At 34.7% G+C, this 144,179-nt stretch overlaps 3 protein-coding genes, 4 long non-coding RNA genes and 1 other non-coding gene across 17 annotated transcripts; 4 read left to right on the top strand and 4 right to left on the bottom strand.

The window, feature by feature from the left end:
* Nucleotides 1–23,961: 23,961 nt before the first annotated feature.
* On the bottom strand, nucleotides 23,962–75,354 carry LOC128246866 (voltage-gated potassium channel subunit beta-2-like). Its single transcript, XM_052965360.1, has 16 exons — nucleotides 75,298–75,354; nucleotides 73,180–73,277; nucleotides 67,742–67,785; nucleotides 66,525–66,562; nucleotides 66,109–66,188; nucleotides 60,185–60,214; nucleotides 51,626–51,670; nucleotides 48,554–48,598; nucleotides 42,925–42,968; nucleotides 41,090–41,176; nucleotides 40,376–40,461; nucleotides 37,620–37,740; nucleotides 37,173–37,267; nucleotides 33,554–33,674; nucleotides 29,695–29,783; nucleotides 23,962–28,554 (listed from the first exon to the last, which is right to left on the bottom strand). Exons 1-16 carry the CDS (start codon nucleotides 75,298–75,300, stop codon nucleotides 28,459–28,461), a joined length of 1,122 nt encoding a protein of 373 aa, XP_052821320.1. The 5' UTR covers nucleotides 75,301–75,354; the 3' UTR covers nucleotides 23,962–28,458.
* Nucleotides 75,355–79,394: 4,040 nt separating this feature from the next.
* On the top strand, nucleotides 79,395–79,466 carry Trnap-ugg (transfer RNA proline (anticodon UGG)). Its single transcript has one exon. It is a non-coding gene; the product is annotated as a tRNA-Pro (tRNA).
* A 1,103-nt stretch (nucleotides 79,467–80,569) lies between these two features.
* On the top strand, nucleotides 80,570–81,863 carry LOC128203676 (uncharacterized). Its single transcript, XR_008256007.1, has 2 exons — nucleotides 80,570–80,679; nucleotides 81,341–81,863. It is a non-coding gene; the product is annotated as an uncharacterized LOC128203676 (long non-coding RNA).
* Nucleotides 81,864–82,933: 1,070 nt separating this feature from the next.
* On the bottom strand, nucleotides 82,934–84,044 carry LOC128203673 (uncharacterized). Its single transcript, XR_008256005.1, has 2 exons — nucleotides 83,907–84,044; nucleotides 82,934–83,389 (listed from the first exon to the last, which is right to left on the bottom strand). It is a non-coding gene; the product is annotated as an uncharacterized LOC128203673 (long non-coding RNA).
* Nucleotides 84,045–84,227: 183 nt separating this feature from the next.
* On the top strand, nucleotides 84,228–97,412 carry LOC128203796 (uncharacterized). Its single transcript, XR_008256049.1, has 4 exons — nucleotides 84,228–84,356; nucleotides 91,766–91,924; nucleotides 92,166–92,333; nucleotides 93,033–97,412. It is a non-coding gene; the product is annotated as an uncharacterized LOC128203796 (long non-coding RNA).
* Nucleotides 97,413–108,334: 10,922 nt separating this feature from the next.
* LOC128203792 (uncharacterized) lies at nucleotides 108,335–141,100 on the top strand. 9 transcript variants are annotated; one of them, XM_052905338.1, is made up of 8 exons: nucleotides 108,335–108,440; nucleotides 117,590–117,807; nucleotides 118,146–118,254; nucleotides 118,747–119,019; nucleotides 122,916–123,495; nucleotides 124,092–124,250; nucleotides 135,807–135,864; nucleotides 138,079–141,100. In XM_052905338.1, exons 5-8 carry the CDS (start codon nucleotides 122,944–122,946, stop codon nucleotides 140,352–140,354), a joined length of 3,045 nt encoding a protein of 1,014 aa, XP_052761298.1. In that variant the 5' UTR covers nucleotides 108,335–108,440; nucleotides 117,590–117,807; nucleotides 118,146–118,254; nucleotides 118,747–119,019; nucleotides 122,916–122,943; the 3' UTR covers nucleotides 140,355–141,100. The 9 variants fall into 9 exon arrangements, with proteins under 9 accessions (XP_052761298.1, XP_052761303.1, XP_052761301.1 ...); XM_052905337.1 differs by lacking the exon at nucleotides 108,335–108,440 and adding an exon at nucleotides 113,292–113,473; XM_052905339.1 differs by lacking the exon at nucleotides 108,335–108,440 and having other exon boundaries at nucleotides 115,916–117,807.
* Nucleotides 108,787–110,810, bottom strand: LOC128203797 (uncharacterized). 2 transcript variants are annotated; one of them, XR_008256051.1, is made up of 4 exons: nucleotides 110,660–110,810; nucleotides 109,833–110,450; nucleotides 109,415–109,489; nucleotides 108,787–109,096 (listed from the first exon to the last, which is right to left on the bottom strand). It is a non-coding gene; the product is annotated as an uncharacterized LOC128203797 (long non-coding RNA). The 2 variants fall into 2 exon arrangements; XR_008256050.1 differs by having other exon boundaries at nucleotides 109,833–110,810.
* LOC128203795 (uncharacterized) lies at nucleotides 127,557–132,574 on the bottom strand. Its single transcript, XM_052905346.1, has 2 exons — nucleotides 132,283–132,574; nucleotides 127,557–131,980 (listed from the first exon to the last, which is right to left on the bottom strand). Exon 2 carries the CDS (start codon nucleotides 131,464–131,466, stop codon nucleotides 130,591–130,593), a length of 876 nt encoding a protein of 291 aa, XP_052761306.1. The 5' UTR covers nucleotides 131,467–131,980; nucleotides 132,283–132,574; the 3' UTR covers nucleotides 127,557–130,590.
* Nucleotides 141,101–144,179: the final 3,079 nt, after the last annotated feature.

Here is a 144,179-nt window from a genome sequence, read left to right as displayed (position 1 = left end):
CTGTATCGAGGTAATGCGCCTTCTTTTACCCACAAAAACGGATCTGTGTTGAGGTAATGTCCTTCAATTACCAATAAAGTCGGACTAGTGTAAAGATACTTTTTCAGTTGTTTTTTTCTATACAATGCTGTATTGTGATTTCAGACTTTATGATGAAGAGCGTGCTATTAGTTGTGGTTTGTGTGATGGTTGTCACAGCGATGGCCCAGAAACCTCCACCGAAAAAGAAGTGCAGTAAGTTGTAATTAAAAGCATTAAGTTTATAAAAAATACTTTATTTTGATGTTTTATTTTGATTTCCCTTGCTGTAACTGTATGCATTCCCGTGTTATGCACCAGTCAATTGTAACCACGCCCCCACCCCCTGGTCCGAGAGTATACCGGGGATAGTCGGGGGAAATGGGCAGTGTTTTTACCGTTCAGGTGGCCCCGCAGTGCCGGGTGAAGGCTGTGGTTTTGTCTTCGCGCCAAAAATAGCGGGGTATTGGCCTTACCCTGGGGTGCGGGGGCATTTGGCGGGGATTTAACCAGCAGTTCGTCTCCGCAGGGCGGGGATTTTACTGGGGTTTGGCTGGACTGGAAGTCAAAGTCCCCGCTTTTCTCCGGACCTGGGGTGGGGGCGTGGTTACAATTGACTGGTGCATTAACAAATAAATCTTTAAACGAATTACGAAACTCACGATTTATCTTAACTTTTTAAAATGAGCTATAAAAGAATAAAGACGTTAACTTCCCATTCTAATGAGTGATTAACTCAAAACATCACTTGATTGAATTTACCAAAACTTCCCCTAAAACGTGCAGTTATACCATTCCAGTGAAGAAAGGGACTGTTACATGGACAGCATGTAGCGACGGCAAGATGACACAGTCATTTACATCGACCGTGAAGGGATGTTCAACTGACCCTTACGTAACGGAGTTTGCCTGCACTTACACCAAAACAAGAAGTATGTGATTATAAGAATTAGTATTTCATCTAGTCTGATTTGCTAAGATAATGCTACACTTTTCGATATGTTCATATAAAACATATAAGTACTCATTTTACTTGAGACTATACCCAACAGCAAGTCCCATTACTCTGTCGTCACTTGCAAGGTATATCCATTTAAACTAAAAAAAAACATACATCAGAAAAACATTTTGGTTGCATTCTTTTTCATATTATAATGCATGTTTTGTTTCCCGGACAATTAACACAACAATTGACTGCTACTATTTATTTACCCCCACCATGCCTCGAAATTGGTCAACAACCTAGCTTGGTCTTCACTCCTCATCTGGAAAACAACCCGCCTTCAAGCAAATCAGGCTGACATCTGACAGTGAATGATGAACAAACTCTAAAATTTGAAAACATGTTTTAATCCAATGTGTACCAACATATATTTTACTCACTCGTTGGGCCTTTCAATTATTCATTCATTAAATGGCGACCAGTGCAATTTGGTCATTTTTAATTTACAAGTAGTAATGCAAAAATGTATTTTTAAGGTATTTGTGGAACAAAGAGGTATTAATGAAGGTTAATTGATGAATGTTCTTAAAATGTTTGCGCTGACAAACGAGTATATAATAAACAATAAAAATCTCTTGGGTAAATATTTCTTCATAACCTGGCGTGTGAGGCATCCCTCGGGTAGCAGCGAAGCAAACATTCCTTTAGAAAAGAGATATATTTTAAACCTAGATAAAACACCAATAAAACTCCGAAAATAAACACATTTTTTTTTTCAGTGTAAGATCGTATTTTATTTTAATCGTAATTATAGAAAAAAACTGTATTTCGACTCGTAGCTTTGCTTCTTTTTAACCCCCGCCCCAGAGTGGGGAGGGTATTATAGGAATGCATATCGTCCGTCTGTGAGTCTGTCAGTCTGTCTGTCTGTCCGTCCGTCTGGCTGTAACATTTCGTGTCCGGGCTATAACTTACCTATAGATGCATTGATGGATTACCATATTACTTGGTACAAATGTTGTCCTTAATGAGACGATACTTAAGGCTTGCTATTTCATCGATATTATAATCAAGGACTCATTTTCCTTCCTTTTTAGCTAAAATAACCTTGACATTGATCTGACCTACACTACACACAATATGAATAACCTTAACAACTATCGTTTCATAATATATTCAACTATCCAAGAATATTAAGGTTACCGATCAAACAACTTGTATTTCCTATTTTCCCTCTTGACCAGTGGTTGCGTACAATTTTGTTCAGATTCGACGTATTAGTTAGGTTGCGAGAAAAACAAAATATACCTCAACAATGGCGGGGGATATTGCCGTCTTACGGACTTCCTTGTGAAGTTTTGTTTTTCTATGATCCTCGTGAACTATAATACGATCATACACTAAAATCTACAATAATTTTCTATTTATTTGTCTATTTGTCTCATTGAACCAAATGGTTACTGAATATTTATGTCGAGCTACCAAATATTTTTTATATTTAAATATATGTGTTACCCAGGCTTTGTTGGACTTATCCCTTAAATAAAGGTCAGAGATGGTGTCTATGTAATATTTAGAGGACATGAAGCGATATCTTAAAGGGGCTGTACCCCGTATGATAAAATTGCAAAAAAAGAGAAAATTGTCAAAAACTGTCATAAACTTGGTATTAATGTGTTCAATGCATTGAAACTGAATTACTGAAGTACCACATAGATTACAGGAAGATGTATTTAAGTTTAGCAGTTATGTTGTATCTTTCCATTAAAAAAGATTACAGGGTATGTCTACGTAGTAAAATTAATTCCTTATGCGTGATTGGCTAGTCAGTGTTATCACGTGATATTACTGAGTAAGGTATATAGCTTAATTATGTCAACCGACTAGGGTTAGCCTTCGTGGCTTAGTGCATACCATGTTAATCTGCAATTTTGGCGACACGGGTTCGAATTCGGTCTCCAACACAATTATTTTTTTACATTTTGGTACTTTTTTGAAAATTATGATATTAAAGCTTAATACATTCTATTAGATAATTGTCCTGAGATTCGTTACAGAAACAAACTGTTTTGGTGCCAATCTGGTGTACAGTCCCTTTAATTATCAAGAATGGTTTGAGTGAGCGTAGCGAACGAGTCTTTCATAATTATCAAAAAATTCACTTCGTGTTATCTGACTGACTAAGAATACAACCGCATTGGCTGATACATTGTTCACGCAAAATCTGACGCAGGGAGTTTGTATCGAATGATCGGCAGTAGACGGACTTTTTAACAGGCGCGAAAGTTGAAATTCTTAATGATTCAGCCTACTTCTTATTGGTTGCCTTTCTGCAATTCCATTGGCGTAAAATTTAGGTTGTTTTCAAATTAAAAAAGAAATCCTAGGCGACTATATGGCGAGTGAGTTAACATGCTTTGCCTCGATCTGTCATGGTTAGCTTATGAGAGAACTCGTTTTCCTAGTCAATTTACATTGAAAAAGCTTAGTTTAAACTTTATTTATTCGACAAATAACATACCAACATACATACGTTAAATATATAGAAATGAAATACATCACAATATTTTCGGGGATTAGAAAACAAAAAATAACTTATATTAATACTGCTCCTCTACTTAGATAAAGTGCATAAAAACAGATGAGCCATGACATATGCTACGCTGACAATGTGTATAATTTATATCTTTTTCCTTCTTAAAAATGATAAGAAATGGAAATGTTGGTCGCACACCGAAGAGGGGGTAGGCGTGATCAGCCTGATACGCCGATGAAAAAAAGTTTGTAAACAGCTTTGATCAACTTACCATATTTCCCGCTCTTTTATACTAACAAAGCAAAAGCAACTCAATCAATTTTCGACCAGTTTACGACGATTCGACGATACGAATAATTTGATTGGTTAATAGATGTATTTGAATAAATATTGGTCATTCAAAAACAAGGAGGCTAACTTTGACTTATCCAAAGTATTTACCAGATTTATACAATTGGCTGCTGGAGAGCATACAACTTTTCACATTACAAATGTTCGGTCGTTTAATGAGTGTATCTAATTCTCATTTACAGCGAGTGAAGATAATGACTGCTCAATGACGATCACAGATGATCTGACGCCATGCGCCACTGATGAAAAGTTCAACCGCACTTTCAGTCAGACCGGGGACGACTGTGAACCCCTCGAGAAGGAAGAAGTCAACCTTCGATGCGACAAGCCATACAAACCGGTTGGTAAACCTGGTGGCGACAACGATGGCGACAAGGGGGGCGACGATAGGGGGAAGAAGTGCAGTAAGTTACAATAGATACAGATAAGTTGTTTGAATCCAAGATTTCCCAGCATGCATTGCAAGAGCGAACAAATGAATCCATCAATTTAATTAGGAGTCCATTTTACCTTCAACTTCACAAAATGTAAAGATTATATTGAACGAATGAATATAAAAAATATTCTTATCATTTTCATGTTTAATTTTATGTCAGGACAGTCATTTGATCAGCACAGAACATGACTTATCACTGTGGTTGTCATTGTTTTTACTTGGCATTTTTACATTAACTTTCCCTTAATTAAAGATGCACTCGAGCTTCCGAAAAAGATGTACCACAATTATACAATTGTTTAAATTAACCGAAAGGGATGAATAGATAAAACACACACACTCATTCACGTTTTATTTTGTCACGGTAACATATCGTAACAACAGACATGCCAGCATATAAAATGCACTGGTTTTTATGAAGGATACCATGTTTAATTTATAGAAAAAGTGCAGCAAACTCAGTATTTCTATCTTATATGACGATAGTTGATCATCGTAAATCTTTTAAGACGTTTAATGTGTGTTATAAATGTTATTTTATCAACTTTAAATATGAGTTTAATTTAATCACACAGTTGTACCATTTTAGTGAAGAAAGGGACCTTTGCATGGACAGCATGTGCCGACGGCAAGATGACACAGTCATTTACATCAACCGTGGAGGGATGTTCAACTGATCCTTACGTAACGGAGTATGCCTGTACTTACACCAAAACAAGATGTATGTGATTTTAAGAATTAGTATTTCATCTAGACTGATTTGCTAAGATATTGCTGATCACTTTTCGATATATTCATATAAAACTTAAGTACTCATTTTACTTGAGACAATATCCAACAGCAAGTCCCATAACTTTGTCGGCACTTGAAATTGAAATTTATACCTTTAAACTAAAAAATATTCATCAGAAAAACATTTTCGTATTCTTTGTTGCATTCTTTTTTCATATTATAATGCGGGGTTTGTTCTAATTTTCTGCTGCAACTGATTTACGAAAGGATATGTTCCGTCATAATGAGGATTATTCTATATGTTGTGTAATGAATTGTAATGTTTAAATGAGTATATCTAATTCTCATTTACAGCGAGTGAAGATAATGACTGCTCAATGACGGTCACAGATGATCTGACGGCATGCGCCACTGATGAAAAGTTCACCCGCACTTTCAGTCAGACCGGGGACGACTGTGAACCCCTCGAGAAGGAAGAAGTCAACATTCGATGCGACAAGCCATACAAACCGGTCGGTAAACCGGGTGGCGACAACGATGGCGACAAGGGGGGCGACGATAGGGGGAAGAAGTGCAGTAAGTTGCAAGTGATACAAATTAGTTGTTTGCACATCCGGATTTGTTTTTTCAAAATTCCAGACTGCCTAGCATGCATCGTTTGTACGAACAAAGCAATATAACAATATATTTTAAGATTCCTGTTTTAAATACTCAAACTGTTAAGAATTCATAATAAAACACATTTGAATATAAATAGGTTCTTATCATTTCCATGTTGGAGTATATATCAGTTGATCAGTTTAGAACATAACTTGTCACTTCATTGTATTATTGGTCATATCTACATAAACATTCCTTAAAACGTGCACTCGTACCATTACAGTGAAGGAAGGGACCACTACATGGACAGCATGTGCCGACGACAAGATGACACAGTCATTTACATCGACCGTGGAGGGATGTTCAACTGATCCTTACGTAACGGAGTTTGCCTGTACTTACTCCAAAACAACTAGTACGTGGGTTTTGAAAATAATAGTGAGCTATTTTGACTTTCGAAAAATAAACTCTTTAACAATTCAAGATATTCACATGAGACAATGCGCACCTGTTTAGTAAGGCCCATAACTCTGGATTCGATAAACATTCAGTTATATCACAAAAACAGACAAACGTTTTCGTTCTTTGGTCCTTAAGTATGTTAAGAATTTTGTCTTAAAGCTGCACTCTCACAGATTGACCATGTTTACATTTTTTTAATTTTTTGTCTTGGAAAGAGCAAAAACATTTGCGTATATATCTGCAAATCAATGATATAAGATTGCTGACAAAAAATCAGATCGAAGATTTTCATATTTCCATTCGATAATTATTGTTTTATGGCTTAAACCGTTACTAACGGTTTAAAAAAATGCATTAAACATCAATTTTTGAACTTAAATTTAAAAATCTGCGATCTAATTTTTTGTCAGCAGTCTTATATGACTGGTTTCCATGGATTTTCGCAAAAAAGGCTCGTTCCAAGACAAACAATAAAGAAGTGGTCAAAACGTTCAATCTGTGAGAGTGCAGCTTTTAAGTGTGCAATTTGTATTGACATTGACTTCGATTGCAACTGAATTGTTAAAAATGTATTTTCGTTATTGAATAATTGTAACTTATGAACATTATTTAAACATATAGGGATTTGTGTGTGTTTTAAAACATTTGCAACTACATGTACATGTAAATAAAAAAATACGTAATCGGACAACGTTTTCGCTGAACAGTTAATGGTAAATATGACGGGATAAAAATTGGATTATTCATAATACAATTTTGCTGTCTACGTAAACATTCTTTGTTACCTTATGCCTCTCGTTGAGTGTAATTGCTTGGACATTGTGTCCCTAAACAAAGTCATGGTTATTATTTGTCTGTTGTGCCTTTCCCTTTTGTTTCTGGTGTATAATTGTTCAAATCCACAACGAAACATCTTCTAAGTTGTTCGCAAATTATCATTTGGACAGTTTTCTTCGAAGTATATTCGTTGATTGTTAGATCATCATAATTGGATTTCTTTTGCCAATCAGAATGAATATAATGCCTGGTTTAGACCAACCCACAGAAATCATCACAATTATACAGTGTCTAAAACTATATTTCGTCTGGTGTGTACATTTCAATGATATATTTATATCCTTTACAGCAAGCAGAAGAAATGATTGCTCAATGACGGTCACAGATGATCTGACGGCATGCGCCACTGATGAAAAGTTCACCCGCACTTTCAGTCAGACTGGCGACGACTGTGAACCCCTCGAGAAGGAAGAAGCCAACCTTCGATGCGACAAGCCATACAAACCGATCGGTGGGAAGCCGAAAGACGGTGAAAATGGATCCGACTAGAGAGGGGTCGGCGGCAATCAGAGGCGTTGATCAGCGGCGCCCATTGTAAGTGTTTGTTGTGTCAGTTTTTCAACAAAATATAACTTGGCCTTATTTCACGAGGAATGTTATTCTGTTTGTCTATAAGGCTTAGTTATTGCTTAGTATTTGCCATTTTGATTCACCGCAGGGTGCTAAATTCTCTACGCACGCATCATCTTTTGGCTAATTTAAACGGATGTTAAGGCAATAGTTTGACTGATTGGTGCTCAATCCATGCAACGCATCAGCGGTCACCGTGCAATATTTTATTTAGTAAGTAAGGGAAATAAATGAAACTATATTTCCCTTTGTTATTGTAGTTTATATACTCACAAAGTATGAGACTTAACATCGTTGGGGACATAACAGGATATAAAAAAGCTGTATGATGGCGGTTGTCATTTCAACCCTGTAATTTTTATAGTATAAACATTTCACACTTTAAGTATTAGAAGGATGTGTTTGTTTTTCAGGCCGCGACTAAGAGAAACGGAATTAAGGATGGAAACCTAGGACACATCTTGTTCAATAGGCGATGCAAACACCTGGATGACTCTTTTCTTCTTACTTTGTAAAACCTCTTGAACATTGTTGTTTATATCATAATTATTTTCTCTATCTAGAATTATTCCATAGTACTAGAAATTCATAGACTTGTACAACACGATAATTTTATTGTATTTTTTAAAAGAATTAATAGTATTGCCTATCGAAGAGTTTGCTATGCTCACGATTGAAAGGAGTTTTAAGAAATGTTGTTCCATTTTTGCCTGACTAAAATTTAAACTTCTTAATTATATTATCAATTATGATAAGTTGGATCATTTGACATTTGCAGGGTCTATTTAAAAAATATCATATTTGAAAACAATCAGGAATATGATCTGTAAATTTAATTTATAATAAAGTAAAATTGATGACCGCAAAACTGTTTTTGTACAGAATTCTTCTTTTGATATATTCTGTGTGAAATATTTTTAAGAACAAATCAAGCATTTTTGGCATTTGTGTGTATTTATAAGACGTCCTCTTCTATCTAATAAACGCAATGAAATCTTTTTGCAGCTTGGTTCATATTTTTGTTGAAAAAAAAATGAAAACAACAACAACTTTTAAACATAAAACTCATATTTGTGAAAATACTTTTCGTAAAAGTGTTATTTGGTAAAATAAGAGCACCTTCTTGTGGTATTTTTGCACATCTGAGGTCAGGGTGAGCTATTGTGGTATGTTGATTATCCGGCGTCCGTCGTCAAAAATTTAATTTCTACACGCTTAGAGGCCACAATTTGAAAGTTGGTCAAAATGAGTGGCTTGATGAAACCTGGAATGTGGGTCATCCCGGGAGAATCACTAGGTCACTAGGTCAAATCTTAGAAATATTTCATTGTTAACGAAATGTGCCACATGATCAGAATAATTGTATTGGTGAATTCTCGATTAAGTTTGAACATTGGACAGCTTATGTCAAAATATATGTCATTATGTCCCAACATAAAAAAACTTTGTTTTTGCAATGTTGATAGCTCTTGGCTGCTGTCCGTCGGATCGTTATCAAAGTTGATCAGTATAATTGTGATGATATTTTGTCGCTGAAATATAAATACATTTCCCCTCACTGATAATTGAGGTTTACACCCTACTTAAATATGAAGCCAATATGGTCTGAGGTCCGCACTGTCTCAGAATTTAGTAAAGAAGAAATGCTGCCCTCGGTACAGACAGCGCGCTCGATCTAGTTGAAACTCCATCGGATGTAGACGATACATAGTAATGTATTCACCACAGGGAGTTCCGTGCCCTGTTCTCAACGTCACTAAAAATGGTTACAATAGTCCCTAAAATATAATGATGGAAGCACCCTTTAAACTGACAAGCTCCTGGAGGTCGTTCATAACCTACACGACTTTGTCATTCTAAAAAAGTCATGGGTTTTTAACGGAAATTATATACAAAAAATATACAGCATTAGGTCTGATTTTACCTTTCCGAAAGGTCCTTGTACTCAGTACTACCATGCATCGATCCTATCCTACGATCACATTTTGATTCGATGTTTCTGTGTAGAAATAATAACTATTCCGAATGTATGGATTTTTTGTCCGTGAATGAACAGTTTATTTGATTTCACAAGAAAAATGTTTAACTGAGTTTGAAGCATGGCTATAATATTGGACTGAAGACCTTAGGCCGTCTTTTATAGCATGTTATTTTATTTTGTCTGTTTGTTTTTATATGTTCATGTAGTTTAATACACACTAATATACTTTTAATTTTAACGGCATTTCCCAATGGTGACTATAACGTTCTGAAATAAATTATTCTTACCCTGCCTGATTTTGTCGTATGCACGTTGATAATATGGGTTCAGTTGCAATTGGGCTTAAAAAGTAGATTTGGTTAGGGTTACCCGACCTACTTACGAAATAGGCAAAACAGTCAAACAAAAAAACTAAAATAATAATAATAATGATAAAATGCGTTTTAATATGAAGCGTAAAACTTTAAACGTTCTATACAGAAAAACTTTAACACCATTCTCCAATGATGAAAATAACTTCTGTATATAAAGCCTACAAAAGCCCACCTACCCTACCTTTTTTATGAAAAGGTTCTAGCCTTGACCAAACCATTTTGTTGGCCTAGGGTTCCTTGTGACAAAAATAATATGTTTTTCAAATATCTGAAGATGTATAATAATACACATCATTCGAATACAAAATGACATATAAGTTTTGTGCAAAAAAACAAACAAACATTATGTATACTCAATTTAATACAACAATATTTTTTGTGTATTCACGACATTCGCCGTGCACATAGTGGCCCTGAAAGATTGCAAAAATCTTTTCTCGTTCGATTTCAGATTTAAAACTAAAAATAAACTGCATTAATTTTATCTTCTGAATATATTTTTAGTCTATTATTTCACATTTTAATTTTAAGCATGTCAATTATACTCTTTAAAATGAAACCCAAATAAGATAGGGTACCAAGCCAATGGCCAGGTGAAACGATTTTTTACAACGATCCCTTAACAGTTATTCTGTTTGGACAAAAGTGTTTAGCACAATGAAGCTGACAACGCCACCAAAGCGATCATTGTCATTGAAAACTTTTCTTCGAGGATCAGACTAGCTATTGGTACATTTCATAAATCACGTACATGTTATTTTGGCGTTGGTACAGGCAAACTCTTTACGATGGGATCGGTAAAACGTGAATGTAAATTACTGTTCAAAGATAATGAACAATCATATTAAACCTAAGTAAACACTTTTTATGTATTGAGAAATTTTCTGATTTTTTTGGCAATCTTCTTGTTTCAAATATGTAACTAATGTCATAAATGTACATGTACATATTGTACTTTTCCCTAAGTTAATTAAACGTTATATTAAGAAAATGAAGTGCTTAAAATTTTATTATATTTGATTACCAGAGAAATATCAATATTTTACCCGATTTGCTTTCTGTTTATTTAGAAACGCTGCACTTGACGATCATTGCGTTTCTGTATGTTGTCATTGACAGAATTCAACAGTAACTCGACATAACATAAAGAACATGGCAGATGGATTTCTGGTCAGGAGTGATTTTTCTAAAATTGTGAAGGTCATTGATACTATTTATATCCCTATACAAGCACCAACATCATGGCAATTATATGGACATGACGAATAATACTGGTCCTGAAGATGTTGGTGCTGCTGAGCATTTTGCCAATAGGCCGGTGTCATTATATAGTCAATGAAAAAGAAATCACTGAATGGCTTTGACGAAGATGGTCTCATGTTCTAGGTTTACTACGGTTTTGATCATCCTCTGATAAATGGTTTCATCGTGATGAATGGGGAATGTGTTGCTGACCGTTTAAACTATTAGCAAGGAAACCTTTGTTTTCAAAAACATTGGGATTAGGTAGAACATATTAGCTTTTAGCCATCCTAGCATTCCTACCTGCTTGTGATCTTGTAACATAACATCAAGATGAACGGTGAACGTGCAGTTTACAGGATAAGATATAATCAAAGTAACCTTAGCATACAAGGACCTTGGTATTCATGTTAGAATATCATTATAAATAATCATAATGACGAATATATAATTGAAAAACTTTCACCATATGACTGCAATCTAGTACATTACATACATTAATATCACGGACCTTAAAGTGACACTCTTATTCAAAATCGATACAAACACATGCATAAAAAACATAAAGTTTGACTGATAAATCTTTAACTACTTACTAAATAATGAATTTATGGAAAATATTAATTACTGTTTACAAGATTGTAACAGTGTATTTGATAGCCCAAAACCCCAAAATATTAAATGATTGGTGAAAGTTAAAATATTTACAGTGACCGACTATAGTCTCATAAAGTAGAAATACCTTGTTTTCTCGCATTTCTTTTAAATTAAACTCGGAATCCGTCATAAACATTGTTTTCGACATTTATTCATCCGTTCTGGTATATTTAAACAATTGTATTAATTGAGGTAAGTCCAATTTGGCTGAAATAGTGCATCTGTTTAATTTAAAAAAAAATTGTCTTCACACCAATATTTCAATTTACTTTTTTTAAAAACAATTTTTTACACAACATTTTGAAACTGCCACTTTAACATACTATTTTGGAAAACACAAAGTTCTACAACAATTAACAAGACAAGGAATTGTCAGATGAAGTTTTCAATTTGAAATATTTATATAAATATGTTGTTTAAAAATAAACAGTCATTCAATACCGAAGGCATCAAAAGAGTTTAATACACAATTGTATATATGCATGTTTTGGTAAATCCAGACCGTTCAATGATAAGTTTTAGTAACGTCGTGTAAATTTTATACAGCAACACCAAAAGTAACAGGTAAGTGATGGTTAAGTAATAGTTAGATAATATGGATTAAAATCTTCATGATTAAGAATGGGCGGAGTGACCGTAGCGATTGTGGGATTTTGTATCGGTGAGTGGCAGTGGGCGGGCCTTAAAATGCACATGTAGCTAGAATAGGGCTCTGCTGAGGTTCGCTCGGTCTCGTGCCGGGATAACATAAAAATATCAGTGTGTGTATACCACGTGATACATTGCGTCATAATGCAGTATTTTTAATGTTTTAGTATTGTTTAAAGGTTTGTTTGCAGGGAAAGAATAGGTTAATCAAATACCATATGTCAAAGTTACATAATGGTTCAGCCGTCATAAATGTGAACTAAAGAAATGGTTTAGCCGTTATAAATGAAGAGTAACAGGATGGTGCATTCACGAATTAAGATGGTTCGGCAGTCATGAATGAAGAATTACGGAATGGTTTTGCCGTCAGGAACGAATATTAATGGAATGACTGTGCAGCAACGGAATGGTTCAGCCGCTATGAACGTTTTTGAAAGAAATGGTTCTGCGATTTTCAATTAATAGAACCTTGGTTTTGTTCTACACCTTACATGTACGTTATGCAATTATATTCTCGACGTTCCCGTATTGTATTTCGCTTTATTTAGTAAGTTCGCGAATGCGACACATAATTTATAGTGGCATACTTTAGCCAATGAAAACTGTTATTTGTCGAATCTGATAATTGGATCGATTTTATAGATGTATATAAATGGGTTATGGAGCAAAGGATCGGACATTATACGAGCCGAGGAATATTGTATTTCTTAGTTTCTTGTATTTCTTACCAACGAAAATGAAGATCGTTTGTATAAAGATTTTTTGCATTGCATTTTCCATAGTGCCTGCTTTTTGCGATGGAATCTTCAGCGTGGACTCCCAGGTAAATATTGTCTGATTGAAGGGATGTTATCTAAACATAATCAATAAGCATTTTATAGGCGACTAAAACTAACTAAGCATTTAATGGTGAATTGTAGTTAAATAAACATTAAACAAAAACTATTAAAATGAGATTTAATATACTAAGTATTAATTATTCAATATTTTTTTTTACTTTGATCTTAAAACACACGAACAAAACCCTGTATAAAATGTGTATATAATTCTTGAAGATATTTAAAAGTAAAAACAATCCGTAATTCCGTATCTTGTTGCTTACCCTTGTAGAAACGTACCTAGCTCTTTTAGAATGCCCTTAATTAAGTAATAAGCTTATATAGTGTCAAACCGTTTACATTTTGTTTATCATTATTTTCAGTTGATGATTTCCATACAAAAACTGGATCCTAAAAGAGGACCGGACGCAGACGCTGTCCTTATTGCCGGAACTGATGGTGATAACGGCAAACCAATTCTACAGTTAGTGGCAAAAACACTGGAAACTGACGATGAAACACGGCCTATTATCCCAAGAAATGCTCTCTCTACCACAGGGAACACAATTTTAGAGCATCCTGTGTCCAAACATTTGATCATTCCTGCGGAAAGTTCGGAGGAACAGGTTTTTAGTTTAATCTTTGATACAGCACTCGAAAACGAAAAAAGAAGTCTTGAAAATGCTCACGTTCAATACATTGCTTTACCAAGAGAGTTAGATAGAAGTGAATTGAGACAACTCGTGAGCAAACAATCAAAGAAGGCTGATTCGGCGAAGACTTCGGAGACAAATGCCGCACATAAAAGACATTATTCCACTTGGCTTTTGGCACCGGTAAATATGTATTTTAATGTTTTGTCTACGAGTTTCGTTTACACGTTATTGGCGATTTTTTTTCTTTTTCAATTTTTGTTTAACATATGCTTTTACGTACTTGTATTAACGAACATCAAACAGCCACCGGCCACTTCTCTTTTAAACATTTTCTTCTTTTTAGCCTTTAATCACTAAATAGCGTTACTGACGTTTTTCGGCAATAGTTTACAGTTTAAATCGTATTCAATGTCTCTTAACAATATAACTCTTACTTGCACTTGTGATGATGTTTTTTCGTTGTTATAAGCATTTTGTTAACATTTAGCACATAATAATTTCTTTCGATGTCTGACCATACAAAACCTAAACGTCTCCAACTTCAATTTAGTATTTATCGTGATGTGTGAAACATGGAAATGCTTTGTTTCAATACCGTTTTTACTGTGTTTTTTTCCAATTATATTCCTTTAGATATTTCGATAGAAGGTAGTTGACTCGTCCACAGACGAGTTACATATTTAAAGAAACTAATATATGTTAATCCCACATAATTGGATATGACTCAATGATACTGCTTGAGTCAGTAGTAAGGACGTTAAAATCGGTACAATATCCATTGTTATCAATACTTAATCAAACCGAGAATACTATTTTAACACTGGATGCGATCCCAATTCACTGATCCCCTCGAGAATCTGTTTTTTTTATGAATTTGTTCTTTTTGTACTTCAGCCATACATGGACGTCACAATATCGCATCCAAAGAGAGAAAACTCAACTTATACGGAAAATGTTGCGGTCAGTCCAGAAATGACCGTTATTGACGCCATGATTCAAGCGACGCTGAGTTACAGTGAACGTTCCGGCTCGGACATCGATATTCCGTTCGATGTGATGCTTGATTGGGACGATGCAGATGACTGCTTTGTAATCAAACGAGCTTTGGGGAAGAAGTCAAGACGCCGAGTGGGATGGTCGATTACCGTCAAAAACATGTTTCAGAAGGTACAGACTTTACTTCATAACCTTAAGGTTGATTGTTGGTAAGCTTCTGATAATTGTGCATTTAAGCAAGGTATTTATATACCACTAGACTTGTCCCTAAGGTTTCTATACTAGTTTAAGCATTGCAAGCATTATGCTACACTGAAGATATTGATACATTCTATTTCATAATATAACTATTTGAATACGTGTGAAAACTCTGTTTGTTTTCTCATATATAACTTGCTGATTGCCTAGTTGTGGTTGGCTTTTAATTAATTTACCATTTAACAAGATCAGCGTAAGGTTTTGGCTTCTTGGCTTGTCCCTGTAGTTTTTAAAGCTTTACTCATTGGTATTTATTCATACGTTATTTCTTCAATTCCTTTTTCAGGAGGTATACTCCGGCAGATGCATCCCATTCGATGAGATTATTCTCAGACCATTTAGCAGTGTTTCGGTCACGTACCAACGACACCAGAAACGAAAGCGACAAAATTCCTAGCAAAGATGCCACCCAAATTTGAATGTATACTACTGTGTTTTTATTTCGGGTTTTTCATTTTTATTTTATTTGGTCATTATCATGTTCAAAGGTTAAAACAAAAGAAGAAGGATGTGGGCTGATTGGTTTGTCCACGTATTTTATATAATAGTATTCTTTAATGTTTCTTTTTATACAATGTATATCCACTTTTCATAACAAAGCTCGAAAAATCATTTTCATTTTTATTATTTTTTATTATCAAAGGATCCTTGTTCTATATCAAGTAGCTATTTCACAAGTCAAATTATCGCTTCCTCAATGCTAATATATATGTTTGACATATATATGTCAGCTGCTGTGCATTTGGAGGTCTTGATGTCCTTTTGAGGGGACATGTTGTGCTTTGGTGGTCTTCGTTGTGCAATTCGGAGGACCTGCTGTGCCTTTCGGGGTGATCAGCTGTGCTTTTAATGAATCTGTTGTGCAATTTGGGGCAATCTGATGTGATTCATCATTAAAGCTTTTTAAAAATATTTTATTGCTGTGTTTACGAACTTTTACTAGGACTTGTTGTATAATGTTTCTTCATACAACTAAATAAACTCATCATTTTTTTTAAATTCAGTTTGAAACAAAATGAAATATATTAGTGAGTTTCCTTAATGATTTCATGCAAGTGCAATGTTTATTTAAAATGGTTATCTAATTGCATATATTCTGATGAGAAAATTCAAGCAATATTTCTAAGTTATTTGCTACCACACACTTCATTGCTTTTACTCTTAGCTGTATCAAAGAAAATTTAAGATGTAATAAAAAATAGAGCACCTGTTTAGCCAATCTTTTAACTCTTGGTTAAAAAAATCAATAATGATCAACACATATTAATGGACTTACGTTTGCACGAGTTTGACGAGCACTTGTTAAAAGTGTAAGTAAGTTTGTTTTTTTTTATAAAATTCAGGGATATATTGTTAAGTTTGTTCCTTTTTTATTGTTGATTATAATCTATTTTATCCATTTCCAATCTTTTTTTAATTCGTATCTTTTTTTCATTTCGCATCTCTTTTTCCCATTTCCAATCGTTTTCCCATTTCCCATCTTTTTCCCATCTTTTCCCCATTTCCCATCTTTTTCATTTCGCATCTGTTTTCCTCATTTCCCATCATTTTCCCATTTCCCGTTTTTTCATTTCCCATTTTTTTTCCATTTACAACTATTTTCAATATCCCATCATTTTTTTCTCATTTTTCCCATTTCCCATATTATATTTCCATTCACATTTTGTATGTGAGATGATCTTTATGTGTCATAATTATGTCATTGAGGTACAGTGATTTTCTAGACTGCTTTGTTTCATGATAAACTCCACTCTTATTTTGAAAAATACACCTCAGAAAAAATGTTTAGAATTACTTATTGAAAGAAGCCTGCAAAGCACAAATTCATAACATAATGCAGAAGGATTTATCAATGTTTATGTTTAACTATGTTTTGAAGATTAATTAACTAACTTGTTTGTTTTACGAAGCAAACCTGTCAAGGTATTGCATTAGCCTGAAAGAGGTGTAATTGTTGGTGTCAGCATTTATTTTATCATGCAAAAGCTTTGACCTTGGCATTTACTGATTTTTCCAAGATATTCCAATAAAACTAGTCACACATGTTACAAGAAAAAAGTTATCTATGTTATGCTTAAACATTGAGATTTCTGAAATAAAGTTAAAGAAATATCTACTTGTTTGCTTTTATTTCCCTATATAACTTTGTATAAATTCTGCTTGGTGCTGACTCTCATTGCAAGTGTGAGTGGGAATCGCCCTTTTGGTAAGTTTATTCGGTACGCAAAACGACTTCATGATGTATGACAGTTTCACATCCAATACATGGGTTATTACAGAGAGACACGAGGTAAAAAAAAATTCACATGAACTGCAAGTGTTATTACAGTGATATGTGGATGTGAGTTGGTTGCATTCGTCATATAAACCGAATTCAGGTCAAGTCCATAAATAGACAATACCTTCCATTTAGTCCAGCAAAGAACTATGTAACTTCAGTGTATGGTACCGTTTAGTTCACTTAGGCCAAAATGAATGGCTGGTTCTTATGACAATCTAGAAGACAGTATGGAGGGTAGGTCGGATATATCGTTATTTTGTTGTATGTTTGTTTGTACCAGTAGAATCCATTCATTTATACGTCTTAGATTAATAGATGCAAAAAAATTCCACTTGGTAGTTCTTGGTTAAGGTTACACATGTTTGTACTCGTATTAATTCACATGAACCAAATCTTCCACACTCATTTTGTTTAAAAAAAAAAAAGGTATCGGCCCCTCTTTTTAGGTAAGGTCTGCTTACCAGAACCAGACGTTTTATTTAAATATTATGTGTTTGCCCATACGATTAAATTCAATAACAGTAATGATATACCCCGAGTGACACTTTCCAGTCAACTATGAATTTTGGGTATCTGGAGTGTGCATCAAAATAAACTCAGTTTTTGTACCCGGGAGGAGGGAGGGTGGTAAAGTTAATTATTGGATAAGTATAAGAATAATATTGAGCTCCATAGAACTACCCGAAGGTAAATCCTTATCAAGGGGAGGCACATGTTTTACAGGACATCAGTATTCATGATGACAAGAGCAGATCAAACTTATCTCGTTGTGTCTCCTGTTGGTTCAAATTGTTTGAAAACTGACCAAGGGGCTTAACATATAAAACTTAAGCAAACTTAAAATGAATTGTTAACATAGCGTCCTGTAAATATTCGTGACTAATTAAAATCCGAATCAGTGGGACTAACTCAGTTGACGTAACTAGTATCGTATTGCGTGTCACGTAAAATATCAATGGAGTTACATTCGCCATCTTCACAGTATTTTGAGCAGCTGTGAGGCACTGGGGTAAAAAATGGCGCCGTTTTCCAATGGAACATTTTTTTTACTCGATTTAACATGCACTTTTCCCTTTTTCGTAATCTGTTAATAGTCTGACACCTGCATGTATGGCCGTTCGGTAATGGCCAATTTCAGAACCGGTGAAACTTCTCTAAATACTGTATTGTATATCTTGGTCTTTTTTTATGAGAAAAGCATTTAACTTCTTACCTAAAGTAAATGTAATGGATATACTTAGATATAAAGAACTTTTTTATCTTCAGAATGAATGTGTTGATAAATTTTCACTCATGTAAGAATACTGGTCATCTTAGGTCAAACACTTGTATACTAGGTCAAATCTTCAAAGAACGTCATAAACGCAATATAGCCTGCTTTTTTGCCCGAACTTTGTGACACTTAATCAGAATGTTTGTGTTGGCGAAACCTCGACAAATTTGAACGCGAAATATCAATAAAGTTATATACTGAAATGTGATAGAAAGTTATGTGCCGAATACAGGCTTCCTATTTCATCCGATTCTTGGCAAATTTAATTGTGTTGATAAAATTTCAGTCAAGTATGAATATGAGTCCTCTCGGAATGAACGCTGTATACGATCTTTGTTTTATTTAGTTAAAATTATTATCGGGTGAAGATTAGATCATTTTTCAGCGTCAATTCTGATCAAAAACTAGGTCATTACGTAAAACACTAGGTCAGTCAGTCAACTTAAAAAGCCCAGATTGTTTACGCAATCAAGGGTGCCATTTTCATTAGATGATACTGAAATTTGATCAGAATAATTGCCTTGACGAGATTTCTATATACGGGTCATATTAGGTAGGAAATTTAATATCAAGAACTAATATTTATAAAGACACCCATTTTAACGCTATAAAGGATTCCGTTTTGCGTCAGATTTTTGATTTTTGTGGAATGATATCAGAATGATTGCTTTGGTAAAGTCATGTCAAGTTCGAAAATAAATGTTATTCATTTCGGGTCAAAAGTAGGTCACTAGGTCAAATCCTAGAAAGCTCTTGTGTACGGGCAATAGATGCTACACTTTTAATACAAACGTTACAAGACTTGTTAAGAATGATCATGTTGATTAAGCCTCATTTAGGTATAAAAATGGATCACCTTGAATCTTAAATCAGGCAACTTTGTCAAATATTAAAAAAGACACTTGTTTCAGCAATAGAGGCAAAATTAATTTGGTGAAGCAATCTTGAGCTATAAATATGGAGTATATCGCATAAAAAATGAGATCATAAGGTCAAAAGTTATGATATACTTGATTTATGCAAATTAAGTTGATTTTTTCTTGATTTTAAGATGCGATAAAGGGCAACCATGACCCTCTTGTTTTTATTTTCACATTTCTTCAGGTTTTAAAGTAAAAAAAACAACACTTAGTAATAATATACGTGTATGTTAGTTGCACGTACACGTATATCCTAAATTAATCCAAATACTTATGTAAACCACAACAAATTGCGATTTGAATTACAGGAAAATGACATTCAGGCAGTTAGCAATGACATTTTGAAAGTCATAAATAAAGAATAAAGAATATTTTGCTTGAAATAGCCCATGCACATATTTTCATATCAATTTAATATTTTTTTTTCTTACGTCAATTTACTTCCATATCATGGTCCATAACTCTTGAATTAATAACGCGATTAAGTTGTTTATTAAAAGCAATTGAGCTATCATCTCATTGTAAGTTTGAAAAAGCATGTTTAAAATTCAGAGAGTAGTCAAACTGTTATATAAGTGGTAATATTTTGAGAATTTAAGGGGCGGCTGTTTATTTTATGATATTTATCCATCGGCGTCCAGTTAAAGAAGCAGTTTAGTTAGGCGATATTGGGCATACACCATGCAACCCTGGTTAGAGGAACTCTGGTTCTTTAACACCAGCGTTTAGCACTGTCACATCCCCGGTTGAAATGTCTCTGCCGCAAGACGGTTACTTTTGTAGGAGCTGTGGTGAAGACCGAATCGGTACCCTTGGCTTAACCATCAAGTATCCCCTCACTAAAGGTAATATACGTGGTTAAGGGGAACTTTTGTGCTACTTTATTTTAAAATCCCCCAATGCAGGGCTAAGCTACAGTTTGAAAAAGCCAACATACAAACTTATACAAGTTATCCTAGATTGACCTTGACATTTGATCTACATATTAATAGCTCTTGCAGGCGACCCACTGTCCTTAAAAGTCAAGGTGAGCATTTGTGCAAAATTATATCAATATGGTCTAATCCTCATGGGTCCTTATGTGGCATATCATATTGTCATTGAACACTTGCGCAAAGGCATTTTAAAACTCCTCTATGCCTGTCCAAAACTGAAGTAAAGGCATTTTGACTTATGACCTCTAAGCGAGTTTGACTTTTTATGTACATGTTTGTGTCTTGTGCGCTTCACCGATTTATCATGGTTAAGGTTTATTCCAAGTTGTTTTAAAATCCCTCTGCATGACAATGCTACAGCCTGTACACAAAGTACAGGGTATTTTGACCAATGATCTTGACCTTTGATATATAGACCTTGTTCTTGTACGCGACCCACCGTCCTGTAATGGAGAACATTTTTTGCCAATTTTTAAAAAAAATATATTCATGCATTACAAAGACAAAGCCTGAGCAAGCATTGTCGACGCTTTTGCAACCATGGTTAAAAATAGTGTCCAACATTAGGGTCATATGTAATTTGCTGTTCTACAACCGTCTATTACAATTACCTACATATTACTGCGAAAAGGCCAGGTGAGGACAATTGGTATGTTCCAGTGACAACTCATGTTCTCATGAAAAACAGACAGGCCAAGAATTGGTTAAAATAGTTTAAGATTTATACAATTACACAGAACATATATACATGCACGTTGGTACAAAAACATACAAACACATACAGTAAAAAAAACACATACATTATAAATAGAAAATATTTACATCATATACCTGCAATTTAGTATTCAAGATTTACAGAATTAAGAAGTAAGCAATGCAAGTCTCTTCTGTATGTGATTTATCGGTGCATACTACCTGTAATGAATACATGTACATTGTACTAAGTATTTTATGTTTGGGATACATTGGGCAGTTGAGGAAAAAGTGTTAAGTATCCTCAATTTCCCCACATATACTTATTTTTCTTTTAACGATATTTTTAAAGGAGGGGTGTTCATTGAAACAAATACTGTATACTCGAAGACGAGCTTTATCACCAAGCCCGAAAACTCAGTGTGCAGGTACACGACACACATCATGATTTAATTCAAAACAAAAAGAGTCGAGTGAAGTTTTTCTCTCACTGACGCTGGAAGATAATTCAAGAGCGACATTGTCAATGGTAAGAAAGTTTGCGAGTTAAGTTGCGATCTGAAGTGAAGAGTTCTAATTTGGTGGAAATTTCTGAGCCTGTATGATTTTATCGCTGCATCTGACGATGGTAACAAAGTTGAAATGTATGTAGTCTTCCTTGATTGATGCATATGTTTCCTGCTCAAGACAAGTTCCATAGTGATTTCATATAAAATATTTAAGTGGAGTTGCTCCAGATATGATACGAACTGCTTTAAATTGAATCGGTTTTAAGTCGAGTTCCTCTATAACCGTAATTGTATCCAATATTATATCTGCATATTCAAGGGATGGACGGGTGAATGTTTTGTACAAGATTTCGAGAGAGTGTCTGTCAAGAGTGAATTTTGATTTTTTCAATGCGTTGCCATGCTTTTTGCTGGAATGTATTTTATGCAAAGTTCCTGATAAGGTGATGCCTAAAAATTAATGTTTATCCACTTCCTGGATAATGGTATTGTCATTAGAATGGATGGATGGAAGGACGTGGTGTTTACATGATAAAAGAACGGATTAAGTCAGTGTTTAAACTTTCTGCTACTGAGCTTGTTTCTGTAGTTCTTCACATAAATACAAATTTTGAACGAAACTTATCATTGACTACCCATTAGTAGTTTTTTTCAAGATCTGAAATTAATGTAGCAGCAGCATGAATTGGAGTATCGATTATTATATATAAAGTTGTGTCATCAGCAAAACATCTTATCTACATGTAAGACTTAACATCTTCAACGTTATTAATATAAATCAAGAATACAAGTGGACCCAGGACAGATCCCTGGCTGATATATGATAGGTATCAGAATGTCTGCCTGAAAGGACCACACCATGTAAATAGACAACCTGAAATACCACCAATGATTGCATGAAACAATGCTTGAACAGCCAAAATATAGTAAGATAAATAACAATGCAAAACACCGAGTAAAACTTTGATTTTTAATAAAGATTGACATTGCATGTAAATAAACTGTTTATTAATATGATGTTGCTGATAAACAATTCTTAAAGTACAAAGCTTTAAGAGCAGAAAACATGCATACAATGTTAGAGTGGCACGTTCCAGTAAGAAATAACTAAAAAAATGGGTTAAAGTGATTAGACACCAGATGACAAAAATGATTGCAAGAAAAATGACAAAAACTTATATATATATAATTGATATCTTTGTGTATAACGCATTTACTCTTACTTACTGATGTATCACATTGCTTACGACTCATATCTTTTGCAGTTTTTGCATATTTTTCTAATGTGCAATTTACTGGGTTTGTCTACTTTGTAAATACCAGTAACTTGTAGCTCGTATTGATAATTCTAGGCTTGTTATGAGGAAATACTGTAATTTCGATTTTGAGACCATCTGGTGTACAGTCCCTTTATAACTGACTAACTATTTAACAAAAATGAAAGAATGAAAAATAAACTATGACAGAAGAAGCAAAATAACTGTTTTTTTGCTCCCTGCCTATGAGTATAAACTCCCTTTATTGAATGATAATAATGCACTATCAAAACCAAGGGGAAAATCTATGAAGGCTAGATTTCAGCATGGCAAATTTGCGAAAAAATGAAGGAAGAAACTATGGTGTTTGAAGATCTAAGTAATGAAAATATATGAACATAAAAAAGCGCTAATAAATAATGTTTGTGTTGAATCTTACCAATCAATTTGTATTATTTGGAAGAGAAAATACTGTTTAGAAGGTGAAAAATGATGAATTTTGACAATTGTGGCCATGTTATTAGTTATATGGAATAAAAGAAAGCGGTATTTACCTTTGTATTTTTAAAGGTTTGTAGCTTATTTAAACATGTTCAAACACAACATTATTGCTTTAGTTTTCTTGCGAATTTTCAGGGTCAAAAACGAGCCTTCGTTAAGCAACCAATTATATATGTGTCTTTTAGGATCAAAATAATTGATTTTAAGAAGTTAAAAAGAAAAGTTGAACAGTAGCTAAGTCAAAGCATTATTTCCATGAAAAGAAATACAAATCAAACTTGTTAATCTCATAAATTTTGACATTTTGTTAAAAATAATATCTTCAACAATTAAAAAAAAATGCAAAACATATATAATAAATAATATATTAAAGTATATAATTTATCATAAAATAAAGTGTGTTTGATATTAGGCCCATTCATTGTTAAAAAATTAGTACTAGTTTAATATCATTAAGATAAAATAAACAACTTAATAGTTCTATTGTAAACCTTTATTTGTTTTGGCATAAATAAATTATATAAACAGCATAAATAAGTAACGCTATGCAATATAATCATGTACCAAACAAAATATTTCATACTTAACCATTTGATAGATATTTTAAAAAGTTCTGTTAAAAAGCTACATAAATAACAATGACAAAGAGTAGAGTGGTTGCTTTTCCTTCGTTTTTGGAAATAGAACAAAAATGTCCAAAAGCAAGATCTTTTTTCTTTAAAATGATACCTTAACACTTACAATTTTCTTCTCCAGTGTTTCTCTCAGGACTATTTAACTGATTAACACCACAACTGAATGGAGAATCGCTTATTGAACAGCCTTCCCACAGGCAAAATTAAGATCTGTTTCAAAGTTTCTTGAATAACTGTTATGAAATTTTGCGTGCCTGGAACAGGTATGTGATACCAATAAAGGCATTTTGGTTATCCTTCTCTGCCTGTAAATGCTGTTTTTTACTGTATGTCATTCAAGGAAAACAAAGGTCTTATAACAAGATAAATTCCTATCTGGGTACATAGAAGAAATGAATGAAAACCTGAAGAAAGCTGTGTTATATTGGTTTCTAGTAATGCAAGAAAGACAACAGCAATTGACTATTGAGTCATTCTGTTGTAACCTCCCTTGAACACAAAGGGAAATAACTCCCTTGAACACAAAGGGAAATAATACATTTTGAACTAACTTGTCAATTTCAGTTGTCTTTCTAGCACAAGTTGAACCTAAACATCATAAACTTTTGAAACAAAGATGCTGTGCACTTATTCATGTTCATAATAAATCACACCAAATATCATATGATAAGAATTTAAAACATTTTAACATCACAATTTAAGGGTACTGTTAGACAAGAAAAGAATGCTCAGAAAAAATATCACACACTTTACAAGGGTAATGCAAGTCCTTGCAACTAACATCTATGTCAACAACTAACATTAAGGTCAAAAACAAACATCAAGGTCAACAACTAATATCAAGGTCAACAACACACCTTAAGGTCAACAACAAACAAACAGTATGATATATTCTATCTGCCTGAATGGGATATTTCCTTACTTAATATTTGAATTCTAATTAAAACTCATATATATATTACATGAGATGGTGTTATATGCTCAATATTACTGTAATAAATGTTCATATATTGTATTTCTTCAGCTGGGGTCCACCCTAGTTAACAACCATGTTTTGAATTTTAAAATGATCACCCATTGCTATTTATAGTATATATGAAAAAAAGGATAAATCATAAGTTATTTCTTAACTGAAGCTAATTTCCTAAAATTTTCATAATGAAAATTGAAAGAAAATAGAAAGTGTTTTTAACTTACTAGTATAAATATTACATAAAATTGATGAAAATAAATCATTTTAGATGATATTAAGTTATTATATAATATGAACTTGGAGAAACTTAAACTAGGGAAATGATTTCAGTCAGAAAAAGACTTGAGATGGTTTATGAAAATCGGCCCAGGTCGGACAAAGGGAATATAACCAAACTGAATGCTTAATCATATAAATGCACAATACAAATGGCTAATAAGAAGAATGGACACATAAGAAAAACTGTGTAACACTACTTATATATAGTCACTTTATTATATATTGATTCCTATTTTCCATGCCTTCAATATTTGTTTCATGAAATGATCCAATTAACATGAGTGCTGTGGAGTAAACGCCAACGCTCGTCAGCTTTTTTCAGTAAACAAAGGGGCGCTACTCAAGAATTATTCAAGTCAGAGTAACGGACAGTGCTAAGATAATACATGTAAATAGTCTCTTGTAACGTGCACTGTTTCAAGTTTAATTTGAATATCTTGAAAAAACTCTACAGTATTGGCCAATGTTGAAGCTTTTGTGTGAAAAATGCTGACACCAACAATTACACCTCTTTTAGGCTAATGCATTACCTTGACAGGTTTTCTTCGAAGAGCAAACAAGCTAGTTAATTAATCTTCAATCCATAGTTGAGCATAAACATTGATCAATCCTTTTGCATTATGTTATGACTTTGAGCATCACATGCTTTTTTTCAATAAGCCATCCTAAACATTATTTCTGAGAGCTTTTTTTCAAAATTCTATTTGAGTTTATCATGATACAAAGCAGTCTAAAAAATCACTGTACCTCTAGTACACATAAAGTTCATCACACATACACAGTGTTTCACAACCTCTCTTTTATCACAAAACGGGAAATGGAAAAATTACACGGGAAATTGAAAAAAAGAAGAATGGGAAATGAAAAATCATATGGGAAACGAAAAAATTCCATGGGAAATGGATGAAAAAAAGATGGGAAAATGAAAGAAAAGATGGAAAATTGAAAGATGGTTAATAGAAAAATATAGTAAATAGAAATAAAACAACGTTCATAAAGGGAAAAAGATGGAAAAGAAGATGGGAAATGAAAAAAAAAGGATGAAAAATGGAAAAAATAGATTATAATCAATAATCAAAAAGGGAACAAACTTAACAACATAGCCCTGATTTCTACAATAAATATCTTACTTACACGTTTATTAATAAGCACACATCAAACTCATCAACATAAGTCCATTTATATCAGTTGATCACAATTGAAAAAATGTTTGCAAGAGTTATAGAACTTTCTAAACATATGCTTTATAATTCATAATATCTTAAGATTTTCTTTGATTTAGCCAACATTTAACTTCTGCCTAACAAATACAATGAAGGTAACAACAAAGATGATTTACGATTTTTTCTTTGAAAAACACACATGTTAAAAATGCATATAAAGGGGACTATAAAAATTGCATCCCAAAACAACTTTTGCTATACAATTATTTACAATAACAACTATCATATTATGTATTTTATATCACACCGTAATGATGTTTCATTCAATCACTTCTATTTTTCACCCAAAAATGTAAATATGCCAGACATCACTTTAATGTTGAATAAGAAACACGAAAACATGCCATATTATGCCTGGGACAACAGAGACTGAAACAGTATTTTGTTGATTTTTGTTCTCTATAATTTACACTTAATGAAGGGTACATGATCTTTATTCTGCTAGAGATTAGGAAGAGTTAATACAATAAATGCTACTTTGAAATATAAACCACATAATCTGTGACAAATCTTGTACCATAACAATACGAAACAATATGAAAAGTAACTTTTCAACATATAATATTTGACATAGTGCTCATAATTTAAATTATACAAGTACAGCTGAACCAGTTGTCTGAAATATATTATATTATTAATTTCTAGTGTATCCATTCCATTCCAGAGCAGTAAATATTTGAAGTACACAAAGACCAAATTCACAACTTTGTTTATTTTGACAGAGTATTGAGCAATCGACCCAATGTGTTTGTCATTCATATATAATCATAATTCTTAAAGAAGATTATTTCTGATTAACTTTTGGTTGAAATTCAAAGTCAAGACTGACAAACGTGTACCATGTAGAGGGCAGTGTTGTTGTTTTTATAGTTATCTATCACCTCTCTCATTTAAAAGGCCAGTTTGAGGATTTATAGTATATCTCAATTGATGAACATTTCCTCTTCAAATTCCTATCCTACATGTTGGGCACCTACAAGCTGCTGGGTAAGTGACCGGCCATATCTGCTAGGTCAGCGACCGGCCATATGAGAGCAAGCCCCTAAATCAAGCCTATAACTTCACAGCTTGTTATTATTGAGTGTACATGAGTACTGTAACACTCCTTAAGTGTCTCCGAGCGAACAACACAAGGAAGCATAATAGACTTCATATACAAACATTATGTCTTGTTTAACACAAATTCATCCTCATAGACAAACATTTTGTCGTGTTTATCACAAAATCATAAGCCCATAAGTCAAAAAATCCTCTCCTTATTTCTCCTCAAAATTCAACAGAGCCGAACGTAATAACCATGTTTTTTCCCCCTTGTTTTTCACAGCTGAATAAAGTAGCTGTCATAATAATGTTTGGTTTGTTTTCATAAAATCATATCTCTTATATAAATCAAAATGCAATGAAATCATTTTTTTATCAAATGTTTTAATTTCCTGACAGGAGGGCAAAAAAAGGAGAAAAATAACTTATATAAATCAAAATGCAATGAAATCATTTTTTATCAAATGTTTTAATTTCCTGACAGAAGGGCAAACAATGCAGAAAAAAAGAATATCTGCAAATTTAAGAACACTTCTGCTAAAAGGAAATATCCAAATTTTATACTATTATTTACCTGCCCAAAAATATGATTTTTTATACAACAGGCCACTTAAAATTCAAAATAATTTCACACCCCACTCGTGTTTATTGCACGAGAACCACATCAGTGTTAAATGCATCAAGCATGAATTCCCCAACATTGTTTATTGCAATGAGCAGGCAGCATTGCTGTAGTCGATGGAAGCTTTTCGTTGTGTGTGGCGGGCTTCAGTGTGCGGGGGCGAGTCCTCCCCGTGTTGTTCATGGCTCTGTTGAGTTGCTAGTCACCTGGACACGTTGTCGCGACGAATCGCCTGTGGCTTGTTTCCTAGAAGTCGATCTAGCTCATGTATAATGTTTGCTGTCAGTTTGGGTACATACTGGAATGGAAAGGCTTGAACTGAGTCACTATACCCATAAACACTGTCAAGTTTAATCATGGTTATTTGATAAACACAGAGCTATTCTCACAGTATTTTAAGGCATTTGTTTTTCATGGTATACAGTATCTCATAAGTTTCTGTGCATTTGCTGTTAAAATTGGTCCTAATCATAGGCCCAAGTGCTGCTCTAATACATGTAATGGTATATTGCTTTCTGATATTAATCATTTGTTTTCATCTGCTTGAAAAGTACCCCAAAAAAGGCATTTTCAATGCCATGCTGTTGGGCTTGAAAAAGGCAAATATTTTTCTAGAAAACTACATATATTAAGTATATATCAACAACCTAAGTTTGACATTCCACCTTATCATGGTGAATCATTATAAAAGGTTTTTTGAAAATCCTATAATAAATGGTCAAGATACAGCAAAGACAAGGATCGTTTCAACCTCTGATCTTTAACCTTGTTCTTGACCTTTGAGAAACAGACCTGGGTCTTATGCACAGGCCACCAAATCATCATGGTGAGTATTTATGGCAATTTTTTTGAAAACCCTATTCTGCATGGTCAAGATACAGCATGGATATATTATGTATGGACAGACGCAAGCCCATACATGGAACCGCCATTATAATAACTTTGCTCACTGCAAGTGGGCTCGACAATAAGAGAAAAGCCTAAGCTTAGCTGTTTTAATATGGCTGAAGTGAAGGCTTTAACAACACCAATTTGACATTTTCCCTCAGTTTACTCTATAATTTTTTTATTATCAAGAGTGATGCAATAGAATACCGTAAGGCATACATGAATAGCTTTGAATAGCTTGGACCTATTAATAATGTCCCCTAACAACACAGATCGGACATTTCCCCTTGGTTTACTCTATAACAAATCTCATTTCAAGAGTAATGCAATAGAATACCGTAATGCATACATGAATAGCTTTGAATAGCTTGGACCTATTAATAATGTCCCCTAACAACACAGATCGGACATTTTCCCTTGGCTTACTCTATAACAAATCTCTTATCAAGAGTAATGCAAAAGCATGCAACACAGATTGGACATTTTCCTTCGGTTTACTCTATAAAAACCCTCTTATAAAGAGTAACTCAATCGAATAACCTAAGCATACCTGAATGGCCTGGATGTTTTCATAGAGCTGATCAACAGTGGAGGCCCCTAACAAAACACAGTGGACATTTTCATTCTTCAGACACCAAGCTGAAGAGAAACCAATTAACAATATGACTAATGTTAATGCCAACAATATCTCAAGGCAACGTGACCAGTGCACCAAAGGCATAATTTATTTATGCCATCAGAACTTAATTGGCTGATTGTTCAGAACTTTGTTAAAGTTAACAATGTAATTAACAACATTTTTGTTAACTTTTAAACAAGAACTATTGATAATGTTCTCATGTAACTAAATAAAAACAGTAGAGCTGAAAAACTTGTCTATGATATTGTTAGATATACTAAACTTCCAAAGCAAGAAAGATTTAAAAGTTAACAATGATTGCATTAACAACATTGTTAACTTTAACAAAGTTCTTAGCACTCAGCCTAATTTTGAACTTTTTCAGTCAATTAAGGGTGCATAACTATACAATAATTATCGTGGTTCTTGCTTAACATTCATGCTTTGTCACTTGTTAACGTCACTTGTTAACACCTGCGAAATTATCTTGTTTGGTTTATGCGCTATGCAGAATGCTGAGAACAACATCAGGCTATCCCAACGGCAATACTTAAATAAAACTTTGTTTGGAAAAAAACCTGCAAACTGTAAGGTCTCAGACCTGCAGTTGTTTACCTCAATAAAAGGGAAGGTAAAGGTGGAAGAGTCCACATTTAATTAAAGAAAGCTGTTGTTACATAGGCTAGGTTAATACAAACTTATGAAAAAGCTTTGTAAAGAGCTATCCAGTTTTAGATGTTACCCAACTTTTATCAGATTTATTTTGCATAAACTCAATAAGGAAGATTTGGGAGACATTTTTGTTAACATAAGAGTTATATTCTAAAATATTCAAAAATAAGACTCTAATTTTCCATTAAGTGTTTTTAATGTTAGCTGATTTAAGGTTGGAATTTTTGTTAAAATTTATTTCCAGAATTTTGAGCTACAGATTTGATCGTGAATTAAATTTTAAAGGGACTCCTGGTTTGTTAAAATACATAGGTAGAGGAATATTATTATATGTGGGTAGAGGACTGTTTATATATATATATATAGGTAGAGGAATGTCTATATACTTGGGTAGAGGAATGTTAATATACATAGGTAGAGGAATGGTAATATACGTGGGTAGAGGAACGTTTATATATATAGGTAGAGGAATGTCTATATACTTGGGTAGAGGAATATTAATATACATGGGTAGAGGAATGGTAATCTATGTGGGTAGAGAAACGTTAATTTACGTAGCTAGAGGAATGTTAATTTACGTGGGTAGAGGAATGGTAATCTATGTGGGTAAAGAAATGGTAATCTATGTGGGTAGAGAAATGTTAATATAATTATGTGGGTAGAGGAACGTTAATTTATGTAGGTAGAGGAACATTAATATACGTGGATAGAGGAATGTTAATATAATTATGTAGGTAGAGGAACGTTAATTTACGTAGGTAGAGGAATGTAAATATATATGGGTAGAGGAATGGTAATCAATGTGAGTAAAGGAATGGTAATACATGTGCGTAGATATATGTGGGTAGAGGAGTGTTAATAAACATGGGTAAAGGAATGTTTATAAACTTTGGGTAAAGGAAAATTAATATACGTGGGTAGAGGATTGTTAATAAACGTGGGTAGAGGAATGATAATATATGTGGGTATAGGAATGTTTATAAACGTTCAGTATAGGAATGTTAATATACGTGGTTAGAGGAATGTTAATATACCTTGGTAGAGGAACGTTAATATATGTAGGTAGAGGAATGGTAATATACGTGGTTTGAGGAATGTTGATACACGTTGGGTAGATGAAAGTAAATATATGTGGGTAGATGAATGTTAATATATATGGGTAGAGGAATGTTAATAAACGTTCGGTAGAGGAGTGTTTATATACCTGGGTAGAGGAACGTTAATATATGTAGTTAGTGGAATGGTAATATATGTGGGTAGAGGAATGTTTATATAAATGGGTAGAGGAATGTTGATAACCGTGTGTAGAGGACTGTTAACCCTTTACTTCATAGATATGCAATTTTACTTATCTATCTATATAGCTTCATAGATATGGATCTTAACGTTTTACCGATAGCTTCATAGATACGTAATCCTACGTATTTGTAATGTAGGGGCATTTATTTTCATACCTGATGCTTGTTTATTGGCTATAAATTCATATTCATGAAGTATTAACATCGATAAATACAATGCACTAAAAAAAACACTATGTTACTTTTTAAAGAATTTCGGAAAATCGCGAAATAAGGTCACTGGTATCAAAGATGCGTAAAACGTTGACTGCGCAGGTTTGTGGGCATTCCTGTCTCGTTTTCCTCGTGGAAATTTACACAATACTGCAATTTATAATTAACTACCAATAATACAACTATATTTTATTGATCACGCGCCTGACGTCACAGGTCATGGTTCGGAATCGTGTCAAAATGTCGGCCATGTTGGATAAACAAAAAATCATCTGGCTTGTATAAACAAAGGCCATAAATCATTATATGGGACATATGTGTCACTTCTGTTTTGCTAATCCGGTCATAAAAGTGCGCATCTGCTTCTACAAATTGAAAATAAGTACAAATGTGTTATAAAATAATGACTATCCCTATTGTTAAACTTTGACATGACCCAATTTAACATCGATCAGCTGTTGTCGAATACACAAGAATGCAATGTAGAACTAATTTCTGCCCTTCAATTTAGAAACTTCAGTTTAAAACAACATTCCTGAATAATGTCATTTATATTTCAGTGATTGTCTGACGAATCGGAACATTCTGGCTTCGATTACAATGGGTTTTAGTACAACGTCGTGATGGCGAATTCGGACCTCGGCGTCACGCACACATTTTAAATACAAATGTACTTGTCAACATGTAATAAAAACACAGTTAAAAATGAATGCAACAAATAAGTAGCTTAAACAGTGAGGCTTAAACTCCCATTCTGCTTCACAAATTTCTATAGCTAACAAACTGGCGCCTCAGCAGCCTGCAGGATTTGAAGCGATTCACAGAAGGTAAATATATGGCATTTTGCTTTTGAAAGGCACACAAAATAGTTTATTAATATTGTAATGCGGGGTTTGGGTGGAATATGAGGGAGTATTTGATATGAAGGGAAGGGGGTGGGGGATGGTATTGAGGGGAGTATCCAAATTGAACATGTTTTCAGAAATATTTGTAGGATGTGATGGCTATGTAGGCAACATGAAATCATAAAAATCTACGAGCATGTTATTTAAGAAGTGGAAGTAAAAAATGTTCCTAGTACCATTAGATAGAGAAGCAAATAAAAGTTTCGTTTTCATCAATAGTTGTGCGAGGACATACATTGGTATATATAAATGTGAATAAATGTTACTCATACCCAAGGCAAGCTACAAGAATGAACATCAAGACTTTCACTGCTACAATCTCCCCCTACCATGCAAGGTGAGTGATATACATGTATGTATACAAGAGCTCTGTAAAGAAAACGCCAATGACTCTGTTTTTACAGACTAACAAGGGGGCATTAAATGATAAAAGTATTAACGCCAGAGTAATGGACTTTGCCACGTATGTGAGCATTTTCTCTGGCAACTTGTGAACCAAGTTTCATTTGATTATCTTAAGTTTTTTCAGTAATGGCCAAGGTCAAAGTTTTGCATGCACCAGACAACATCAACACAGAGGCTTTGACAATACAATGACTTTATGTATTCAATGTACGAACAAGCTTAAAATGTAATTGTCAATGGTAAATCTCCAGTAAAAAAACTGTCTAAATTCTACAGAAAGCAAAATCTTTCACTAACCAATTGCAAGCTGCGAGAGGGAACACCCAATCTTCTCTGCAACCTCAGCGACCTCCCTCAGTTTTGATTGTTGTCTGCGTCCTTCCTCACTCAATATCTTATCTTTTAGCCAACTGTAGCCCTGAATCACAATGAATATAGATGTGTTTGTTAGAAACAAAACATGAAACTTTCATGACAACCTCTGCTAATTCCCCACATTTTGTCTGCTACCTGGGTCCTCCCTCAATATCTCATTTTTTCAGCCAACTGTAGCACTGGGGATGTATTCAATAAAAACTCTGATCAATCTTTTGATTGTCGGGTGCAATACCCGTGTCCCTACCTCTAAGGTCAAGGTCACACTTAGTGTTTATTCACAATGGAATGCTGCATATAAGGACATAGAGAATAGGTTGTCGTGTCCGGGCTGTAATTTTCCCTTGTATGGACAAAATTCAAAATAACTTGCTACATGTGTTCGACATACCAAGACAACGTGTCGCGTGCAAGAACCGTGTCCCTACCTCTAAGGTCAAGGTCACACTTAGGTGTCTATTCACAATGGAGTGCTGAATATAAGGATACAGAGTATTGGTTGTTATGTCAGGGCTGTAACTTTTTCTTGTATGGACAGATTTTAAAATTACTTGCCACCTGTGTTCGACATACCAAGACGACGTGTCGCGTGCAAGACCCGTGTCCCTACCTCTAAGGTCAAGGTCACACTTAGGTGTTTATTCTCAACGGAGTGTTGAATATAAGGACATAAGAATGTAGGTTGTCAAGTATGGGTGGTATTTTTTTTTATGTTCAGAGGCAATTTAAAATAACTTGCCATATGTATTTGTTTGATCTTTAACTTAGTGTTTATTCACAATGGAGTGCTGCATATAAGGACATAGAGTATAGGTTGTCGTGTCCGGGTAGTAACTTTCCCTTGTATGGACAGATTTTAAAATCTCTTGCCACATGTGTTTCACATACCAAGGCGACATGTCGCGTGCAAGACCCATGTCCCTACCTCTTAGGTCAAGGTCACACTTAAGTGTTTATTCACAATGAAGTGCTGCATATAAGGACATAGAGTATAAGTTGTCGTGTCCAAGCTGTAACTTTCCCTTGTATTGACAGATTTTAAAATGACTTGCCACATGTGTTCCACATACCAAGACGACGTGTCGCGTGCAAGACCCGTGTCCCTACCTCTAAGGTCAAGGTCACACTTAGGTGTTTATTCTCAACGGAGTGTTGCATCTAAGAACATAGAGTATAGGTTGTCGTGTCCGGGCTGTAACTTTCCCTTGTATGGACAGATTTTAAAATAACTTGCCACATGTGTTCCACATAACAAGACGACTATTGAAAGATTGAACTTAAATTTCAGATAAAAACTAGAGCTATTACTGAAGGTAATTAATACCCCCGAACGCCGCCTCTTATTATGATTTATCATTGTATGAGGTTTTATGAAATTCCATCTAGTAGTTTTCAAGTTATTGTCCGGACAAAAGTTTGACAAAAAAACAACACAAAAAAAGGCAAAAACTCTGAAATTTGCTAAATTGGTGTAATGATTCATGTACACTGAACTCCTTCTCATTGTGCTGTACCATTGTATAAAGTTTTATTACATTCTATCTGGTAGTTTTCAAGTTATGTTCCGGACAAGAAAAAAGTAACAAAGGGCAGTAACTCTGTAATTGGCTGAAATATAATTGCAGTTCATGTACACTGCACTTCCTCTCATTATGATCTATCACTGTATGAAGTTTTATTAAATTCCCTCCAATAGTTTTCAAGTTATGCTCCGGACAAGAAAAAGTAACAAATGGCAGTAACTCTGTAATTGGCTAAAATAGAATTGCAGTTCCTGTACTCTGCACTCCCTTTCATTATGATCTATCGCTGTATGAAGTTTTATTAAATTCCATCCAATAGTTTTCAAGTTATGCTCCGGACAAGAAAAAGTAACAAAGGGTGGTTACTCTGTAATTAGCTGAAATAGAATGGCGGTTCCTGTACACTGCACTCCCTCTCATTATGATCTATCACTGTATGAAGTTTTATTAAATTCCATCCAGTAGTTTTTAAGTTATGCTCCGGACAAGGTAAATTGCAACGGACCGACCGACAAACCGATGGACGAACGGACGGACCAACCGACCACAGGGTGACTCCAATATACCCCCTTCAAACTTCGTTTGTCGGGGGTATAAAAAGTGTTTTGATTGGCCTGTATATTTAGCTGACCAACAGGCTGAAAGAAATAACTGAGGCATGTCTAAGGATAAGATCAATATTGAATAATGGCCCTGATTCACTTTGAATAAGGAATCGTACATTAGAAAGAGAATATTCAAACTTTCCTGAAACCTCCCTCAGTATTATCTTCTGTCCGAGTCCTAACTTCCTCAATATCTTGTCTTTAAGAATTGAGGCCAAACCCAATTGATTCTATATTAAGCATCATTTAGCTAGTATGTTTGGAGTCTTTGAAACCAAAAACAACAACAGTTGTTGAAAATAAAAAAAAATGTAAAGAAAACTGCATTTTGATGCAAATTTTACAAGAGCCATCATAGGCAGAGTTCCCACTCACGTAAAATATTACGTTAATCACGCAAAAAATATAAAAATCACGCATACATTTTTCACCAGGTATGAGATCGCGCGCATCCGAAAATCATGGGGGCAAATATTAATTTTGTTTGAATCCCACACCGCGTTCTAAAAATAGAAATGACAAATACTATCTAGTCCCATCAATTGGCTAAACCGCAGATTCTGCTCGGCGACGTCATTACAATGTAGACGGGTTATAACTTTTTATGCCTGGCGAAATAAATGATAAGCATCAAAACATTGTAACTAATCTACACACAAGAATTTCATCTGCATCCAAAATAACAAGCGGGGGTCTGGTCAAAAATGTTGAAAACAGGATGACAATTGACTATTACATGAAACATCATGGGACAGACGTGGATGAAGTCATCCAAAGGGCAGTTCAGAAATGTAACCTGTAGACAATAGACTTTGATTGACATGGATTGAAATAGTTGTTAAGTTGTAACTTCAGTACAACACATTTAACTTTAATGATCAAAACAAAAAGAAGAATATAATTTGTGTATAAATATATAGAGATAAAAACATATTTTTTGCATCAATATCTTTTGTGCCCTTTTAAGCTTGATATTGAATTGCTTTTTCTAGCGCTGCCCAAAGAGGCTGAATTACAATGAGCCTCTTTTTCCCTCTCACAACATTCTTTCTCTCACGACATTTGTTCGCTTTTTCCTGGTCGATAGGTTTAGAAATTGAAAGCTGACACTAAACACAGAACCAATTTGGTATAGCCTCATTCATAACCCTGGATCACAAAAGTATACTGATTATTTTTAAACAAGAAACACCATATTGTTGTTTTGCAGTTGAAAAAGGGGCATAATGCAACAATTATTAAAGCCTGGGTTATGGGCTTCGCTTTACATGTGTGTATTGACTCTGGCAACATGCTTACTAAGTTTAAGTTGAACATATTAAATGTGTTTTTTTTATTTACTTTTTTTTAAATTATGGCCAAGATTTAAGTTTTTGCAAGTTTATTGATTCCATCTCCCAGCCATATACATACTTTTAGTGCAGCCCTGGAGTATATTGGGATTCCATCATCATACTTTCCTGTCAGGATGCCACTTGCCAATGGCGACCAGATCAATGTACCAATGCCTGAAATACATAAAAGTTGTGATAGAGTTATGTTTTTGTTTTATTTTTCACCAATTTCATATCTGTCAGGCATTTACTCACCAGTTGTGTGATAGAGATCAGACATTTTTGTGATAAATTTACTCACTTTTCATTGATATTTCAAATGCCTTATTTGTGTTAGGCATTCCACTCATCTATTTCTGAGAGTTCAGGCATTTTTCTCACCTTTTTTCAAATTTTGTGATATTTTCCTCATCCTCACATCTTTTGTGAAATATTTTACTCACCAATTTTGTGATGGTTTACTCACATCTTTTGTGACATTTTTACTCACCAATTTTGTGATATTTTTCGTGATATTATTACTCACCAATTTTGTGATAGAGTTCAGGCATCTGTAGTTCAACTTTCTCCCTTTGGAACAGGTGATATTCTGTCTGTTCTGCCACTGGGGGAATCAAGTTGAACTGCCGGGCCACTGAGTATGCCTCCTGTTTAAAAATAGTATATAATTATTATTTTTTTAAATCACACAAACACATTATGTTTGTTAAAACATTTTGTTACAAAGCATGTCAGCATTACAAATTCATCCGTAGATAAATAAACAATGACTGAAAGAAATGGTCTTCAACGCCATACACTATTTAATGACCGCACATCCTTTAGCAGACAGATTTTCATTCTTCCTTAAACAAGGAAACCCATCCTGCAACAGAACAGATTAAAAGAGCCAATTCCCACACAAATTGTCTAGGTCTGTTTTATTTCCAATGCATTACATTGGTAATGCTAGTGTTAATCACATAGGTAATGTTTATATTTATCACATAGGTAATGCTAGTGTTAATCACATAGGTAACGTTTTCGTTTATCACATGGGTAATGCTAGTGTTAATCACATAGGTAATGCTTGCTTTAATCATATGGGTAATGCTTGCATTAATCACATAGGTAATGCTTGCTTTAATCATATGGGTAATGCTTGCATTAATCACATAGGTAATGCTTGCTTTAATCACATAGGTAATCACATAGGTAATGCTTGCATTAATCACATAGGTAATGCTTGCTTTAACCGCATGGGTAATACTAGTGTTAATCATATAGGTAATGCTTGTGTTAATCACATGGGTAATGCTAGTGTTAATCACATAGGTAATGCTTGCATTAATCACATAGGTAATGCTTGCTTTAACCGCATGGGTAATACTAGTGTTAATCACATAGGTAATGCTTGTGTTAATCACATGGGTAATGCTAGTGTTAATCACATAGGTAATGCTTGCATTAATCACATAGGTAATGCTTGCTTTAACCGCATGGGTAATACTAGTGTTAATCATATAGGTAATGCTTGTGTTAATCACATGGGTAATGCTAGTGTTAATCACATAGGTAATGCTTGCTTTAATCATATGGGTAATGCTTGCTTTAACCGCATGGGTAATACTAGTGTTAATCATATAGGTAATGCTTGTGTTAATCACATGGGTAATGCTAGTGTTAATCACATAGGTAATGCTTGCATTAATCATATAGGTAATGCTTGCTTTAACCGCATGGGTAATACTAGTGTTAATCATATAGGTAATGCTTGTGTTAATCACATGGGTAATGCTAGTGTTAATCACATAGGTAATGCTTGCTTTAATCATATGGGTAATGCTTGCTTTAACCGCATGGGTAATACTAGTGTTAATCATATAGGTAATGCTTGTGTTAATCACATGGGTAATGCTAGTGTTAATCACATAGGTAATGCTTGCATTAATCATATAGGTAATGCTTGCTTTAACCGCATGGGTAATACTAGTGTTAATCATATAGGTAATGCTTGTGTTAATCACATGGGTAATGCTAGTGTTAATCACATAGGTAATGCTTGCATTAATCACATAGGTAATGCTTGCTTTAACCGCATGGGTAATACTAGTGTTAATCATATAGGTAATGCTTGTGTTAATCACATGGGTAATGCTAGTGTTAATCACATAGGTAATGCTTGCATTAATCATATAGGTAATGCTTGCTTTAACCGCATGGGTAATACTAGTGTTAATCATATAGGTAATGCTTGTGTTAATCACATGTGTAATGCTAGTGTTAATCACATAGGTAATGCTTGCATTAATCACATAGGTAATGCTTGCTTTAACCGCATGGGTAATACTAGTGTTAATCACATAGGTAATGCTTGTGTTAATCACATGGGTAATGCTAGTGTTAATCACATAGGTAATGCTTGCATTAATCACATAGGTAATGCTTGCTTTAACCGCATGGGTAATACTAGTGTTAATCATATAGGTAATGCTTGTGTTAATCACATGGGTAATGCTAGTGTTAATCACATAGGTAATGCTTGCTTTAATCATATGGGTAATGCTTGCTTTAACAGCATGGGTAATACTAGTGTTAATCATATAGGTAATGCTTGTGTTAATCACATGGGTAATGCTAGTGTTAATCACATAGGTAATGCTTGCATTAATCATATAGGTAATGCTTGCTTTAACCGCATGGGTAATACTAGTGTTAATCATATAGGTAATGTTTGTGTTAATCACATGGGTAATGCTAGTGTTAATCACATAGGTAATGCTTGCTTTAATCATATGGGTAATGCTTGCTTTAACCGCATGGGTAATACTAGTGTTAATCATATAGGTAATGCTTGTGTTAATCACATGGGTAATGCTAGTGTTAATCACATAGGTAATGCTTGCATTAATCACATAGGTAATGCTTGCTTTAACCGCAAGGGTAATACTAGTGTTAATCATATAGGTAATGCTTGTGTTAATCACATGGGTAATGCTAGTGTTAATCACATAGGTAATGCTTGCATTAATCACATAGGTAATGCTTGCTTTAACCGCATGGGTAATACTAGTGTTAATCATATAGGTAATGCTTGTGTTAATCACATGGGTAATGCTAGTGTTAATCACATAGGTAATGCTTGCTTTAATCATATGGGTAATGCTTGCTTAAATCATATGGGTAATGCTAGTGTTCATCGAATGGGTATAATGCTTGTATTTATTTCGAACCTTAACATGAATATATACATAATTATTATACAAACATGATTTTTAAAATATATAATGATTATAGACATACCATGATTTCTGTTGGTGACCATCTGGAGGTACCCCAATACATTGCCCAGCCCTGGTTTATAACATGGGTAAATGCTCGCACAGTCTCTGAAACAAACAGTAATTATATTTTATGGGATATATTGCTGAGTTAGTTTTGTCTTCTATAATTATTTTAATGAGTATATTAAGTATAGAGAAATTAAATAGTGACATGATTAAACTCGGGGCCCAGATATCACAAAAATGCTTTTAGGTCAAATCTTAATCTCAATCCTGACTCATTTTATAACATGTTATAATCTTATTATTATTGTTTTGGCACTTCTTGAAGGGCATTCTGTCATAGATTATATGGATTAAAAACTTAAGTCAAGATTCAACTGAAAAATATTCTACAGCTCAAATGTAATCAAGTACACTGCATTGTGTTTTTTTAACAAATTATGTAATTAAGTATATTTTTTCTCGCTAGAATTAAACATTCTATGAGAAAATGTGTTTTTAATAAGAGAAATAAAATCAGATTTTTAATCATACTAATGATACATACTTAAATGTTGTAAAATGAGTCGAGACTGAGATTGTGATTTGCTTTAAGAATTTTTGTGATATTGGAGCTTGGACTAAATGGATTCAATAAAAAATACTTTTTAAAAAAGCAGATTACTATAGAGGGTGTTCAGAGTCTTATTAAAGTGTCATTTTAATTCAAACAAGACTGTGAGGCCCATACCTTCCATCGGGGTGTGTATGTCTGGCTTATTCGCAAACACAATGTCAACATAGTCTAACTGTAGTCTCTCCAGCGAGCCCTTCAAACCTAAAAAACAAACATTTTCAATCACCTGGCCCCAATAATCTCTCAAGCTAGCCCTTCAAACTTAAAAAACCAACATTTTCAATCACCTGGCCCCAATAATCTCTAAAGCTAGCCCTTCAAACCTAAAAAACCAACATTTTCAATCACCTGGCCCCAATAATCTCTCATGCTAGCCCTTCAAACCTAAAAAACCAACATTTTCAATCACCTGGCCCCAATAATCTCTCAAGCTAGCCCTTCAAACCTAAAAAACCAACATTTTCAATCACCTGGCCCCAATAATCTCTCAAGCTAGCCCTTCAAACCTAAAAAACCAACATTTTCAATCACCTGGCCCCAATAATCTCTCAAGCTAGCCCTTCAAACCTAAAAAACCAACATTTTCAATCACCTGGCCCCAATAATCTCTCAAGCTAGCCCTTCAAACCGAAAAAAACCAACATTTTCAATCACCTGGCCCCAATAATCTCTCATGCTAGCCCTTCAAACCGAAAAAACCCAACATTTTCAATCACCTGGCCCCAATAATCTCTCATGCTAGCCCTTCAAACCGAAAAAAACCAACATTTTCAATCACCTGGCCCCAATAATCTCTCATGCTAGCCATTCAAACCGAAAAAAACCAACATTTTCAATCACCTGGCCCAAATAATCTCTCAAGCTAGCCATTCAAACCTAAAAAAACAACATTTTTAATCACCTGGCCCCAATAATCTCTCATGGTAGCCCTTCAAACCTAAAAAACCAACATTTTCAATCACCTGGCCCCAATAATCTCTAAAGCTAGCCCTTCAAACCTAAAAAACCAACATTTTCAATCACCTGGCCCCAATAATCTCTCAAGCTAGCCCTTCAAACCTAAAAAACCAACATTTTCAATCACCTGGCCCCAATAATCTCTCAAGCTAGCCCTTCAAACCTAAAAAACCAACATTTTCAATCACCTGGCCCCAATAATCTCTTATGCTAGCCCTTCAAACCGAAAAAACCAACATTTTCAATCACCTGGCCCCAATAATCTCTCATGCTAGCCCTTCAAACCGAAAAAAACCAACATTTTCAATCACCTGGCCCCAATAATCTCTCAAGCTAGCCATTCAAACCTAAAAAAAACAACATTTTTAATCACCTGGCCCCAATAATCTCTCATGCTAGCCATTCAAACCTAAAAAACCAACATTTTCAATCACCTGGCCCCAATAATCTCTCAAGCTAGCCATTCAAACCTAAAAAAACAACATTTTTATTCATCTGGCCCTAAAAGTCTCTCTAGCTAGCCCTTCAAATCTTAAACAACAATACTTTTAATCACATGGCCCAGATTTCTTGAAATTTATTTTAAGAAGAACAGGTTTAAGCACCATATTTCATTTTGTAAATTTCTTTCCTAAACCTTCTTTATAAACAAAACTTGTTCTTTCTCAGATTTCCTCAGCAAAATCAAGGATAATTGTAGCCAACTGAATTCTATTCTATGAAATCTGATTTATTTAGTGTTGTATTATTTTCAACTAACTTGCTTAATTTAAAGCCATAAGATTTTCCATGAATTTCCCATCATCAATCATCATCATCATCATCATGGTCATCGTCATCATCATCATCATAATCATTATCATCATCAATTATGTAAAGGTTACATACTTTTAAAATGAAAATTACAAAGTGATTAAGAATTACAATAAGCTTAATTTCAAAGACAACATTTTTGTGAAGTATAATTTCATCCACCGATTCCAACAAATTACCTTCAATGATGTGCTTCCTCGACAACCCTTTTTCTGTCTCTGCTCTAGAAAGTACAGAAAACAACAATGGGCAGTATGAAATCAACAAGAACACTACAGGGGAATATCAAAGCCTGTTCTATTTTCCCTGTCTGTCATCGGATATAACTCTATATATACCTTCTAGCTATAATTTTGAGTCTTAGTACACAAGTCATGCATGCATATATCCATAATAAAAATGTGTTTCAAAAATACACCGGTATTATTTTTTAAAAACTGAACTGTTTCCAAGTTTGGTAAACAAACGCTATATCTTTTGTGAACCTTTTAACAGATCATTTCAAGCTCTACCAGAAATTGAAAATCCCCAAATTGTTCTCAGATTTTAATATTTTGATTATTTATAGGTAAATATGGTTTAAGCGTGCTTTTCTGTCTTTAAGTATACATGGTTAAATATCATAAAGTGTGCTGTCCTGTCTTTAGGTATATATGGTTCAACGCTTAAGAAAGTGTGCTTGTCTGAATAGGTTCAACTTAAAGAGCAAAAAAAAATTGCTTTCCTGTCTTTATGTATACATCAGGTTGAATGTTATATAAAGTGTGCTTAAGTATATATGGTTCAAGGCAATAGAAAGTGTGTTTTCCTGTCTCAAAGTATATATGAATCAAGGTAGTAGAAAGTGTGCTTTCCTGTTTCAAAGGATATATGGTTCAAGGTAATAGAAAGTGTGCTCTCCAGTCTTTTCAAAGTATATATGGTTCAAGGTAGTAGAAAGTGTGCTCTCCTGTCTTCTCAAAAGTATATATGGTTCAAGGTAATAGAAAGTGTGCTCTCCTGTCTTCTCAAAGTATATATGGTTCAAGGTAATAGAAAGTGTGCTCTCCTGTCTTCTCAAAGTATATATGGTTCAAGGTAATAGAAAGTGTGCTTTCCTGTCTTCTCAAAGTATATATGGTTCAAGATAATAGAAAGTGTGCTCTCCTGTCTTCTCAAAGTATATATGGTTCAAGGTAGTAGAAAGTGTGCTTTCCTGTCTTTCTCGAAGTATATATGGTTCAAGGTAATAGAAAGTGTGCTCTCCTGTCTTCTCAAAGTATATATGGTTCAAGGTAGCAGAAAGTGTGCTTTCCTGTCTCAAAGTATATATGGTTCAAGGTAATAGAAAGTGTGCTCTCCTGTCTTCTCAAAGTATATATGGTTCAAGGTAGTAGAAAGTGTGCTCTCCTGTCTTCTCAAAAGTATATATGGTTCAAGGTAATAGAAAGTGTGCTTTCCTGTCTTCTCAAAGTATATATGGTTCAAGATAATAGAAAGTGTGCTCTCCTGTCTTCAAAAAGTATATATGGTTCAAGGTAGTAGAAAGTGTGCTCTCCTGTCTTCTCAAAGTATATATGGTTCAAGGTAGTAGAAAGTGTGCTTTCCTGTCTTTTCAAAGTATATATGGTTCAAGGTAATAGAAAGTGTGCTCTCCCATCTTCTCAAAGTATATATGGTTCAAGGTAGCAGAAAGTGTGTTTTCCTGTCTCAAAGTATATATGGTTCAAGGTAATAGAAAGTGTGCTCTCCCATCTTCTCAAAGTATATATGGTTCAAGGTAGCAGAAAGTGTGTTTTCCTGTCTCAAAGTATATATGGTTCAAGGTAATAGAAAGTGTGCTCTCCTGTCTTCTCAAAGTATATATGGTTCAAGGTAGTAGAAAGTGTGCTCTCCTGTCTTCTCAAAGTATATATGGTTCAAGGTAGTAGAAAGTGTGCTTTCCTGTCTTTTCAAAGTATATATGGTTCAAGGTAATAGAAAGTGTGCTCTCCCATCTTCTCAAAGTATATATGGTTCAAGGTAGCAGAAAGTGTGTTTTCCTGTCTCAAAGTATATATGGTTCAAGGTAATAGAAAGTGTGCTCTCCTTCTTTCTCAAAGTATATATGGTTCAAGGTAATAGAAATTTGCTCTCCTGTATTCTCAAAGTATATATGGTTCAAGGTAATAGAAATTTGCTCTCCTGTATTCTCAAAGTATATATGGTTCAAGGTAAGTGTCCTATAAATAAAATGGTTCAATGATATAGAAAGTTTCCTTTCTATATATAAACAAAATGTTTCAATGATACAGAAAGTGTCATTTAAGTATATTTGGTTCAACGTTATAGAATTAACTTTCCTGCCATCAGGTTATATGGTTTAACGTTATAGAAAGTGAGCTTTATTCCTGTCTATATATGGTATGGCTTACCTACCCTATTATACTAATGTAAAGGACACAGTTTTTAACCCCAGATTTTTGTCTAAACAAGAGGCACATCAGTGCCTGTGCTCCACTGGTCAAAAGGTTCAAGCAAAGACCACCTAACGAACATTTTCGTCAAGTTTCATAGAAATACAATCATCAATTTTTTAGAAGTTATTTAATTATTTTTTTTTACTTTAATAGCTCTGGCTGCCATGTTGTGCAGTGGACCGAAATGATTTGGGCAATTTGAGTAAAGGAGCACCAAACAAACATTTCTGTCAAGTTTTATCGAAAAAAGGTCATCGGTTTCGACGACAAGTCGTATAAAGTTTTGTTTTATTTTTTAGCTCTGGCAGCCATGATGTGCAGTGGACTGGAACCATTTAACAAATTTTGGTTAATGACCACCCAAGGAACATTTCTGTCAAGTTTCATCGGTTTCTGAGGAGAAGTCGTTTAAAGGTTTTTCTATTTTTACCTCTGGTGGCCATCTTGTGCAGTGGACCAAAACCATTGAAGCAAATTTGATAAAGGACCATCCAAGGAACATTTCTGTTAAGTTTCATCAAAATCTGATCATCGGTTTCTGAGAAGATGTTCTTTAAAGGTTTTTCTATTTTTTTGCCCTGGCAGCCATGTTGTGCAGCGGACCGGAACCATTTGAGCAATTTTGGTTAAGGACCACCCAAGGAACAATTCTGTCAAGTTTCATCAAAATCTGCCTATCCGTTTCAGAGGAGATGTCGTTTAAAGATTTTGCTATTTTTAGCTGTGGCGGCCATATTGTGCAATGGACCAGAACCATTTGAGCAATTTTAATAAAGGACCAGCCAAGGAACATTACTGTCAAGTTTCATCAAAATCTGCCGAACCGTTTCAGAGGAGATGTCGTTTAAAGATTTTGCTATTTTTAGCTCTGGCGGCCATATTGTGCAATGGACCGGAACCATTTGAGCAATTTTGGTAAAGGACCACCAAAGGAACATTCCTGTGAAGTTTTGTCAAAATCCGCTTATCAGTTTCAGAGGAGATGTCGTTTAAAGTAAAAGTTTACGCACGCACGCACTCATGACGGACAATCTGTGACGACATAAGCTCCATGGCCTTCGGCCAGTGGAGCTAAAAATTGCCTTCGTCCTTTCTATGCTAATAGGATTTTTTATCAGTTTGTCTCAAGTCCATTTCAGGCCAAAAATGTCGGACCGGGGTACAGACGCGGTAATGGTAAGTACATGTACAGTGCCCACCAAAGAGAACAAGTGACATAGGTAAAATCATGCAAGTTAACACATGCATAAATATGTTGAATGTTTACTTTAAAATGATACACTGAGAAATAAATTGGAAAAAAACAAGAGTGTTTACTTTTTCATAAAAGGGACATTACTCACAAAAACTTGATGTGAGTCAAGTGCTTTAACTAGATTGAGTTATAACGGCAACGGAAAATCCGGATATAAGGTAAATATCAGTTAAACTTTGTTAAAGATTTTAACGTATCGATATCTTATAAAATATTGTATTGCATATTACTGTTTTAAAATAATAAAGGAATGTGCATAACGCAAAGTAGCATTATTGTCACTATCAAAGCTTTTCAAAAGCGCGAAGGTGTGAAAAACCCGCTGTCTACAGTCATTAGAAAAACATCAATATAACAAACTATTGCGAAGGAACAGTTGTTTGTTTGCACTTTACCACGTGTTTTCATACTTAGCTGAGGGTGTTGACATTTTTAGAACATTCATGCATACTTTAAGAGTTTTATCATTGTTGTTTACATTACACCATCAGACGATGACGAAGGCGAATTGGAGAAAAGCGTCATCAGTTCGACTGTTGTTTATTACCTGTGCTACTGTTACTTTGTGTGCGCATTTTGTCTAATGTATAAATTTACATGAAATAATTAAAGAAGCACACATTAATTAACTATAAAATTTAATATCGCATGGTTTATAGTGACCTTTGCCATTTTCACGATCCCAAAAAATAAATCGTCAAAACAAATATGGAGGATACTGGACTTAACAAAATATGTTAAATCACCGAAATATGAAGATAATTACTGAAATACACAAGAAAATTTATTGTTTTGAATTTAATATATGTTATTAATGCCTCACCAACTAGAATTTTCAGCTCCGATTTTGACATTTGTCCACTGCTTCCTATCTTATGTATTAAGGATTTTTACCCGTTTTCTCACCATTTTCCTTGGCTGCGTCCTATCTATGCTAGCATCCATTACATAGGAAACTATAGTATAATACAGTTTCCTAAGAATTTTTTTTAAGAATGGACTGGCATTTCATAGAAAAAAGTGTCGATATTAAACTGATATAAGACTATAATAATGTATACATCAATGACTGATTATCATAAGGCCAAACAGACCTCCAGTGGTAAATTTCAAATGCAAAAACAATAATAAAACAAGCATTTTCAGTGAAAAGATATCCCCCGCCAACGATGGCTTGTTTGTGCTTGATGGCTTGTTTGTGCTTGAAGGTTAAAAAAAATCTCAGAAAGAATAAGATAAGCACGTTGGTTTTACTGAGAAACGGCTGCAAACAATGATTTTTTAATAAATCAAGGGCAATAACTCTGAGGAAAATTGACCAATCCAAAAGAAAAATAGACAGGCATCATCACAGTATGTTGGTTCTTATTTATTCCAAGTGTCATGAAATTCTACCAGCTAGTTGCATAGAAAAGGCTGCAAACATGGATCTTTTAATAAATCAAGGGCAAATAACTCATATAGAAATTACACAATCCAAAATATAAATAAACAGGCATCATCGCAGTATGTTGGTTCATATGTATTTCAAGTTTCAATAATTTCTACCAACTAGTTACTGAGAAATGGCTGTAATTTTTTTTTTCAAAAAAATCAAGGGCAATAACTCCAAGTACAATTGACCAATCCAAAAAAAAATGAACAGGCATAATCCCAGTATAGTAATTCATATTTATTTTAAGTTTCATGAAATTCTGCCAGCTAGTGACTGAGAAATGGCTGTGAATGTGCATTTTTCAAAAAATCAAGGGCAATAACTCCAAGGACAATTGACCAATCAATTTTTTTTTTGACGGGCATCATTCCAGTATAGTGGTTCATATTCATTTTAAGTTTCATGAAATTATACCGGCTAGTTACTGAGAAAACGCAGGTGACGGAAGGAAGGACGGACGGAAGGAAAGACGGACGGACAACGCCATTTCAATATCCCCCTCCCTATTTCATAGGCGGGGGATAATTAAATAACAACGGTTCATGGATAGGAACTGGCCTTTCAGGCAGAAAACAAAAGACCTTTCTAAAAATGTCACTGGCCATAAGACAAACTCTGAACACACTATCCAGTGTAAGAGCACTCAAAACTAAGGCATAATTTTAATGAAAAGGACTTACTTTCCACCCCAGTATATCTTAGACGACACAATGTAGCTGGAACGCCTAAAATAGAAAACAATATGTAATTAATTGCTCCTAATTTATTGATATGTATGCCACATAGTCTTAATACACTCTTATAAGAATCTTTTAAAGACTATTAATATAGAAGTAGGTCCTATTTTTTATGCCGCCAGCCAGGTATCAATCTCGGACCCAGTATTCATAAAAGATATAAAGTCATTTCTTAGCTTAGAGCTGCACTCTCACAGATATACCATTTTTACCACTTTTTTTATTTTTTGTGTTGAAAAGAGCAAATTTTTGCGTGAATATCTGCAAACCAATGATATAAGATTGCTGACAAAAGATCAGATCGCAGATTTTCATATTTCCGTTCGAAAATTAAAGTTTTATGGCTTAAACTGTTACTAACAGTTTAAGAAAAATGCATAAAACATGTCTTAAATATAAAAATCTGTGATCTAATTTTTTGTCAGCCGTCTTATATTTATAACTGGTTTCCATTGATTTTTGCAAAAATTGGCTCGTTCCAAGACAAAAAATAAAAAAGTTGTCAAAATCTGTGAGAGTGTAGCTTTAAGTCAATTTCCTATTTTTTACATAGTCCAATGAAAAGAAAAGCATATTTTGAATCAAATCATAAATAAAGTATTCAAATATTATGAAGTTATTACATCATTTGATAAGTGAGATACTTTATGTAAGAAGTTGACTTAAGTTTGGAAATGACTTTAGATGCTTTATAAATACCACCCCTGGACTCACTGCTTGCAAGTCAGGTGCTCTACCAAATGAGCTAACTGGGCCAGTTAACTTGTATACTTCCTGACCTAGTTTAAGAAACAAAGAAACATGAAAAATATGTGACATTATTGGCAATATCTTCTCACATTCATAAATTAAATTCACAGTTTGAACAAATAAGGCCGTCTTACGCAGGACACACTCCAGGACTCCCCATTTCAGTAATTCAACTGTAACAATAGACATTATAACAGAACAATGATAATTTCACAGTTGCTTTGGAGAAATTTTACCAACTGAGATTATTAAACAATTGCGACACACTAATACCAAATCAACCAAACTGAAACTACGTGGGAAACCTAAATTGCTAATGATAAATTATCATCTACCAAACAATCACTCCTCTGTATCTATGTGTGGAATTTCAATTCACTCTTCCACCTGTTGCACATCATCTTCCCTTTCACAAGTAGAACAATATTTCAATGTTATGCATTTAACAATTCACAGAACATGTGTTACATGCAGCACATGTATGAATTGAAAAATGTCAAAGGGACAAGTCACCAGATGGTCCCCAAATCAGCAAAAACAGTATTTCCTCAAAACAAGCATAGAATTGTCAAAATGAGCATGTATCATACCTTACATGATTATACCTACGCTATTTTTGTACACAATGATATTAATTTTATTTAAGTTTTAAACCATTTTCTTTTTCTTGTAATTGTATCCTCTGGTGTCTAGTCCCTTTAAAAACAAACAATACCTTCACAATATCCAAATATGTCAACATAGACATGCCAGGTGTCATCCACTACACACTCATGCATTATCTTTTTGATATTTGTTGTTTACAATATTGGCTGTGTGTAAAATGATACTGCTCCACTGCATAAACTTTTTTTGGCTTTTGGCCAAAAGAGTTCTACACACCCTCTTAAACTGTAATTTTGACATATTTTTAACAAGGGCAAGGGAGAGTAAAACATTAACCAACTGCTAAATATAAAACAAGGTTGTCTCTCTGTATTTTTGGGGGATAATTTTAAGGGCCATGATCCAGTCATGCATCAGCAGATCTGGCTTGATTTCTAAAGGAACTGAGCTCTCATGGATATTAAACTATTGTACAAGTTTCATTGAGATACAATCGCTGAAGACTGTATTGCTTTCACAAGCAATTGTTTACAGATGCACAGATGTATACATATGAAGAAGACTGCACCATCGCATAAGTTCTTTCAGCCTTTGGCCAGTAAAGCTCAAAATGAATTCAAAGTTGAGGAAAAAAATCTAAATTGCAACGTTTATACAGATTATGATTATTGAAGTAGCAACTATAATGAGAGTAGACTTTTATTAAAATAGGCCACTGCCTTTTTATTGATTCTTATAATCATCTTTTAACCATACTGGTTGACGGTACATTTCCGAACAGGGCACAAATCCCGAACACCAGCTAAAACACACGTTTATTTACCGTGATCGATTATTCGATGATCTAGATCAATACAAAGGCTTGCCTTGGTCACACTTGCGAAATTTCATCTTGTTTTGTTGAGTATTTTTCTAAAAAAAGACATTCAATGTTTATACGCTTAAAGATCAAAATTCAAGATATTTATAAATAGAAATCACGCTTTACATTTGAATTGCATGTTTTGAAAAACATCGGAACAATAAATAACTTTGCAGCTAAGTGTTTATTTAATATAGCATACTTATTAATTATAATTGTATGACCATGTATTTTCGTTTCCCAAGTGTTCGGTATTTGTTCCCTTCATAGCATAAATTTAAGTGTGATTTACTGTTTATAAAATGAACGATTTTCGACATAAAACTGATGAGATTGCGAATCTGTACTTTGACAGATGTTGTCACATTAACCAAAGATGTTTCATACGCAATTTTAACTTACTAAAACAAAAACTCTCCAAGATAATTGTGAAAAACCTGAAAAAGTGTTTGGATTTGTGGCCTTAGCCAGTAAGGTCATCTTTACTTTTAACCATATTTGTGCATAATATCTTAGACATGCTGAGGTACTCAATTCTGATATGCTTTTCTCAGATAATATGGAATATGTCTGATTGAAGTGTTCCTTCGAATGATTAAGTTGAAGACATGATTAGGGGATGACATTTTCAAAGTCAAAAATAGTTTCGGTAGACTAACATGCAAATATCAACAAATGATGCATGCTGAAATCATTCTTTATGTATATAAAAAAAAATACCTTCAGTGTTGTTGGACTACAATATAAAACATATAATAACAACATACAAAGTGGACAAATTATATTTTTAGACATACCTCCATGTTTTCTTCTGCAATATCTTTCCCAGGATAATCTCAGCCCTGAAACAGAGAGACAGCTCCCAACCATCTGTTATTACATGCACGTTTTAACCACCTGGCACCCCTGCCCCACCACCTAAACTCCCTACCCCCCCCCCCCCATTATCCTAATTAACCATCTGTCACAACATGGTTATACACAATTAACAATCTGTCACAACATGGACCTCCTGCCCCCTCCCCCCACAAACATTATCCTAATTAACCATCTGTCATGATCCAAATGGACCCCCTCCCCCATTATTCTAATTTACCATCTGTCACAACTTAGTTACACCAACTAGAAAACCATGCTCCACATTGGCCTAATTAATTATCTGTCACAACCTTGAACTCTTGAACACCCAAATATCCTACTTAACCCTCTGTCCTAACATTATTATTCCAATCATTCCTGAAACCCTGCCCACATTAACCTCAAAAACATTTTTCATTCCTCAAACAAACCTTAAACACATTTGGCATTGCTAAGTGACAACCACCAAAAGATCATGCCCAGATTACCACAATTAACCATCTGTCATTTCTTGGTATTACCCAATTGAATACCTTGCCCAGATTATCAAAAATAACCATCTGTCAAAACCCTGCTCTGATTATCACAATTAACCATCTATCATTACATAGACATCGTCACTTGAATACCCTGCCCATATTATCACAATAAACCATCTGTCATTACATGCACATCACCACTTGAATACCCTGCCGTGATTATCACAATTAACCATCTGTCATTACATAGACATCACCACTTGAATACCCTGCACAGATTATCACAATTAACCATCTGTCATTACATGGACATCACCACTTGAATACCCTGCCCATATTATCACAATTAACCATCTGTCATTACATGGACATAGTCACTTGAATACCCTGCCCATATTATCACAATAAACCATCTGTCATTACATGGACATCGTCACTTGAATACCCTGCACAGATTATCACAATTAACCATCTGTCATTACATGGACATCGTCACTTAAATACCCTGCACAGATTATCACAATTAACCATCTGTCATTACATGGACATCACCACTTGAATACCCTGCCCATATTATCACAATTAACCATCTGTCATTACATGGACATAGTCACTTGAATACCCTACCCATATTATCACAATAAACCATCTGTCATTACATGGACATCGTCACTTGAATACCCTGCCCATATTATCACAATAAACCATCTGTCATTACATAGACATCACCACTTGAATACCCTGCCGTGATTATCACAATTAACCATCTATCATTACATGGACATCACCACTTGAATACCCTGCCCATATTATCACAATTAACCATCTATCATTACATGGACATCACCACTTGAATACCCTGCCCATATTATCACAATTAACCATCTGTCATTACATGGACATCACCACTTGAATACCCTGCCCATGTTATCACAATTAACCATCTGTCATTACATGCACATCGCCACTTGAATACCCTGCCCATATTATCACAATTAACCATCTGTCATTACATGGACATCGTCACTTGAATACCCTGCACAGATTATCACAATTAACCATCTGTCATTACATGGACATCGTCACTTGAATACCCTGCCCATATTATCACAATTAACCATCTGTCATTACATGGACATCGTCACTTGAATACCCTGCACAGATTATCACAATTAACCATCTGTCATTACATGGACATCGTCACTTGAATACCCTGCACAGATTATCACAATTAACCATCTGTCATTACATGGACATCACCACTTGAATACCCTGCCCATATTATCACAATTAACCATCTGTCATTACATGGACATCATCACTTGAATACCCTGCACAGATTATCACAATTAACCATCTGTCATTACATGGACATCGTCACTTGAATACCCTGCCCATATTATCACAATTAACCATCTGTCATTACATGGACATAGTCACTTGAATACCCTACCCATATTATCACAATAAACCATCTGTCATTACATGGACATCGTCACTTGAATACCCTGCCCATATTATCACAATAAACCATCTGTCATTACATAGACATCACCACTTGAATACCCTGCCGTGATTATCACAATTAACCATCTGTCATTACATGGACATCACCACTTGAATACCCTGCCCATATTATCACAATTAACCATCTATCATTACATGGACATCACCACTTGAATACCCTGCCCATATTATCACAATTAACCATCTGTCATTACATGGACATCACCACTTGAATACCCTGCCCATGTTATCACAATTAACCATCTGTCATTACATGCACATCGCCACTTGAATACCCTGCCCATATTATCACAATTAACCATCTGTCATTACATGGACATCGTCACTTGAATACCCTGCACAGATTATCACAATTAACCATCTGTCATTACATGGACATCGTCACTTGAATACCCTGCCCATATTATCACAATTAACCATCTGTCATTACATAGACATCGTCACTTGAATACCCTGCACAGATTATCACAATTAACCATCTGTCATTACATGGACATCGTCACTTGAATACCCTGCACAGATTATCACAATTAACCATCTGTCATTACATGGACATCACCACTTGAATACCCTGCCCATATTATCACAATTAACCATCTGTCATTACATGGACATCGTCACTTGAATACCCTGCCCAGATTATCACAATTAACCATCTGTCATTACATGGACATAGTCACTTGAATACCCTACCCATATTATCACAATAAACCATCTGTCATTACATGGACATCGTCACTTGAATACCCTGCCCATATTATCACAATAAACCATCTGTCATTACATAGACATCACCACTTGAATACCCTGCCGTGATTATCACAATTAACCATCTATCATTACATGCACATCACCACTTGAATACCCTGCACAGATTATCACAATTAACAATCTGTCATTACATGGATATCACCACTTGAATACCCTGCCCATATTATCACAATAAACCATCTGTCATTACATAGACATCTCCACTTGAATACCCTGCCGTGATTATCACAATTAACCATCTATCATTACATGGACATCACCACTTGAATACCCTGCCCAGATTATCACAATTAACCATCTGTCATAACATGGACATTATCAACTGAATACCTTGCTCTGGTTATCACAAATAACCATCTGTCATCACATGGACATTATCACCGGAATACCTTGCCTTGATTATCACATTTAACCATCTGTCATCACATGGACATTATCATCTGAATACCTTCCTCTGATTATAACAATTAACCATCTGTCATTTCTTGATATTACCCACTTGAATACCCTGCTGTGATTATCACAATTAACCATCTGTCATTACATGGACATCACCACTTGAATACCCTGCCCATATTATCACAATTAACCATCTGTCATCACATGGACATTATCACCTGAATACCCTGCTCTGATTATCACAATTAACCATCTGTCATTTCTTGATATTACCCACTTGAATACCCTGCCGTGATTATCACAATTAACCGTCTGTCATTACATGGACATTATCACCTGAATACCCTGCTCTGATTATCACAATTAACCATCTGTCATTTCTTAATATTACCCACTTGAATACCCTGCCGTGATTATCACAATTAACCATCTGTCATTACATGGACATCATCAGCTGAATACCTTGCTCTGATTATCACAATTAACCATCTGTCATCACATGGACATCATCACTTAAATACCCTGCTCTGATTTTTACAATTAACCATCTGTCATAACATGGCCATCATCACTTGAATACCTTGCCCAGATTATCACAATTATCCATCTGTCATTTCTTAGTATTACCGACTTGAATACCTTGCCCAGGTACCACAATTATTTTTCTGACATTACATGGTTATAACCACCTAAAAATCCTGTCAAGATTATTTTAATAATAATAATGATTAATTTAATTACCATCTGTCACTACATGTTTATACCCATTTTAAAACTCAGCCAATACTATAATAATTAACCATCTGTAACAATATGGTTATAATCACATGACATTGAAAACCCTGCCCAGATTATTATAAATAACCATCTGTAATTACATGGATATAAACATCAGAAAACCCTGCCCAGATTACAACAATTAACCATATATGGTTATAATGACTTGAACATCTTCCTTTGCTGTTAACACAGATTCTAAATCAAACAGTTCCCAATCCCCCTTAAATGCATAAGTGCCCACTCAGTCAAACACCTGAAAAGAGTCCGCGAATACTCCCCAGCAGGCACACAATGTCGATTAGACTTTTTTTTTCAAATATAAAACCTATGTAGGGATTCAGACAAAATATCACATTTAATTTACCAACATAACCCTTCCAATGTCATGCTTTTCGATTTTCACATGTTTTTTTTCAGGTTTTCAAGTTCACAAACAATTGGCAATAACACAACACATTGAAAACAATGTATATGCATACCATCATGAAATAATAACTTTTCTCCCACCTCAGATAAGTAGATCCAATAATTTAACCATGCTAGAAATTCTTATCTTGCCCACAGATGAAGATAAAATGCCCGTATGGAACTCCTTTTTAATGGTCACCACATTGTAATTACCTCCTTGTTGAAGACTGTCGTCTGTAGCATCATGGAAATCTTGTCTTGTGGCTTGAACGCTTATTAACTATTTCTCGCTTCAACCTTAGAACTATTTAAAGACTGATTTGATTATTAACATAATCTGAATCACTGCGTGCATATCCATGACTACCACGAATTATCACATATCCATACGCAATTATTTTCACTAAGCACAAAGGAATTCCAGCAAAAAATATTTTTTTACTTAATTTTGTTAAACTGAGGTGGGAGAAAAAGCATCTACCATAGCCGCTTGTGTAAGATAGGTTCATCCTGACCCTTGCGCAGGGTGTTTTGCAGAAACTCGGTAAACCTTGTTTCCACAAAACACCCTACACTCTCGGCCATGGAAGATACTTATAATATTACATAAGAGTATGTTAAGTAATCTATGCTGTTAACAGAATGAAAAAGTGTCAACAGTGTAAAATACACACAACTAATTTAATGAAAGTATGCAATAGTCTATTTTATTATGTAATATGACACAGGACATGTATGTACGTGTTTTTGCATACAGACTGTATTATATTAATTTATTGGTCATTCTTGCCAAATATTTGGCATTAGATTGGAAAGAAGTCAGATCTGAAAATAAGATCATGTGGAAAAAAAGATGTCCAAAAAATGTTCATATCTGACAGGAAAACCAACATCATGTGCCTGCTAGGTAAGCTCTTTATGGCGGTTTTATAGCAATAAATAGTATGATGAACCAAACCAAGTTGACTGTGATGCACCTGGCATTTAACTATTTTTTCTCTTCTCTTGGTTGTGTAACGTTTTGATGTCTGACAATAACAACTTTCCCATTCAACAAATAGACACGTGCAAAGAGAGACCCACCTGTACGCATTCTGTTGTGACAAAAGAATCAAAACACTAATTACTTTTCCATAAACAGCCATCCCTATATACAATGTATATAACTTGTTTATGTTTAGTGAATATCATTCAAAGAACTTTTAAGACACAACAAGAACTTTTGTGAAACAACAATAAAGAATCCCATCCTTGCTATTATTTTAAGAATTTTGACGCTCAAATGTTAATTTTGACCACACGTAAAGAATATCTATGTGGATGGCCAAGGTTACATGTAAACAGATTTATAGATAATATTAATAATATAGAACTTTTTTTCTCTAACATTTTATAAAGCACCCCTCAAAATTATATAAAATACATATGTGACATAATCTGCAAAAATGAGTCCTTTTGAGATATTCATGTTAAGATAGGATTATAAAACAAACCTAAAACAATTTTATTACCCTAAAACAATGTAATAAAATAAGTCAAGAGTATCTTCAAAAACATGTAAATTAACTAACTATGACGGCCTGGAAGCGAGACATGATACCTCACAAAAATGAAGATGACACATTTTCCTCTGATGATGTCACATATGTACATAATTTATTATATATTTACTCAAATATTATTTTTGGGGTCCTAACAGTTTTCAAAACAAATCTATAAGGATATATAAAACATGTATATAACTGCTTAATTTATAAATAGGCAACACATTTGAAAGGAGACAATTTCAGCTTTAAGTATAAGTAGTTTTCTGAAAAAAAAAATGGGTTTATATAATGTTATTAAAGTAATTTTTTATTTCTGCTTTAAGAGACCACATGCTTTACCTTTATTTCTGAATTATTTTCAGTGATTTTTTCATATAGAAAATAGCCTTTTTCTTTCATGACACAACATACTTGACATATATTTTATTAATTCATTTTCAGCTATAGAAAATGACTTCAGTAATATTCAATGGATGCTGACAATTTGCCAATGAACTTATGATGCCAAATTTTCAGACTGAAGTTTGGCGAGAAGTTGAATAAAAGCATTATTATAATATTCATAGCCTGATTAATGGCATCTGTTAAGTCCAAAAGATAGTTTGAACTCTTAACTGAAAAGAAAGATGGAGGGTATTCATTTAAACATGTATGTATTGGAGAATGTACGGTATGAAGCTCCGACCAAATAGTGTAGTTCAGTTGACTATAATCAGACATTCATGCATGGGGCCACAGCAGCCAAGGCAGATTCAGGGTGATAACATATGTCAGAATAATCATTGGGACAGAAATACACTCATGATGTTCTTACTAAAATTGGTTTAAAGTTACACCAATAATATCATCCCTTAACAAAGGTTTAAGAAAAATAGAGGTGTCATTTTTTATATATATTTCAGTTTTGGTTTCATTAATTGAATCAAAATTTGAGGTTGACTTAAAGGGAAACCTAAAAAAACTGACCCCATTCCTTGTAACAACTTTGGGGTTTCCCTAAAACTAAGGAGAAATTTAGAGGAAAAAGAGAATTTTTCATTTCCATTAAATAAACACTTATCTGAGTAAATTTGCCTTCTTTCATTTATACCAGTCTATATTTTATGATATAAATTTATTTAAAATTATGTGATATAAACTGATTGGAAGCTACTTGAGCAAGAAAGACAACTCATAGTGACAGTGCAAAACCTACTAAATATGTAATTTGAGTTGTCTTTCTTGGACCCTGTAGCTTCCATTCCTCCCAATATGAATTGTTCAACCAGTTTTCATATATGCCTTTTCATCAATAATAGACTAAATTAAATAACCAGTTCACTAATTTACCTAGAGTAGATAGGAAATACTTTGTTAAAAAGCTGCTACGTAAGAAAAAGATGCATCAATTCATTTACAGCTGTATTTCAGTTATATGCATTCAAAGAAAGTGTTTATTAGTCAACATAAATTGAATAAAAGATAGCATGACATGGAGTGATTTAAAGCTATAAAAACATTATAGAGAGATAATGTAAAAACCAAACACTTTAAAATGTAATGTTTTTTAAACATTCAAAAGCAATCAAAAATAAATCTCAAGATAACTGTAAATGGAAAAGGCATATTATACAAAGTTTTGAAACATGCTTAATTCTAACACGGTATTTTGCACCCTCAAACTATAATTTCACTCCTTTTCATAATAAATCAAAGTTGCTGTGTTCAAATTTTCGTGGATTCAGATTAGCACCATCCAAAAAATGGCCATTCAAGGGGCACAGTAGCATTGAAACATTTTTTTTAAATTTTAATGCATTATTATGTTTAACACATTTGAACCAAAAAAGCATTATGATTTGTGTACAGGTAAAAAATATAAGCAATATTTTGGCTTTTTATAATTGGGGAATTTATTAATTAAACTTTTTTTTTAAAGCTGCACTGTCACAGATTTACCGTTTTGACAATTTTTTTCTCTTTTTTTTGTCTTGCAAAAAGCAAATTTTTGCGTAAATATCTGCAAACCAGTGATAAATGATTGCTCACAAAAGATCAGATCGCAGATTTTCATATTTACGGTTTAAGAAAAATGCTTAAAACATCAGTTTTTGAACTTAAATATAAAAATCTGCGACCTAATTTTTTGTCAGCATTCTTAACTGGTTTCCACACATTTTCGCAAAAATTGGCTCGTTCCAAGACTAAAATTAAAAAAGTTGTCAAAACGTTCAATCTGTGAGAGTGCAGCTTTAATGAAGTATCAGTACGCATATCATTTAACAAAATAACGCATTAAAAGTAAAAATAATGTTTGCCTCAGCTAATATTGTCAATGTGCCCCTTTAAGACTCCGAAATAGCAAAAATCAGCCCTTTCGGCAAAGAAGAGGTGTAATGTGAAAAGATTCAGATTTTAAAATAAACTCATTTAAATTCTTTAAGCTTTCATTCCTAGCATTAAACATTACTCTTAGGAGGCAATAGTTATAAAATAAAACATTTGGAATTGGAAATAAAGCACAAGAGGGGCAACTGTGAACTTATCAAGAAATAAAAGCAAGACAGAGTTATCACCCTTTAGCTACAACACAAAAACATACAATTACCTCATGGCTATCTGGTCTGTAAAATGAATTCTGCAAGGCAAATAAACAGTTTGTGCAGTGAACTTATTGTTTTAATGATTTATGAATGATATGATTAACTGTTGGTAACATTATAAAACTCATTTTTCAACTCTTTAAGACCTTTTATAATAAATTACAAAACTGTTGTTGCTGTTTTCCAAATTAAAGCTCAAAAGGAAATGCTTGATTTTAATGTTTCAGTTATATTTCAAACACTAAACTTTGCTTTACATTCAAATACTCAAATATATTATAGGTCTTAAAAGCCATTAAAAAGGGCCCTGAGTTTTTTTTAATTTATTAAGTGATATAACATAAATTATGATATAAATTATTTGATATAAAAATCATTCTGTCCAAAAATAATCTCATTATAGGGTTTACAATATCTGAATGGAAAGGGGGCAATGTTTTAAAATGAATGTTTTTGGTGTATAATTATATATTAAATATATTAATATGATTTATATAAATGCTTTTCAAACTGACAAAAGTTTACCAGGCTTAAATAGGATACTGTTACATCATTGAAGCTGACTGTGCTGGATCATCAGAAAGGATATTGATCGATCTTACATTTTATCTTAAAGGGCTAGTTTAAGCCATCTTTAAGTGAACCTCCCCCTTCCAAAAAAATATATAAGTATAGTACACAACTTCTATGTATTGATCTTAATCTTTATCACTGTCTGCTGTCTATCAGGTCTCAGATCTGAGTGTCCTGCTGTGCAATACTTGAGGTTATTGTTGTAGAAATAAACAAAATATCTTGTTTAATTGTGTTTATAGTTTGCCTTTTTAAATAATAATCAAGTTATTATTACCATACTTCAGAATAAGAATAAGTCTTAATGCAATATACACAATAGCTGAATAGAATATAAGTCAGGATCATGTTGGAAATTTGCTGTTATAATAGAGCAGACAAAAAATGATATCATGTTGTGCCAATATTTTGAAGTGACTGTGAAAAAACATTATATGTATGTTTCAAAGTTTATTATAAAGACAAACTTCTGTGAAACGGCTCTTACCATTAAGACATTCTTTTTGTATGTTTATAAAAAATATTTATATCCCATCCAGCCACTGCAACATTAAATCACCTCACACTTTTTTGAATATTTGTATGTTTGTAGGTTATTAATTGTATATGATGAAAGAGACTGCAGATAAATAATACTTGCATTTAAAATTTGACTTTTTTCATTGATCTGATGATCATTTTACAGATTTCTTTAAGATATATTTTGTATTCTCACTTTATGTATTAAATGACATAAAGAACCTAAATTTTCTTTTGACATACTAAATCTCGATTAAAATGGGTCTTAACACTGCCTTATTAAATCGCTCTTTAAAATAAGAGTAAACTGAAAATTATATCATGAATATGATATTAGTGCTTGAAACTAAACATACAAAAACCTACTGATAAAAAGGCTAATATTAAACACAATTCGAATATTGCTCAGAACTTTCCCATCATAATGTTAACTTTAAAGGTGAAATATTTTTATGATGTCCTCATACATTTAAATAAAAAAATAAATTCTTTTAATTGATATCCCCCGCCTGAATAGGCAAAGTTCATTGATTGAAAGTGAAAAGTAGGTGGAATATTCCTATATTAACATGTAATATGGCTGCAGAGAAATGGACCATTATGAACATTACCCTGCTCTGATTATCACAATTAACCATCTGACATAACATGGACATCATCACCTGAATACCCTGCTCGATTATCACAATTAACCATCTGTCATAACATGGACATCATCACTTGAATACCCTGCTCTGATTATCACAATTAACCATCTGTCATAACATGGACATCATCACCCGAATACCCTGCTCTGATTATCACAATTAACCATCTGTCATAACATGGACATCATCATCTGAATACCCTGTTAATTATCACAATTAACCATCTGTCATCACATGGACATCATCACCTGAATACCCTGCTCTGATTATCACAATTAACCATCTGTCATAACATGGACATCATCACCTGAATACCCTGTTCTGATTATCACAATTAACCATCTGTCATAACATGGACATCATCACTTGAATACTCTGCTCGGATTATCACAATTAACCATCTGTCATAACATGGACATCATCACCTGAATACCCTGCTCTGATTATCACAATTAACCATCTGTCATAACATGGACATCATCACTTGAATACCCTGCTCTGATTATCACAATTAACCATCTGTCATCACATGGACATCATCGCTTGAATACCCTGCTCTGATTATCACAATTAACCATCTGTCATCACATGGACATCATCACTTGAATACCCTGCTCTGATTATCACAATTAACCATCTGTCATAACATGGACATCATCACCTGAATACCCTGCTCTGATAATCACAATTAACCATCTGTCATCACATGGACATCATCACCTGAATACCCTGCTCTGATTATCACAATTAACCATCTGTCATAACATGGACATCATCACCTGAATACCCTGCTGTGATTATCACAATTAACCATCTGTCATAACATGGACATCATCACTTGAATACCCTGCTCTGATTATCACAATTAACCATCTGTCATAACATGGACATCATCACCTGAATACCCTGCTCTGATAATCACAATTAACCATCTGTCATAACATGGACATCATCACTTGAATACCCTGCTCTGATAATCACAATTAACCATCTGTCATAACATGGACGTGAAAAGTAGGTGGAATATTCCTATATTAACATGTAATATGGCTGCAGAGAAATGGACCATTATGAATGTTGAATATAAGTTTGAGTTTGTTTGGAATTATTTTAAATAAACATGTTGTATATAGAGTAACATTTGTAATAGTTTCTATGAATTTGAATGATTTTTCTAAGATCTGACCTAGTGACCTTATTTTGGATCGTATGTGATCCAGTTTTATATACTCAAAGAGTTCATCAAGGGAAACATTTTGATTAAGTTTCATGAATATTTGACCATGTATAAAAGCCTCTAGTTTGTTCCAAAGGTTTTTCTAAGATTTGACCTAGTTTTTGACCCCATGTTACCCACTTTTACAAGTGGTCTAGATATAATCAAGGGGAACCAAGGTTGACCAAGTTTGAACATTTTCTGATGAATGCCTACCAAGATATGGTTCCAGACGGATGGACGGAAGGACAATGGAATGACGGACGGATGGACAACGGCAAAAAATATCCCCCTCCTTCGATTTGGTGGGGGATAACAAGCTGAAACTATTGTGACCCGATGTTTGTAAGAATAACAGCAGATCACAAGAGTGTCAATCAAACCTTTAGAGTTGTAAGGATTTTAAAATTAACCTCAATCAGGTTAAAAACGTTGTTTACTTAAAGTTCTGAACAATCCGTAAGTTAATACATAATGGATCAAAATTACACAAATACAAATACATCCAGGGTTCTCAATAAGTTTCGATCATACCATACCAAATAGTATTGTAACTGACCAGCTACTATTTATTCTAATTAAAATTGTCTTATTTTTCCAAATTTGTACCAGTTAAATGCCATTCAAACCGTCCAGCCTGTGGCGGGTTCTTATTGAAAACACTGTACATTACAACCATTTATATTATAATACAACATTGACTGACATTTTACCAAATACAGGCCACAAAATACTACATTAAAACAAATTGGGCACAATTTAAAGCACATGGCTGGTATTAAGATAACATCTTAAGTCATTTCCAAACAGAACTTGATTTTCAAAAATTAAATTATTTCAGTTTTTATATCATACGACTTTGAGAAACTTCACTACGGAGAGTCACCGGAAAGTGACTTAAGTTAAGAAATGACTTAAGGTGCCTTATGAATAACTAGCCCAGCCCCACTTTAAGCGCACAAATAATTAAAGACAGGGGAAGTCAATAATTAACCAAATCTGTTTCATTACATGCGTTCAATAGTCACTTTGTCTGTCATCACCTTAAACTTAATGCTTATTTGTGAAGAGAAAAATAATTTTAGGTGAAAAGCATAGAAATAAGTGTATTCATTCTTCTAAAATTATAGTTTCAATGAAAATATGACTGTTGTATTTCGTTAAAGTTGCCCTCTAACAGATTGACATTTTTGACATTTTTTAATAGTTGGTCTGTGAGAATAAGCTGATTTTGGTATCAGTGCCTTCAGTTCAGTACTTTAATGTGATTCACAATAGAACAGATCTAAATGGCTTAGGAAACTGCCGAAAATTTCATTTTTCTTAAAGCATAAATAACACTAATCTAGCCATCAAATATCTTAATCTTCGAACGCAATTATGAAAAACTGCAATCTGATCAGTTGTCAGCAGTCTTGTATCACTGATTCCTGACATTTACGTCAAACTTGTCTCATTCCAGGACAAAAAATGATTGAAAAAATTGTCAAAATGACCAATCTGTGAGAGTGCAGCTTTAATACCAATTTATTTAAGTTGGATTGTGAAGCCAATAATTGCAATGTAAGGACAATTAAATGAAAACATTTCCTACTGGGTGTCAAGCTAAAATGGTCTTATTTGAGAAAATAATCAGTGATTACTTTTGTGAAATAATTCATTATGACGTACATGTATATAACTCTCTCTGCATGGTGTTACGCCAGAATGTGGTCTTGTGTGTTGTGTAAGAAACTGTTAAAATCATATATAACTTCTGTATGGAAACCCACATGTCCGACTAGTGGACCACATGAGAAACGCACATACCGTATATGTCCTATTAAATGTGCCCTGCAATGACTTTTTAGAATCCTGCGAGTTGAACAGGAACCATTTTTAGGGTACCCATTTAGCAACTTCTTCAAATCAGCTAATTTGAAGTAAAGAACATGAACAAGCAGTAAACATGAACAAGCAGTTTCCGCTGCATCGTACCTGTAAACTTTCCATGATGTGAAAATAAATTATATGGTCTGCTGAATACATGACTCCAATATATCAATACACAATTTGATGCAATTTTATCGTCATTACGTGCAATAGGGTATGGGTTGTCCGTATATGCATGACATTAGCAGGTGCCTGAAAATGACGGCCTTAGGATTTCTTTATTTTTTTGTAACTTTTAAATTTTGGAGTTGAAAGTTTTTTATTGTTTATATCAGAAAATGGGAAAATAGACCCACAAAAGACCCCTGGGCATTCACATTTAGTAGGACATTTACGGTAATCTCACATCAATATTTTATATTTTAAGTACGTAAACATGTTTTTTCATTCATGATGTTTATAACAAAGTTCTCAAGCTGTGAAAGACTGTGAATTCTGTTTGTTTTTTTACTATATATATCTTCTAAATACGTCAGACAAGAGTTACATACAGGCATATTGGGGTCAAAGTTGGGCTAAAAAACTGTGACCCACTTACTAAATACTTATACAACGGAATGGTTTTATAATATAATATTTAACTAGCAGCTTTTTTCAAGTTGTTTTTTTGCTAAATACATGATGATCAAAGAAGTGAAGAAGGCCAGGCCTGTCTTTCATAAGAACAATTACAAAACCAGAATATATCATAATAAATATGGTCATTGGATAAGTTCAATTTTTACAATCTTATGTGTATCAATGCGTCGCATAAGTTTAAACTTCAGTATTTTGCAGATTATTTTCTGATGATAAGGTTATGGCTAAGTGAAACTTAAACAACCTAAAATCTGCCCCCTGAATAAAAAAAATGTAAAATGGATGCTTCATTATAAAAGCAGCCATAAGTGTGTGCAATGGGAAGAAAGGAAATTGACCACACAATATCAAATGACAAACCCAGGTACATGTTTAATTCCCAATTCCACAATAGTTCAACTTCTATACATTATGTAGGTCTAGAGTCGACTGTTATTGTGAGAACAAACGCATATGTACTTACTTTCCTGCCGCGTAAACTTCCGCCGTGTCAAAAAAGTTGATTCCACTTTCGTACGCCAATGTAAGCATCTCCTCGGCGGTCTGAAATAATGAACAAGAATGACTTTTAACGCTCTTTTGCGAGGTAAATCTAAATTATACATATCACACACAAAAAGGACTTATTTAGGCTGAAGACATCTCACTTATACCATTGAACGTCCCAACCTAAAAACAAAGTTTTTCTTTCCAGGGTTTACGTTATACAAGTTCAACACTAAATTGTAATTTTCAGCCACAGCGTACACTTTTAACCATATAGTTTTAAGAAAGAATTAAAACTCAAGTTTTTTCACAACATAATAATTTATGTAACATGTTAAAACTGAGAAATAAGTTCCTCCAATGCTGTGAGCATCAGTTATTTTTCTGGTATACCTCATCTGAAGTCTGCGCACCAAATGTAACCCAGGTCCCTGGAAAAATTAAAAAAATTGTATGAGTGTGTAAATACAGATTTACTTTGATAAAAAAAAAAAAAAAGTTTTTGAAAATTCAGTGGTCAAAAGTCATATCACATGTATACACTACATGTCACATTAGAATATACTATATATTATAATATATTAGAAAAAAAATTAAAAATTAGTTTTGCATGTTCCGGGATGTGATTGACATGGCAGCTGGAGGGCTGAAACCATTTTGGCCATGGGTTCTACGGGGGCTCTCGGGGTCAAAAGCACATTGCCATAGAATAAAACCTGGCTTTTTAGAAGCTCTTTGGAGGGCTCTTGAAGCAAACAGGAATACCAGCTCTAAGAACAGTCATTTCAGCATAGATTGTTACAAGGGTTTTCGGGGGCCAAAAAATAAGCCCTGGGTATTCACTAATGTCTTGAGTCTAATTTGCAAAACTGCAAATCTTCATTGGATTGTACAATTCCTTAACAATATTATATAAATGCTAAAATGCAATACATGTTCCATAATATACAACTTTGATCAGTTATATTTACTTGTAGAAGACTTTGATCAGTTATATTTACTTGTAGAAGACAACTATATTAAACAAGAGGGCCATGATGGACCTAAAACGTTCACCTAAACAAAGAGCCACAACTCTGCATTAATAAAAATGTTGCAATTTAAACATTTCTTAACTGATGACGATGCCTTGTTTAACATTTGTAAAGGATTATGCAATGACGCTACCTGTAAAATTTCATTGAATTTGGCCAGGTAGTTTCAGAGATTTTTTTAAAGCAAAACAGTAAGTCGGCCATTTTGTTGTTGTTGTTGATGATCAATCTCAACGCCTTGTTGTATTTATGTAGAGGGTCATGCAATGAAGCTTCCTGTAAAGTTTCAGTGAATTTGGTCAAGTAGTTTCAGAGGGGATGTGTTTTAAGCAATTGTTGACGGACGGATGGTCAGACAACAGACAAAGAGCGATCACAATAGTTCACCTTGAGCACTTCGTGCTCTGATGAGCTTAAAAGATAATTTGTTACATTCAACAATTTGAAATCCTGAGTCTGAATCCCAAACTCGGACTCAATACATTATGGGTATGGCCCCTGTAGTTGTGCATTATCAAAATAATGTGCCCTTGTTTATAGTAAAAACAAAATTTTAGTATAAAAATCCTGCCTTACCAAGGCCAACCATAGACACTCTTAGCCCAGATTTGCCCAAGTTTCTGAAACAGAAAATTAAACACGTTTACACAAAAAGATAGAAAAGATATTATATAACACAAGCGCACCACAAGTGCCCATTAAAACTAGTAAGTTTAAATGTTAATAAAGGGGCATAACTCATAACACAACTCCATTAATCAAGGGGCATAACTCAAGTGGTCACTACTACAAGGCATGTTTTCAATCAATCAAGGGGCATAACTCAAGTGGTCACTAATAGTAGGCATGTTTTCAATCAATCAAGGGGCAAAACTCAAGTGGTCACTAAAAGTGGGCATGATTTCAATCAATCAAGAGGCATAACACAAGTGGTCATTAATAGAAGGCATGTTTTCCATCAATTAAGAGGCATAACTCAAGTTGACACTAATACTAGTCAGCTCTTCTGTCAATCAAGGGACATAACTCAAGAGGACACAAATACAAGTCAGCTTTCCTATCAATCAAGGGACATTACTCAAGTGGTCTCTAATTTTATTCATGTTTTCCATTTATCAAGGGGAAATACTCAAGTGGCCACTAGTTCTAGTCATGTATTCCATTTATCAAGGGGAATTACTTAAGTGGCCACTAATTCTAGTAATATTTTCCATTTTTCAAGGGGAATTAATCAAGTGGCCTCTAGTTCTAGTCATGTTTTCCAAGTTCTAGTCATGTTTTCCATTTATTAAGGGAAATTACTCAAGTGGCCACTAATTCTAGTCATGTTTTCCAATTATCAAGGGGAAATACTCAAGTGGCCACTAATTCTAGTCAAGTCTTCCATTTATCAAGGGGAAATACTCAAGTGGCCACTAATTCTAGTCATGTTTTCCATTCATCAAAAGGAATAACTCAAATGGCCACTAATGTTAGTCATGTTTTCCATTTATCAAGGGAAATTACTCAAGTGGCCACTAGTTCTAGTCATGTTTTCCATTTATCAAGGGAAATTACTCAAGTGGCCACTAATTCTAGTCATGTTTTCCAAGTTCTAGTCATGTTTTCCATTTATCAAGGGAAATTACTCAAGTGGCCACTAGTTCTAGTCATGTTTTCCATTTATCAAGGGGGTGACTAAAGTGACCACTAGATCTAGTCATGTTTTCCATTTATCAAGGGGAATTACTCAAATGGCCACTAGTTCTAGTCATGTTTTACATTTATCAAGGGGAATTACTCAAATGGCCACTAGTTCTAGTCATGTTTTACATTTATCAAGGGAAATTACTCAAGTGGCCACTAATTCTAGTCATGTTTTCCATTTATCAAGGGGGGTGACTCAAGTGACCATAGTTCTAGTCATGTTTTCCATTTATCAAGGGAAATTACTCAAGTGGCCACTAGTTCTAGTCATGTTTTCCAATTTCTAGTCATGTTTTCCATTTATCAAGGGAAATTACTCAAGTGACCATAGTTCTAGTCATGTTTTCCATTTATCAAGGGAAATTACTCAAGTGGCCACTAATTCTAGTCATGTTTTCCAAGTTCTAGTCATGTTTTCCATTTATCAAGGGGAATTACTCAAGTGGCCACTAATTCTAGTCATGTTTTCCAAGTTCTAGTCATGTTTTCCATTTATCAAGGGGAATTACTCAAGTGGCCACTAGTTCTAGTCATGTTTTCCATTTATCAAGGGGGGTGACTCAAGTGGCCACTAGTTAGATGAAGATAGTCATGTTTTACATTTATCAAGGGGAATTACTCAAGTGGCCACTAATTTTAGTCATGTTTTCCATTTATCAAGGGGAATTACTCAAGTGGCCACTAGTTCTAGTCAGCTTTCCTATCAATCAAGGGGCATAACTCAATTGGCCACTACTAACTAATACTGGTGTTAGCATTTCTGTCAATCAACAGGCATTATTCAAGAAGTATTATTTATTAAATAATATAACTCAGATCAAATCTATTCCATTTATTCCATAAAACATATTATCATGCTGATAGCAAATACAACTATGCAAAGGCTTGAGTTCATGCATTAGCAAAAAGGTTTTACAGAAGAGCAAATCAATAAAGTTATGAAAAAAGGAAAACTCATTAATTGTTTCTTAGAATGTTTGTGAATAAAAAAATAGACAGATTATTTAGACAAATAATAAATTGACAATTTTTGTTGGCCATGTGTTACAAAATATTGTTATATATATTTGGCTGACTTAAGTTTGAATATTTTGGGCATATCAATAAAAGTGGTATTCACTTTTAATCATTCTTTTATTAAAGTTGTTATAAAATCTATAAAGCAAATGGCAATTTATACTCTAACTTTCCTTTTTCAACTTAATTGTATCCATAATTATTATTGAACAAAAGTAGAGGATGTTTTAAGTAACTTGGAATCCAGGACTGGCATGTTGATGGTAATTTCTTAGCAACACATGAATTATTCATGGATAACAAAAACAATGAAGAGTTCAGGGTTTTTTTTTCCCTCAGAGACTAGAGATTTGTTTAAATCTGGCCTATATTGAGCTGCTATCCATGTTTACTGGAAGCAATCAATTAACAGGTTCTAAAACAGATCTTTCAGACATAATAACAGACAGACAGAAACTGCAGGAATAGCTGTTGGGTGGAATTACTGTAATTAGTTTCCATATTATGCCAATAAAATATGTAAGCAAGCCTTATTGTGCCAATTTTAGGAAAAAAACAGACATTTTGGGAATACTTGCGTAGCGAAATATGCCATTTTAAGAAAAAATCATCATTTTGCTAGTGGAATCAGTGATTTTTTTGGTGCAATTTACTGCTTTCTAAAGGCTGTTTCCCCTTGCGAAAAACTGTCTATTTTCCCAAAATTTTCATAAATTTTTCCCAATTTGATAACTGTCCATTACGTTAATGAATAAAAAAGCAATGAATTTCTTCAAATATAAACAAAATCTTGACAATACTTACTCTTTCACTGCATAATGTATGCACAAAAAATTTAAACATGTATATTTGCCATTAGCTATTTTGGCCTGATTTTGTATTTTTCCCACAGTCAACATTTTTTCCCAATTTGCAAGACACAGGCGGTAAAAAAAAATCCAAAAAAAATCACTGGGAATGGGTGAGATAGCCCGACCTGTGGGTACTTTAGAAAAAGGCCTGGTTAGGGTTCAAAGTTTCCTTACTTCTCCCATAGACATACCATGATACGGATATTCATAACCTTTAAACCAATGGAGAGAATTACCGTACTAGTTACATAAAACCCTGGACAACCGAATGCACTATAAGGGACCATTTTCATAACACTTCTGAAATCATATCTTAATTTAAGTCAATCTCCATATATATTTGAAGTCTTAAAATTATTTTTAACATTAAAGTGTTTTTTTTCAATAAATTCAAGGAAAATGAAGTATTTCAGATATTATCAGGTTAATATAAAATATGACCAGTGAGAGACTTATGTTTTATGAATAACAACCCACAGTGGCCATATTCATAAAACATCTTAAATTAATTCCTAACTTAAGTTGATTTTTTAACAATTAAAAAAAAAAAATGCCATACAAGGTCAATGAAAATTTATTTTGGAAAAATCTCAAGTTCTTATTTCATATGTGTCAAAATAGAGATACTTAAATTAGGAAAGTGACTTAAAAGGGGCTACACACCAGACTGAGATGGTCCCAAAAACTGCAAATACAATATTTCCACAAAACAAGCCTAGAGTTGTCAATACAAGCCACTCAAACCCTAATATCTTGGTCAGAAGCGGGTGCGTTAACCACTTGGCTAACCAGACAACCCATATTTTTGCTATTGGCAAAAACCATGTGTCTTGCATCTTCCACTTTGTTAGTGCTCCACATGTATATTTTTCTGCTTTTTATTGTTTGGCAATGATTCAATTGGCCCCGGGCATGATCATGGGCCATCGATTAATTCTGTTTTCTGTTGTACCAAATTGGAATTACATGAAGTTCAGAAGAGAATTTTAAGACTTTAGTCAACATGATTTTGTGGCGGTATAGCTAGATAGCAAAAATAGCCTATTTTGCGAAAATAGCATCTGTCTACGGTATATAACAAGCTATTTTCGTAGTCCAATGCTATTTTCGCGAAAATAGGCTAGTGTCGCATATATGGGCTATTTTTAAAAACATCTTTCAAACTACCCAAAAAAGAAAAAGAAACAAAAAATCATTTTTCTATAATGTTTCGTTTATATATATTAATATATATAAATAATTATCTGGTTTATATAATGATATAGCAGGCTATTTTCGTAGACAAATGTTATTTTCGCGAAAATAGGCTATTTTCGCTATCTAGCTATACCCATTTTGTGGCATGAATGCCAATGGTTACCATGCAAAACCTGTATTTGCCCCTGAATTTTGCTATTATATTAAATCAATTGTAAGTTTTTGCCTAAACTCCAACTGGAATGATTTTGATGAAACTGTAGGTTATATTTACAGATTAATGTGTCTGTCCAGGACTTCTGAGAGGAATTATCCAAACAATTTTGTTATTGAAGAAACAATGCTAAATCAGATTACTTTGTTCTACAAAAGAATATATACTGAATCCAAGTCTATTTGCACATGTATGTTTGTCCAGGATTATCATATGACTAGTAAAAATCTCCCTTTGTTAAACGATAAATTTTATGGATTGATTATTCACCATTATACTATTATTATTCCTATGTGGAATAGTCATCAAATGCAAAGTGAAGGGATGACTGGCCCTAGAGCAGCTTGAACCAACAACCTTTTGAGAGAGGAGCGGACACCTATACTACTAGATAACTCTCCCCCACTGGTGTGACTTGAACCAACAACCTTTTGAGAGAGGAGCGGACACCTATACTACTAGATAACTCTCCCCCACTGGTGTGACTTGAACCAACAATTGAGGTAGAGGCATACACCTCTACCACTAGACAACTCTCACTCCCTGTTGCAGTTGAACCAACTATCTCTTGAGGGAGAGGCAAACACCTTTACCACTAGACCACCTCGCACAATAAATTAATTTATTAGGTAAAGATTTTTTTTTTTTAATTGATTCAGTTATTGGATTTTCGGCTATATTCTTGTAGCAACTGATCTTATGTAAATGCTTTTCAGAAAAATGTTGCAACATTAACATTATCAACACAAATTATTATGGTTGTCCCATTAACACATGCAGTGACAGATAAGTGCACTTGTTTTTTCTCAGCCTCGGCATATATTTTAGTTTGGTATTTGAGGTCACCAAGCCGAATAAATGGGCTTTCTTCGGGCACTCAGGTTTCCCCAACAACACAAGACTAGTCTCTTGTGCAACATCTTGCCAACAAGATTGACATATATAAGCATAAGTTAATATATTTTACTTCCTTCACAATCGTAAAATAAAGTTTAAATTAACAAAAAACTGTCACCATTTATCATATAAATTATAATATTAATACTTACTTGTAATGCATCTTGGATGACATCTTGTATTGTGATGTGCAGCAAATCTCTCTACAAAAATGCTGGTTTTTCTTACAGCAGCCTTCTGACCTGTGATACTGAAAAATAGAGGTGCAAATTTAATTCAATCAATTTGGAAAGTAAGTTTATTACAACTCTTGTTACAACAGACGCATTTTCTGGGCAAAAGTTTAGTCTACCGATATATATTAAATATGAAATTTTTATGTTTATATATCAAACTAAATATTGGATTCACTAATTAATTTATGCTCAAATGAGTAAATACCAGTTGCTGTTTTATCTTTATTCATAAAATTAAGTACAATAAATCAATCTTAACAACTATGTAAAAAAATGTGGTCAACTTAAATCTGTGAACGAATCCCTTTAAGATGCATGCCTGATAAATGTCATACTTTATTTGCCTTATAATCTTATCTTGGGGCTGATTATTTAGAACTATAAAGTTAACAACTTTGTTAACGTCAGTTGTTTACCTTCAACCTATGACTGCTCGGAAAGTTAAGTGGATAATCCGATATACTCATGATCAGCTGTATTTTTAACAAGATTTAAAACATTACTCATTTAGCTGTACTTGTTTAAATTTGGATATGTGAGCACATTATCAAATATGTTTAACAGTTAACAACGCTGTTGTTAATTACTCTAACTTTAACAATGTACCGTAATTCACCTAAGAGTTCGGACACTCTAAATATTCGGACACCCATAATTATTTTCCAAAATAATTTATTCTGCGTACCTAATTTTCGGACACCCAAAGGACATCAATCATAACTTTCACAGTTACCAAGTTTCACAGACTAAGATTACTGATTTTTATCTTTACAATGCCTGGCTAGATTACCTAACCGTATACACCACTGTGACAAGTTAATTAGTTACTACCCATCCTAAACGATTTATTGCCTGTTGAAAAGGAAGTGTGATATATTTATTGGAGGATTAAAGAAACAACAAGGGATTAAGAAAACATAGACATGACATGTTTGTAAAACGATCTGCCAATAAACTTTCAAACTTGTACCTCACTAATAGACTGTAAGAATCAATAATTGTACAGTTATACATTAATCCTGCATAGCAATGTCCATGCTCTCCACGAGATCCTCGTGGGTATAACTGTAAGTGACGTCACACAGTGTGACTCTGATCTGAAGCCGATAGAATGTGTTTATTCAGTTCAATGCATGTATAAAATGGTGTTTTAATTAACTTGATGAAGGATTTACACTTATAGGCGTAATAAATAAGTTTATGACCATTGATTACTACGTATAAATTAATAAGTGGTAAAATGCAAACATGAAGAAAAAAGGCAGGTTAAACAAATATGTAAATAAAATGTAAAAATGGTAATTTTCTATGTATTCGGACAGCGAAAAAAATAAATAATTTAAGGTGTCCGAACTCTTAGGTGAATTACAGTACTAAACAACAGGCCCTGTACAAAAGACTGCAGAGGTGCAAACCATGCTTTAAATAATGTTCGGAAGAACTACAATAGAAGTTAAAATTAAATGTCCAAAGCTGACAATGAGGCAGTATAAAATTGACTGTCTATTTTGTGCAATGAGGCAGCGGCTCCATGGCCTAGTCGTAACACACTTGACTATCAATCCAGGGGTTGCGGGTTCGATTCCCCGCCGCACCAGTAAAAGGATACTACCAGGTAATTGTCTTCCAGAGTAGCTCTAAACAGGTTAACATTATGTCTATCCAAACCTAAAATGTCTAACAATCTTATCGGAAAACTAATAGGGGCAGGGTGCATTGTTTTGACACACCCCTTTGACCATTTCCCCTATCATTATTAATAAGGCTGGGATTATTTTTTTTAATAATGGGGGGGGGGGAGGGGCGTTATCAAAGGTGTGTCAAAACAATGCACCCTGCCCCTGTGAGAAAACTAGGCGAAATAAGGTTAGACCACCTGCAAAGCGGCATTGCCAACATGCATTGTTTAACTGAGGAACACGTTTAATATGCTTTGGTTTATTTGCAAACAGTATTCACGGACAAAAAATATCTTTTTATAAATGAAATCAAAACAACTAAATAGTTCATGCGATGATAAATACTTAAATGTACCATAAATAAATCCAAATCGCAGCTGAATTATTATTGGTGCGCCATATTGGATTCTGATGCTGCATTACTGGCTCCCTGCCCAAAGAACGTTGGAACCAATCCAATAATGCAAAATCAAAGCGTTCAAGGTGATTTGAGAACGGGGTTTGAGGACGTTAAGTCTGTATGTCGAAATACTGAATTTTTGAACAGTGCCGTGTTTTTAATGTCGAGCCCGCTTGCGATGAGCGAGACATAGTTGTCACAATGGCGATTCCGTGTATGTGAGTGCATGAGTGCGCCCGTCTGGACCGTAAATTTGCCGTCCGGGCTGTACTTGTATACTTGGTGGCCGTATATATCTTGACCGTGCATTATAGGCTTTTAAAAAAAAACGGTCAATACTAAAAGGCTGACCAAATGGCTGCCCATATAGATATAGAGGGAAAAGGCTGACCAGGCCTGACCAGGAAAATAAAATAGAATTGAAAAGATGTTTTTAATAAAAAGAATAACTTTTCTGCTTTAATAAGTATACATTCATTTAGAGTATTGTATTTGTATATGTCTTTTTTTTTAAAATGAGTTAAGAAATCGTGATGTTACAGTATACTGTATTGATATCGAATAATTCAATTATTCAAGTCGATGCGATACATTTTATTTCATTATTTTATTAAATTATCAATTTATAGATAACAATTGATATAAATATGTACAGCTTTGCATAACTTTGTATAGATCTGTAAATATGAGTAATTGAAATAAACAAAACAAACCCCTCAAGTAAAGTGACTTTCATGGTAGCAATTGCACGGGTTTGGTGAATGTGTGAGAAGTTTACACGATATTATTAAAGTTGTTCCTTGTTAAAACTTATCGTAATTGGCGTAATTAAGTCAATTCAATATTTAAATAATTAATATAATTATGGACTTTGCTAGAAAAAGTTATGTTTACAACTTGTGAAAAATTGTTCTACTTCAAACAAACATATTAAAGGTGTTTGAAGTTTGCCCATTCCTAATTGATCAAATTTAATTAGAAGATTAATCTCTTTAATCTGTTGTATAGTCTTGTTTTATTCGTGAATAACAAATACAAGATATGCAAACTGTTGTTCGTGAGCAACAATCTTTTCCATTATGATTAATCAAGCGAGAAATTGTCACTAAGTGACAATAAAACTGCCACGAGGAGCAATTAGCGCCCCGGGTGTGAAATCGATGTACTATATTTGGTATGAAATTGTATTGTTTTGGGTACTAATGTTGAATTAGTGAACGATTCATTTTTCATAAATGAAGCTAAAAGACTATTTAAATCATGTTCAAATTACTTGATAATGTTTCAAAAGACCCACTCTTATGCAATCTATATAATTTTAATGGATGTTGATTAATACATCTATGTTACAATAGAAGGATACAGTTGATCATTTGTGAAACTTAATCTTATCTTTTCGCTGACTAACACGGTCAGCCTGTATTTGTTATTTTATTCGCTGACTATCACGGTCCGCCTTTTTCGAAACTTTAACTAACAAGGATAGTAGATAGTATATGTTGTTTAATTCGGAAAGAAAATATTTAAAAAGGTAATGTTAATACATGTATGATATAATAGAAGGATACAGTTGATCATTTGTGAAACTTAATGACATAATGTAATTGGAAACATGTATTTCTTATCGCTGACCAACCTGGTCAGCCTTTTTCGAGCACTTACATAGCGTAATATCTTATCGCTGACCAACACGGTCAGCCTGTATTTGTTATGTTATTCGCTGACTATCACGGTCCGCCTTTTTCAAACTCTAACTAACAACGATAGTAGATAGTAGATGTTTTTTAATTCGGAAAGAAAATATTTAAAAAGTAATGTTAATACATGTATGATATAATAGAAGGATACAGTTGATCATTTGTGAAACTTAATGACATATGAGCATAAGAATAAAACTTATTTAATCGACAGCATGGGAAACGAACGACGTGATGATAGAATTATTCCGGATGGGCTAAAAATTCAACTATCGCAGATTTATGGGAAAATGAAGACTGTCTGAATATCGTTGTACCTACAGTCCAAAAACAAGACAATGCAATAGATTGTGGCTTATATGCCATTTATATAACCAATCAATAAATAAATCAATCAATCAATGGATACTTTTTCTTACAAAAACGTTACGAAAAGTCATCCATCTTCAACTAAACGCTCTTATAATTTATAATATATTAATAATATATCAATTATTATAATAAAAATAGTACACAGAAATAAATAAAACAACAAAAAAATAATAAAATATTTAAAAAAAATCCATTCTCATTTTTCTGGTCAGCCTTTTCTGGCCTGGTCAGCCTTTTCCCTCTATATCTATATTGGCAGCCATTTGGTCAGCCTTTTAGCACGACCAAAAAAAAACTTGCATTAAAGGTGTACCATGGTGAGTAAGCGTAACAAAAAGATTAAGGTCACACTTAGAGGTCAAAAGTCAAAATACATGTAGTACTGTTGATAGGACTGTTCTGGACTTAGCTTTACTCGGGCAGTATATCTTTATCTTTATTCTGTGTTGCAATTGCATGGAAGAACATTATCTCGGTGTAAATGCTCTTTCAACGTACTCGATATGTCGCCGTTTGGTGTCTTTTTGAATTAATCAACAATTCAACATATATGTATATTTGTATACCCCCTTTGTAAACAGTGATATTTTCATATTTCTCATGCACAGCTTGATCAAGTCCTTCAACACTGTTACTATGTGATTTTTACTATCGTTAAGTACGTCGTGAAGTGATTTCTGTGAATCTGATTTTAATGAGATTGCGTACGTGTATCAAATTCTGCATGTTCTATTTTGCAGCTGATGTTAATTTGTTATATATTATATATATATATATCTGTCCGGTTCTATCCGTCCTCATTTCGTATCAGCACCATAACCCAGTCACTGGAAAGGAACGATTTAAAAAAAATATATAACTTGGCACAACACATGTTTTAACATCGAGCCGACAACCAGAGCGCATTATCCCGCCACGTACCGTCCAGAACAAGGTATCACATATGGGTTAAAACACACATAATATATACACGGACCTACAAACCTTATAGGTTCGTGATATATATAACCATTTTTCGTTTTCGCCTCGTAACTCGTTGAAAAAAAACAATCAATGGAAGGATTTTGGATTGATTTGATATAAAAAAAAATACATTATCGATAAGAACGTTGTTTACATATGAATGAAGAGCATTTGCATATTTTTAACTTTGAATATGTTCCTAACAACATGCATTTTGCTTTCTGTGGATATATTGTCATATTATTTGTTTTGCACCACTCCGATAGACTGTTTAGATTTATTTGCAACGTTTATATTTCTTGCGCTTTTGCGTGGTTTGAAAAAAGTGTAGCATCATCCGCATATAGTTCAATTAAAGTAGTTTCTATTTAATGGAATTCTCGCTGAAATTGTATAATTTCTATTTATGTAAAAGAATTTCGTGATTAACTAAATCAAATGCTTTACGTAGATCAAGAAAGAGGGAATCTTCATGTACACATTGATCGTTGCATACTCCATCAAGTCTTTATCAATGCTGTGTGACACGAATGCTTTTCTCGAAAAACAGATCTCGAAATTTGTGCATTTTATCCGTATTTTGTAAATATGTTTTAATTTGATTTGCCAACTGTCGTTCATTTTATTGGACAAGCTTAGAATAATTGAAATAGGTATATAAATATTTGGTCCTTTGCGGTCAGAAGATGTACAAATGGGTAAAACCTAAGCCTCCTTTAGCGAATCTAGAAAAAAAATCCTAACCGCATGCTAATATAAATGATTGACGTTAGTGAAAAAGCAATACAATTACCGCACTGTTTCACGATATAAACCATTGCCTATGCCATTAAGTATATAGCCTTTGACGTATTTTACTTGTCAGTATCGGTATTACATCCATCGTGGACAAATAGTATGTGTATATATGCGCTTGGCGTCAGTAAGCTTGATAATGAATCACCATTATCTTTACAATGCGCTACCGTCACAGACTTATCATGTTTATATATGATAAGAAAAGCGTTACGTAATAAGGGCGGCTCGTTGGTCTAGGGGTATGATTCTCGCTTTGGGTGCGAGAGATCCCGGATTAAAATCCCGGACGAGCCAATAATGTTTTATTTGATTTGTGTTTGCAGATATTGCCATCTTTGGCGTGTAGGTGGATAATGTCGGGCAAGCTCAGTGTAACAACCAGTGGTTTAAGTTTGTTTTAATTAACCACGAACACGTTTTGTTCTTAACCAAGTGTGCTGCAGCGAAATACCATGTTGTACGTTGTACGAAGTAGTGTTTACGTGAGATAAAGTTAAGATTTTGAAATCATTCTGTCCGATAATATCGAACAGGGAAAGTAGCAAGCGACGGTTTCGAAATGCTAAACGCATGCCTTTCCAACCCTTTCCGCAATGCATAGCAGGAATGTTTTTAGCACAGTCGAACAATGTAGGAAGTTTAAATGTATAATTGTCTGACTAGGTAACAGATCGTCAACGGTCTTATGTCGCACTAACTGGACCGCAGTATTACACCAAAACATAAGTGGAATCTCAATCTCAGTCTCAACTCATTTTTTATTATTTATTTTTTAAATGTTTCCGTCAATTTTCGGAAAAAGATAATTTAAATATAAGCACGAAATGTAATTGATTTCTACTCATTGAATTTGAGCAAATGCTCATGCATATTCTAGTTCTTGCCTTGGGTATTTTTCTTTCGATTATCTACAAAATTTTAAACTCCTATTATTGTCAATTTTGTTTTACAAACATCGGCAACACAATCCGTTGCATGAAGCCATAAATTATTGCAATACCTAGTGGTCCGGGAATTAGGTGACCGGGATCATATCGTGAAATACTGTGGACAAATAAGTTGAGATTGAGAATCGATTTCAGTATTTTTTATTATTGATGGCCTGGCAAACTCGCTGTCTCAGTGCTGCTGTTTTGCGCCACACATGTTTGTCACGAACACTGGCTCACGGCACTAGTTAAAGGCCTAGTTTAATCCTCCTATAAGTGACACCCCCCCCCCCCCCCCCCCCCCCCCCAAAAAAAAAAAAATAATAACAATAAAAAAAAATCAAAAAAAATTTGTGTATAGTACACAACTTCTTTGTATTGATCTTTATATAATTGCATATTTGTCTTATCAGATCTCTGATCTGAGTAACCTGCTGTGCAGTTTTCGAGGTTTTAGTTTTGAGTGTGTCGACTTTCCAATAGACCATAATCCTTTGCGGCATGGTGACTTCCGGTTTATTTCCGGGTTATGACGAAGTACAATAACAGCGATAAATACGGACAAATTATCATTCCAGGTTTGTTATAATTTATTTATTTTTATTAGATTTGTCATTTTAATGAGTTTATATTACATTATTGTGATATTATTTGAATGTCATGAGCTATAAATCGCTTGACTGTTTACTTGGACAGTTAGTTCTGGTGGGTGGGGTAGAAGGTTCAGAAAAGACTGCAGTTACTATTCTTATTGGAGTATTATAAACAACAAATTCTCATCTGTTCTAAAACATTTGTTTTGAAAATTAACACAAATAATACATTAGTCTGTTTTACTATCTGACAGTCATAATCTAATGAGGAATCTGTATGTACATTACCAGGTAATACTCTTATGAATGAACATAAATAAATCATCATCAATATAAATTATGATATCTATACTGCTGTGTGTATTTTATTACTATGTAATAAACATTTTACTTAGAGTAATTATGTCATGCTGTCACCTTTGTAGTCTTCTGAATGATTTGTTATTTTCAAATATTATGATGGCCACCGGACTAGTCGCATACCCCCAGGCCTGGAATTAAATCGGTGTCCAGATTGTCTTAAAACCCATTCATAAATAAGTCTGAGAGTAACTTACTTGTCTTAAAACCCATTCATAAATAAGTCTGAGAGTAACTTACTTTTTTATAAAAATATGCTTTTTATGTTCCGTTCCTTTCTTTACAGATATGATTCAAATATGCTGATGTTACCTTCTGAGATCATTACTTTCAATGAAGAACATCACTACAATTGGTTGGGCTGCTAGATTGGTAGCAACGTGATGGACAGCTAGTACCTGACATGCTATTGTTGGTTTGGCATCTATTGCTTACTGGGCCGCTATATTGGATGGACCATACGTGTTGGTTGAACAATTATAAATGGTTGGACTGGAAGTGTTGGTTGGACCACGAGTGTTGTTTGGACTGCTTGTTGGACAGAATGTGTGATAGACAACTAGTGTTATTTGAATCACTGTTGGCCTTTGAAGTTGGGTCATATTGGTTTGATTCCCATTGCTAGTACTTGTTGGATCTCTTTTGTTGGTTGAACTGTTATTTTTTGACTGTTATTATTGATATTCATACATGTATAATATGTTAAGTGCTTAGTATTCAACACTTATTATTATTATTGTTATCATAAGAAATATTATTATTCAAAAATCATATAAATATATAAAATTAAATATTTTTTTATGTCCTTGTACTTTAGTTATGTTTTACATTTACAATGTGCATCATAATGTTTTATTATATGAACAACTCTTTTTATAGATATTTAAATAAACATTAATTCTGTACAACCATTTTTTGTTTCTTTTGCTACAATTTGTATGATAGTGTCAGACATTTTCTACAGAAATGATAAATTTGTCATAAAAAAAGCACAGCAAAAAAAATCAGAGCTCATGGTAACTTCTTTAAATGCTGATTCTCATCAAAATGAATAAGTTGAATTGCATCATTGAATGTATGATTCTTCATTAAATTTGATGAGATCTCCTGCCAATTGACCTTTAGGGACATGCACCTTTAAAACTGCAATCTTACAGATTTACTGATTTTGATATCATTGCCTTCAATTCAGTCAGTCATATAAGATGATTCACAAAATAACAGATCTCAGTTGTTTGAAACACTGTCAAAAGACTCCATTTTCTTAAAGCGTTAGAAACGCTATTGAACCATAAATATATCCATTTTCAAAGATACGTACAAATGTTATCTGATCTTCTATCAGCAATCTTTTATCACTGGTTTTCAGACATTTTTTTGTCAAAACGGTCAAGATAATTCTGTAAAAATGTTTTATGATCTTCCATCAGCAATCTTATATCACTGGTTTTCAGACATTTTTTTGTCAAAATGGTCAGTCTGAGAATGCAGCTTTAAACTTGAGCACTGTATTTACAAACTGTATTTACAATGATGAACATGACATGAGCCTATTGTTTCTGGAAATTTGCATGTGTACCAAGTTTCATTTAAATCTCAAGGCTGTTTGAATTTGGGCCAAGAAAATATTCGGCCTACAGTACTGCGCTAACGACACCTAGGCTTATTGACTATAACAATACTAAAGTAACATGATAGGAAAAAGCTCGAACCAAGGGCTGCCAGAAAAAGCACGGTGCTCCTACAAACTAAGTTAACCGGGTGGCTAGTTATTGCCCACAAATGTTAACTCGATTTTATGTCTTTTTAATATTAACCATGGGAGTTTACACAGTCATTGGAATAAAAAGATGATAGACAATCATATTAATAACAACGGTATTTTTTACAATTTAATAATAACATTAAACATGATAACAATAAATTGTCCTTGGTATGCAATAATCCCTTTAAAGGTTCATTTGCCAAGGGTTAAAAAAACACATCTTGCTTCTTTTTGAAAAATCTCTTGTTCGACTGTTATCGGCTATAAAGTGTTGTTTCACATCCTGTGTCATAATTTTAAGTTCTACATGTCTACTTTTTGTACCAAACATTTAAATTTATGTCACTTGTGTGCATTTCTTTAGTCCTTGCAGTCAAGGAAAGTTTTCATTCATATTGACACACTTCATTTATTTTATCTCTGTTCTTGAACCGATTCCGTCTCTTGTGTTTTGCACAAATTTTTCTTGTAAAACCACTGATATAGCAGGTGCTATCAGATCAATGGTATCAACTGCCTACTCCTGTTGAGCATCAACTTGGCGGAATCAAACATCCAGAATGGACATCTCTGAAATAAAATAAATAGTTTTAACATCATCCAACTGTTTAATCTGTGAGAGTGCAGCTTTAATCAGCTTTAATATCAGTCAGATATTTAAATAGTTACAATTTACTAGTACAATATTAATAAGCTTTTATTTTAAGACCTGCATATTTGTTTACATACAGCACAGCAGTCAGTATTTAAATGCCCTTCTTAATCACATTTAAGCTTCATTTACTTGACTGTTTTGAAGTTGCAGATTTTAACAATTTCACACTAATTGCAACATATCATTCATTTAATTTAATAACAAACTCAACAAACCACAATTGAATGCATACTTTATAACAACCAATATGTATTTGAAGTCTTTGAGAACTACTATGAAAGTCTTTACCATTATATTTGTTATTTTACCCCACCCACTTAAATGTGTATTGAAGTTGGGTATAAACGTCAAAAACTTCATTGACATTTACAAAAAACGGTAGATATTTATAGACGAATGTATAACCTGATGTTCCTAACATGTTTTACTCACCTATCGATCTATTTTGCCAAGTATGCTCTTCCTTTCACTCGTATCGATAACTAGGAAATTGAATGCGGAAATAAACCGGAAGTCACCTTTGTCGCAAAGCATTATGGGCTTCTGGAATAAGGCTATTTTGAATCTTGCCGGAGAAAGCCGAGTTGTAAGGGTTGACGCCCATGTGATTCGCGCATGCGCTTTGTTTAATATTCGTCACGTATTCGGTTACTAGGCGTAAAAATTAAATACAGTATGGATTTTGATAAACGACAGTGCGGATTTAGGCAGGTGCGTGTTTACACTTTACGTCATTGATATCTGTGTAAAGCACATGAGTACACCACAGCGAACAAAAATGCTGGTTTGTAAAACATTGGAAGAGGCTTTAAGGAAAATCCAGGAGCTGGAAATGCAAGATAATTTGTGCCTGACTCTAGTACGAAGAATTTTGGGAAGACGGTATTAAATATTTCCATAATTTTATGCATTATTTAACTATTGATGCTTGCAAATCATTTTTTTCAGCAAAGCACATCCATTTCACATAGTCCAAATAATTGTACGTTGACAGATTTTTTTTAGATTTTTGATATGGCAAATCCTTCACGTACAAATTGTTTAGTATCAAAAGTGGGTAGTTGTTCCGATCAGGATTCCGGGTTAAAGCATATAGCGTCTATAAAATATCATAAAAACAAGAAATATTACCAGATAATGTTATTTTATATTAGTTCCGTACGCACACAAAAAATATCCAACTTATAATTATGAGTTTGACGGCTTTTCTTCATTTCATTCTGTCAAAACGTAACGATATATACATGAAGGGCACCTGCAAGGCTTCAGGGCACAGTTTTAAATCGCTCGGAACATTTCGGCCATGGCCGAGTTGTTACGATTGTATAACGAGGTCTATCTCGAAGCTTTGTCGGAGGAGGCCGAGTTATTACGATTGTATCGAGTTGTTCCGCTTCGCATAATTGTTATCTGTGTCAGTCAACTTTCGTTTTATTAGAAAGGTAAACAACTTGTTTTAATGCATTAAATGCTTGTTTAGTGCAAAATAACATTTCACTTACATGGCAAAATATGAATTTAACTCTTTATGATCAATTTCAACCATAAAATAATTCACTTAAAACAATTTCAATATTTTTAAAACACCCCCGTTTTTTGCACATTCCCGTTTAGACGTTAGGGATTGGAAGAATCCCGTATAACACGTCTATTATTTTAGACTACCATTTCACAGTGATTTGGTGGGAATTAGCTGAATTTTGACCTTTACAAAATTTAGTGACATTTAACCTAAACTAACCTTAACAAGTTAAACAAATGACAATTGGCTTTATAATGGTAGTCCTAGCTGGGCCTCATGTTCTACAGCACTGTAGTTTATCAAATGACCATATATCTTTATACTAGTGATCGAAGCTCGGGGACACGTTCTAGAGCACTGTAGTTTATGAAATGACCATACATGTGTATCTTTTATACAGGTAGTCATAGCTGGGGGACACATTCTAAAGCACTAGTTTATCAAATGACCATATATCTTTATACAGGTAGTCATAGCTCGGGGACACGTTCTAAAGCACTGTAGTTTATCAAATGACCATATATCTCCATACTGGTAGTCATAGCTTTGGGACACTTTCTAAAGCACTGTAGTTTATCAAATGACCATATATCTTTATACAGGTATTCATAGCTGTGGGACACGTTCTAAAGCACTGTAGTTTATCAAATGACCATATATCTTTATACTAGTAGTCATAGCTGGGGGACACGTTCTAAAGCACTGTAGTTTATCAAATGACCATATATCTTTATACAGGTAGTAATAGCTTTGGGACACGTTCTAAAGCACTGTAGTTTATCAAATGACCATATATCTTTTAACAGGTAGTCATAGCTCGGGGACACGTTCTAAAGCACTGTAGTTTATCAAAAGACCATATATCTTTATACAGGTAGTCATAGCTCGGGGACACATTCTAAAGCACTGTAGTTTATCAAATGACCATATATCTTTATACTGGTAGTAATAGCATTGGGACACGTTCTAAAGCACTGTAGTTTATCAAATGACAATATATCTTTATACTGGTGATCATAGGTGGGGGACACGTTCTAAAGCACTGTAGATTATCAAATGACCATATATCTTTATACAGGTAGTCATAGCTTGGGGACACGTTCTAAAGCACTGTAGTTTATCAAATGACCATATATCTTTATACTGGTAGTAATAGCTTTGGGACACGTTCTAAAGCACTGTAGTTTATCAAATGACCATATATCTTTATACAGGTAGTCATAGCTGGGGGACACGTTCTAAAGCACTGTAGTTTATCAAATGACCATATATCTTTATACAGGTAGTAATAGCTTTGGGACACATTCTAAAGCACTGTAGTTTATCAAAAGACCATATATCTTTATACTGGTGATCATAGGTGGGGGACACGTTCTAAAGCACTGTAGATTATCAAATGACCATATATCTTTATACTGGTGATCATAGGTGGGGGACACGTTCTAAAGCACTGTAGTTTATCAAATGACCATATACCGTTATACTGGTAGTAATAGCTTTGGGACACGTTCTAAAGCACTGTAGATTATCAAATGACCATATATCTTTATACAGGTAGTCATATTTTGGGGACACGTTCTAAAGCACTGTAGTTTATCAAATGACCATATATCTTTATACTGGTAGTAATAGCTTTGGGACACGTTCTAAAGCACTGTAGTTTATCAAATGACCATATATCTTTATACAGGTAGTCATAGCTGGGGGACACATTCTAAAGCACTGTAGTTTATCAAATGACCATATATCTTTATACAGGTAGTCATAGCTGGGGGACACGTTCTAAAGCACTGTAGTTTATCAAATGACCATATATCTTTATACTGGTAGTCATAGCTTGGGGACACGTTCTAAAGCACTGTAGTTTATCAAATGACCATATATCTTTATACTGGTAGTAATAGCTTTGGGACACTTTCTAAAGCACTGTAGTTTATCAAATGACCATATATCTTTATACTGGTAGTAATAGCTTTGGGACACGTTCTAAAGCACTGTAGTTTATCAAATGACCATATATCTTTATACAGGTAGTCATAGCTTGGGGACACGTTCTAAAGCACTGTAGTTTATCAAATGACCATATATCTTTATACAGGTAGTCATAGCTTGGGGACACGTTCTAAAGCACTGTAGTTTATCAAATGACAATATATCTTTATACTGGTGATCATAGGTGGGGGACACGTTCTAAAGCACTGTAGTTTATCAAATGACCATATATCTTTATACAGGTAGTCATATTTTGGGGACACGTTCTAAAGCACTGTAGTTTATCAAATGACCATATATCTTTATACAGGTAGTCATAGCTTGGGGACACGTTCTAAAGCACTGTAGTTTATCAAATGACCATATATCTTTATACTGGTAGTCATAGCTTGGGGACACTTTCTAATGCACTGTAGTTTATCAAATGACAATATATCTTTATACTGGTAGTAATAGCTTTGGGACACGTTCTAAAGCACTGTAGTTTATCAAATGACCATATATCTTTATACAGGTAGTCATAGCTTGGGGACATGTTCTAAAGCACTGTAGATTATCAAATGACCATATATCTTTATACAGGTAGTCATAGCTTGGGGACACGTTCTAAAGCACTGTAGTTTATCAAATGACCATATACCGTTATACTGGTAGTAATAGCTTTGGGACACGTTCTAAAGCACTGTAGATTATCAAATGACCATATATCTTTATACAGGTAGTCATATTTTGGGGACACGTTCTAAAGCACTGTAGTGTATCAAATGACCATATATCTTTATACTGGTAGTAATAGCTTTGGGACACGTTCTAAAGCACTGTAGTTTATCAAATGACCATATATCTTTATACAGGTAGTAATAGCTTTGGGACACATTCTAAAGCACTGTAGTTTATCAAATGACCATATATCTTTATACAGGTAGTCATAGCTGGGGGACACGTTCTAAAGCACTGTAGTTTATCAAATGACCATATATCTTTATACTGGTAGTCATAGCTTGGGGACACGTTCTAAAGCACTGTAGTTTATCAAATGACCATATATCGTTATACTGGTAGTAATAGCTTTGGGACACGTTCTAAAGCACTGTAGTTTATCAAATGACCATATATCTTTATACTGGTAGTAATAGCTTTGGGACACGTTCTAAAGCACTGTAGTTTATCAAATGACCATATATCTTTATACAGGTAGTCATAGCTTGGGGACACGTTCTAAAGCACTGTAGTTTATCAAATGACCATATATCTTTATACAGGTAGTCATAGCTTGGGGACACGTTCTAAAGCACTGTAGTTTATCAAATGACCATATACCGTTATACTGGTAGTAATAGCTTTGGGACATGTTCTAAAGCACTGTAGATTATCAAATGACCATATATCTTTATACAGGTAGTCATAGCTTGGGAACATGTTCTAAAGCACTGTAGTTTATCAAATGACAATATATCTTTATACTGGTGATCATAGCTTTGGGACACGTTCTAAAGCACTGTATCTATACTTAACACTGGTGGATATGACAGGAAGTATGTTGTCTTCAGCTGTGTTCTTATTCCACTGACCATACACATTTATATTAGAGATTTTGACTGGACTTTACCTTAAAAGCTCTGTTTTTAGCTCACCTGTCACGTAGTGACAAGGTGAGCTTTTGTGATCACTCTTCGTCCGTCGTCCGTCCGTCCGTCCGTTCACAATTGCTTGTGAACACAATAGAGGTCACAATTTTGACCTAATCTTTATGAAACTTGGTCAGACTGATCATCTCTATAAAATCTAGGTCAAGTTCGATATTGGGTCATCTGGGGTCAAAAACTAGGTCACTAGGTCAATTAGTAGAAAAACCTTGTGAACACAATAGAGGTCACAATTTTAGCCTAATCTCAATGCAACTTGGTCAGAATGGTCATCTCTATAAAATCTAGGTCAAGTTCGATATTGGGTCATCCGCGGTCAATAATTAGGTCACTAGGTCAATTAGTAGAAAAACCTTGTGAACACAATAGAGGTCACAATTTTAGCCTAATCTCAATGCAACTTGGTCAGAATGATCATCTCTATAAAATGTAGGTCAAGTTCGATATTGGGTCATCCGCGGTCAACAACTAGGTCACTAGGTCAATTAGTACAAAAACCTTGTGAACACAATAGAGGTCACAATTTTAGCCTAATCTCAATGCAACTTGGTCAGAATAATCATCTCTATAAAATCTAGGTCAAGTTCGATATTGGGTCATCCGCAGTCAATAACTAGGTCACTAGGTCAATTATTAGAAAAACCTTGTGAACACAACAGAGGTCACAATTTTGACCTAATCTTTATGAAACTTGGTCAGACTGATCATCTCTATGAAATCTAGGTCAAGTTCGATATTGGGTCATCTGGGGTCAAAAACTAGGTCAGTAGGTCAATTAGTAGAAATACCTTGTGAACACATTAGAGGTCACAATTTTAGCCTAATCTCAATGCAACTTGGTCAGAATGATCATCTCTATAAAATCTAGGTCAAGTTCGATATTGGGTCATCCGCGGTCAATAACTAGGTCACTAGGTCAGTTAGTAGAAAAACCTTGTGAACACAATAGAGGTCACAATTTTAGCCTAATCTCAATGCAAATTGGTCAGAATGATCATCGCTGTAAAATGTAGGTCAAGTTTGATATTGGGTCATTCACGGTCAATAACTAGGTCACTAGGTCAATTAGTACAAAAACCTTGTGAACACAATAGAGGTCACAATTTTAGCCTAATCTCAATGCAACTTGGTCAGAATGATCATCTCTATAAAATCTGGGTCATGTTCGATATTGGGTCATCCGCGGTCAATAACTAGGTCACTAGGTCAATTAGTAGAAAAACCTTGTGAACACAATAGAGGTCACAATTTTAGGCTAATCTTAATGCAACTTGGTCAGAATGATCATCCCTATAAAATCTGGGTCAAGTTCGATGTTGGGTCATACGCAGTCAATAACTAGGTCACTAGGTCAATTATTAGAAAAACCTTGTGAACAAAATAGAGGTCACAATTTTAGCCTTATCTTAATGAAACTTGGTCAGAATGATCATCTTAACATAAGCTAGGTCAAGTTCCATATTGGGTCAACCCAGGTCAAAAACTAGGTCACTAGGTCAATTAGTAGAAAAACCTTGTGAACACAATAGAGGTCACAACTTTAGCCTTATCTCAATGCAACTTGGTCAGAATGATCATCTCTATAAAATGTAGGTCAAGTTCGATATTGGGTCATCCGCGGTCAACAACTAGGTCACTAGGTCAATTAGTACAAAAACCTTGTGAACACAATAGAGGTCACAATTTTAGCCTAATCTCAATGCAAGTTGGTCAGAATAATCATCTCTATAAAATCTAGGTCAAGTTCGATATTGGGTAATCCGCAGTCAATAACTAGGTCACTAGGTCAATTATTAGAAAAACCTTGTGAACACAACAGAGGTCACAATTTTGACCTAATCTTTATGAAACTTGGTCAGACTGATCATCTCTATGAAATCTAGGTCAAGTTCGATATTGGGTCATCTGGGGTCAAAAACTAGGTCAGTAGGTCAATTAGTAGAAATACCTTGTGAACACATTAGAGGTCACAATTTTAGCCTAATCTCAATGCAACTTGGTCAGAATGATCATCTCTATAAAATTTAGGTCAAGTTCGATATTGGGTCATCCGCGGTCAATAACTAGGTCACTAGGTCAATTAGTAGAAAAACCTTGTGAACACAATAGAGGTCACAACTTAAGCCTAATCTAAATGTAACTTGGTCAGAATGATCATCTCTATAAAATCTAGGTCAAGTTCGATATTGGGTCATTTACCGTCAATAACTAGGTCAATAGGTCAATTAGTAGAAAAACCTTGTGAACACAATAGAGGTCACAATTTTAGCCTAATGTTAATGCAACTTGGTCAGAATGATCATCTCTATAAAATCTGGGTCATGTTCGATATTGGGTCATCCGTAGTCAATAACTAGGTCACTAGGTCAGATATTAGAAAAACCTTATGAACACAATAGAGGTCACAATTTTAGCCTAATCTTAATGCAACTTGGTCAGAATGATCATTTCTATAACATCTAGGTCAAGTTCGACATTGGTCCATCCGCGGTCAATAACTAGGTCACTAGGTCAATTAGTAAAAAAACCTTGTGAACACAATAGAGATCACAATTTTAGCCTAATCTTAATGAAACTTGGACAGAATGATCATCTTAACATAAGCTAGGTCAGGTTCGATATTGGGTCAACCCGGGTCAAAAACTAGGTCACTAGGTCAATTAGTAGAAAAACCATGTGAACACAATAGAGGTCACAATTTTAGCGTAATCTTAATGCAACTTGGTCAAAAGGATCCTCTGTATAAAATCTAGGTCAAGTTCGAGGTAGATGATTGCTGTCACTGTCATGATGTGCATCCTGCAGTGCCTGATGAGGGTGGAGATGCCCTTACAGATCCACTGGGGTCTGTGCCTGTGGTTGCTACTGCAGCTGGGCCATCTGGTTTGGGTGCAGATGAGCTTTCTAGCCCATCTGTGCAGGGTACTTTGAGAAAACAGATGGAGGTCAATACCCGCCTCTCTAAGCTCTAAGAGCCATCTGTGCCTTGTGATTTGCCTTATGAGTGCACAGGTGAGCGATACAGGGCCATCATGGCCCTCTTGTTTAATTAAATTCTCTTACCATATATCTCTATAAAGGTGACTTTCTCATGCACTGTAGGTCAATTGACAGATGTTCATTTTTTTTAGATTTGGCCTAAAAAGACCTGTAGCAGTTAACAAGCTATTAGATGCACAATAGCACAAAATGACCACCACCACTATCACCCTAAAGTGTGTGCTTGGTGTCTGTCTACACGTGCTTGCTTCTGGAATGTTGAAGAACAAACTGTGTTGAAACGCCAACTGGTAAGACTGTGCTTTGTGTTTGTAATTTTGTATGATAAGACATTTATTGTTTCCGCCAGGCCTAAAGGAAATGTCTATGAACAAGTACAGGTCTATACACAAGTACAAGATTGAAATATAAACAACGATTTAAAGAGTATTGAGTTGATGAGTGAGAACAAAAATAATATACCCATGTACATTTACATGTTCAATAAATAGTGCATCTCATACTCTGAATAATAATTCATATTGCTATTAGGAGTTGATCATGGACCTTTGCCGCCCTTCATCCAGAGCCTTCCACAGAGATGGCAGATATATCGCTGCCTGGACCAACAGTTGAGTCCATGATATCAGTAGCAGCCATGAAAACATCTACAGAATTACATCTGCCTATTAATGGATACATTCTGCACCACTTCCATGTGTAAGAATAAAACTTTCCAAGTCCTCAGCATAAGCATTTCTGTATTTAAAACTAAAAATAATTAAAAAAATAAATAAATATAGTTTTAAATAATTATATACAGGCAAAGTAAATTATATAATTTGTTTCATGAATGTGTTTTTTTTTAATTGCTGTTAAAGCAACAGTGTGCACCAGATGATCAATTTGCAAGATTATTAAGTTTAGCAGTTATTTCATATTTTTCCATTCAAAAAGATTACTGGGTATGTCTATCTAGTAGAATTCATTTCTTATGCGTGATTGGCTAGTCTATGTTATCACATGATATTACCAAGTTAGGTGTATAGCTTTAATATACCACTTGATTGAAGTAAGCCTTCGTAGCACAGTTGATACAACACTGGACTTCAATTTTGGTGACACATTTTTTTTTACATGTTTGTACTTTTTTTACAATTATGACATAAAAGCGTAACACATTCTATTAAATAATTGTCCTGAGATATGTTACAGAAAAAAAACTTTTTTAGTGCCAGTCTGGTGTACAGTCCCTTTAAGGTCTTATACCGTACTTGTAGACTTATTGTTTATGATAGTCTGTTAAATCATTTTATTGTATATGGGCAACATTTTATGTAACATCACTTTATGTAAAAAAAATTATAAAAAGTCACTGTGAATATAAACAGTTTTCAAATATGTACATTAAAATTGCAGGCTGTCAGTTTGAAACGTCTCTACTCTGACAGAAGGAAGGGAATGAATCCCCAGGATTGTTCCTCAGGAAAATCTCTTCAACAGGCTGTTGTCAGTTTGCATGCTCTTTGGATGGAATTACCCTACCTCGGCTTGCAGAGAATCTGTGATATAAAAGACCTCTTTTGTGCTGCATTGTGTCATTGATTTATTGACCTTAAAGATATTTTATATGTATCATGCCACTATTGTAAAAACAAATGGGCATATGTTTTAGCATATGTTTTCAAACAGACACATTTATATTTCAAACAGACACATTTATATTTTTGAATAACTTGAAAATACATTTTGTAGGTTGACTTCACACCATGAAACATTTATGGTAGGTTATATTTGACCAGAACATGACAAGTATTGTTTTTGGTCGAAGGTGAAGGTAATGGCAAACAGTGGTTATTCTGCACAATGACCCTTGAATTCTTTGACCTAGGACCATTAATATTTAGTGATTGATAATCAGTCCAACTCATATGTGAAAGGGACATGATGAAATTGAGCAAGAGCTTATTAGCATTGCAAATTATTATTTGTGCATTTTTAGCTCGACTATTCGAAGAATAGGTGGGCTATACTATCGTTAACAATTCTGCGTTAAAGTTTTCATTTTATGTAATAAAATCAAGAGTTTTTATCCAATGGTAATCAAACTTGGTCAGACTATTTGTTGGCATGTTATCTTGAAGATATATGAATATGGGTCATCCCTGGTCAAATTCTAGGTCACTAGGTCACATCTTAGAGAAAATATTTACATGTCCTAAATTCAACATTTTTTTCATATCTTTATGAAACTTGGTCAGAATATTTGTCTGCATACTATCTTGAAAGTTTTTTAATATGGGCCATCTCGGTTCACATTCTAGGTCACTAGGTCAAATCTTAGGAAAATCATTCCACATCATAAATTGAACAATTTTTATACGCCCATCTTACGATGGCCGTATTATGGGAACACCCATGGCGGGCGGGCGGTCGGCGCCACAATGTTGTCCGCTCTCTTACTTGAACATTTCTCATCCAATTTCCACCAAACTTCATGGAAGTGTTTGTTGGTGAAATATCTAGGTCAAGTTCGATAACCAGCCAAATCGCTCTAGGCACTCCAGAGTTATGGCCCCCTGAATTTGTCAAAATTGGGCGGCTCCACAATGTTGTCCGCTCTCTAACTTGAACATTTCTCATCCAATTTCCACCAAACTTCATGAAAGTGTTTGTTGGTGAAATATCTAGGTCAAGTTCGATAACCAGCCAAATCGCTTTAGGCACTCAAGAGTTATGGCCCCCTGAATTTGTCAAAATTGGCCATTTTAGCTTTGTCCGCTCTCTAACTTGATCATTTCTCATCCAATTTCCACCAAACGTCATGAAAGTGTTTGTTGGTGAAATATCTCGGTCAAGTTCAATAACCAGCCAAATCGCTTTAGGCACTCCAGAGTTATGGCCCCCTGAATTTGTCAAAATTGTCCATTTTAGCTCTGTCCGCTCTCTAACTTGAACATTTCTCATCCAATTTCCACCAAACTTCATGAAAGTGTTTGTTGGTGAAATATCTAGGTCAAGTTCGATAACCAGCCTAATCGCTTTAGGCACTCCAGAGTTATGGCCCCCTGAATTTATCAAAATTGGCCATTTTAGCTTTGTCTACTCTCAAACTTGAACAGTTTTTATCCGAATTTCACCAAACTTGCTACTATAAATGTTTGTTGGTATATATTCTTGGCAAAGTTCTATAACCAGCCAGGCTCTTCAGGATTATGGCCCTTGAATTGGTCAAAATTTGCCATTTTTGCTTTGTCCACTGTCCAATTTGAACAGTTATCATCTGATCTTCACCAAACTTGCTGAAAATATTTGTTGGTAAAATAAATCGGTCAAGTATGATAATCAGCCAAATGCCCCGAAGCACTTCAGGATTACTGCCCTTGCCATTTAAGCTTTGTCTACTCTCTAGCTTGAACAATTCTCATCTGACCTTCACCAAACTTGCTGAAAATGTTTGTAGCTATAAAATCTTTACCAAGAATGTTTGCCGGTATAAATGCTTTGCCTCAAAGGGCCAATGTGACAGTAAGTTGTCTTAGAATCCAAGAAATTATTGATGGGCGTATTTTGTGAGTGTCACTCTTGTTGTCAAATCTTTATGAAACTTGGTCAGAATATTTGTCTGCATAATATCTTAAAAGTTTAATAATATGGGTCATCCCCGGTCAAAACCTAGGTCACAAGGTCAAATCTTAGAAGAAAGAATTCCACAGTCATAAAAATTCATTAATTTTAGTCAAATCTTTTTTAAACTTGGTCTGAATATTTGTCTACATGTTGTCTTAATCATTTGTGAATATAGGTCACCTCAGATCAAAAACTAAGTCACTAGGTCAAATCTTAGGAAATACTTTCCTGATGTCATAAAAAAAAAATTATGCTTACCAAAGCTATCCATATCAGTTAATAACTAAATTCAATTGTTATTTTATAAACACACATCCCAATCATGAATTTCAGATCTAACCATATTTTTCAAAAATTTAAATTTTAATTAACTTTAAAAATATTTATGTACATGAAATCTTAGATGATAAAGTGTGTCATCTAGGGTCAAAAACTAGGTCTCTGGGACAGATCTTATTGGAAAAGCAAAATTAGGTTTGTCTGTCAATCATAGAAAACTTGTTTTTTTTTGCATTGCAGCATTTCTTGCTTAATTTTTATTTTGTCTCTTTATTGCATATTACCTTTATCATTATTGTATTCTTTTCTAAGACAAAGCGGCATACAGTTGAGAGCACTGCCCCATGACAGCTCTTGTATATCCTAAATAATACAATAGTGATATACCCTGATATAGGTAGTTTTGGTACATAATCACAGTGTTAATTTTAGCTTTACTGACCAAAGATCAGAATATCTAATGTGATTGTAATGTGTATGTATTATGTGCTTCCGAGCGCCTGTAAACAATTGCTTGTGAACACCATACAGTCTTTAGTTATGATTGTATCTCAAAAAAACAGTATTTAGATATCCAATAGCTCGGTTCCTTTCGAAAACCAGTCAGATCTGCCCATGCATGCCTAGATTATGGGCCTTGAACGTCTGTAAACAATTGCTTGTGAACATGATACAGTCTTCAGTTTTGATTGTATATAGATGAAACTTGTACAGTATTAAGATATCAATTAGTGCTTGGTTCCTTTTGAAAACCAGATCCGCCCATGCATGCCTAGTTTATGGGCCTCAAAAAATGCTATTTTTATGTAAGTCTATTTTTAGCCAAGTCTACATGAGCGAAGTCTATTTTTAGAAAAGTTTACATGTAAAGTCACAAATTCATGTGAAAAATTGTTTAAATTAGGCCCCTGGGGTCATTATTGGCCACGCCACTGGGTTCACAGGTTTGATATACTTAAATTGGGAAATGTTTGAAAATCTTTATGTCTGAAACAACTATGCAGACCCTTGTTATTTTGAATAGGGATTATTTTAGTGGTCTGCTACCAGGGTTGTTCAAATTATGCCCCTAGGGTCAAAACTGGCACTGCCCCCGGGGGTCACAAGTTTTTTAAGAACTATTTTCAAAATCTTCTTGTTTCAAACCACAATGCTCATATCTTTGATATTTGTTGTGGAGCATTATACATGTATGTACACAGTCTAGCAAAACAGTTGAAATTATGTGCCCTGGGCCGGGGCCAAAGCTGGCCCCATCCCTTTTGTCCTTTTAAAGCTACAAAAATGAAATTTTGACCAATAGTACAGTTTTGTAGCAAATTTTATTCTCCTCAGATGACCTTTACTTGGCACATATCAGAATACTAGTAGTTCATGCAACTAATCTGCTTACAACACTTTTAAGCTAACCCAAACACAAAACGTAAACAATATCTGGATTAAAAATAACCACATGAGCCATGCCAGTAGAGCATAGGCCCTCATGGGCCCCTTTTTTTTTTAGAAAAAAAAGCACACTGACCAACCCTATTTATTTTAGAGAAGTTAGCTTAAACTAAGAACTTTTTTACCTTACTTTTATATTAGATAGTGTATTACTAAGATTTTTGCTTAAAGCTCCATTTAAGGTAACTGTTCATCTCAAATGTAATAGCTTTGCCTTCAAACTTTTAAAAGTTCATTGAACCAGTGGGTTCATCAAGATGCATATCTGTAAATGTTTCTCCCTAATATGGGCTTTTATGTATGCAAACAGAACATTGAACAATTGCCTTTCTGTGTAAAGTAATCCCTGTCCAGAACAATTGTCAAATTGCTGTGTCAGCACTTGTTTGAATGGATTTATTTTATTTTCATATTATGATTTCAAATAAAGTATTTAAAAATGTTGATTTCTTGTATGAAGTGATTACTACAATCCTTATAACTAAGGTCAACAGGAAGCTTGAAAAAGTATCTGTTACATGTATTAAGGCATGATTAAAAGCATTTTTCCATTTTGCAAAAAGCAGATGGTTAATTTATACCACCTTCAGGTAGTCATGATGAACTCTTCAAAGATATCCCAGGTAAAGATAGTCATGATAAACTCTTTCAAGTTATCCCAGGTATGCATGGTCACCTCTTAAAAGATATCCCAGGTATTTATGATCAACTCTTCAAAGATATTCATGATCACCTCTTCAAAGATATCCCATGTAGTCATGATCAACTCTTCAAAGATATCCCAGGAAGTCATGATCAACTCTTCAAAGATATACCATGTTGTCATGATCAACTCTTCAAAGATATCCCAGGTAGTCATGATCAACTATTAAGATATTCATGATCACCTTTTCAAAGATATCCCAGTTATTTATGATCACCTCTACAAAGATATCTATCCCAGGTAGTCATGATCACCTCTTCAAAGGTATCCCAAACAGTTATGATCAACTCTTCAGAGATATCCATGGTAGTCATGATCAACTCTTCAAAGATATCCCAGGTATTCATGATCACCTCTTCAAAGACCTCCCAGGTAGTCCTGATCACCTCTTTAAAAATATCTCAGATATTTGCATGATCAACTCTTCAGAGATATCCCTGGTATTCATAATCAACTCTTCAAAGATATTCACGATCATCTCTTCAAAGACATCCCAGTTATTTATGATCAACTCTTCAAAGATATCCCAGGTAGTCATGATCACCTCTTCAAAGATTTCCCAGGTAGTCATGATCACCTCTTCAAAGATATCCCAGATATTCATAATCCCCTCTTCAAAGATATCCCAGGTAGTCATGATCAACTATTAAAAGATATCCCAGATATTCATGATCACCTCTAAAAGATATCCCAGGTAGTTATGATCCCCTCTTCAAAGATATCCCAGATATTCATGATCACCTCTAAAAGATATCCCAGGTAGTTATGATCCCCCATTCAAAGATATCCCAGGTAGTCATGATCCCCTCTTCAAAGATATCCCAGATATTCATGATCCCCTCTTCAAAGATATCCCAGGTAGTCATGATGAACTCTTAAAAGATAACCCAGGTAGTCATGATCAACTCTTTAAAGATTTCCCTTTGTAACCATGCAGTTGTTGTAAGCAGTATACTTTAAAGCCCCGGTCAAGGGGAGATCAATGCAAACTGAACATGGATGGTTTGTGTGGAAATGAGCCCACTTTTTTGGTAGAAAGTTCTATGTGATTAGTTAAACAATAGGTCAAATTGCGGATGATGTTAGCAAAATGATGCATGAAGTTAAATGACAGGCCATAGCTGTCAGACTTGAAAGGAAATTCACTTGGTGGTTTAAGCGTGAACAAAAGCCAAGATCAATCAATGCTTCAGACCCTTGATCTATGTATTCTAGCTGATTTGCAAACAAAAGTGTATAATAGTTACTGTGTACTTTTACAGAAGAATTAATTTGTGACACAGTTCACATAAGTTCCGCTTATGTTGATTTTTCCATGCAGATAAGTAACCATACTTGTATGAAAAATTATTTCTCAATTTCACCAAGCATAGAAAACTACCTACAATGGAAGTGTTTTTGTCACAGACTCAATCATGTCATCTAAAATCCACACAATTCTTTCATATTATTTCAATCTTCTCTTCAACTTTGGCCCATTTCAGATGAACTTTTTTCAAAGCACAGTAAAAAAGACCTTCATCATATAGTTTCTTGTAATTCCTCAGGAGAATCCAATTCTGTTCATCTAGTAGTTTCTTCACATAATCCAACCTATTTTTGTAGATCTTCTTAATCCAATGTTCTTGTAACTCCTCAGGTGAATCCAATTGTTGAGCTAGTAGTTTTCTTCACATAAACCTATTCTTGTAGATCACTTTCTTAATCCAATGCGACCTTTTTTCTCTAATTCCATTTTTATGTCTCTTCACTAAACCAAAAGTTACCTATTTCTTAACACATCCAGTGAAGACTATCTTTTAAGTCTTTACTGATTCTCACCACATTTCTTACACTTGTAAAGATCCTGAGTTTTATCTGTAAACTTCAAATCAAACAACCTTTTTTTCATAGTTTTTCAGGTGAATCAAACTTAACATCTCTTTGCTCCTCAAGTGAATCCAAAATCCAATCTCAAGTCATGATTCCAGGTGATCAGTTGATAAACTGCATTGCTTAAGATTTAGAACTTCGTATCAGCTGTCACTGCCATAACTACTCATATGAAGCATTGAAGCAGGAAAAACTAAGTATACAGTAAAAAAACAGCCGGCTAGTCAACACAGCCACCGGGACTTTAACAAAAATGGTGACCCCTTAAGGAAACATTCATTATATCACATGATAATGTCAATCAACCAATCAAGCAACACTACAGCCGTAATTAATTTTGATTTACATGTTTGAAATTGTGGTCTTCAACATTATTTTGCTAAAGGGTTCCAGCTTTTGCTATTTTTGTTTTAACACTCCTTATGATTTGACACACTTTGCACTTAACAAATTATGAGCTGGTCACTTTTAAACATGTCCCCTAGCAAGTCACCAGTTGCTTAACTACAGCACTTTAAAATGTGTCAATCAACTATTAACATAAGTAAAAATGGTCATTTGGTAAACTACAGTGCTTAAGAATTTGTCCCCCAACCATGATCACCAGTATTTAGATATATGGACATTTGTAAAACTACAGTGCTTTAGAACGTGTCCCCCACCTATGATCACTAGTATAGCTAAATATGGTCACTTGTTAAGCTACAGTGCTTTAGAACGTGTCCCCCAGCTATGATCACCAGTATAAAGATATATGGTCATTTGATTAACTACAGTGCTTTAGAACGTGTCCCCCAGCTATGATCACAAGTAAAAAGATATATGGTCATTTGATAAACTACAGTGCTTTAGAACGTGTCCCCGAGCTTTATTAACCAGTATAAAGATATATGGTGATTTGATAAACTACAGTGCTTTAGAACGTGTCCCCAAGCTATAATCACCAGTAAAAAGATATATGGTCATTTGATAAACTACAGTGCTTTAGAACGTGTCCCCGATCTTTATTAACCAGTATAAAGATATATGGTCATTTGATAAACTACAGTACTGTTAAGACCAAACTTGACAGTAAGTGCACATCGTGTTCACTATCAGTTCACTTCGTAGTGCACTTCGTAGTGCACTAGGGTAAGACAAGGGTAAGACAAGGGAAAGACTAAATGGAGACAAGGGGCTGACCAGATAAGGCTTCTTCAGTCTATAATAAATGCTATCTTTACAGTGAAACTTAGAATGATGTGTTTAGTTTCAACAGATGTTTTAATGTTAACTATTATAGAAAATAATTATAATCAATTTTGACCTTTCATTTTAACAATATAGAATTATATGATTGATGTTGTTTTATAAAATAAAGTTAATTTGTCAAACATTTAGACATTTAAATGTTTTTGTTTTCTTTATAAATATGCATTGCATTATTTTCATTTTAATTGATAGCTTTAATTATATAACTTTGGTTCTAAATAAAAGGGTTTCATCTTCAAATACTTTTATGACATAACGTTCAAAGGAGTTCATGAGCCTTTCTTTAAAGTTTCACAAGGTGATAATTACACGTTGTTCGTTATTTGTAATAGTTAAATATCAAAGTTCGCGCCTTATATATTGTTCCAAGCTCAAACTGTGAAATTGTTGTGCCATTGTTGATTCATTCAAAGGATATATCAACAAAGATGTTCTTCCAACTCTTCTGAAACTTTCAATTTTATGTTTATTCTTGTTTAACAAATGTGTTCGGATTTAAGGTGACAGCAATCATCATCAAATAAGTACACCATTATTAGATATTATAGTATATTTTCTACATTGTACCCAGATTTATTAATTGCATTTCTAATTTGATACACATAAAAGATAAACGTATATTTTAGGCATTTTGTATTATTGGTTATGCTGCACCATTATTTAATGAAATACTATCCATTGAAGGCTAATTTAAGCCTTCTTTAAGAGCCCCCCCCCCCCATAGTACACAATTCTGTGTATTGATTTTTATCTTTATTGCCTCCTGCTAACTATCAAATCTTAGATCTGTCAGTGTTTGACTTATTGTTTTATTTTGATTACTTTTTAAATAATATTAAAAGCACTATTTCGATGCTTTAGAATAAGAATATGAGTAGTATTATTTATAATATCCCATTAAAATTATTTATATTTTACAACTTAAATGGAATGAAACCCTTTTTACTTTTTTTGTTTATTATTTACTCCCAATCAGTCAAATTAATACATTTGCTATGCATATATGTTTATGCCAGAAGTGGTTGTGTATTAATGAGCTAATGCTATTTTCTACTCTAAATGTTGTCAACTCTAAATGGCCCCAAGCCAATAAACAAATACACAGGAAATTGGCCCCTGCAATGACACTAGTGCAATAAACAAGGGATACACAGCAGACAATTAACATGACAACCATTCCTAAAACTGGGCCTTTGAAGGAAACTCAATATATTTTTTACGAATTTTGTTTTAGAGAAGAGATGCAAACAAATATGTTTTAATAAAAGATGGAAAATAGTTAATTTATATTATATTTTGTGTTGCAACTGCATCATAAAATAAAAATACTTTTTCTTAAAGTGACACTCTTAACTACTTTCTAAATAAGGCATTTATGGAAAATATTAACTTCTGATAACAAGATTGTTACCGTGAAGTTAATAGCAGAAAGCGCAAAAATATTAAATGATTGGTGAATGCTAAACGATTTACTGTACACTACTGTAGTCTACAATAGTCTCATAAGGTAGAGATAGCGTGTTTTATGCTCATTTCTTTCAAATTAAATTCGGTACCCTTATAAGAACCATTGTTTTTGACATTTATTCATCCTTTTTGGAATATTAAAACAATATTATTAATTTTGGTAAATCTTATTCTGCATCTTAAATTACACTTTTCATCATTTGTTAATCAAATTATTAAGAGTGGAGATGTTTAATATTTACCATGCATATCATGTATTTTAACATCAAATAGCAAGTTTAATATGTAATAATATTCATTGTAATGCCTGGTTAATGGTTGAATGCATAGGATAATTTCATCTTTTGCCATTTTGAATGTTAACACAGCAGGGTTCCTGATACTTCCTGTGTATTGTTTATTGGCTCCGACCTATTGGGGCTAACACTGTTACAATGGGTAATCTCATTACAAAAGTATGAATAAGCATTCTATCATTTTGCTGATATTCAATTAATTTTAATGCCTGGTTAGTTGGCCATTTGGTAGGACAATTCCCTTTGTGCTATTTTTATAGAAAAAGATAAATAGATACATTCAGTATCAAATGCTAAAACTAGGCTTTAAAGATGTTTATTTATGGAAAGTTAATGAAATAAATCGTGAATATAGTTACGTAAAAAAATCAGAAAAAATAGCTTGAGCTACTAATTTTAAATTATTCTAATTAAGGCAAGATCTTTTTTCAGCCGCATGCATTTTTTTCTTTTGTTAAATCACATTCACTTTTTCATCACAATTGAATTGATACAATGATTTTGTATTGACAGTTTGAATATATAATAGTGCTGTTCACTTTTATACGAAGGATTTAGAATTACCAAAAAAATCACAATTGTTTGGATGTTACAATAGTATCACAATTATATTTATAACACTCTTATTTAAAATATTGGCTAACAAATAATTTATTTAAGAAATGTTTTATTTTTATTTCATCTGCATTAGAATTAAAAATTGACAAATATGACCAGTAAATGACGGGTCCCCTTTTCTTTCGTTACTGGCCCGAAAAAAATGATTTACATCATCAGGTGTGGGCTGAGTATGTGCGTGTTATGGACAAAAACAATGTGTACTTGTGGTGAGTTGTTGGGAAGAAATTTGACATTTCATCTGTTCGTGCTTACGTCTTTTAAGGGAGCAAAACAGTATTATGTGTTGTAAATATTATGATAGAAATAGTGCTGTTAACTGTATATACAAAGCATTCAGAATTAATATTTTGTTTTCACTTAATGACTTAAATCAAATGTCTGAATTACAAAAAAATGTCATAATTGTTCAGATGTTACAATAGTGACACAATTATATTATATAACACACCTGTTTCAAAATATTGGCTTTCAAATAAACTTATTGTATTTATTTTAAGAAATGTAATATTCTTTTTTATCAACAATAAAATATAATTGAAAAATATAGTATCCCCTTGTCATAATTGTTCAGATGTTATAATAGTAACACAATTATATTATATAACACTCCTGTTTCAAAATATTGGCTTACAAATAAACTTAATGTATTTATTTTAAGAAATGTAATATTCTTTTTTTATCAATAATAAAAGAAAATAAACAAATATAGAAACCCCTTGTCTTATAAGCCTAGTACAATGGCTTTACATCATAAAGTCATCAGTAAATACTAAAAGATTTTGTCGCAAGTTTTGAAATGAACTGGTAGAGGAAAAGTTTTTATCAGTGATATAAAATCAATATAGTATGGCCAATCTCAGTGGACCAGAAAAATCAATACTGGCTTATCAAATAAACTAGAGACTACATTAGTTTATCAATAGTGCACAAATTGTTCACTAGTAGTTCACTCCTAGTGCACAAGGGTGTAAAGTTTGGTCTTAACAGTACTGTACAGTGCTTTAGAACGTGTCCCCCGGCTATGATCATAAGTATAAAGATATATGGTCTTTTGATAAACTACAGTGCTTTAGAATGTGTCCCCCAGCTATGACTACCAGTATAAAGATATATGGTCAACTGTTAAACTACAGTGCTTTAGAACGTGTCCCCCACCTATGATCACCAGTATAAGGATATATGGTCATTTGATAAACTACAGTGCTTTAGAACGTGTTCCCCAGCTATGACTATCAGTATAGCTATATATATATTAATTTTAACTACAGTGCTTTAGAACGTGTTCCCCAGCAATGATCACTACAGTCATATGATTTACAGTCAAAATACTTCAAAACGTAATGGATGTCTTAAATTTCAGTGTCAAAGTTGGATGCTTTTCATGATAAACATAAATATAGGATTGATAGGTATTAAAATTCAAACAATGGACCTTTGTTTACACCTTCTAAAATACTAGCCACAATTATGCGAGTAAAGGGAACTTTCGCCTATTCAAAAACCGTTAAAGACTCAGAAGCGGCTGTTTATATGGAGTACTAAAATATTAGCTAAATCTAAATCAAAGATAAAGTACAGTGTAGATCTTCCTTTATTTCTGAACTGTTTGATTTACCCTAATTATTTCATAAAATAATCATGGGAAAATGTGGCAACTACTTACATTATTATTTTATATAAACACAATCAAAGTTGAGTTCATTCGGACAAGAGAAATTTATGATAAACATTGTCAACCTTAAAACATTGTCAACCTTAATACTTTGCTGCAAAGGCAAATTTAATGTCTATTTTCTATTTACACAAATATCTATGACGTAAATAGACCATCCAAGCACCTGCTGAAATCCACACTGTCGTTTATCTGGCAATACTACAATCCGTACTGTACCTTAGGCTAACCGTTACTAGGGATAGCGGGGTCGACGTTATATTCTATACACGCTCACGGTCTGACCACTGGAATCTATACACCCCCATTGCAATGTCGTAAAATATATATAAAAAAATTCTTTATCTACATTTTTTGAGATTTCAGATAATAATTAAGGCAAAAGATGACAATTTTAAATAAAATAAATATTTTGCAAGGAAATAAACAATTATATCTCACTGTTCCCAAGTTCGATCTACATTGGAATCTATACAGCTACACCGTAGAACTAACATTGGACTGTATACAGCTTCATATTAAAACAGACATTGGAATCTAAACAGTTTCAAATTTGAAAGATCTTGGACTCAATACAGCCTCAAATTTGGACAAACATTAGAATCTAATCAGCCTCAACTGAAGACAAACATTGGAACCTATACAGCCTCAACTGAAGACAAACAATATAATCTATACAGCCTCAGCTTAAGACAAACATTGGAATCTATACAGCCTCAACTTAAGATAAACATTAGAATCCATACAGCCTTAACTGAAAGCAAACATTAGAATCTATACAGCCTCAACTTAAGATAAACATTAGAATCTATAAAGCCTTAACTGAAAGCAAACATTAGAATCTATACAGCCTCAACTAAAGATAAACATTGGAATCTATACAGCCTCAACTGAAAGCAAACAATAGAATCTATACAGCCTCAACTTAAGACAAACATTATAATCTATACAGCCTCAACTTTAGATAAACATTAGAATCTATACAGCCTCAAATTTAGATAAACATTAGAATCTATACAGCCTTAATTGAAGACAAACATTAGAATCTATACAGCCTCAACTTTAGATAAACATTAGAATCTATACAGCCTCAACTTTAGATAAACATTAGAATCTATACAGCCTTAACTGAAGACAAACATTAGAATCTATACAGCCTCAACTGAAGATAAACATTGGCATCTATACAGCCTCAACTTAAGACAAACATTGGAATCTATACAGCCTCAACTTAAGATAAACTTTGGAATCTATACAGCCTTAACTGAAAGCAAACATTAGAATCTATACAGCCTTAACTGAAAGCAAACATTAGAATCTATACAGCCTCAACTTAAGAAAAACATTAGAATCTATACAGCCTTAACTGAAAGCAAACATTAGAATCTATACAGCCTCAACTAAAGATAAACATTATAATCTATACAGCCTCAACTTTAGATAAACATTAGAATCTATACAGCCTCAAATTTAGATAAACATTAGAATCTATACAGCCTCAAATTTAGATAAACATTAGAATCTATACAGCCTCAAATTTAGATAAACATTAGAATCTATACAGCCTTAACTCAAGGCAATCATTGGTATCTATACATCTTCAAGTTGGGACAAACATTGGTGTCTATACAGTCTCAGTATTGTCTTGTACATATACAGCTTTTAAAAAGTATTTAACAACAGCTTTGGTTTTTAATCTGTTTTATTGATCATATATAATATAATGTATTACATAACATGAGGTACTATATATATTTCTAAATATCGCACAAGGAAAAAAAGTTTCTTGTTATGATTTAAACATTGGCCTCGCTGTACTCGTTCCATTTTCTTTAAACAATCAAATCGAACTCTATCATATAAATAGATTTCTTAAAATCGCACAAAAGAAAACTATCAAGTTTCTTGTTATGATTTAAACATTGGCCTCGCTGTACTCGTTCCATTTTCTGTTAACAATCAAATCGAACTCTATCATATAAATAGATTTCTTAAAATCGCACAAAAGAAAACTATCAAGTTTCTTGTTATGATTTAAACATTGGCCTCGCTGTACTCGTTCCATTTTCTGTTAACAATCAAATCGAACTCTATCATATAAATAGATTTCTTAAAATCGCACAAAAGAAAACTATCAAGTTTCTTGTTATGATTTAAACATTGGCCTCGCTGTACTCGTTCCATTTTCTGTAAATCACCAAATCGAACTCTAACATATAAATAGAGTTCGTATAGTCGCACAAAGGAAAACTATCAAGTTTCTTGTGTTTCTATTAGGGATGGAAACCGGATACCAAATCGGTATCCGGATATTCGTATCAAGTATTCGAATACTATCCGGATACTCGTATCAAATTGTTTTCATAATAAGTAAATTTCCTATTTATGTCACCCACCTTTTGTTATTTGACATAATTGTCCACTTAATTTAGAATTCGTCATATGGCAATTTCACTTTTTCATTCATTCTTTCTCAGTCTTAATAATTTATAATGTTATAATCAAAGCTAAACAACTCATCTTACGTCATAAAACTCATGATGAATACCACATAAACACCTCGCGAATTTGATAGTCACTTCGGCCCAGGTGGTTGCTTGGTTACTGCCACGTGCTTTCGAGTTTGTTATTTATCAGCAGGGTTTATGTTAAATGACGCTTTGATTATATGATAGTCGATTGTAATTTTATTTCATTACATTGTTTGATTTAATGCAATGTTTTGTAATGAAGGATATAATTACGGAAAAGATAAGAAGACAAAAAGACGATCTGATTTTTCTTTATTTACATGCGTGTACTTGTGATTGGACGATCAATTCCTACGGATTAATGATCAATCCGTTTAATATCAACTAGTGCCAATTAAGCACATCTGAGATCATAAAACAACACTTGTCATTGTAAACAAGGTCATAGAACTTCACAGGGTGCTGCACAATATCACGCCTTGTGCAAACACCCAATTAGCAGACGATTTGTGACACATACCCGCTTCGCGACAGACACTGAACATTGATCACCTGAAATATTTCATCTAAAAAGTTTTATAACAATTGCTATGTCTCTGCTAAACTATTTCATTGAAATTTTATTTCTAAACGAATATTCGAATACCCATTTTGGTATCCGAATACTTGCGTGATATCCGGATACTCGGATATTCGCTTCCATCCCTAGTTTCTATGGTATTAATATAAGAGCCATGTAAACTACCACGCTTCAAATGTTCAACATATCCGAGTTCTTTATTTGTTTACATGTAAGATGCCGTTTACCTTATCATTTGTAATAAGTTGAGTTTGAAGCTGTTTTATTTCAGATTTTCGGTCTATAATTTAACTGCATTCTATCAGAGCGTGATATTTATTTGTGTCACGGACAACCGTTGGCTGTTTGCCTTCATGTCGTTCGAACAGAGAAAAGTACATTGATTTTTTCTAAAAATCAGATAATGAAAAATATTAAGTTTCTTATAACGATATGTTCATCGAGCCAAGAGAAATACCGCCTATAGTTTAAACATGCCCTGGTCTATTATTGACAGATATGCGGGGACGACCAACGTTGGCGGGTACTTTAGACAACCGGTGAGTAAATGTGTAGCATGTTGGAATACTTGTTAAGCGGAAAAATGTAAGTTAGTAGTATATATATGCATAAAGAACACATTTTACAACAAAGAATATATCTGTTTTATCTTGTAGGCTAGGAATGGACATGTACCCTATGACACCGATACAATATAATCAAAATAACAACACATTTAAATTTGTTAGGCTATTCAATGAAGAGTATAATAAATACAGTTTAAAACGGTTAAACTAAAATGACACATTTGGTCTTGTTTCGTACAGAAAAAATGAAGAGAATGAAGGTACACAGTGTCAACATAAATACATACTATCCCCAAATAAGAAACTGTTAATGATAAAAGTTGATTACTCACCACTTAACCTCATAAAAATACATGTAGTTACAAGACAAATTTCAAGTATGTGGATGAAACTATGTCTGGATTTATCTTATCTTGCACTGTCAAAGAATATTTTTTCCATATCCATGTTTAATGGAATATCATTACTATTAATATAGATATTCATTATTGTAGTGCATACTTGTTATGTAAGTTAAAATAAATCATGTTCAAATAACAAAGGAAACACATCCATATTGTCAACTGTAGTGTGAACTTCATTATTTCTTTACTTTCTATGTTAAGAGAACCTTTCTTTCTGTTCTTTGCCTGAAAAAATAAATAATAAAGATATAAATTAAAAGCATCCCCATTTATCAAAGATCAGCAGTTTGCAATTTTTTGGCAATCTTGGGCATTTATCAGTTTATATGCAATACAGGAATAAATGCTGTCAGCAGGATATTACAAGAATTTCACATGTATAAAAAACATTTTTGCACACAGTTTAGTTGTAGAGGATCATTTTAGGATTATGATATAGTAATACTGGCAAATTAAAATTGGAATGCATGCTACTTATTTCATGGCAAGATTTAAAGTTTAACACAGTATTCACATATATAGAAGAAAACAAATACAACATACATATTATCGTTTTTCAACGCTGCAAGCAAATCCTTATTCGCCAACGCTCGAACACCATTTTGCCACGAGTACATACTGCAATTAAATCATAATATAAAAGAATATTCTATGAAAAATCTTTCTTTTGTTGATCACCTTCAAAAAATCAGTCTTAAAACCTAATGTGCAAATATTAAGATGTTTTTTTTACAACAAAAGTATGCTATATGGATGGTCTGTACGATAGTATTAGGCAAAATATATTGAAACATATTTTGTGGTTTGCTTTACTGTCATGATATTATTTCAAAGTCTGAAGCAGTTAAATATTCCTAAAAATCCAATAAAGAAAAAAGTCCAATTTTAGGATCACATAATATCATATTGGAAAATCATGATTAAAAAAGAAGGTGTTTTAAACATTTTTTGTTAACATTACCAGACTATAAAACTGGTACTCTTTCCTGCCTTCCCTCATCATATTAATTGCTCTCAACAACCTGCATAACCTGAAATTATATTTGAATAATGCAATACTTGATAACTTTGTCATTATCAACTATGACTGTAAGTCTTGGTATAAAACCTTTCAGTTCCCACAGTCTTTGATATTCTTCAAGATATATTACAAAAAGAAAAGGAAAATCTTTACTGTGCATTATATCTGATCTATCTGCTTTCATTGCCACAATTGATGAAAATAATATTTGGACAAATGGTAGCAATTCTCTCAATGTGAATCTGACATTGCATTTAGAATGTTATGCACCATTCATTTGTAACCACGCCCCGACCCAGTCCAGGGACACATGCAGTCAGGGAAATGGGCCATGTTTTTACCTTCAAGATGGCCTGGCAGTGCCGGTGAATAGTGTAGTTTTATCTTCGCGCAAAATATAGCTGGAATGGACCTTACCTAGGGTTCCCGGGATGTGGGAGCCTTTGATTTGGTTTGACCATTAGTTCTTCGCTGCAGGGCGGAATTTTACCTTGGATAGGCTGGACCGAAAGTCAAAGTCCCCACTATTCCCCAGACCTGGGTTGTGGTAACAATTAACTGCAATAGTGACTTCAACTTTGAAGAAGGTTTGTGGGTCTTACACTTGACAAAGTACCATTATGAACCAAACATACATAAAATAACATTCAAATATTCGTGTTTGATATTTCAAACGTCAAAGTAAAATCATATATCTTTTACTGTAAGCATACTTGATCCCAATCCTTTCATACCACAGCGACAAATCATGGTGATGGAGCACTTACAAAGTTGACTTGAGGCTGTTTATCCATGTCGACAAGTTATAATCCCTTAAAAGAGTTATTATACTAAAACGGGAGCTTAAAGTGTTATCCGGAAATAGAACAAGTTGAAATGGTCGCAGTCAACAGTTTCATGGTTTACTTTACGGAAAAATTTAAGGCTGTATAGATTCCAATGGTCAGACCGTGAGCGTGTATAGAATATAACGTCGACCGGATAGCGGACGTGAATGTGAGTTTTGATTTTTTAAACATAATTTAACAGCTTTTTTAGATCAGCATCACATTATATGTGTAATCAGAGACATTAGGAAATGCAAAACCATATTAATTGAGTTTAATATTTGAAAATCATGTTTCATTTCACGTATTATTTCATGATCCTGTTAGACCTGTTTATTACGCTTCTAACTGCTTTCGTTTTACGTGTATGTATACTGCTCAAACTTTGAAGGTCATTTTCCCATTGATACCTTCAAGTAACAAGTACATATGTATATACATACTGGTTAAGAGGGTGAAAATAATAGATAAGTTATTAAAGAGAAAAAGGCTTAGAATTAACAAAATACGTTCTGATTATATCGCATAGATTCTACTGTACTTATTCATCTCTACAGTATCCTCGACTAACCATGATTCGCGGATGTAAGGAATAAATAAAAAATAATAAAGTTGAGCAAAACAATAAAATAATTTAACTACTTTTGTCAGACATGCCATTTATTTATCCATATTTCCACAAGTATTTAAGGACAAACGGTCAATAGTTCACGTAAATAATGTCAACAGAGTACAGACACTGAAACTAGGCCGCCATCTTGATTCTAGTACCTTGATTCGCGAGCTCTGACGTAATCTAGGTCAGCACGTTTTAATTAGGCCAACACTATTTTGATCAATTGTTTTTTGAGAAAAACAGTCAAACATATCTTTAAAAATGTTAATTTCAAAATTTCAACTTGTAAGAAAAGATTTACAGTATTTTGTAAACATAAAACATTAAATCATGTCAAATTACTCTTAGTGGGGGAAAGTATAATTTAACCCAAAGACAAAACTGTCTCTTTAAGTGTATTTTCAGGAACACTGAACATTCTAGATGACTTAAGGACATAAGTGCCTTCCTCTCTGATCATTTTGTACATAAGCATGTTTAAGGGCAGTTGGAAATAAATTATGTACTGCTTTATCACTGCTTAGGGATGCACCTAAAACAGAAATTAACACTCACTAATTTCTTTATTTTGACACTAAGACTATGGGTCATGAAAACACATATTATAAGTTTGCTTTGCCTTCCTACAAGAATTTAGGTCACGTGACCGTCATTGATAAAATGTATACAAAGCAGACGAAATAACCAGCGAATTTCTAAGGATGTTATGTGGCAAATATGGTTGGTTTCTATGGCAATTAATTTGGGATTAGTAAAACTATGTTGTTTGCAGTGTTAACCATTGTTTCAAGTGAATTTATCTGTTTTAAAGACATTTTTTCGCGAGTTGGAAAGCATCTACTCTTGTAAATAGTTCGTAGTAAAAATGACGTCATAGCTTTGCAGATACGTGCATTTCAAGTGATAACCAGGTAAAAACAAAGATGGCCGCGAATCAAGGTTGGTCGCGATTTTAGGGACTAGGACGATATGTAACGGTTGCACAAATGTCATGAATAGATGACTTGTTTATCATACATGTAGTTATACATATATATTTTACGAATTGTCATTCTTTATGACAAAAGTATTGCATTTCGGTTCAATTTATGTTTTATTGTTTTTATAGTAGGAAACCAGCCTTTCTATCATTAAGCTTTGTGAAAAACCATCTTGTTATCCCAGCGCATACAAGGTCGGACACTTTCGCGCATGCCCGTTGTTATATCTGTCAACCTTGTAAACATGACTTTTTGTAATGCCTTTTCGTAAAAGTAAAATGTGTATGCTAAATGTTTGTAATATTATAAACGTTATCGTTTATCAATGCAACAAAGCTCAATTGTCATAAATAAACCAAAAATATCGTCTGCAGTCTCTTAAATGAGATGATATTGATTAAGAATTCACGCAATAACCTACGCGACCTTTGCATTTGTCCGCACAAATCTGGGAAATCCCAAGCTCAACCTATTTTATAAGCCATTTATAATATCCAATCAATTTTTTTCTTACAACAAACCTTTTGTCAATGTAAGAGGCTTCATAAGGGGATATGATGGGACATTTCGAAAATCGAAAATATGACTTTGAAGCCCAAAATGAAAAGCCTCAACTTTGACAAGCCATCTGGACATCTAAATATAAATATAAATACTGGTGAACAGTTTAGTCCATTTGTAAAATCATTTGTTTGTATTTTTCGGGAAATAGACTAGTCCAAAACGCTGGCGCAAACTGGCGCAAGGGAAATCTTTTGACCCACCTCTCAATTCGTGAATCATGACTACCAGCGGTTGCTTCCCTTTACTACTCTCTATGAGAAAGCAATATGGCGGTTATCTAAAAACACGCTTGGCTACGAAAAAGCTTAAGTGGGAAATTAAATAATGAGCCCCTGTCAAGAGTTTAGATTTAGGTTATATTTAACGTGGGAGGTAAATGCAAGGTCCATTGAATTACAAGATCCATGTATAACTGTTTAATTTGTTTATTTCTGGTTTCTTAGCTGGATAAAAAAAAATCCGCGAAACAGTTGCGGAAGAAATTTCTATGATGACTTTATTTTCAGAAGGTATTTGCATGTGTCCTGGAAATCGGTATAACTTCCAGCTTGGCAGAGATTTAGAGGCAGTAGAACTTGAAATACTTGTTTAAAGGTATCAGTTAGTTTAACTTCAGTCAAAATATGCATTCATATAGACAATTTTGAGCAGGGCACATTACTGGTGCAATAACTGCAAAATCTGACAGAGAGAATGCAGGAATGGTGCATTTTCAAGTATCCGATTGTCTGATACAGATGTGTCAATAACAGTTCTGGAGCATACGTCTCTTATTCTACTATAAAATATATTTAAAATGATGTATCACAATACAGCATTCCCCAAAACAAATTTTTTGTCCGACCTCACTTTTTATTTTGGCTGTGAATCATAGTAACACATAATCATCAATTTTGTGTATGATTATTTAGATATTATCACTGACTCTGTAAGCTAAAAGGCTGTACTGTACCTTATTTTTAACACCATCACATTTATTATTCTAAAATGTCATGTCAAAAAGTAAAGAGAGATTCTTTATTTCCTCCGATATGAAGAGACATGACACATGATAATCAGAACATATACAAAGAAACATACAGTCTTATAGAATGAAACTTTATGTAAATGTTATACAACAAACATATAAATCAGGTAAGAATGATAACTATAAATACAATGAATAATACTGTATAATAAAATGCATCTACACAAGTACAGTCAAGTTACCCTTAGCGGATCAGTATGGAAACAATGCTGTGCATTGAACAAACGTTTTACATTCTGAGATTGCAACATTTACAGTTGAAAAGAAAAATATTTCCTCTTTTGATTGACATAAAATAATTCAATTTCAGTGCAGAAACAGATTAACTGACCGTTGTTTGCATGTACGAGTAAATGAGGCATTAGCGAATCAAATTTACCAATAACGGATCACGTGACATTCCGATATTGGGGGTTCTCTGAAGCGAGATTTTAGCTGTCAAAACTGACAATCAGTTTGTTTATCTTTTCTGTTAAATATATTTAGTCCCTCTTTTATGCATTCTATAGGTGATATCATGATAGGATCATTCTTTGGTGGTCTGTATCACGCCAAGTCCGTAGAGATCGCATGTATTTAAAGATGTGCGATTTGTTTAATAATTTCAACAAATTTTCAGCTGAAAACACTCAGGTCCAGTTAATTTTGAGAGCTTTTGGACTTTTTATAACTGTATAAAATTTTCAAAATGGATATGAATAATAACTGTGTATGCATGTGCTAGTAAATATGTGAACTTTTTATGAATATGATTTACTAATTCTATGCATAGAATAAACTCATTTTGATTGAGATCATTTATTTTCATTTAAAAATAATTTGACAATGATTGAGGATAACAGAATCATAAAATCACAGTAAATCACATTGTAATCAAGAATTAAATCACAGACATTTTAAAAAGTAAAATATGAACAAATATATATAAACACATAACAAGTTGACTAGAAATTTTGACCAGCTAGCCTGAGCTAGGTGTTGATATTATGGTACTAACCTATGCAATGATATGAGGTAACAGGTTAAAAGCTGTTAGAAATAGTATGAGGTAAACCTATTTCTTAAACCTGAACGAAATACACAGACATCACAAAAACTGGAGTGAACAAGATTGATGGCAAAAGATGCAACAATTTGAATCAAAATTCAAGCTACTTTGAGTAAAAACATTAAACAACTAAACAAAACCACAACCCATATAAAGTACTTATTACAATCAAAATTGTAATTTGGAGATTCTATGATCAATAACATCAAGCAGTTCTATTGCAGGTGAGAAATAATGAGCAACGAATTATCACTAAATTTGTTGAAAACAAAACTATGCCAATTAAATTCTAAATACAAGACATATGAATTAACTGATTATATATCAGGTTATATACTGGCCTTTCATAAAATGTATAAATTGTTCACTTACACATTATAGTCGGACGAAAAGTTCTCAGAAAAAGCACATGTTGCAATCAAATTGAGGCCGGAATAACTGGGTCACGTAAACAGTTGCATCGATCGTTCGTATGATACAGATGATTTAGTTTGATTAAAAAATATTTGTTGTGATTTTCACAATCACTTTAAAGTACATAACTGCCAATTTTCAGAAAAAAATACAATTAAATAAAATAATATAGCGTGTATTCAACAAGAGAGTGATCTGCTATTGGTTAGATCCGCTAAGGGTAACTTGACTGCACTGAAAAATAACGAATGAAGCATAGTTTTATAATTTCATTTACCTTATCTGGTGATACCTGATACTAATATATAGGCTGTAGGCCTGCATGGGAGTCAAACCTCCTACCCCTGGAGTGCCAGTCAAGTGTGTTAGATACCACTAGACCACGGATCAGCATCAATTTAATCATTCTCGTTCACCAGAGTGATTGTGCTATGGGTTCCATAGGTTGGATTTATCACGATAGGGGTGAGAGTTGTCTAGTGGTATAGGTGTCCGCCTCTCATCCAAGAGGTTTTGGGTTTGATCCCCATCAGGGTGAGAGTGGTCTAGTGGTTTTGGTGCCCGCCTCTCACCCAATGTGTTCAATCCCCATCAGGGGTACTTTCTCATGGCCTCTCAAAATGGACACTCTGCCCAGGAAACGGACTCGGTGTTATTCTATAAGCTGAACTTTCTTCACATTATCGAGCTAGAATAAATTTGTATATACTCATCGAACCTGTGATTGGAGATCGAAATTATATTTTTGCCCAATGGGATGACAGTATTTTTAAAATCTGCAATACATTCACTTAAAAAAAATGAGCAGTCAGCTGTTATAGTGGCTGAATCAGTAGACAAAATATTCCCTCGAATAATAAGCTGTTTTAAATCTGCACTCTCACAGATTGAACGTTTTGTCAACTTTTTTATTCGTTGTCTTGGAATGAGGCAGTATTTGCGGAACTGCATAAAAACCAGGTATAAAAGACGGCTGACAAAAAAAATAGATCATAGATTTTTATATTTAAGTTCAAAAATGATTTTTAATGCATTTTTCTTAAACTATTAGTAACGGTTTAAGTCATAAAACATTAGTTTTCAAGCGTAAATATAAAAATCTACGATCTGATTTTTGTCAGCAATCTTAAATCATTGGTTTGCAGATATTTACGCAAAAAAATGCTGTATCCAAGACAAAAAATAAAAAAGTTGTAAAAATGGTAAATCTGTGAGAGTGCAGCTTTAAGGGTTATGTCAGTATGTATTTATTTTGTTACCAAAATAAAGAGCTATGCGACTGCATCGCATTAAATTGATTATTTTGGTAAACAGTATTATAACCGTGAACCATTACAAAGGTTATTACTTAAATACTTTTATGCTGTATATTAGGCCAAAAAAAAAATAGATGTGTTTCTGGTGGCCCGACCGACCGTATTTTTTTACCGCCGACCGTAATTTTTTTATGACCCTTCGACCCACGCCGACGATGTTCTCGGGTTCAAATGATAATTAAGACGACAACAATATTAAAATTCGTAAATGTTAGACGGCGACGACACAAACTATTCGCCGATACTTAAGCTTAGCGTCAAAATGGCGGCATTAACGGATGATAACAATAATATCTCATCTTTTTTGATCGCTATAGAGCTTGCGGCTTGCGAACACAAGCCGGGATCAAAACAAATCAAAAAAGTCCCAACAAATGCTACTATCCGAAATATTTTTGAAGAAATCCATGGTCAAGAAAAAGGGAAAATCGACGCACAAGTTTCGGTAAGAAAAAAAACTAAAAGTGTCTCGAGTCTTTGATGATTCAGTGAAACGTGAAAAGTAGTCTGCATTCTGAAGCAATGCAACTTGCAATTTGTGGGATGTTTTAGACACTCTCCTTTCATATGAACATATTATTATACATCAGCCAAGGGCGTACTTAATTCAATTGGTTTGCAGTATCCCTGTGATTCCAGCAGGTGTGCAAGTTTTGATTTTACACCTCATATTTTATCTGGATGTATAAATGAGATGAAGAACCAAAATTTTCAGTCCTGTATGACGCCATATATTTATACCTACATATAGTGTTGGTTTGCTGTAACCCCCATGTAAATATATATTAAAATAAATAATGTACCTAGTCAGTGGGGGAGGGGGCAGATGTGTCCGTATTCCCCTAGATTAGAATTTCCAAAATTAAGGGATCTTCTGTAATTTCTTATTAATTTTTTCTTTCCAGACCAACTTGCATTCAAATGAACTTTATGATGTCAATCCAGACTTGACAATTGGTGCCCTGATGGCAATTCAAGACATAAAATTACTACTGCTGAAGTGTTGTTGTGCAAGTGCACAGACCGCAGCCATTCCAACAAAGGTGTCCCAAGCAGAAAAGGTCAACGCCTTCAACATTCTGATGAGCGGTGCTAAGGTTCCTCCAGTAAAAAAAGCTGTCTGGTAAGTTTTTTTTAAAATCTGCAAAAGTCAATATTGAATTTGACAATAATCCTCAAGTCATTCTTTTTCCATCGCTGAGACATTAATATGGCAGTTGTCAGTTTCCAGCGATTGTATGTGAACGTAAAGTAGTGCTAGTGAAGCTGGTATTAAAAGTGCAAGTAGTTGATCCAGCCACCATAAATAATATTAAAAACAGTATTTAAAAGTATAAATATCAAACTGGTTCAAAATTAAAATTCATTATTATTGGTTTACATGCAATACCTTCAGAATACTTGTCAGACTGAAAGTTTTATATTTTATATTAAAGTATGGTATTTTATTTTTATTTCCAGCCAGAACAGAAAAGACGAAATGTACAACAATGTTGTGGATATGTTTGTCCAGAGAAACCTGAAATTACACAGGAGTATTGTAGCTGATGAACGTGTCTATGCTGTACAGGTACAAAATGAAAATCATAAAACCATACAAACTAGATTGTCAAAGTGTCTTTAATAAATATGTCAAAGTGATATAATAGTGTTATTTAAAGTGAAAGAATTAAAACACAAATTTTATCTGTTTTGAAAGTTCTTTATTTTTGTATGAAAAATACTTAGAAATTGCAATAAGTTTCTCTTTAAATGCCCGGCTAGCTAAAAAGGTAAAGCGGTCAACCTGTGTTCTGAAGGTTGCAGGTTCAAATCGGCGGGGAATGTTCTTAGTGACAACTTTCATTTGTTCTCCACCGCCTATCATTTCAAGTGGAGAAGTTGGTAGTTACTTGCGAAGAAAATTGGGTTAGTACTGGTATTCCAGGAACACTTCTTACTAAACTACCCGCTGGTTATATGATTGAAAATTTGTTAAAACCGGCGTTAAACTCAAACAAAAACAAAAGGTAAAATTTTTTTAGAAACTGCTATATGTTTCTCTTTAAATATTCTTTTTCAGGTAGTTACAAACGCTTTATGGTATTTGACGAACCATCACACCACCATCAATGATGCAGCTTTGCGTTTCAAGGATGTTTCCTCAATACCGGCAGATTTTGATGGTTTCCAAGGTTACAATGAAATCAAGAGAAAGAAACTGAAATCGCAGCCATTGCAACAGATCCAGTTGAATAGTCATGCAGAGGCTATTTTCAGCTTACTCAGTCGTCCAGTTTTTGATAGCCAGTTCATGCCAGACCTTATGGTAAAAAGTCATAGACTGAGATAAAAGGTGTGCTATTGAAACAAAAAAATTTGTTTAGTATATAAACAGTAAATATGTTGTTTTTACTGGCATACTGATAATTCCATATGTTCATGGTTTGTTTTTTAAGATGCTGTTCTGATTTTTATTAATCATTACCAAATTATTTAAAAAAAAGTATTGGTCACCATGGATGGTCTGGCATGAACAGGTTTCAGTCCATTTTCAACTTGAGACTTTAAAATACAATGTCAACTGACCAGGCTTTTTTCTGTGTGTTTTATATAGTCATTGTCTTCTAGTCAATTCTTCTAGTCAGAATATTTTAAAGTTTTTAAAGAATAAACTTGTTGTTAAAATACGTTGCTTGTTTAATATGGAGTTGATTGTCTTAGATATACCTATCACTCACAGCTCTACAATTGACTGATGTGTGTAGCTTCTAAAACACAATGGCCCAGTTGTCTGAAACATCACAGTCTGTTAAACCTAAAGTCTGTTAAATTTCAAGGTTGTATTTAATACAAGTGTTCTATGACGTAATGTCACTAAATTATACCAAAAGGAGAAAGATTATGTATAATTCTTCTCATTTAAAAGTATATTTCATAATTTTGTTTCATAAAAGAAAGTACCTTGTCTTGAAATTTAACAGACTGTTAGTTTAACAGACTGTTAAGTTTCGAACAACTGGGCCATTAACTATAGAGCAATCATAAGGGTGAAATCGTGGAATGTCTTCCTCTAAAACATGATATTTAGCGACAATGAATGTTTGATGTGTCGCTGAATACTGCTGTTTCCAACAGATTCAAGAATGTCGATATCATAGAGCCATCACTCTGGTCAATAAAAAAGATAATATCACAATGATTTTCCATTTTTAATATTCAATATCAAAATAGTACATAAACACAACATACAACAAATACATGAACTGCAAACAAAATAAAATCTGTGCTTCAATATGGCAAAACATGACAAAATTGATAATTCAAACATTAACCCTATATAGCAGTTGAAAAGATACTACTCGCTGATAGTTATGATCCGATAAAAGATTAAAAAAAAAAAAAAAAAAAAAAAAAAAAAATCCCTACCTACCGACCCTCTTTTTTTTTACCATGCCACCAGAAACACATCTATTTTTTTTTTTGGCCTTATGTAATAATTTTAACCCCCTACTGATTTCACCGTAGGGGATATCCGTCCGAACATCGTGCACATCATTTTATTTTATTGTTCGACAAATAGTGAAAATGTTACTTAGAATCAATCTTTACATATGTAACTAAAAAGTGTTTAGAAACTTGATATGTCGAACGTGCCAGACAAAAATGTGGTTGCCATGGCAACATAAAGAATCAATTTACTACACATGAAAAGGGTCCTATTATAACAGCAAAAATGTCATCCAAAGATTATAAAATCTGCTTTGTATAGCACCTATGATACATTTGGCTGCTATGGCAGTGAATACACCAATCTCTTAACTGGATCTTTACAATGTATAATGAAGTATTAAAACTTGGTTCATGTAGTGTTAAATGCGGATAGAGGGAAATCTGGATATTATGCTGGCCAATAATGTTTTTAATTTACGTCGTGAAAAATGAGGTTGCTATTTCAACACTTTTAAAGCTGCACTCTCACAGTTTAAACGTTTTGACAACTTTTATTTTTATGCCCCCCTTCGAAGAAGAGGGGTATATTGCTTTGCACAGGCATGTCGGTATGTCGGTCGGTCGGTCCGTCAGTAGACCAAAGCTTGTCCGAGTGATAACTCAACAATTCTTGGACGTATGGTCATCAAACTTGACATGAAGGTTGGGCCTGACCAGTAGATGACCCCTATTGATTTTAGAGTCATCGGGTCAAAGGTCAAGGTCACAGTGACCTTTAATGGTAAAATAATTTTAAAGCTTGTCCGAGTGATAACTCAACAATGCCTAGACCTATGGTCATCAAACTTGATGTGGAATTTGGGCCTGACCATTAGATGACCCCTATTGTTTTTGGGGGTCATCGGGCCAAAGGTCAAGGTCACAGTGACCTTAAATGGTAAAAGGATGTCCGAGTGATAACTCGAATATGCCTGCACCCTTGGCCCTCATTCTTGACTTGGAGGTTGGGCCTGACCAGTAGCTGACCCCTATTGTTTTTGGGGCTCATCGGGTCAAAGATCAAGGTCATAATGACATTGAATGGTAAAAGGTTGTCCGAGTGATAACTCAACAATGCCTGCACCCATGGCCCTCATAATTGACTTGGAGGTTGGGCCTGACCAGTAGATGACCCCAATTGTTTTTGGGGGTCATCGGGCCAAAGGTCAAGGTCACAGTGACCTTGAATGGTAAAAGGTTGTCCGTGTCATTACTCGACAATGCCTGCACCTATGGCCCTCAAACTTGACTTGCAGGTTGGGCCTGACCAGTAGATGACCCCTATTGTTTTGGGGGGTCATCGGGCCAAAGGTCAAGGTCACAGTGACCTTGAATGGTAAAAGGTTGTCTGAGTGATAACTCAACAATGCCTGCACCCACGGCCATCAAACTTGAATTGGAGGTTGGGCCTGACCAGTAGATGGCCCCTATATATTTTAGGGGTCATTGGGCCAAAAGTCAAGGTAACAGTGACTTTGAAAGATAAAAGGTTGCCAGAGTGATAACTCAACAATGCCTGCGCCCATGGCCCTCAAACTTGACTTGGAGGTTGGGCCTGACCAGAAGATGACCCCTATTGATTTAAGGGGTCAGAGGTCAAGGTCAAAGTGACCTTGAAAGCAAACTCGACAATTCCTGGACCTATAGTCATCAAACTTGACATGAAGGTTGGGCCTGACCAGTAGATGACCCCTCTTGACTTTGGGGGTCATTAGGCCAAGGTCAAGGTCATAGTAACCTCTAACGCAAAAAAGTTAACAAATCTTCTCCCAGTGATATCTCAACAATGCCTGAATCTATGATCATCAAACTTGACATGTATGTTGGGCCTGACCAGGAGATGACCCTTATTGATTTTAGGAGTCATTGGGTCAAAGGTCAGGTTCACAGTGACCTTGAATGCGAAAATGTTTCAAATGATAATTGGACAATGCCTGCACCCATGGCCCTCAAACTTGACTTGGAGTTGTGTCTGACCTGTAGATGACCCCTTATGATTTAAGGGGTCATTGGATCAAAGGTCAAGGTTACAGTGACCTTGAACGAAAAATGCTTGTCTGTGTGATAACTTGTCAATGCCTGCACCCATGGCCCTCAAACTTAACATTTAGATTTTTGGTGACCAGCTGATGACTACTATGGATTTTGAGGTCATAGAGTCAAAGGTCATGGTCATAACACACTCTATCCTCAAACTTTGAATGGTCATAATCTTAAAACTGCCTCAACGGCATACAATGTTAGCGACAAATCAGCTGTCATTTCGGTCCATGCATATTTCATTCAATTGTCCATATAATCCTGACAACATGGCGCTCAGGGGGGGCATAGTGTTTGACAAACATCTCTTGTTTTTATTGTCTTGGAACGACCCAATTTATATGAAATGAATGGAAACCAGTGATATACGTCTACGACTGCTAACAAAAATCAGATCGCAGATTTTCAGTTTAGTTAAAAAAATTGACGTTTTATGCGTTTTTCTTAAACCGTTAGTAACTCTTTTAGCCATAAAAGATCAATTTTCGATGGAAATATGAAAATCTGCAATCTGATCTTTTGTCAGCAGTCTAATACCACTAGTTTGCAGATATTTATGCAAAAAAATGGCTCATTCCAAGACAATAATAAATAAGTTGGCAAACAGTAACTTTGTGATAGTGCAGCTCTTATTTTAATGCTAGTAATTTCAATTTGTTTAAGAATCCGAGGGGACTTTTGTAATGTAAGTAATACTCAGTGACTTGTTTCTTTTACCAGGTATTAAATAAGATCTAATGGCAGAACAATGGCCTGTTATAGAGAATTGTTAAAGGAGAAGGAAGCCCAGAACTGGGTAAAGGCCGCCCTCGCCCTCAACATCACCAAGGACGGATTACAAGATTTCCTGGAGGATGTGCTGACATGCGTTCACCAGGACATCTATAGCACCGTTAGAACATCCAAGGGTCTTCCATCCGTGGCAGCATGTGTCCATTGTTTCACAGAAAACGTGTTGAAGTGCCCAACTCGTGGAATATGTACCAGAAACTGTAGATTTCATAACGGTCCTTCAAAACAGTATGTTCCTTGTCTAATCGGGATTTGTGAAGGTGTTCGCGATGAAATAGTTCAACATCACAGGTTTTCGGGACCATCATGGAAGAATACGAATGCCAACAAATGGAGCACCATTCCCTGGGAGATAGGCAAGTGTTTCCTGCCTCCTGATGGTTACAAGACCGTGGCCTCCATCAAAGACAGTGACTTTAACGGAGTGATCAGCGTCATGATGAATTGCGAGGATTTCAACACCAAACTGTCGTTTAACGTTGCGACACAGCAAAATTTATTAACAGAGGTAAAAATATGAATCGCACTATGATCATATTATACGATTCCGTTGACTTTTTAAAGCTGCACTCTCACAGATTGACAGTTTTGACTTTTATTAAATTTTTATCTCAAATTCAGCTGATTTCGCACATCAATACATTTAATTCAGTCCGATAAGACAACTTACTTAAGAACTGCAGAGAAACTCATTTTTTACTAACACTTTTTTCCATACAACATCTCACTATATTATCATTATATCACTGGTTTCCAGACATTAACGCAAACATTGGCTCATTCCCAGACAAAATATAAAAAATGTTGTCTTAACAGCCAATTTGTGAGAATGCCGCTTTAAAGAATGTTCGTTATTAATGCAGATTGTTTAGTATTATAAGTATATATATAAGTTCCCATGTATACTCATTTAAAACCATGGCAACAATTACAAATACACTATCTAATTGATAATATTGTACATTTGCGACTTATGACATAAACCAAGGAGTCTTAACGTGCATGTACACGTTTCTTTATATTGAATGAATTTCAATTTTGGGCCATGTTCACCACAACTACAAGCTATGTTAGACAATACTTATTTCAAACTTAACATTTAAGGTTCGGGAATTTGGTCGACGCGTACGCCACTCCAATGACCAGAGGGTCAAGGACACAGAACTAGTGGACTTCCTGTTCAAGCTCCGCACCCTGCTGGAGGATAAGACTGACCTAGCTAACAGACCCAAGGCAAAACACGCCGTGGAACAGCTTAAGAAGGTATGAATTTACATGATAGCAGACTAAACGCATTATACAGGTATGACTTTACAAGAGAGATGGCAAAATTGAACTAGCATACCGGCCCTAGGCACGACTAGCAGTGGAACAGATTAAACAGGTATGGCTTTACAAGAAAGATGACACAACTGAACAAGCATACCGACCCAAGGCATGGCACGCCGTGGAACAGATTAAACAGGTTTGACTTTACAAGAGAGATGACAAAATTGAACTAGCATACCGGCCCTAGGCACGACATGCCGTGGAACAGATTAAAAGGTATGGCTTTACAAGATAGATGATGCAACTGAACTAGCATACCGACCCAAGGCACAACACGCCGTGGAACAGATTAAACAGGTATGACTTTACAAGAGAGATGACAAAATTGAACTAGCATACCGGCCCTAGGCACGACATGCCGTGGAACAGATTAAAAGGTATGGCTTTACAAGATAGATGATGCAACTGAACTAGCATACCGACCTAAGGCACGACACGCCGTGGGACAGATTAAACAGGTTTGACTTTACAAGAGAGATGACAAAATTGAACTAGCATACCGGCCCTAGGCACGACATGCCGTGGAACAGATTAAAAGGTATGGCTTTACAAGATAGATGACGCAACTGAACTTACATACCGACCCTAAGCACGACACGCCATGGAACAGATTAAACAGGTGTAACTTTACATGAAAGATGACACAACTAAACTAGCATACCGACCCTAGGCACAACACGCAGTGGAACAGATTAAACAGGTGTGACTTTACATGATAGATGACACAGCTGAACTAGCATACCGGCCCATAGCACCACATTCCGTGGAACAGATTAAACAGGTGTGACTTTACATGATAGATGACACAGCTGAACTAGCATACCGGCCCATAGCACCACATTCCGTGGAACAGATTAAACAGGTGGGACTTTACATGATAGATGACACAGCTGAACTAGCATACCGGCCCATAGCACCACATTCCGTGGAACAGATTAAACAGGTGTCACTTTACATGATAGATGACACAGCTGAACTAGCATACCGGCCCATAGCACCACATTCCGTGGAACAGATTAAACAGGTGTGACTTTACATGATAGATGACACAGCTGAACTAGCATACTGATGTAATTCACAACAGGCTGCAGACAAGGTATGAGAAAGGGTTTGAGTTAATGTTTACTTTTTTGTATTAAATTCGGTCGACGCGTGTAGAAATACATAGTAACTTGCAGGAAGAGTACTTTTAAATTGTAACATAACTTGACTGCCAACTTCAGCGCATGTGTGCACCCGGAATTGAATTATCATGTAAGGGGACACAATTGAACTAGCATACCCTAAGCTCAAAAAGCCGTAGAAGTGCTTCAACAGGTCGTGAAACAGCTGATAAAAGGTATGATTGCAGTGTCCTTTTTTGTATCAGATTCGATAAACTTGTGCAAAGATATTTGTGTACTCTTGTGTAAGAGGAGCGATTTCGAATTATAGTGAGGATTTCGGTTTAGTGAGGATTTGATGTACGGAGTAAGTTTACTCAAAATATTAACTGAGTTAACCTTACAAGGCTTTTGTCCTCTAGGGACAGTTCAATTCTCTGCCATTTAGACGGAGGTTCAGACATGATTAAAGCACTTACAAAAGTGATAAGCATTTAATTAAACATTTCTGCGTTTTTATAATCATCTTTTTTCCAAGTCTTGAAATAAAACAACTCGCGTAATTTAATGCTTGTTTAGTATGTTTGATAGTTTAATTAACGCACCGCTCTAATTTGATTCAATCATAAAAGTCTTCAGATAAAACAACCCTCCAAAATGATTGATACTAAATAACCGGTCTATTTCTTTATTTTCTGCAACAAACAAATTAATTTTTCAATCAATTTTCTTTTCACAAGTTTGATTATCGCGCGACAGTCAATCCACAGCGCAATCATCATAATCGATTATTGAGTTAACACAACATCACAGGTGTAATATTTAATGACGCACCGGCTGTCAAAACAAAGTGACACGCGATTCGCGAATTCCTAAGGCCACACCAAATTGATAACTTGTTCATCGAATTTTTTCCAAAAAATAATACGGCGAGCGAGCGAAATAATAATAAAAATATTTGTTTTGCATTTTGCAAAAAAGAGGAGCGAGCGAAGAGCGAACAAATATATATTGTCATTTAACTCACTTTTGCTCACATTTTATTCACTTATAAACTAAACAATGATATTGTAAATAGTAAAAGGATAACATCCAGTGAAAGAATGATAACACTAACAGATAATTCTATACAAATATTAGTTTTGATATCAAACAAATGCTATTTGAGATCAAGCAAATCTATTTCTTTAAACTATTTCATAAATGAGAGAACTTAAAACCAGTTTTCCAGTTTTTAAAACCTTTTGATTTTTTTTTTCAAAATACCCTATGCATGGCTAAGTTAAAGCCTGGACACAAACACCAATGGTCACAGCCACCCGCCTGCCCAATGGCATATCCAAATCTATTTACTAGGTTTTCCACTTTTCCTTAGGAAAACTTGGTTAAAAATAATTCTCTATTAAAAATATTTATCTATTAAAATACATTATCATATCTCATGCCATGGAAATGAATATAGGCATTTGCAATCAAATTTAAACTACAGCTATCATTCTTGCATTGACTACATGATTGGCCTTGGTAGCCATCTAAGTTCTGGAAGAGAATTTACAAAAAACCTAAAAAAATGTAAATTATTTCAACTGAAAATATGTCACAGAAAATTCCAGCCAGCGCCATATTGATATTAGGCTTTTTCAGAATTTAACGCCTATCTTTTTTAAACTTGCGGATTTTCCTTATTTTTTTAGATATCTTGTTCAAATTTAGACAAGTAATTAAGAAAACATAAACATAAATATAAAATAGACACTTTTACTTCTTTTTCATAGAAAAAAAATATCAGCATAAATATTTAACACTTGAATGATTTTCATATATAGTTTAAATATACTACCTACCTACCTTACCTACCTTGTGTCTTCTAGGGAAATGTTTAGCCCTTTAGGCTAGTTGATCCCTTTAGACTACTTCTATGCAAATCTCCACTCCGATCTGATTTTGTTTATCAATGAAAATATTGAAATTTACTCCAGTCTGATTTTTTGCTGATGAAATTAATACACATCACTTAGATCAAAACGTTTGTGTGCCCATAACTTATCCAGTTCGAGGGGTGAAAGCGAAAAGGTTCTAAGTGACATTAAATAAATAAGCAGATAGAACCTTTTCGCTTTCACCCCTCGAGTTGTGATTTAAAACTGTTCACGGTGCTGCATGTAACAATATTATGTGGAAGGCCGTTCCAAATGGATATAGTACGATGTCCAAAAGAATTTAATCGAATAGACTTGTGAGCTTTAGGCATTGCAAGCTTCAAACAGTGACCTCTTGTTCCACTATTGTCCGCAAAATTGAAAAATACACTTGCATTGATGTCATCAACTTCGTGAATAATTTTGAAAACTTGTATCATGTCAAATCTTTTTCTACGGTAGTCCAATGTTGGGAGATTCAGTTCTTTCAATCGTTCTTGATAGGAAAGTCCACGAAATTCAGGTATTAGTCTTGTGGCTCTACGTTGCGCATTCTCCAGAACTTGCTTACACTTCTTCGTGTATGGGAAGTATATTAAATTTCCATAGTCCAAGTGGGAACGAACAAGAGACTTGTACAATGTTAAGAACAAGGATTTGTCCATGAAGGTGAATTTCCTTCTAATAAGCCCAATGATTTTGTTTACTTTGTTGACTGTAATATTAATGTGGGTTTCAAAATTCAAATTATTTGTGAAGAGCACACCCAGGTCTTTTTCAGAAAAATCCCTTGCAAGTTTGTGAACATTTCCATTCTCATCTATCATGTTATAGTCATTGTAAAATTTTTCATTACCAAATGACACAATTTTACATTTCTTAATATTAAATTTCAGTAACCAGTCCTTACTCCACTGACATAAACGGTCAATATCTTCCTGAAGCTGTTGTTGATCAGTTGCGGAAAGAATATTTTTATAGATTTTACAGTCATCTGCAAACATTTTACAGAGGCATCCAACTACATCCGGTATATCGTTCACGAAAATTATGAAAAGAATCGGCCCAAGTATGGAGCCCTGGGGAATTCCTGACAAAACTGGATTCCACTCAGATTTTTGACCATCAACAACTACTCTTTGTTTGCGTCCATTTAAAAAGTTCTCAAGCCAGTTCAAAATTTGTCCAGAAATACCATATGCATTTACTTTCTTGAGAAGTCTACGGTGAGGTACACTATCAAAAGCTTTTCTAAAGTCAAGGTATATTGTATCAACTTGAATATTATTGTCAACTGCTTCAGTCCAATCCTCCAATACTGACAGTAGTTGGATAATAGTGTTTCTGTTCTTACGAAAGCCATACTGACAGTCTGACAGAAGTTTATGACGTGACAAATGTTCAACTATAACAAGCCGAATTATTTTCTCAAGCAGTTTACAAATCACAGAAGTCAATGACACGGGGCGGTAATTTCCTGGGTCTGTTTTGTCTCCTTTTTTAAAAATGCATGTTACATTTGCTAGTTTCCAATCACATGGTAGGATCCCGGTGGTAACCGACTTCTGAAATATTTCGCTCAACGGTATGTATATTTCTTCAGCACATTGCTTTAAAAAGAAAGGATGGCAGTTATCTGGACCACACGCTTTAGAAGCATTTAGAGCTTTTAAATGTTTTAACACCAACTGGGGTGATAAAATAATGTCCGAGATGAAATTTTCTTTTTCCAACTTATCCTCAAAATTAGGAATTTCTGAGTTATCTTCCCTCGTGAATACTGATGCAAAGAAATCATTTAAAATGTTAGCTTTGTCTTTAATTTCAGTAGCAATATTACCGTTCTTATCTCTTAGATCACCAATCCCACTCCTGGTATTTGTCTCCCCTTTTACAAAACTCCAAAACGATTTTTGACTTGTTTTTGAACTTTCTGCTACACCTTTTTGGTATTTCCTTTTAGAGAACCGAATAGCTTTAGTTGTACTATTTCTTATTTTACAGTATGATTGATAGTCCCTATAACTACGGCTGTAGGTGTAACGCTTCCATGCATGATACTTTTTCTTGACCTTTCTCACACAGTAATAGTCCATCCATTTTGGTTTTTTACATCCCCTCTTAGTATTACACTCTGGAATAAAATTCTCAACACAGAAATCCATATGCCGCAATAGAAAGGACCAAGAATCTTCAACATTCATATCCGCCATCTCCTTCCAGTTTACCCTACTTAGGTAGTTTTTAATTTTAACATAATCACCCTTAAAGAAGTTTACTTTATTTACTGGTTTCCTGTCCTTGTTTACTACACATGGAATTTCACAGATTATTGATATGTGATCACTTGCGCCGAGTTTGCTACTCAAAGTTAAGTTTTCAACTTCAGTCTGGTTATCAGTTAGTAATAAGTCTAAACAACTAGGGTCTTGACCCTGTCTATACCTTGTAACACCCTGTACATGTTGATTAAGAAAGTTATCCCTGAGGCATTCGACAAAAGAGAAAGCAGGATGTGTTTCATTTCTGTGTACTGTCCATGTGGACCAGTCTATTTCCGGGAAATTAAAGTCACCCAGAATCACCAGATGGTCAAAAGTTAAACTACATGCTTGTGATAAAAGAAAATTCAAATTCCTCTGATTTACCAAATTACTTGAAGGAGATTTGTATATTCCCCCTATTAAAAGTTTTTTAGCATTTGCAAGTCTCAATTCACACCAAACAGACTCCGAAAAGTCAGCTTCACACAAAATGTCACAATAATCTGCAACTATAGTCTCTTTAACATAAATAACTACCCCACGGCTGTTTTCTTGAACTTTAGCACTAAAACACTGATAACCCTTCAAAGAATACTCTCTAGAGTCAATGTTCATAGCTTTTATATTTTTTGGGAATACTTCAGTTACAATGATAACGTCAATCATTTTTATTGAAACTAATATTTCAAGCTCGTCAATTTTGTTTAACAAATTATCTGCATTTGTATAATAAATTTTCAAATTACATGAGGATTTCTCTTCTGACAATGAACTTTCAGAATAAATACTTGTAGAACTAGTGTTCAAGCTTTCTGCGACCGAGGATTTTTCTTCTGATAAATAACTTTCAGAAAAAATATTGGTAGAACTAGTGTTCAAACTTTCTTCAGTGTCAATAGAATTTAAAGAAAATGAACTATCTGATAATAGCGAACTGTCAAAACTTGAACTGTTAACATATATACATGTAGAAGAGTTTGACTGAGTGTCACTGGTGAAAAGAACCCCTCCTACTGGGTGGAGAGTTCCTATCTCTAGCTGGAATATAGTCGTGATCTCCTACACCAGCCTTATCTCTAGCTGGAATATAGTCGTGGTCTCCTACACCAGCCTTGTAAGGTGGTAGTTTAACTATTCTTCCCTTACGAATGGCTAAGCCAACTTCGCCTCCTCTCTCTCTACGCCTCTTTTCCTCGCGCAGCTCGAAAGCAGCCTTCCTCTGAACAGGGGTGAGATCATTTGTCAGATAAATACGAGAGTATTTTTCATGATTTTTCAATTTACTTGCAGCGTTCAAGACATTCCTCTTAGCTGGAAAGTCCTTAACTGTAAAGCGTACCGGTCTAGGCCGTGCATTATTTGGCACGAGTTTACCCAACCTAAATACATTGTCAACAGTCACATTCAAGTTTAATGTATTGTTAATAATAAAGTCTACTTCCCTGATATCCTCTTCTTTTCGTTGTTCAATGCTAGGATTTGTGCTTTCCGGTAAGGAATAAATAACAACATTCAACCTCCTTCTATCTCTCTCCAGCTCTTCCTCTTTTTCCTCAAGAATCACATTTCTGACCATATCCTTGTCACAAGAAACCATTGACTCTTCTAATTTTTCAATCCTCTGTTCAAACGAGATAATTTTCGCCATCATTTTCCTCATGGCCGGCATTGCAATCCTGCAATGTACACAGGAGAACAAGACACTTTCCTCCTTTGAAATGTCATTAAACAAGGTTGTTTTCAATTTGGTGCACTTTTGACAGTAATAATTTTCACAGAAACTACACTGTAAGCCCTTAAGTTTGTTTCCCAAAGCTTGAGTGCAATCCTTGCACGTTTTTGCAGAATCCTGATCATCCGCCATTTCACATACAGTAACAAAATTAAGCAGCCCAAATGTAAGATAAGTCCACAAAACACATTTCTGCAAAGGTAATTTAATATATTTCACATTATAATCCAAGATTACACTTGATTAATAATAATGTTAATCAGCTTTCATTTTTGTCCACCTTATCAGACCGGAAGCGGAAGTCAATATACAAATGAACATCTAAAAAATCTACAAACATTTATTCACAACACAAAGTGTGATTAATACCCTTTTCCAATCACACAGTCTGACACCATTTTTTTTTAATCCTTTTTGACTAATAATTACAAAATATACACAATCTGGCTTGTTTGATGTTTTTTTGTGTGAATGGTAACACTCAATGGGATTGCATGAAGCACATATGAATGTCAGTCAGATTAATTTTTAGTGTCATCCTACTGTCCACGAACATTGACTCATTGGTGACCAAGGCCTCATACCCATGCATGCCGTCGTTGCCTCTTGGGGACAGGAATTTCATGATCTGCTGCGTCGGAGGAATCTGAAATTTTAATAAGCAATATAATACATAGATGTTCATTGTAGTATAATGTAGTATGCATTACTGAAACAATTTGATGATAACACAAGAAAGGTTGTGTTCGTTTCTTGACCAAACTTCATTTTTCTATTACTTTACATGCATTGTATATGAATTTAATAAACACTATACTCAGATCTGTATAAAAATAAAAACAAACATGCATAAATCATAAAATGTAAATTGTATTTTTGAAGGAAACAAATAATACAAAAACTACATCATATTTGCTATATCAACAGCAAAGAAGTTAAAATACACACCTGAAGTTTTTACCTGGACAGGTGTAGTAGGTATAGATGACAGATTGGAAACTGTCTTTTCACTGTAAGCATCCGAATTCCCGTCATACATGTTCGAACCAAATTCACTTTTGATAATCAGTCATTCACGATAAAATTCAGCACTTCTTGTCCAGTATATATACGTTTACTTTTAGAGGAGCCAAATTCAAACAAACACATTTTTCCAAAATTTAATCAAACTTGAAATGGTGGTAAAATTGTCATTTGTTGACGTATTAATTTTCAAGAATCAGGAAGTGAACTGTTTCCAATTTAGTCTCGATCATCTAGACGCTTGTATATCGTTCATTTAGTCTAATTAGAGCGGCTGCATGATTGACCCGGTGCTTTGATAATTGTAATTATTGAAAAACGCGGGGGGGGGGGGGGGGAAGGCTACATTCTACTAAACAAATCAGGCAAAAATATAATCTTTTTTAAGATGGTGCGGGCGCAAGTGATAAAAATATTTTTTTTGCTTTTCTGAAGAAATAGGTGCGGGAAATCCGATGAACAAGTTATTAATTTGGTGTGGCATAATACACAAAATTATTTTGACATGTTTGAACAAATAAACGTCCGGTTTTGTGAGGTACAATTACGTTGACAACTAACAAATTTTTATTCGTCCATGCACCTAATAATATAACAAGACTTTAGTGTAGGTGGGGCCCTATTTGACCTTGCACCTTATTTGATCACCGGTCTTTAGTGTAAGTAGGGCCCTTTTTGACCTTGCACCTAATTAGATCAACGGACTTTAGTGTAGGTGGGGTCCCTATTTGACCTTGCACTTAATTAGACCACCTGACTTTAGTGTAGGTGGGGTCCCTATTTGACCTTGCACTTAATTAGATCACCGGACTTTAGTGTAGGTGGGGTCCCTATTTGACCTTGCACTTAATTAGATCAACGTACTTTAGTGTAGGTGGGGTCCCTATTTGACCTTGCACTTAATTAGATCAACGGACTTTAGTGTTGGTGTGGTCCCTATTTGACCTTGCATTTAATGAGATCACCGGACTTTAGTGTAGGTGTGGCCCCTATTTGACCTTGCACTTAATTAGATCAACGGACTTTAGTGTAGGTGGGAGTCTGTATTTAACGTTGCACCTAATTAGAGCACCGGACTTTAGTGTAGTTGGGGTCCCTATTTAACCTTGCACCTAATTAGAGCACCGGACTTTAGTGTAGTTGGGGTCCCTATTTAACCTTGTACCTAATAAGAGCACCGGACTTTAGTGTAGTTGGGGTCCCTATTTAACCTTGCACCTAATTAGAGCACCGGACTTTAGTGTAGTTGGGGTCCCTATTTAACCTTGCACCTAAATATAGCACCGGACTTTAGTGTAGTTGGGGGTCCCTATTTAACCTTGCACCTAATTAGAGCACCGGACTTTAGTGTAGTTGGGGTCCCTATTTAACCTTGCACCTAATTAGAGCACCGGACTTTAGTGTAGTTGGGGTCCCTATTTAACCTTGCACCTAATTAGAGCACCGGACTTTAGTGTAGTTGGGGGTCCCTATTTAACCTTGCACCTAATTAGAGCACCGGACTTTAGTGTAGTTGGGGTCCCTATTTAACCTTGCACCTAAATATAGCACCAGACTTTAGTGTAGTTGGGGTCCCTATTTAACCTTGCACCTAAAAATAGCACCGGACTTTAGTGTAGTTGGGGGTCCCTATTTAACCTTGCACCTAATTAGAGCACCGGACTTGAGTGTAAGTGGGGTCCATATATTACCTTGCACTTAATTTGATCACCGGACTTTAGTGTAGGTGGGGTCCATATATTACCTTGCACTTAATTTGATCACCGGACTTTAGTGTAGGTGGGGTCCATATATTACCTTGCACTTAATTAGATCAACGGACTTTAGTGTAGGTGGGGTCCATATATTACCTTGCACTTAATTTGATCACCGGACTTTAGTGTAGGTGGGGTCCATATATTACCTTGCACTTAATTTGATCACCGGACTTTAGTGTAGGTGGGGTCCATATATTACCTTGCACTTAATTTGATCACCGGACTTTAGTGTAGGTGGGGTCCATATATTACCTTGCACTTAATTTGATCACCGGACTTTAGTGTAGGTGGGGTCCCTATTTGACCTTGCACTTAATTAGATCAACGGACTTTAGTGTAGGTGGGAGTCTGTATTTAACGTTGCACCTAAATAGAGCACCGGACTTTAGTGTAGGTGGGGTCCCTATTAAACCTTTCACCTAAATAGAGCACCAGACTTTAGTGTGGTTTGGGGTCCCTATTTAACCTTGCACCTAATTAGAGCACCGGACTTGAGTGTAGATGGGGTCCATATATTACCTTGCACTTAATTTGATCACCAGACTTTAGTTTAGGTTGGTATCCCTATTTGACCTTGCACCTAAATAGAGCACCGGACTTTAGTGTGGTTTGGGGTCCCTATTTAACCTTGCACCTAATTAGAGCACCGGACTTGAGTGTAGATGGTGTCCATATATTACCTTGCACTTAATTTGATCACCGGACTTTATAGTTTAGGTTGGTATCCCTATTTAACCTTGCACCTAATTAGAGCACCGGACTTTAGTGTAGGTCCCTATATGACCTTGCACCTAATTAGATCACCGGACTTTAGTGTAGGTGGGGCCCCTTTTTGACCTTGCGCACCTTATTAGATCACCGGACTTTCGTGAAGGTGGGCATCCCTATTTGACCTTGCACCTAATTAGATCACCGGACTTTAGTGTAGGTCCCTATATGACCTTGCACCTAATTAGATCACCGGACTTTAGTGTAGGTCCCTATATGACCTTGCACCTAATTAGATCACCGGACTTTAGTGTAGGTCCCTATATGACCTTGCACCTTATTAGATCACCGGACTTTCGTGAAGGTGGGCATCCCTATTTGACCTTGCACCTAATTAGATCACCGGACTTTAGTGTAGGTCCCTATTTGATCTTGCACCTAATTAGATCACCGGACTTCAGTGAAGATGGGGGTCCCTATTTGACCTTGCACCTAATTAGATCACCTGACTTTAGTGTAGGTGCGGGTCCCTATTTGACCTTGCTCCTAATTAGATCATCGGACTTTAGTGTAGGTGGGTCCCCTATTTGACCATGTACCTAATTAGATCACTGGATTTAAATGTAGTTGGGAGTCCCTATTTGACCTTATTAGAAGCGAGGCCAAACCAAGGTAGCGTTCCAATGGGTCACGACCGTTACAGACCGGTCACCCATGACACAAATCGTCAACTGGTCTGAACCCTCCTACGTCTTAAACGAACGAAATATGGCTTCGAAATTATTAAGTCGTGGCAACAACATGCAAGTCGTGGGAACGAGTAATTAGTCGTGATCACGAGATAAAAAACTAGTTTTATTTACACATTCTACCAAATTCTAATATTGTAAAATTGTTTTCCGTTAAAATTTTGTCTTTATATTATTTTATAAAATAGCCTTTCAATAATGGGATGCTTAATGTCTTGATCTGTTTTGTTGACAGCTGCAAACAGACGATTTCAAGCTCAGTGCTGAGAACGAAGGGGAGATATTGAAGGAAGGTAAGAGATGCTTTTGATTAAATTGACGTATATGGATATGGATGAAACTGTGTGTAGGGTGGCTTATGTAAAGAGCTAACTTGGGGTTGCTTATGAGAAGTAAGGTGTAGGTCACTGTGTCTTAGAAAGAAACATGGTTTCCGCCCACTAACTTTCGTTAAGAAAGTTAGATAGTGTTGAAACTCTGTATTTCTAGCACACTGGATAGGCATTTTCGGTGACGTCAGCCGTGCTGGAATAATAATATCTGTCATGTGTTCCCGTTCCGGCAAGCCGAGTTATCTGGCAACGCAGCGTGCCCGAGGGTCGGATTTTTCTACCCGGAACGGACACACATGATATATATTTTTTCTAGCATACCTTAAATTACCCTTAAAAGACGTGATAGCGAAGGAACTTATTGACGTATGCAGTGAATACAAATTACTGCGCGTCATGACGTCAGTAAACATCATCGCACGCGCTTTTTGGTGAAATGTGCAAAAACGCCCTTTTTTATGTATTTTCTTCACAAAAATGTAATTTAAGGCATGCTAGAAAAAAATCTATCATGTGTGTCCGTTCCGGATAGAAAAATCCGACCCTCGGGCACGCTGCGTAGCCGGTAACTCGGCAAGCCTCGTTACCTGGCAACGCAGGTGCCCTCGGGTCGGATTTTTCGATCCGGAACGGGAACACATGACAGATATTATCACTCTAGCACACCTGATAGGCATTTCCGGTGAATTCAGCCGTGCTGGAAAACTCCATCTGGCATCCCCCATGCCAGATGAGTCACGCGCTGTGACGTAATATTTTCATTTTCTTTTATTAAACACTAAATGTAACAATAGTTATGAGATTTCAATAGATGAGTTCGATTAACAGTAACTATACAAAAATATTCCTGAAAATCAAAACAAAATAACCCTTAAAAGACGTGATATCGAAGGAACTTATTGACGTATGCGGTGAATACAACTTATTGCGCGTCATGACGTCAGTAAACATCATCGACGCGCTTTTTGGTGAAATGTACAAAAACGCGCTTTCTTATGTATTTTCTTGACATCTCCCATGTAAGATGAGTCACGCGCAACAACGCGCCACTTCTTATTTCATTTATTGCATGGTTTATGAAAAATATATTTGCCATTTTAATAAAACGCAATCAAATATATATGTTTAAATTAATATTGAAAATAATTAATCGTTAAGAACGCTATTTTAGCTATAAAAAATTACTGCGCTCTATGACGTCAGTAAACAACGTCGCACGCGCTTTTTGGTGTAATTGTACAAAAGTTAAAATTGATAAATTTAGATATGCAAGAAAATATATATCAATCATGTATTTCCGGTGTGGATACAAAAATCCGACCCTCGGGCACTCTGCGTGGCCGGTAACGAGACTTGCCGAGTTACTGGCCACGTAGCGTGCCCGAGAGTCGGAAATTTGATCCTGACCGGAAACACATGCTTGATATATTTTCTTGCATATCTATAATTAGCAATTTGTGGAAAAATTGACGTAGAAAACGAGATTTTGTACATTTCACCAAAAAGCGCGTGCGACGTTGTTTACGTCTTGTGATAATGCTGCTTCTTAACTTCTGCAACAAGCGCCTTATGACAATGCTGTTACTAATCTTCTGTACTAAGCGTCTTGTAATATTGCTGCCCCTTATCTTCTGTACCAAGCGTCTTGTAATATTGCTGCCTCTTATCTTCTGTACCAAGCGTCTTGTGACAATGCTGTTACTTATCTTCTGTACCAAATGTCTTGGTAAAGGCTGCTACTTATCATCTGCAACAAGCGTCTTGTGATAATGCTGCTTCTTATCTTCTGTAACAAGCGTCTTGTAATAATTCTGCCTCTTATCTTCTGTACCAAGCGTCTTGTAATAATGCTGTTACTTATCTTCTGGACCAAATGTCTTGGTTAAGGCTGCTACTTATCTTCTGCAACAAGCGTCTTGTGATAACGCTGCTTCTAATCTTTTGTTCCGGGCCTCTTGTGAAAGGCTGATACTTATTTTTTGCAACAGACGTCTTTTTATAATTCTGCTTCAAATCTTCTGCATCAAGGGTCTTGTGATATTGCTGATTTTTATCTTTTGTACCAAGCGTCTTATCAAACAATGATTCATGTTTTCTCACCAAGTGTTTTAAAATAATGCATACGTATCTGTTTTTAACTTTTATGTTTTAAATGTTATATATTTTTTACTACAGGACTACGACTACGTTTGGCAAACCATTACCGAACCACGTTGGCCGACATGCCGATATCTCCCATTCTTGGAGAAAAGAACGCCAAACTCAACAAATTCTACGTGGCACCGAAAATTGTGGAGAAAAATCATAGAAAAATCGGCAAAAATGACAAGGAAGAAAGCGGTAAAGATGTTGTAAAATTTTCAGATGTTTTCTTAAAAGAAGATCACTTGCTCAGAAATGTTTTCCTTGTTGGAGAACCGGGCAACGGGAAATCCACATTCTCCGTAATGTGTGCCCTAGAATGGACTCACCAGTATTTACCAGCGGAGGAAAACGTCGGTATTAAAACAAGCTTTGCCGACCCAGAATTCTTCAAAGAGTTTGCATTTTTGTTTCATGTCACTCTACGAGATTCAGGTAAAACGTGTGATCTAGCACAAATGATCAAGGATCAACTTATACGTAAAATCTACCACGAGAAGGATGCCGATGATGGTTACCGGCTATTACAGACGGTGCTGGAAAGTGAGAAATGTTTAATCATAGCTGACGGCCTCGACGAATGGACCCATCCGGAAAACGTAAACTGTACCTGCAAAACTGAGGAAAAAGTCATCCCTTTCCGTAATTCGGCCAACAAGGCCACACTCTTCACGACAACGCGTCCCTGGCGAATGTCACAGTTTAGAGTGCAGGATTCAAAGATCGACAAATATCTTGAAATAGAAGGAGCAGCAGACACAAAGCAACTCGTGGAAAATATCATCAACATTCTTAATGAGGATTCTGAGGATGAACGGACACCAGAGGCTTTCATGAAAATGGTGTCAGCGAAGGGTCTTAAAGGATTATTGTCAGCACCTATCAGTATCACCCAGCTCGTGTGCCTGTGGTTCGAGGGAAAATCGTTAACTGATTCAAAATGTGACATTTATGCTGGCGTTATAAACATGCTGTCACGTAGACATAGTTGTAAGCAAAGCGGGAATAACATTCCGGAAATCGATCTGCCACCCGTACTAAAGAAACATAAATGCTTCATGCAAAATCCCATGGTTTATCTTGCGCTGGCAAAGTTGGCATACACAACTTTGTTTTCAGAGTGCAGAGATTCGTCTGTTGTCTTCAGCAACACAACAGTCAACGCTTTGTTAATAGGGGAGCAGGTTGAATTTGCATTAAAGTCAGGCTTACTCACGGAGAAGAAATCCAACTCATTAATCGAGGAATCATCTCACTTTTCATTCTTTCATAAAACACTTCAAGAGTTTTTAGCGGCTCTTCATTTATGTTTAAATGAAAACGACTACAGTCAGCTATCAAACAAGTACGAACAAGATAATAAGGAAAATATCTTGGGAGATGTTTCTCAGACATTTATTTTCATATGTGGAATGAAGCCCGAGCTCGGTGTACAAATGTCTTCATGGATCAATAGTTCTAGACCACCATTACAACCATCACTCTACAGTGAAGAGGCTGATCTACTTCAGGACCTGATTCTCTCCGGGAACCGTGAAGCCAGGGCGAACAACTATGGTGACATACCGCTCTATCTCGCACACTTCTGGATTCATAGTATCTACGATGTCGTAGTGTTAAAAAAGCTGATGATGATAAACAAGGAACGTATTCAGTCACTAGACATCCGTGGATGCAATGATCAAATTAATGGGGAAGAGCTGCAGGAGATGATCACATCCTCCTCCGACTCCCTCAAAGCAGTGAGACTGTGGAACCGTGATGGGCAGTATGACCTGTCCCAGTGTCACAGGCTGGAATATCTGTGTATAGTGGGAGACAATACAACACGTGTGCAGGTTGATCCAACACATATTACAACATGTACCTTATCGAGTGTATCATCGAATGTTGAAATGTACATATTTAGATTATTTAAACACGATCAAAGGTGGAGTAAACTACAACGTGTTGTGTTATGGAAAGTTAAGAATGTCCAGTTACTTGTGGATACACTACCAAGTCTCCCTCAGTTACAACACCTTGACATAGAGCGTACAGATCTAGGTGATCTCCACCTCCTCCCTCCAGCCTCCATCACCGATATTACACTTACGCATGTGACAATGACAGCGGGGGCGGTGCGGAGTCTGATAGAGACGATGAAGAACATACCACACACCATTACATGCGACATGCACTTATGCAGGGTGGAACCTGCCAGTGAGATGAAAGACATCCGAGAACATATGGACAGTTCGCCGTCATTCGAGGTTCTCCCGTTTGGCAATACGAGTGGAAGGCTTCATTTCAGATCCACCAAAATGTGAACAATAAGTTTAGTGTTAGCATCGATTATGGGAATTCATATTTGATGAAAAACAGTGAAACAATCAATGAAAGTGTCATTCTATTTATAGAAATATATGTCATTTTTCCCTGAACTAATTATTATCACCACTTTCTATGTGTATTCAAAGTTAATTTGTTTTATGCTGTGTATTTGCATGCATCCAAAAATAGATTTATCTTGACAGATGACAGAGCAATGTTGTTGGGGCTGGTGTTTTTAATATATCGAACGCGGATGAAAACTTTCTTTTTTTAATTATAACACAACAGTCCGTAATCAACACGTGCAATAGTCGGTTAATTAATCTTGATCGACTTTTTTTTTTAAAGAATCTCTTAATAAAGCAACTAATTTCCTAGTTTAATGTGATATCATTTGATAAATGTTAGGTATTTACTTCGCTTATGGATTATGAATTAATGGAGAATATTTAGTTTTTTCTTTATTTACAATGGCATCCTTGCTCAGCTGTATTTTATATTCTGTATTAGAGGAGTATACCAATAACACGTTGACTTTCTATGTTTATAATCGATTACATAAATTTCACATTATTATGAAATCTACAAAATGATATTATGTATCAACAAATGCTACAAAAGAAATAACCAAACATTGAGTAGATTTAGTTACCTAAATAATAGAATATATAATTGCGTATTATTTAACATATCGCACAATTTGATTATAATTGAAGAATATATGATTAAACGTTGAAAATATTGTTTGATTTGTATTTAATACAATGAGGGTGAGGATGTGTTAGAATGATGATGATGATGATAATGATTGTGGTGATGGCGGTGGTGGTAACGACGACGATGATGATGATGATGATGAGGGTGGTGGTTGTGGTTGAGACGATGTCGACGACGTCGATGATGATGATGGCGGTAACCGTGGTAACGACGGCGATGATGATGATGATGGTGGTTGTGGTGGTTAATACGATGAGTATGAAAATGTGTTAGAATGATGAGTATACGTATTATAATGATGACAACAACCACGACGCCGACGTCGATGATGATGAAGTTGAGGAGGAGGATGATGATGATGATGATGGTGATGATGATGATGATGATGATGATGATGATGATGATGATGATGATGATGGTGGTGGTGGTGGTGGTGGTGGTGGTATAGCTTGAGACGATGTCGATAATGATGATGGTGGTAGCCGTGGTAACGACGGCGATGATGATGATGATTATGATGAAGTTAACTTAATATATTGAGTGGGATTATTCGCAGTCTAGGAGGAAAAGTAAGCTCTTTGCATGATCTTCCGTGAACAATTAATATTTGGCCTCATCGCACTTTCGCAAATCCTTACTACTAAACGTATGTAAATAAAAACGCTACAGTGGTTGAATTAAGGCTGTATTTAATAACCAAACCACAAATGAATAAAATATGAAACAACACTCCTGTGGAAATTAAATTATGCAGAAAGTCGCAAATCAATCATAATGCTGTAAGGTGAAATTTAATTTAAATTGATTGCCGCCACCCAAACGGATATATTGTAATATGCAGTAACGTGCGTTGCGTTCATGACGCCGCCTGTATAAACGCAGTCCCTTGTCAGCATTGGTGATATTAAATCGTGATACATCACTAAATGTCACGAAACGCCATCGACGAGCACGATTGTCGACCGTCCCCTGACGACAAACTTGACGGTGACGCCACGTGAGAATCATGTCACGATAGGTCTCATGCAGCGTATGTCCCGCTCTATAAGCCGATTCCTCACTGTACTGCGGTTGTAATGTCATAGTGCTGATGCGGACGGCATCTGCGTCGTTGCGTATTCTTAACCTTTGTGCCGTTACTGAACATCGCTCAAGATATTCAAATAAAACTCTCGACAGCCATAAGACTTACAAGTATTGATTTTTCTTGAGTTATACCCGTTTTTAGAAATACAAACACAGTTGTTGGCGTTCGCCGTGCATCGTTTTTGTTGCGCCGCTCTTGTTGGATAAATGTAATACATTGGTAGGGATACCTAACAGATAATCAAATGTATAAAAATCAGAGATCAGATATTTATAAAGACACTATATAATACATTTGCAAGAAGAGGAAAATTTCAAAATGTCAAAATCTTAATATTGATTTTTGAATACAACGCATTGAATCTTACTTACTGCAGATATCCCATCGCTTACGACACTATATACACGTATATAGATATGTAGCTTTCGCAGTGATGACGTATTTTTCCAATTTTAAATTTACTGGGTTGGTCTTCCACATTAATACCAGTTATTTTAAAAATAGTGTTTACAATCGAAACCCATTGGCTCGAACTCATCGTTGGCTTGAACTGTAGGTAAAGGACCGATTTCTTTCTACTTAATGTAAGCATTTACGCTTGGCTCGAATTTCCCGAGGCTCGAGGTATTTTCGCCGGTCCATGGGAGTTCGAGCCAACGGGGTTCGACTGTATATATATATGTATTGCCCAAGGTCAAGGTACTTAGTCACAAGCCGGGTCTAACTCGTATGGATATAGGGGAAATGTAAAACAAGCTTTGAATGAAAATACGACACTAATGAATGCCATAAAAGTATTTTTACGAAATATCGTAAACCAAAACATATAAAGAGTCAATAGCATCTGTATAATAACATTTCCCGAAATACATATCAGGGTGGACAGTCAACCCTACTAGAAAAATATGATTTTGTAAATAGTGCCAGACAAAAGTGGAAAATGGAAAAGAAACAAAGAACTGTAACACTACTTATGGTAAGAAAGTATTGAGAAAAACATGGACGTTAACGATGTGTTCACCATCCAATATTGACACGAAAACAGTTCGATCGGCTCATTTCTCCAACTTTTTATACTGACAGATATTTAAACGGTAGGTGGTGGAGATGGTGGTGGTGGATTTTGTGAAAATAAAATGCCCACGCTTTCGCCAACGCTAAAAATATATCAGTAATGGCTACATGGTACCGCGATTGGATGTTCAGTGACACATGAGATAAAACTCAAAGGTGATTGGCTGAGGCAATAATCTATGCGATAGTTCGTCGCACGCGCTTTTTTATGAAATGTACAAAAATGCGTTTCCATCGTCAAGTTTTCCACAAATTCATAACTTTAGGTATGCAAGAAAAAATATCAATCACGATTTTCCGGTCTGGATCGAAAAATCTGACCCTCGGGCACGCTGCGTGACCGGTAACTCGGCAAGCCTCGTTACGTGTGTGCCCTCGGGTCGGATTTTTCTATCCGTACCGGAAACACATAAAAGATAGTAATATTCTCCTTACTGCCTCGATAAGAGTAGCATGACATAGCAGAGCACGAAACAACACAGTAATATTTTTATAATGCAACCATAGTAACGCGCTACCGGCCCATGTGACGTTTTGTTCTACGCATGCTGAATTTAAAAACTTAATGAAATAAATATCAGCTGCAGAAAATCTTAAAAACTCCGCGATTTTGTTTGACGACGTTTGCGCGACGTCATCTTAACATTTGACGTCAATCGGTCGTTGCATTTTGAAATAAACAACGTCTGCTCTTAGACAGTCAAGCTTGCTATCAATCTCATTAAAATCATATCGTGACGTTCACTTTATTTCATTACGTTATGTAACGTCGTCAAGCGTGTATTGGGGATCTGATTTTAATGAGATTGGCTTGCTATGAAATATATCGTCACAAGAACGTTTTGAAATTCGCTCAAACATTTAATTTTCAAAGAAATAGGAAAACACAATCCGAAACGTATAAGCTACTAAAGCTGACACGGGGAGAAAACTACGTTTCCGT

This window comes from Mya arenaria, chromosome 9, assembly GCF_026914265.1.
Source record: "Mya arenaria isolate MELC-2E11 chromosome 9, ASM2691426v1".
NCBI classification, from domain to species: domain Eukaryota; kingdom Metazoa; phylum Mollusca; class Bivalvia; order Myida; family Myidae; genus Mya; species Mya arenaria.
The sequence above is the reverse complement of the archived record's forward strand: the minus strand, read 5'-3'. Positions and strand labels throughout refer to the sequence as shown.

Bases quoted from the DNA above. Each gene is read 5' to 3' on its own strand.
- LOC128246866 (XM_052965360.1), bottom strand. The intron at 51,671-60,184 runs GTAATTGTATGT...TCTCTGTTTCAG, and splicing joins ACAGACCAGATAGCCATGAG to GGCTGAGATTATCCTGGGAA. The intron at 41,177-42,924 runs GTAATTTGTTGG...TTTGTTTTTTAG, and splicing joins GAGGAAGCACATCATTGAAG to GTTTGAAGGGCTCGCTGGAG.
- LOC128203792 (XM_052905338.1), top strand. From the start codon at position 122,944: ATGGCCTGTTATAGAGAATTGTTAAAGGAGAAGGAAGCCCAGAACTGG. The intron at 123,496-124,091 runs GTAAAAATATGA...TTAACATTTAAG, and splicing joins AGCAAAATTTATTAACAGAG to GTTCGGGAATTTGGTCGACG. The intron at 124,251-135,806 runs GTATGAATTTAC...TTTTGTTGACAG, and splicing joins CCGTGGAACAGCTTAAGAAG to CTGCAAACAGACGATTTCAA.
- LOC128203795 (XM_052905346.1), bottom strand. From the start codon at position 131,466: ATGGCGGATGATCAGGATTCTGCAAAAACGTGCAAGGATTGCACTCAA.